The sequence below is a fragment of the Phyllobates terribilis genome, unplaced genomic scaffold (genome assembly GCF_046119375.1).
Source record: "Phyllobates terribilis strain yellow unplaced genomic scaffold, ASM4611937v1 Scaffold_9__5_contigs__length_417890890, whole genome shotgun sequence".
NCBI classification, from domain to species: domain Eukaryota; kingdom Metazoa; phylum Chordata; class Amphibia; order Anura; family Dendrobatidae; genus Phyllobates; species Phyllobates terribilis.
The window spans coordinates 393,291,211-393,435,389 of record NW_027362769.1 but is presented as its reverse complement, the minus strand read 5'-3'; the positions used below and the strand labels follow the sequence as shown (position 1 = coordinate 393,435,389).

The 144,179-nt window shown below is 46.1% G+C and overlaps 4 protein-coding genes across 6 annotated transcripts; 2 read left to right on the top strand and 2 right to left on the bottom strand.

The window, feature by feature from the left end:
* Window positions 1-14,229: 14,229 nt before the first annotated feature.
* Window positions 14,230-20,565, bottom strand: KIF22 (kinesin family member 22). Of its 2 annotated transcripts, none has more exons than XM_073648775.1 (15): window positions 20,435-20,565; window positions 19,071-19,155; window positions 18,767-18,971; window positions 18,518-18,645; window positions 18,286-18,446; window positions 17,998-18,207; window positions 17,388-17,618; window positions 17,113-17,266; window positions 16,898-17,018; window positions 16,657-16,825; window positions 16,178-16,421; window positions 16,008-16,063; window positions 15,671-15,868; window positions 14,988-15,047; window positions 14,230-14,854 (listed from the first exon to the last, which is right to left on the bottom strand). In XM_073648775.1, exons 3-15 carry the CDS (start codon window positions 18,955-18,957, stop codon window positions 14,825-14,827), a joined length of 1,953 nt encoding a protein of 650 aa, XP_073504876.1. In that variant the 5' UTR covers window positions 18,958-18,971; window positions 19,071-19,155; window positions 20,435-20,565; the 3' UTR covers window positions 14,230-14,824. The 2 variants fall into 2 exon arrangements, with proteins under 2 accessions (XP_073504876.1, XP_073504877.1); XM_073648776.1 differs by having other exon boundaries at window positions 16,232-16,421.
* A 281-nt stretch (window positions 20,566-20,846) lies between these two features.
* Window positions 20,847-25,174, top strand: PAGR1 (PAXIP1 associated glutamate rich protein 1). The gene is made up of 4 exons (XM_073648774.1): window positions 20,847-20,997; window positions 21,146-21,564; window positions 24,421-24,503; window positions 24,716-25,174. The coding sequence occupies exons 2-4, from the start codon at window positions 21,146-21,148 to the stop codon at window positions 24,898-24,900; spliced, it is 687 nt and encodes a 228-aa protein (XP_073504875.1). The 5' UTR covers window positions 20,847-20,997; the 3' UTR covers window positions 24,901-25,174.
* A 14,335-nt stretch (window positions 25,175-39,509) lies between these two features.
* MVP (major vault protein) lies at window positions 39,510-49,124 on the top strand. 2 transcript variants are annotated; one of them, XM_073648773.1, is made up of 17 exons: window positions 39,510-39,664; window positions 40,129-40,267; window positions 40,440-40,635; window positions 40,809-40,929; window positions 41,009-41,140; window positions 42,388-42,482; window positions 42,977-43,213; window positions 43,784-43,909; window positions 43,991-44,149; window positions 44,443-44,681; window positions 45,906-46,103; window positions 46,577-46,721; window positions 46,817-47,028; window positions 47,428-47,544; window positions 47,663-47,789; window positions 47,875-48,063; window positions 48,145-49,124. In XM_073648773.1, the coding sequence occupies exons 1-17, from the start codon at window positions 39,535-39,537 to the stop codon at window positions 48,280-48,282; spliced, it is 2,700 nt and encodes an 899-aa protein (XP_073504874.1). In that variant the 5' UTR covers window positions 39,510-39,534; the 3' UTR covers window positions 48,283-49,124. The 2 variants fall into 2 exon arrangements, with proteins under 2 accessions (XP_073504874.1, XP_073504873.1); XM_073648772.1 differs by having other exon boundaries at window positions 43,784-44,149.
* Window positions 49,125-54,840: 5,716 nt separating this feature from the next.
* Window positions 54,841-130,300, bottom strand: TLCD3B (TLC domain containing 3B). The gene is made up of 5 exons (XM_073648770.1): window positions 129,746-130,300; window positions 108,270-108,353; window positions 104,040-104,244; window positions 56,698-56,793; window positions 54,841-56,602 (listed from the first exon to the last, which is right to left on the bottom strand). Exons 1-5 carry the CDS (start codon window positions 129,868-129,870, stop codon window positions 56,276-56,278), a joined length of 837 nt encoding a protein of 278 aa, XP_073504871.1. The 5' UTR covers window positions 129,871-130,300; the 3' UTR covers window positions 54,841-56,275.
* Between the last annotated feature and the right edge of the window lie 13,879 nt (window positions 130,301-144,179).

Genomic DNA, 144,179 nt, shown 5'->3' with positions numbered 1-144,179 from the left:
GAGCCGTGTATCTAATCCTCTCCTGTGTGATACTGTCTGCTGAGCCGTGTATCTAATCCTATCCTGTGTGATACTGTCTGCTGAGCCGTGTATCTAATCCTCTCCTGTGTGATACTGTCTGCTGAGCCGTGTATCTAATCCTCTCCTGTGTGATACTGTCTGCTGAGCCGTGTATCTAATCCTCTCCTGTGTGATACCGTCTGCTGAGCCGTGTATCTAATCCTCTCCTGTGTGATACCGTCTGCTGAGCCGTGTATCTAATCCTCTCCTGTGTGATACCGTCTGCTGAGCCGTGTATCTAATCCTATCCTGTGTGATACCGTCTGCTGAGCCGTGTATCTAATCCTATCCTGCGTGATACCGTCTGCTGAGCCGTGTATCTAATCCTCTCCTGCGTGATACCGTCTGCTGAGCCGTGTATCTAATCCTCTCCTGAATGATACTGTCTGCTGAGCCGTGTATCTAATCCTCTCCAGTGTGATACCGTCTGCTGAGCCGTGTATCTAATCCTCTCCTGTGTGATACCGTCTGCTGAGCCGTGTATCTAATCCTCTCCTGTGTGATACCGTCTGCTGAGCCGTGTATCTAATCCTCTCCTGTGTGATACCGTCTGCTGAGCCGTGTATCTAATCCTCTCCTGTGTGATACTGTCTGCTGAGCCGTGTATCTAATCCTCTCCTGTGTGATACTGTCTGCTGAGCCGTGTATCTAATCCTCTCCTGTGTGATACCGTCTGCTGAGCCGTGTATCTAATCCTCTCCTGTGTGATACCGTCTGCTGAGCCGTGTATCTAATCCTCTCCTGTGTGATACCGTCTGCTGAGCCGTGTATCTAATCCTATCCTGTGTGATACCGTCTGCTGAGCCGTGTATCTAATCCTATCCTGCGTGATACCGTCTGCTGAGCCGTGTATCTAATCCTATCCTGCGTGATACCGTCTGCTGAGCCGTGTATCTAATCCTCTCCTGAATGATACTGTCTGCTGAGCCGTGTATCTAATCCTCTCCTGCGTAATACTGTCTGCTGAGCCGTGTATCTAATCCTCTCCTGCGTGATACCGTCTGCTGAGCCGTGTATCTAATCCTCTCCTGCGTGATACCGTCTGCTGAGCCGTGTATCTAATCCTCTCCTGCGTGATACCGTCTGCTGAGCCGTGTATCTAATCCTCTCCTGTGTGATACTGTCTGCTGAGCCGTGTATCTAATCTTCTCCTGTGTGATACCATCTGCTGAGCCGTGTATCTAATCCTCTCCTGTGTGATACTGTCTGCTGAGCTGTGTATCTAATCCTCTTCTGTGTGATACTGTCTGCTGAGCCGTGTATCTAATCCTCTCCTGCGTAATACTGTCTGCTGAGTCGTGTATCTAATCCTCTCCTGCGTGATACCGTCTGCTGAGCCGTGTATCTAATCCTCTCCTGCGTGATACCGTCTGCTGAGCCGTGTATCTAATCCTCTCCTGCGTGATACCGTCTGCTGAGCCGTGTATCTAATCCTCTCCTGTGTGATACTGTCTGCTGAGCCGTGTATCTAATCCTCTCCTGTGTGATACCATCTGCTGAGCCGTGTATCTAATCCTCTCCTGTGTGATACTGTCTGCTGAGCTGTGTATCTAATCCTCTTCTGTGTGATACTGTCTGCTGAGCCGTGTATCTAATCCTCTCCTGTGTGATACTGTCTGCTGAGCCGTGTATCTAATCTTCTCCTGTGTGATACTGTCTGCTGAGCCGTGTATCTAATCCTCTCCTGTGTGATACTGTCTGCTGAGCCGTGTATCTATTTCTATCCTGTGTGATACTGTCTGCTGAGCCGTGTATCTAATCCTCTCCTGTGTGATACCGTCTGCTGAGCCGTGTATCTATTCCTATCCTGTGTGATACCGTCTGCTGAGCCGTGTATCTAATCCTATCCTGCGTGATACTGTCTGCTGAGCCATGTATCTAATCCTCTCCTGTGTGATACTGTCTGCTGAGCCGTGTATCTAATCCTATCCTTTGTGATACTGTCTGCTGAGCCATGTATCTAATCCTCTCCTGTGTGATACTGCCTGCTGAGCCGTGTATCTAATCCTATCCTGTGTGATACCGTCTGCTGAGCCGTGTATCTAATCCTATCCTGTGTGATACCGTCTGCTGAGCCGTGTATCTAATCCTATCCTGTGTGATACCGTCTGCTGAGCCGTGTATCTAATCCTATCCTGTGTAATACTGTCTGCTGAGCCGTGTATCTAATCCTCTCCTGTGTGATACTGCCTGCTGAGCCGTGTATCTAATCCTATCCTGTGTGATACCGTCTGCTGAGCCGTGTATCTAATCCTATCCTGTGTGATACCGTCTGCTGAGCCGTGTATCTAATCCTATCCTGTGTGATACCGTCTGCTGAGCCATGTATCTAATCCTATCCTGTGTAATACTGTCTGCTGAGCCGTGTAGCTAATCCTATCCTGTGTGATACCGTCTGCTGAGCCGTGTATCTAATCCTATCCTGTGTGATGCTGTCTGCTGAGCCGTGTATCTAATCCTATCCTGTGTGATACCGTCTGCTGAGCCGTGTAGCTAATCCTATCCTGTGTGATACCGTCTGCTGAGCCGTGTATCTAATCCTATCCTGTGTGATACTGTCTGCTGAGCCGTGTATCTAATCCTCTCCTGTGTGATACTGTCTGCTGAGCCGTGTATCTAATCCTCTCCTGTGTGATACCGTCTGCTGAGCCGTGTATCTAATCCTATCCTGTGTGATACCGTCTGCTGAGCCGTGTATCTAATCCTATCCTGCGTGATACCGTCTGCTGAGCCGTGTATCTAATCCTCTCCTGCGTGATACTGTCTGCTGAGCCGTGTATCTAATCCTATCCAGTGTGATACTGTCTGCTGAGCCGTATATCTAATCCTATCCTGTGTGATACTGTCTGCTGAGCCGTGTATCTAATCCTATGTGATACTGTCTGCTGAGCCGTGTATCTAATCCTATGTGATGCTGTCTGCTGAGCCCTGTATCTACGTCTCCTTTGTGATACCGTCTGCTGAGCCGTGTATCTAATCCTCTCCTGTGTGATACTGTCTGCTGCGCCGTGTATCTAATCCTATGTGATACTGTCTGCTGAGCCGTGTATCTAATCCTATCCTGTGTGATACTGTCTGCTGAGCCGTGTATCTAATCCTATCCTGTGTGATACTGTCTGCTGCGCCGTGTATCTAATCCTCTCCTGTGTGATACTGTCTGCTGAGCCGTGTATCTAATCCTCTCCTGTGTGATACCGTCTGCTGAGCCGTGTATCTAATCCTCTCCTGTGTGATACCGTCTGCTGAGCCGTGTATCTAATCCTCTCCTGTGTGATACCGTCTGCTGAGCCGTGTATCTAATCCTATCCTGTGTGATACCGTCTGCTGAGCCGTGTAGCTAATCCTATCCTGTGTGATACCGTCTGCTGAGCCGTGTATCTAATCCTATCCTGTGTGATACTGTCTGCTGAGCCGTGTATCTAATCCTCTCCTGTGTGATACTGTCTGCTGAGCCGTGTATCTAATCCTCTCCTGTGTGATACCGTCTGCTGAGCCGTGTATCTAATCCTATCCTGTGTGATACCGTCTGCTGAGCCGTGTATCTAATCCTATCCTGCGTGATACCGTCTGCTGAGCCGTGTATCTAATCCTCTCCTGCGTGATACTGTCTGCTGAGCCGTGTATCTAATCCTATCCTGTGTGATACTGTCTGCTGAGCCGTATATCTAATCCTATCCTGTGTGATACTGTCTGCTGAGCCGTGTATCTAATCCTATGTGATACTGTCTGCTGAGCCGTGTATCTAATCCTATGTGATGCTGTCTGCTGAGCCGTGTATCTAATCCTCTCCTATGTGATACTGTCTGCTGAGCCGTGTATCTAATCCTATGTGATACTGTCTGCTGAGCCGTGTATCTAATCCTCTCCTGTGTGATACTGTCTGCTGAGCCGTGTATCTAATCCTCTCCTGTGTGATACTGTCTGCTGAGCCGTGTATCTAATCCTCTCCTGTGTGATACCGTCTGCTGAGCCGTGTATCTAATCCTCTCCTGTGTGATACCGTCTGCTGAGCCGTGTATCTAATCCTCTCCTGTGTGATACCGTCTGCTGAGCCGTGTATCTAATCCTATCCTGTGTGATACCGTCTGCTGAGCCGTGTATCTAATCCTATCCTGCGTGATACCGTCTGCTGAGCCGTGTATCTAATCCTCTCCTGCGTGATACCGTCTGCTGAGCCGTGTATCTAATCCTCTCCTGAATGATACTGTCTGCTGAGCCGTGTATCTAATCCTCTCCAGTGTGATACCGTCTGCTGAGCCGTGTATCTAATCCTCTCCTGTGTGATACCGTCTGCTGAGCCGTGTATCTAATCCTCTCCTGTGTGATACCGTCTGCTGAGCCGTGTATCTAATCCTCTCCTGTGTGATACCGTCTGCTGAGCCGTGTAGCTAATCCTATCCTGTGTGATACCGTCTGCTGAGCCGTGTATCTAATCCTATCCTGTGTGATACTGTCTGCTGAGCCGTGTATCTAATCCTCTCCTGTGTGATACTGTCTGCTGAGCCGTGTATCTAATCCTCTCCTGTGTGATACCGTCTGCTGAGCCGTGTATCTAATCCTATCCTGTGTGATACCGTCTGCTGAGCCGTGTATCTAATCCTATCCTGTGTGATACTGTCTGCTGAGCTGTGTATCTAATCCTATGTGATACTGTCTGCTGAGCCGTGTATCTAATCCTCTCCTGTGTGATACTGTCTGCTGAGCCGTGTATCTAATCCTCTCCTGTGTGATACTGTCTGCTGAGCCATGTATCTAATCCTATCCTGTGTGATACTGTCTGCTGAGCCATGTATCTAATCCTCTCCTGTGTGATACCGTCTGCTGAGCTGTGTATCTAATCCTCTCCTGTGTGATATAGTCTGCTGAGTCGTGTATCTAATCCTATCCTGTGTGATACTATCTGCTGAGCCGTGTATCTAATCCTCTCCTGTGTGATACTGTCTGCTGAGCCATGTATCTAATCCTCTCCTGTGTGATACTGTCTGCTGAGCCGTGTATCTAATCCTCTCCTGTGTGATACTGTCTGCTGAGCCATGTATCTAATCCTATCCTGTGTGATACTGTCTGCTGAGCCATGTATCTAATCCTCTCCTGTGTGATACCGTCTGCTGAGCCGTGTATCTAATCCTCTCCTGTGTGATATAGTCTGCTGAGTCGTGTATCTAATCCTATCCTGTGTGATACTGTCTGCTGAGCCGTGTATCTAATCCTATCCTGTGTGATACCGTCTGCTGAGCCGTGTATCTAATCCTATCCTGTGTGATACTGTCTGCTGAGCCGTGTATCTAATCCTCTCCTGTGTGATACTGTCTGCTGAGCCGTGTATCTAATCCTATCCTGTGTGATACCGTCTGCTGAGCAGTGTATCTAATCCTATCCTGTGTGATACCGTCTGCTGAGCCGTATATCTAATCCTATCCTGTGTGATACCGTCTGCTGAGCCGTGTATCTAATCCTATCCTGTGTGATACCGTCTGCTGAGCCGTGTATCTAATCCTCTCCTGTGTGATACCGTCTGCTGAGCCGTGTATCTAATCCTCTCCTGTGTGATACCGTCTGCTGAGCCGTGTAGCTAATCCTATCCTGTGTGATACTGTCTGCTGAGCTGTGTATCTAATCCTATGTGATACTGTCTGCTGAGCCGTGTATCTAATCCTCTCCTGTGTGATACTGTCTGCTGAGCCGTGTATCTAATCCTCTCCTGTGTGATACTGTCTGCTGAGCTGTGTATCTAATCCTATCCTGTGTGATACTGCCTGCTGAGCCGTGTATCTAATCCTCTCCTGTGTGATACTGTCTGCTGAGCCATGTATCTAATCCTATCCTGTGTGATACTGTCTGCTGAGCCATGTATCTAATCCTCTCCTGTGTGATACCGTCTGCTGAGCTGTGTATCTAATCCTCTCCTGTGTGATATAGTCTGCTGAGTCGTGTATCTAATCCTATCCTGTGTGATACTATCTGCTGAGCCGTGTATCTAATCCTCTCCTGTGTGATACTGTCTGCTGAGCCATGTATCTAATCCTCTCCTGTGTGATACTGTCTGCTGAGCCGTGTATCTAATCCTCTCCTGTGTGATACTGTCTGCTGAGCCATGTATCTAATCCTATCCTGTGTGATACTGTCTGCTGAGCCATGTATCTAATCCTCTCCTGTGTGATACCGTCTGCTGAGCCGTGTATCTAATCCTCTCCTGTGTGATATAGTCTGCTGAGTCGTGTATCTAATCCTATCCTGTGTGATACTGTCTGCTGAGCCGTGTATCTAATCCTATCCTGTGTGATACCGTCTGCTGAGCCGTGTATCTAATCCTATCCTGTGTGATACTGTCTGCTGAGCCGTGTATCTAATCCTCTCCTGTGTGATACTGTCTGCTGAGCCGTGTATCTAATCCTATCCTGTGTGATACCGTCTGCTGAGCAGTGTATCTAATCCTATCCTGTGTGATACCGTCTGCTGAGCCGTATATCTAATCCTATCCTGTGTGATACCGTCTGCTGAGCCGTGTATCTAATCCTATCCTGTGTGATACCGTCTGCTGAGCCGTGTATCTAATCCTCTCCTGTGTGATACCGTCTGCTGAGCCGTGTATCTAATCCTCTCCTGTGTGATACCGTCTGCTGAGCCGTGTAGCTAATCCTATCCTGTGTGATACCGTCTGCTGAGCCGTGTAGCTAATCCTATCCTGTGTGATACCGTCTGTTGAGCCGTGTAGCTAATCCTATCCTGTGTGATACTGTCTGCTGAGCCGTGTATCTAATCCTATCCTGTGTGATACCGTCTGCTGAGCCGTGTATCTAATCCTATCCTGTGTGATGCCGTCTGCTGAGCCGTGTATCTAATCCTATCCTGTGTGATACCGTCTGCTGAGCAGTGTATCTGATCCTATCCTGTGTGATACCGTCTGCTGAGCCGTGTATCTAATCCTATCCTGTGTGATACCGTCTGCTGAGCCGTGTATCTAATCCTTTCCTGTGTGATACTGTCTGCTGAGCCGTGTATCTAATCCTCTCCTGTGTGATACTGTCTGCTGAGCCGTGTATCTAATCCTCTCCTGTGTGATACCGTCTGCTGAGCCGTGTATCTAATCCTATCCTGTGTGATACCGTCTGCTGAGCCGTGTATCTAATCCTATCCTGTGTGATACTGTCTGCTGAGCCGTGTATCTAATCCTATCCTGTGTGATACCGTCTGCTGAGCCGTGTATCTAATCCTATCCTGTGTGATACTGTCTGCTGAGCCGTGTATCTAATCCTCTCCTGTGTGATACTGTCTGCTGAGCCGTGTATCTAATCCTCTCCTGTGTGATACTGTCTGCTGAGCCGTGTATCTAATCCTCTCCTGTGTGATACTGTCTGCTGAGCCGTGTATCTAATCCTCTCCTGTGTGATACCGTCTGCTGAGCCGTGTATCTAATCCTCTCCTGTGTGATACCGTCTGCTGAGCCGTGTATCTAATCCTATCCTGTGTGATACCGTCTGCTGAGCCGTGTATCTAATCCTATCCTGCGTGATACCGTCTGCTGAGCCGTGTATCTAATCCTCTCCTGCGTGATACCGTCTGCTGAGCCGTGTATCTAATCCTCTCCTGAATGATACTGTCTGCTGAGCCGTGTATCTAATCCTCTCCTGTGTGATACTGTCTGCTGAGCCGTGTATCTAATCCTCTCCTGTGTGATACCGTCTGCTGAGCCGTGTATCTAATCCTCTCCTGTGTGATACCGTCTGCTGAGCCGTGTATTTAATCCTATCCTGTGTGATACCGTCTGCTGAGCCGTGTATCTAATCCTCTCCTGTGTGATACTGTCTGCTGAGCCGTGTATCTAATCCTCTCCTGTGTGATACTGTCTGCTGAGCCGTGTATCTAATCCTCTCCTGTGTGATACCGTCTGCTGAGCCGTGTATCTAATCCTCTCCTGTGTGATACCGTCTGCTGAGCCGTGTATCTAATCCTATCCTGTGTGATACCGTCTGCTGAGCCGTGTATCTAATCCTCTCCTGTGTGATACTGTCTGCTGAGCCGTGTATCTAATCCTCTCCTGCGTGATACCGTCTGCTGAGCCGTGTATCTAATCCTCTCCTGAATGATACTGTCTGCTGAGCCGTGTATCTAATCCTCTCCTGCGTAATACTGTCTGCTGAGCCGTGTATCTAATCCTCTCCTGCGTGATACCGTCTGCTGAGCCGTGTATCTAATCCTCTCCTGTGTGATACTGTCTGCTGAGCCGTGTATCTAATCCTCTCCTGTGTGATACCGTCTGCTGAGCCGTGTATCTAATCCTCTCCTGTGTGATACTGTCTGCTGAGCCGTGTATCTAATCCTATCCTGTGTGATACCGTCTGCTGAGCCGTGTATCTAATCCTCTCCTGTGTGATACCGTCTGCTGAGCCGTGTATCTAATCCTCTCCTGTGTGATACTGTCTGCTGAGCCGTGTATCTAATCTTCTCCTGTGTGATACTGTCTGCTGAGCCGTGTATCTATTCCTATCTTGTGTGATACTGTCTGCTGAGCCGTGTATCTAATCCTCTCCTGTGTGATACCGTCTGCTGAGCCGTGTATCTATTCCTATCCTGTGTGATACTGTCTGCTGAGCCATGTATCTAATCCTCTCCTGTGTGATACTGTCTGCTGAGCCGTGTATCTAATCCTCTCCTGTGTGATACTGTCTGCTGAGCCGTGTATCTAATCCTCTCCTGTGTGATACTGTCTGCTGAGCCGTGTATCTAATCCTCTCCTGTGTGATACTGTCTGCAAAACCGTGTATCTAATCCTATCCTGTGTGATACTGTCTGCTGAGCTGTGTATCTAATCCTATGTGATACTGTCTGCTGAGCCGTGTATCTAATCCTATCCTGTGTGATACTGTCTGCTGAGCCGTGTATCTAATCCTATCCTGTGTGATACTGTCTGCTGCGCCGTGTATCTAATCCTATGTGATACTGTCTGCTGAGCCGTGTATCTAATCCTATCCTGTGTGATACTGTCTGCTGAGCCGTGTATCTAATCCTATCCTGTGTGATACTGTCTGCTGAGCTGTGTATCTAATCCTATGTGATACTGTCTGCTGAGCCGTGTATCTAATCCTCTCCTGTGTGATACTGTCTGCTGAGCCGTGTATCTAATCCTCTCCTGTGTGATACTGTCTGCTGAGCTGTGTATCTAATCCTATCCTGTGTGATACTGCCTGCTGAGCCGTGTATCTAATCCTCTCCTGTGTGATACTGTCTGCTGAGCCATGTATCTAATCCTATCCTGTGTGATACTGTCTGCTGAGCCATGTATCTAATCCTCTCCTGTGTGATACCGTCTGCTGAGCTGTGTATCTAATCCTCTCCTGTGTGATATAGTCTGCTGAGTCGTGTATCTAATCCTATCCTGTGTGATACTGTCTGCTGAGCCGTGTATCTAATCCTCTCCTGTGTGATACTGTCTGCTGAGCCATGTATCTAATCCTATCCTGTGTGATACTGTCTGCTGAGCCATGTATCTAATCCTCTCCTGTGTGATACCGTCTGCTGAGCCGTGTATCTAATCCTCTCCTGTGTGATATAGTCTGCTGAGTCGTGTATCTAATCCCATCCTGTGTGATACTGTCTGCTGAGCCGTGTATCTAATCCTATCCTGTGTGATACTGTCTGCTGAGCCGTGTATCTAATCCTATCCTGTGTGATACTGTCTGCTGAGCCGTGTATCTAATCCTATCCTGTGTGATACTGTCTGCTGAGCCGTGTATCTAATCCTCTCCTGTGTGATACTGTCTGCTGAGCCATGTATCTAATCCTCTCCTGTGTGATACTGTCTGCTGCGCCGTGTATCTAATCCTATGTGATACCGTCTGCTGCGCCGTGTATCTAATCCTCTCCTGTGTGATACTGTCTGCTGAGCCGTGTATCTAATCCTATCCTGTGTGATACCGTCTGCTGAGCCGTGTATCTAATCCTATCCTGTGTGATACTGTCTGCTGAGCCGTGTATCTAATCCTCTCCTGTGTGATACTGTCTGCTGAGCCGTGTATCTAATCCTATCCTGTGTGATACCGTCTGCTGAGCAGTGTATCTAATCCTATCCTGTGTGATACCGTCTGCTGAGCCGTATATCTAATCCTATCCTGTGTGATACCGTCTGCTGAGCCGTGTATCTAATCCTATCCTGTGTGATACCGTCTGCTGAGCCGTATATCTAATCCTATCCTGTGTGATACCGTCTGCTAAGCCGTGTATCTAATCCTATCCTGTGTGATACCGTCTGCTGAGCCGTATATCTAATCCTATCCTGTGTGATACTGTCTGCTGAGCCGTGTATCTAATCCTCTCCTGTGTGATACCGTCTGCTGAGCCGTGTATCTAATCCTCTCCTGTGTGATACCGTCTGCTGAGCCGTGTAGCTAATCCTATCCTGTGTGATACCGTCTGCTGAGCCGTGTAGCTAATCCTATCCTGTGTGATACCGTCTGTTGAGCCGTGTAGCTAATCCTATCCTGTGTGATACCGTCTGCTGAGCCGTGTATCTAATCCTATCCTGTGTGATACCGTCTGCTGAGCCGTGTATCTAATCCTATCCTGTGTGATGCCGTCTGCTGAGCCGTGTATCTAATCCTATCCTGTGTGATACCGTCTGCTGAGCAGTGTATCTGATCCTATCCTGTGTGATACCGTCTGCTGAGCCGTGTATCTAATCCTATCCTGTGTGATACCGTCTGCTGAGCCGTGTATCTAATCCTTTCCTGTGTGATACTGTCTGCTGAGCCGTGTATCTAATCCTCTCCTGTGTGATACTGTCTGCTGAGCCGTGTATCTAATCCTCTCCTGTGTGATACCGTCTGCTGAGCCGTGTATCTAATCCTATCCTGTGTGATACCGTCTGCTGAGCCGTGTATCTAATCCTATCCTGTGTGATACCGTCTGCTGAGCCGTGTATCTAATCCTATCCTGTGTGATACTGTCTGCTGAGCCGTGTATCTAATCCTATCCTGTGATACCGTCTGCTGAGCCATGTATCTAATCCTCTCCTGTGTGATACTGTCTGCTGAGCCGTGTATCTAATCCTATCCTGTGTGATACTGTCTGCTGAGCCGTGTATCTAATCCTCTCCTGTGTGATACTGTCTGCTGAGCCGTGTATCTAATCCTCTCCTGTGTGATACTGTCTGCTGAGCCGTGTATCTAATCCTCTCCTGTGTGATACTGTCTGCTGAGCCGTGTATCTAATCCTCTCCTGTGTGATACCGTCTGCTGAGCCGTGTATCTAATCCTCTCCTGTGTGATACCGTCTGCTGAGCCGTGTATCTAATCCTATCCTGTGTGATACCGTCTGCTGAGCCGTGTATCTAATCCTATCCTGCGTGATACCGTCTGCTGAGCCGTGTATCTAATCCTCTCCTGCGTGATACCGTCTGCTGAGCCGTGTATCTAATCCTCTCCTGAATGATACTGTCTGCTGAGCCGTGTATCTAATCCTCTCCTGTGTGATACTGTCTGCTGAGCCGTGTATCTAATCCTCTCCTGTGTGATACCGTCTACTGAGCCGTGTATCTAATCCTCTCCTGTGTGATACCGTCTGCTGAGCCGTGTATTTAATCCTATCCTGTGTGATACCGTCTGCTGAGCCGTGTATCTAATCCTCTCCTGTGTGATACTGTCTGCTGAGCCGTGTATCTAATCCTCTCCTGTGTGATACTGTCTGCTGAGCCGTGTATCTAATCCTCTCCTGTGTGATACCGTCTGCTGAGCCGTGTATCTAATCCTATCCTGTGTGATACCGTCTGCTGAGCCGTGTATCTAATCCTATCCTGCGTGATACCGTCTGCTGAGCCGTGTATCCAATCCTCTCCTGCGTGATACCGTCTGCTGAGCCGTGTATCTAATCCTCTCCTGAATGATACTGTCTGCTGAGCCGTGTATCTAATCCTCTCCTGAATGATACTGTCTGCTGAGCCGTGTATCTAATCCTCTCCTGCGTGATACCGTCTGCTGAGCCGTGTATCTAATCCTCTCCTGCGTGATACCGTCTGCTGAGCCGTGTATCTAATCCTCTCCTGTGTGATACTGTCTGCTGAGCCGTGTATCTAATCCTCTCCTGTGTGATACCGTCTGCTGAGCCGTGTATCTAATCCTCTCCTGTGTGATACTGTCTGCTAAGCCGTGTATCTAATCCTATCCTGTGTGATACCGTCTGCTGAGCCGTGTATCTATTCCTATCTTGTGTGATACTGTCTGCTGAGCCGTGTATCTAATCCTCTCCTGTGTGATACCGTCTGCTGAGCCGTGTATCTATTCCTATCCTGTGTGATACTGTCTGCTGAGCCATGTATCTAATCCTCTCCTGTGTGATACTGTCTGCTGAGCCGTGTATCTAATCCTCTCCTGTGTGATACTGTCTGCTGAGCCGTGTATCTAATCCTCTCCTGTGTGATACTGTCTGCTGAGCCGTGTATCTAATCCTCTCCTGTGTGATACTGTCTGCAAAGCCGTGTATCTAATCCTATCCTGTGTGATACTGTCTGCTGAGCCGTGTATCTAATCCTCTCCTGTGTGATGCTGTCTGCTGAGCCGTGTATCTAATCCTATCCTGTGTGATACTGTCTGCTGAGCCGTGTATCTAATCCTCTCCTGTGTGATACTGTCTGCTGAGCCGTGTATCTAATCCTCTCCTGTGTGATGCTGTCTGCTGAGCCGTGTATCTAATCCTCTCCTGTGTGATACTGTCTGCAAAGCCGTGTATCTAATCCTATCCTGGGTGATACTGTCTGCTGAGCCGTGTATCTAATCCTCTCCTGTGTGATACTGTCTGCTGAGCTGTGTATCTAATCCTCTCCTGTGTGATACTGTCTGCTGAGCTGTGTATCTAATCCTCTCCTGTGTGATACTGTCTGCTGAGCCGTGTATCTAATCCTATCCTGTGTGATACTGTCTGCTGAGCCGTGTATCTAATCCTATCCTGTGTGATACTGTCTGCTGAGCCATGTATCTAATCCTCTCCTGTGTGATACTGTCTGCTGAGCCGTGTATCTAATCCTATCCTGTGTGATACTGTCTGCTGAGCCGTGTATCTAATCCTCTCCTGTGTGATACTGTCTGCTGAGCCGTGTATCTAATCCTCTCCTGTGTGATACTGTCTGCAGAGCCGTGTATCTAATCCCATCATACGCTTTTGCAGGGACTTGCACAGATATAAGGATATTGGCAGCGTTGGTGCGGCGCTGCCCCCTTGTGGGGCACTTGGGTGTTACAAAGACAGCTTTGTCCCCGTATAATCAGTGATCGGGCCCCATATAATCAGTGATCGGGCCCAGTCTATTATTTTGCCGTTCTCCTTATATATTTTATTAATAAACTGAAGCCACGAGAACGAGGTGACGATCTGATCACCTACACACGCGGCTTCTTGTCGGCACCGGACGGTTTTGCTCTTATTTTTCTCCCCGAGGATTCAGGTTGTTTTATCCAGATACCGGCCTTTATATTTGGTGCTATTTTCTTCATGGTCTTTACAAGGGGGCGTGGCTTACAGGGTAATAATGAGGAGTAACCTAAAGACACACCCCCAAATTTCATGTGAGCCACGCCCTCTTGGTAAAGAACACAAAAATAAATAAAGGCTCCATCTCTAAGCCAAACTGACTCTATAGAAGATGGGAGGGAACGTCCTGCCTAGGACCACCGACCCAGGAAAATCCACTGGATGAACCGAGGTACAGAGGGGGCCGCGTCATTATGACACCCTCGGCAGGCCGTAATAAATCGGGGCCGCGGCGCCCTCGGCAGGCCGTAATAAATCGGGGCCGCGGCGCCCTCGGCAGGCCGTAATAAATCGGGGCCGCGGCGCCCTCGGCAGGCCGTAATAAATCGGGGCCGCGGCGCCCTCGGCAGGCCGTAATAAATCGGGGCCGCGGCGCCCTCGGCAGGCCGTAATAAATTGGGGCCGCGGCGCCCTCGGCAGGCCGTAATAAATTGGGGCCGCGGCGCCCTCGGCAGGCCGTAATAAATTGGGGCCGCGGCGCCCTCGGCAGGCCGTAATAAATTGGGGCCGCGGCGCCCTCGGCAGGCCGTAATAAATTGGGGCCGCGGCGCCCTCGGCAGGATGTAATAAATCGGGGCCGCGGCGCCCTCGGCAGGACGTAATAATCGGGGCCGCGTCGTTACGTCACTCTCTGCTGGACACATCAGAACATTTCTATATGTATAAAAGACATTTTATTAATACAAAGTTCCGGCTGATTAATAACAGACCTGATTCATTATCAAACATCTGGGCCATAAGTCAAACATGGAGGTGACGGCTGCGGGGAGCTGGTCCGGGGGGCCGGCTCATTGTGACGACATGTGGAGGATCCGTAGAGCCAATAACTTACATTATCCCACCTTCTGAGTTATGGGGGTCCCAACAATATCCTCCTGCACAGAGCGGATCAGCTAACATCTCATTAAAATGGTACATGTTATATACAAGTGGTTACATTATATTTGGGGGTCCCACGGACCCCTCTATGACGCAGTGTGTAGGGTCGGGGGCCGCACTGCACAGATTCATATAAAAAACAAACACTATTACAACAAGATTAAGATGATAAAACATGGCGGCCGTCTCCTCCTCGCAGTGATGTCCTATGTAGAGGTGAAGGAGGACGCCCCACACTCCACAGACGCCGGTTACCCCCCGGGCCGGTGCGGGGCAGACACGGCCATCAGGCAGGAGAGTTAAAGGTTTCACAGAATCCATGATGTGGAGGCTTCTCGGTGAGAAGTGCGGGGTCCTGGGGGCGTCTTCAGCTCGCTGCGATGCTCAGGATATTGGCCTGTGAGAAGACCACCGTCAGTATCGGGTCTGTCCTATAATCCCCCCCAATAATACAAGTACGACTCCCATCATCTTACTAGAGACATTCATCTCTGTGAAGCCAGCTGCAATGTACAGATTCTGAGTCTCACCTTTAAGAAGGAGGTGACTTGTTTGGCAGACATCCCTTCCATGGAGGCCAGGTCCTCCACCTGAAACACAGAAATGGGGTCTTAACCTCTGTCTGACAGAAAAACTCCTGACCGTGTATTCTCCCATTACATGGCACCTTCTGCCCCTGTGCAGCCCCCCTCTCCTCCCGCGCAGCCCTCCTCTGCCCCCCCACCCCGTGCAGCTCCCTCTCTGCCCGGCTGATTTTATCTTCTGCCATCTACATCCCTAGAACTGCAGTGTGCATTCACATTGTTCGCTGGTTTCTAGCAGAGCTCCACTCTCCTGCACTCCCTCCCACTATAGAGCTTGTTTAGTTGATGGTGCAGGGCTGAGCTGTGTTTGTTGCCTGCCCCTGAGAAATTACTGATGTGAAACTGCAAATGCAGCTCTATTGATGCGAATGGCAGACGATTATCTTCTGCCATATGCATCAATATAACAGCAATTATAACAGTTTCTCAGAGTGCAGGAGAATTGAACTCTGCTATAACCAGCTAATGATGGTTAACGACACCCAGCGAAATGGCAGAAGATACAGATTAATGTGCAGAAGCATAAGATGAATTCTGCATTTAGATTGGGGATAACTATCTTGGACAGAAGTATCTCTCACTGCACCAATCACTCGATAACACGCGCTTTATTTTTTTTTTAGACTTACATTAGTGAACGGGCCGTTGACCTCCCTCCAGCCCACGATGAGCTTGGCCTTCTTGTCCCCGATCTTCTGTAAGGTTTTCAGCTCTTTTACGTTTCCGGAGTTGAGGAGATTGAGAATCTTCTCTCTGCCGTTCTGCAGAAGATCCGTCCGCATGTTCATCTCCCAGCTGGGCTTGTTCTCGCGGCCGTCGTGGACCTTCTGGGGATGATCGAAAAAAAACTCCAAATACAAGGACCCAAGCGAATCCCACCATTCACCAGCGTCAGGGGAGGTGGTACGATGGAAAAGCTGTCAGCAGCTGACCCCCCACCCCAACCTACAAGCATTTCTCACTCACCTGCTGTTTCTTCTCCACCACCGGGATCCCCACTTCTGTGTCGTTCTGGTTGAGACCTGGACCAAAAATAATAAATCAGATGTGAGGACATGACGCCTGTCGTAGTGCCGGACAGAAGATAGTCGGCCCCCACAACCCCCGTCACTGACAGACAAGCTTCTGACCCCTACCCAGGACCGTGCCAGAGAGCTGTCCCTCCGACGCCTGGCGTCCATGACTCTCACCCTGCAGGGGCTGGACGCGGAGCACCTTGTTGGCCTTGGCGGTGGACGTGGCACGAGTCCTCAGTGGCACCCGGAACGTGCTCTCGCTGACGATGGAATCGGACAGTTCAATGTCGGAGCTGTTTGACTTCTCAAGACGAGCCTCAGCCGCCAGAGTCTTCTCCAGCTCCTTCTGCTTCTCCTTCAGCCTCTGGGGAGGAAAGAGTTAAAGGGATATGACACCATTACTGTCCTAATCCTCTATACATGGATGCTGCCGGCGGAACCATGCCCTTATAACGCTGGCGTCCATCACCATCAGACCACTGGCAGGTGTCCAAAACCTCAGTGCTCCAGTTGTATGACAACTTCCAGCATTTTATGACCGTGCATGCTGGGAATTGTAGTATCAATGGAGCAGTGCAGAATGCCGATCCCTGCCTCACCTCGATCTCCATCTGACTAGCCTCCCATTTCTTCAGGAGGGCCATGCGCTCCCGTTTGGGGGTGCTCAGTAGTTGGGTCTCCATTTTTCCCTCCTCCGTCAGTATCTTGTCCAGTTTCAGCAGTCTTTCTACCACTGCTGGGTCCAAGTTAGCGATCTGGAGTTTCTTCCTGTAAGAAAGCAGAAAGGGTCAGACACAGGATACCCCGCAGCAGGCGCACCGCGCAGGCCGAGAGTCGTACTTATTTGCTTCCTTGGACAAGTTCGGAGACTCCTCTGTGGACTCAGACTTGACTTTTTTAGGGTGTCGAGATGGAACCAAACTCTCCAGCTCTTCCCGGGGTCTCTTCATGGTGGGCTGAACTGAGGAAAGAAAAGTAGAGACGCGAGGTGACGTTTCTCAGCCGACGTTTTGCCGTCCTTATACCCCTTTTCTGCCCTGATGTGACCCCCCTACCTGGTGCCAGGGTGGTCTCCAGGCTGAAGGGTTTGTTGATGATCTGCTTAGACTTGGCAGCGAAGTTGAGGGCAGTGAGGGTATCAAAGTAATACTGCTTCTCCGGGGCGATGTTCGCGATCATAACGCTGTGGGCAGAGCCGCCGAGAGAATCCTGGGAAAGACAAACACACGTGTGATTATGACCCAAGAGGCCGGGAGGTTCTGGAGGTGGCACCGACCACAGCTGGTGCCCATCATGACGGGTGACATTAGTGGAGCCAACCATCCCTCACCTGCAGGAGCCGGGTCAGCTTGCTGTCTCTGTAGGGGATCCTGGGCAGCCCCTGATTTAAGGCGTCCACCACCTTGCTGAGAGTGAACAGGGAGGAGTTGATGGCGCCGCTCTCTTTCAGGCGGATGCCTTGGTTTCCGGTGCGCCGGTTGTCTTCGGAGCCGGCCAGGTCTATCAGGTAAAGCTTTCCGGTCAGCTGCCTGAACGGAGGAATCTGCTGGTTCTTCTGCACCTGAGGAAACGAGAACAAAAAAAAAAATAGAAAAATCTATCACTGACGAGATCCGGAAATCCCTGTAATCCAGAACGTCACAGCGGACGCTCATTGGGCTGTGGACAACTGCTGGAAGGGACCATTGCTGGAGTCAGTCTGGAGCCATGCCACATGTATCTAAGGGGGGCCCAATCACCAACTCTTCTCATTGATCAGAAGGGGCAAATGTAAACCCGACTTGTGAGAATCCATACAGGATCATATGGGTGGCCCGTCCCCAGGGATGCCAGAGATCACCATGAACCATACATGGCTGCCCCTTCTGGTCACCTGGCACCCTACTAGTAATGGCGGCTCCTACTTCCAGGCCACCTTATCGGCCCGTTCCCCCTCTCACCTTGATGAGCAGCACGGCGTGGCTGCGGCTGGAGCGGTCGTTCAGTTTGGTGCAGGCGACAGTCCTGTTCTGACTGGCGGGAATGAAATGTTCATCGAAGTCTGAGAAGGTGGTGATGGTCTTGTGGGTCACCCCCGAGATGAGGATGTTGTGGTCTTTGTCTTCTCGGATTGGAAGGTCCTTGTTCTTGGGCTCCAGCAGATCCATCACCTGATAAGAGAAGGGTTAATAAGGCATCGGAGGTGATATGGCCGGTCCCCCGCGGCGCAGTACGAGGTGGTCACCCACCTTCTCCTGATAGATCTCCACGTAGGACATGGTGATGGAGAAGCTCCAGTTCTCCTCCTCGGGTTTCCCGCTCGTGCCCCGGGTCATCTGCAGCAGGTCTCTGACGGCTCGCGGTATGATGCCCGGCTGCTGCGGGTCGCCCAGCATGGTGTGGGTCTTACCTGGAGAGGACGGCTCGTTACACGGAGTCCAGGTGTTACCTGACCCCCCAACCTCCCAGGACATTACGTACCCGCTCCGGTCGGACCGTAGGCGAACACGCTGGCATTCTGCCCGACCAACAAGTGGGGCAGGATGGGATAGACGGAGCCGGTGTAGATCTCGCGCTGTGTGGCCTTCTCTCCATAGAAAGCGTCAAACCTGCGGAGCAGAGGGAGGACAGGGATGAAGCTCTGCCATAGGTCCCGGATGTGTCCAGTCCTTGGCGATGTCGGGTGATGGCGGCCGCCCGACACATTACCGCCGTACGGCGGTCACTCACTGGTACTGCATGGTTTCCATCAGGTTCCTCGAGTTCACGATCACCAGTGACTGCGAGTCCAGGCCCCGGACACAGGCCCGATCCTCCTGCTTCTCCATGTACGGCCGGAGGCGCACCGACACTCGCACCCGGGAAGGCGACGGCTTCTTATTCACGCCGTGACTGTCCAGGACACTCACCCTCTTCGCCATGTTTATTCCTGATGCTGAAAAAAAAATGGACGAATGACAAATATCTGGCGGAAGATCCCCTCACTGGTAATGCCAGCCCGGCCCTGACAGATCAGACCTCTGCCCCCACTCACCTGCAGAGGACGCGCGTCGTGGTGGCACTCAATGATCCCCGCTTCTCTCGGATACGGATAGGTTCCTCGGATCTGATAAAGGCACCTGAAAAACAAACAGTGACACATCTGTCAAGAAGAACTATCATAGGAACCCAAAATGTCAGAAGAGAAATAGGTGGGATCTACCCAGAAATCACAGGTCGCCGTGTGATCCACAAATACAAGTGAAAGGAGATCGCCCTTACCCCAGATTACCCCATGTTTCATTGCTGTGATAACTATTAAAACTCATTATCCTATATAGAAACGAGGGGCTTCAGCACCGCCAGCGAGGCCAAGAGATCGCTGCACCGTTAGATCCCCAGACGGTGATTGACAGCTCCTGCTGGGTCAGAGGGAACGCTGCCTGAATCCTGACTGCGGAGTGTGTACACTGACTACGGGGGAGTCAGCGGTGCTGACAGTGTGGGGGCGGCCTCCTATCATTGGGGTCTGCTCACTACACTGTTACACCCAGAAGTGTAGTGAGCGGCTTCAGAGAAGATCAGTCACCTGCACCCGCCGTCTGCAGCGCAGCACAGAGAAGGCCAAGATCACTGACACAGGAGGAGCAGGAAACTGATCCTTTTCTCCTCTGGTGCGCCGGGCTCGCGCGCCGACTATGGGCCCTGGCGCCGGGCTCGCGCGCCGACTATGGGCCCTGGCGCCGGGCTCGCGCGCCGACTATGGGCCCTGGCGCCGGGCTCGCGCGCCGACTATGGGCCCTGGCGCCGGGCTCGCGCGCCGACTATGGGCCCTGGCGCTGGGCTCGCGTGATAATAAAGTGTGGCGCCGCTGACAAGACAAGTGTTACTACATCTGGATTTACACCTTTACTACCATCTTGGCTGCACTGCGCCACAGGCTGAGCTTCACAGGAGACTGATCTGCCCTCTACACTGCGGTATGGGACCTCCGCTGTCGTTTATTTAGCCTGGCGGGGGCCATATTGAATTCATGATGTAAGGGCAGAGAGCCGGGGCAGCAAGAGCCTGGTGAGGGGCTGGGGTAGGGGGCAGTGCTTGTAGACTGGGTGGTCGCTCGCCCCCTCCGTGTGCGTCTCTATAGGCGCTGGCCTAGCAACAGCCTCCAGGGTGATAGTCAGCAACAGGCAGAGTTGTCATGGGGGCTGCCAGAAGACTGTGTGTGTGTGTGTGTGTGTGTGTGTGTGTGTGTGTGTGTGTGTGTGTGTGTGTGTGTGTGTGTGTGTGTATACTGTACACACACACACTTTCTGCTCCTGGCACTGACCAATCAATGACCGGCACAAACCAGACCCCAGGAATCACCCGGCCGCCCCCCTGACAACTCTGCCTGTCATATACGTGCATCCTCCGCCTCACCTGCCTCCCTGTCGCCCGCAGTCGGTGCCGCTGCTTCCTCCGCTCTCAGGCCTCTGTTACTTCAGGAGAAACCATCGGTTACTGGACCTCTTTTTCGTATTTGGCGGCCGCCTTCATTAACAGCCAATGAGAAGCCCTGGACGCATCACGTGACGCTGTCGAAGGCGAGGCGTGAAACGCAAACCACTCCTCATTGGTTAATTCAAAAGAAGAACACGTTGACGCTAGGTCACATGACTAGTGCGCCATGTTTACTGTGGGCACAGACTGGCGGCTTATAATTACCCGGTGGCCCGCCCTATTTGCACAATTCTTCGTCAGTGATGTATTTTTTTATTAGACGCCATGAAATATCGGAGGATTTCACCGAAGCTGTCAGATGTCCTCTCTACAAGAGCTTCAGGCCGAAGTAAAGATGGCCGCCGCAGCCTCATAGGAACGGCGCCACAGTATGGTTAGGAGGCAGGATGTGACGTTATGTGCTCCTGGCGGGGTAAACAGAGCCCGGACAAGATGGAGGCCTCCTCCTGTCTGTGATCAGCGGGGAGATCACTGGAGTCCTGGTGAGTGACGTCACCAGGCGCGGAATATAGGCTGATAACGTTTACTCCGTCATTATCTTATTATAAATATGCCTTATAATGGTGGAGTATTCCTCGCTGCCTCCAGGAGACCATGTGATTTCTTTAACATGACTTTCTCCATATTTAGATGGAGGAGGCGTCCGGAGACGGCGAGGAGAAGGTGACATCCGGCATGGAGTCGCTGGCCGTGAAGGAGGAAGAAGAAGACGAGGAGGAGGCGGTGAGAGAGGCCGAGGAAGAGCAGAAGGAGGACGAAGGAGAGAAAGTGGAGGAGGAGGACGGAGATCAGCGGAGGCAGGAGGAGGATGATGATGAGGAGGAGGACGAGGACTGGTGCATCCCCTGCAGTGACGACGACCTGGACGAGACGGACGGATGGATGCCGGCCCCCGAGGAGATCAAGCGCTTGTACGAGCTCATCGCCAGTGAGAAGACGCTGCCCCTGCAGGTGGATCTCCTGCTGCGCCGGCCGCCCACCCCCGAGCCGGACACCCTGGACGAGGAGTCGGACCAGGAGCAAGAGGAAGAGGAGGAGGAAGACGAGACGTGAGTGACCTGAAAGCTGTGAGGCCAGGGACACCCCGGAGCTGGCAGGGATCAGTGCCCCCCGCAGGGACCACCTGTGTTGTACGTCTTTATCACGGGTCGCAGCGGGATCAGGGGCTGAGACTGCGCAATAGGTGTCGCTGCGGGATCAGGAGCTGAGGCTGCGCCGTATAAGGTGCCGCAGTGGGTGCGGGAGCTGAGCCTGCGCCGCAGTGGGTGCGGGAGCTGAGCCTGCGCCGCAGTGGGTGCGGGAGCTGAGCCTGCGCCGCAGTGGGTGCGGGAGCTGAGCCTGCGCCGCAGTGGGTGCGGGAGCTGAGCCTGCGCCGCAGTGGGTGCGGGAGCTGAGCCTGCGCCGCAGTGGGTGCGGGAGCTGAGCCTGCGCCGCAGAGGGTGCGGGAGCTGAGCCTGCGCCGCAGAGGGTGCCGCTGCGGGACGAGGAGCTGAGCTCCCATCACTGCTGCTGACTATATGGATGAGTCCATCACTGACAGCTGATTGGTCATCATGGCAGCCGGGGGCTGGTGAAGGTCTGCCCCTCTGGCTGCCATATTAGCCCCGGGCCGAGCCTCCTCGCACAACGTCATATGAACCGTATAGTCCAAAAAAATCACAAGTCCCTTAGGGGAACTAAAAAAAAATAGATTAAAATAGTTTAAAAAATAATTTTTAATTGCTTCCTTATTGTCACGTCCCAGTTCCAATCCCTCAAAATATAAAATTTAACCACTTAGTGACTGAACCAATTATGGGGTTTTTCCACAAACGAAAGTTTACTTTAATCAATAGATCTTGGAATAATAATAATTTCCACGATTGGATGTGTTAAAAATGTTCCTGTGCTGAGATAATCTTATAAATGTGCCCCTACTGTGTACTGTGTAATGGCTGTCTCTGACCGTACAGGAACATGGTCTGATCATACCACATCTCCTGGGCAGGGGGGAAAGGAAAAGAGTATACAGACATTACTTAGTATGAGCAACATTACATCCAGCTCACCATGAAAGACATCTTGAAGGTGTTCGGAGCCTGGAAACGCCGCGCCAAGGTGTGGAACAATGGAAAAATGAAGATAATCCGGCTCAGTGAACCGTGAATAGACTTTTATTCACACAACGTGCAAGATAGAGGACATGGTCAGCAGTACAGCTAAAAGAAATACAACATCAACGCGTTTTGGGTGACAGCCCACCCTTAGTCAACTGTGTGAATAAAAGCCTATTCACAGGTCGTTGAGCTGGATGAGCTTCATTTTTCAATTGGTGTTGAGCGCAAGTGCTCGCTACTCGAGTTTGCATCGGGTACTCAGTATGCACCAATTATCGCGGGTGCTAGCGTGACATGCTAGAGTCCCCTCCCGCATGTTTCTCAGCTGTTAGACACCAAAAAAAACATGCGGAGATTGCTCGTGCATGGTAGGCGATCCACGCGTGTTTTTTTGGCTGTATAACAGCAGAGAAACGTGTGGGGCAGAGACTAGAGCATGTCACTCGAGCACCCGCGATACATGGTGCATACCTGAGTACCCGATGCAAACTCCAGTAGCGAGCACTTGCGCTCAACATTAGTCGCCATATCGTCATTTTTTTTTTTTCTTTACTTTTGAAAAAATCCCAACGACCCTAACCACGACCCTATCCCTAACCACAACCCTATCCCTAACCACAACCCTATCCCTAACCACAACCCTAACCACAAAGATTGGAAAAATATATATTTTTTATTTTATAATTTTTATCTAACTAAGGGGGGGGGGGGGGGGGACAAAGCAGGATTTGATTTTTTTTTCTTTTGATCACTGTGATGGGGTTTATAACAGAGATCAAAAGGAACCAATATGGAAAATTCTCTATTGTTGCCGATGCCCGACCGGCAGATCTCAGCTTACACACTGCGCATGCTCCCGCCGTTTTTTTTTACAGGGAGATCCGGGGGATGGGGGAGGTACCGGGTGGGCTCGGGGGGGAATCATTTCTCTCTCCTCTGATATGTATATCATGTCAGAAGAGAGAAATCATTGTAACTGTGGGCACACTTTTTTTTTTTTCATGATTGCCGTTATTCAGTGGATCAAGTTCTCCAGGGTCTCAGCTACCGGGGGTAGTTGAGACACTAGAAAATTTTCGACTCTGAGGGGCACTACAGCCTTATTATAATAATAATCTTTTTAGTTATATAGCGCCAACATATTCCGCAGCACTTTACAATTCAGATAATTTACATACATTATCTGCACTGTCCCTATTGGGGCTCACAATCTACATACCCTATCAGTCTTTGGAGTGTAGGAGGAAACCGGGGAGAACATACAAACTCCTTGCAGATGTTGTCCTTGGTGGGATTTGAACCCAGGACCCCAGCGCTGCAAGGCTGCAGTGCTAACTACTGAGCCACCATACAGTACTAACCACTGAGCCACCGTGCTGCCCTGTATATAGTACAGTGCCAACTGCTGAGCCGCCGTATGCGGTGCCAACTGCTGAGCCGCCGTATGCGGTGCCAACTGCTGAGCCGCCGTATGCGGTGCCAACTGCTGAGCCGCCGTATGCGGTGCCAACTGCTGAGCCGCCGTATGCAGTGCCAACTGCTTTTTTTTTTTTTTTGTTGCAAAAAATACAATAATAAGTGATGTAAAGGTCGCGTGCACCCAAAGTGGTCTCAGGAAACTGCAAACAAAACCGAGGCCTGATCTATATATAGGCGGGAAAATAAAGGGTCTGAGAAGAAAGCAAAAATACCGACCATGTGATTCCTGGAATTGCCCTTTAAGCATTTGCCTTTGTTGATATGGTCCTCCCTGGGGTCGTCTTTGGCCACCAGTCAGTTTCCTCCTGACGTCTCTCCTTTTCCCCGCAGGCCTCCCATCCCCACAGAGTTCGATTACGATGATGAACCCATCACTCCAAAAAACTTATTGATTGACAGGCGGCGAACGCCCGGTAAGTGATGGGAGAGGGGAACGCCTGTTCTGAGATCATGAGGCCTCTGTATAGTTATACATTAATAGGGCAGGACTGCAGTGTAAAGCATGGTGGATGGAGTAGCAGCCCGACTCTGTGATGAGACTGGAGACCTAGTTGGGCTTCTGGTGACTGTGTAGTGATACGTGGTCCATTAATGTATATTTAACTCTTTATTTTCTGCTTGCCAGGGAGCTCGTCGCGCAGTCAGAAGAGAGAGGCGCGGATGGACAAGGTGCTGTCCGACATGAAGCGACACAAGAAGATCGAGGAGCAGATCCTGAAGACCGGCCGCGATCTGTTCGATATGGACCCGGACTCTGTGCCCACCCCAAAGCGCTCGTCCGCCATCTTTCCTCGCCAGCGGAAGTATTGAGCGCCAACAGCTGGACTATTAACTGCTTTTGAACTAAGCGGAGCGCCATCTTGTGGACACTTCGATCACCCGCACGAAGTGCTTTCTGTAGTTAACCATTTCACGCTCACACACATTTCTTCAGCATGCCTTGACTGCCCGGATACCTGGGACTTGTAGTTGAAGAGTTGGGGAGGATCTGCAGAGAGGACAGCCTGGGGTGACTTCTATCTGCCCCCTCAGGTTTCTGCTTCTCGTCATGTAAATAAATTGACTTTTTTTTTTCCCTTTAAAATCTGCCCGTGACGTTACTGTTAAGGGTGAGCGTCCGAGAATCGTCTGTGCACCGCGATCAGGGTTGTGGCAGAACTGTCAATCATCCCGCAGCCCCGCCCACACTGGTATAAATGGCAGGGACCTGCCCCTCATTGGTCATGGATGGGGGGGGGCATCACCTCCATCAGGTAACCAGAGTGGCGTCACCGGCATCCTTCACCGCTCCAGGATAAGTCGTCAGTGGGGGCTGCGTTACGCTTTATGTCTGTGCTGCAAATGCTGATCCGGGTGGCCAAAGGGTCTGAAAATTAAATAGTGAAAGGGTTTATGCTGAACTTTTTACATTGGCGCAGTATTCTGCATTTTTTTAATTGCAGATTTAATAAGCATCTTTCTCAATGATTTAGATGAAGGAATTGAGGGTAAACCGACTCAATGTGCTGATGACACAAAGCTAGGAGGGATAGCTAACACTAGAGAAGAGAGAGAGGATTCAAAAAGACCTAAATAAACTGGAACTGGGGGCAGCCACTAAAAGAATGGTTTACAATAGGGAGAAATGCAAAGTCCTACATGAAAAAAGCAAATACAGAATGGGAGGAATAGAACTAAGCAACAGCACGTGTGAAAAAGACTTGTGTATACTGATAGATCACAGGCTGCACATGAGTCAACAGTGTGATGCAGCAGCAAAAAAGGCAAACACTGTTCTGGGATGTATTAAGAGAAGCGTAGAGTCTAGATCACGTGAAGTCATTATCCCCCTCCTTGGTCAGACCTCATCTGGATACTGTTCTGGGAGGTATTAGGAGAAGCATACAGTCTAGATCACGTGAAGTCATTATCGGTCTTTACTCCTCTTTGGTCAGACCTCATCTGGATACTGCGTCCAGTTTTGGGCACCACATTTTATAAAAGACATCGAAAAACTGGAGCAAGTTCAGAGAAGAGCGACCAGGATGGTGACTGGTCTGCAAACCATGTCCTATGAGGAACGGCTACAGGATCTGGGAATGTTTAGCTGCAAAAGAGAAGACTGAGAGGAGACTTAATAGCTGTCTACAAATATCGGAAGGGCTGTCACATTGTAGAAGGATCATCTTTATTCTCATTTGCACAAAGAAAGACTGGAAGCCATGGGATGAAACTGAAAGGGAGAAGATACAGATTAGATATTAGAAAAAACTTTTTGACAGTGAGGTGATTAATGAGTGGAACAGGCGGCCACGAGAGGTGGTGAGTTCCCCTTCAATGGACGTCTTCAAACAGAGGCTGAACAGAGATCTGTCTGAGATGGTTTAGTGAATCCTGCATTGAGCAGGGGCTTGGACACTGACCATGGCGGTCCCTTTCCACCTCTAACATTCTACCTTTCTATGGCTCTTGGAAGAAGTGGAGAAAAAAAAAATAATAAAAATGTCTGCCGCCATGGGAAGGAGGTCAATACTTTCTCTAAGATGAGTCCCTTCCTTCTGTAAGTTTATTCATCATTATATAGTGTTCCATAGGAATCAATGGGAGGCGACAACAAGAAAATCTATCTGTACACGATAAGGTGGAGAGAAGTTCTGTGAGATCAGTGTTGCAGTACTGCTGATGTCCACAAGGTGGCAGAGACCAAATCATATGTGCATGAGCCACCAAAAATATCCCTTAGAAAAGGAAACCCTGCATCAAAGGGAAAAAACAGGGAAGGCTACTGCACCCCAGGGGGGGCAGGAGGGGAGAGTGCTGCACCCCAGGGGGGGGCAGGAGGGGAGAGGGCTACACCCCGGGGGGGGGGGCAGGAGGGAGGGAGCTGCACCCCAGGGGGGGGGGCAGGAGGGGAGAGGGCTACACCCCAGGGGGGGGGCAGGAGGGAGGGAGCTGCACCCCAGGGGGGGGGGGGGGCAGGAGGGGAGAGGGCTACACCCCAGGGGGGGGGCAGGAGGGGAGAGTGCTGCACCCCTGGGACGGAGGAGAGAGAGCGCTGCACCCCAGGGGGGGGCAGGAGGGAGCAAGGGCTACACCCCAGGGGGGAGGGGAGAGGGCTACTCCCCAGGGGGGGGGGGGCAGGAGGGGAGAGTGCTGCACCCCAGGGGGGGTGTCACGAAAACACACTTGGTCAGACCTTGTAGCCCTCTGGACATGCAAGATATACTATTCTAATCGGAAAAAGGTGAACATTCCAAAAATGTGGTCCCTGTGTTTGTGACAGTCATGGGCATTTTTAAAATCGACATTAAAAGTTTGTACAGTTAGACAATAGGATTTTGGAGGGAGTTCCAGTTTATACCTGAATGCTTGTTTAGCTGAGGTTTTATGGCGGTAATAAAAATTCCTGGTTTGGGGGAAAGCAAGAGTGAGTTCTATGTAGGACCCTTCTAAATGAGCAGGGGGTGGAGATTTAAGACATCTCTGGCTGTCCTTTTAACATTTTTAAAACTAGGACAAAAATACATTTTGCCTGACACCTCCCCCTTTTTTGACTGCGCTATGGAGGTAGGACCTTCTGGTACTCCTCCAGGCGTATCTCTGGAGGCTCCCCTCGCCGGGACAACCCATCGGCATTGCCATGCTCGCTGCCTTTGCGGTGTTGGACGGTAAAGTCGTACTGCTGGAGGGTGAGGCTCCAGCGTAACAACCTTACGTTGGCACCAGACATGGTGTGCAGCCAACTCAGGGGGTTGTGGTCAGTCACGACAGTGAAGGGGCGCCCGTACAAGTAAGGCTGTAAACGTTTGAGGGCCCATACAATGGCCAGGCACTCCTCTATGGTGGAATAGGCCACTTCCCTCGGCAGCAGTTTCCAACTTAGGTACAACACGGGGTGTTCTTGGTTCCCCGAGTCGACCTGGCTGAGTACAGCACCGAGGCCAAACTCACTGGTTTCAGGCTGTACAAAGAGTGGCCGTGTGCTGTCGACTGCCTTTAGTACAGGAGAGCTGCTCAGGGCAGTCTTCAAAGCCCGAAAGGCCACCTCGCATTCATCTGTCCACTTGACTGAATAGGGTAGGCTCCCCCTGGTGAGGTCTGTCAAGGGCTTCGCAAGGCTACTATAGTATTGTGCAAAGCATATATAGTACCCTGCGGTGCCCAAGAAGGACTGCACCTGCTTCTTGGTCCTGGGGGTGGGCCAGGATACGATAGCATCCACCTTCCCAGGGTCTGGCTTCAGAGTACCCCCACCTACCCGGTGCCCCAGGTAGTGGACCTCGTTCATGCCCATCTGGCACTTTCCCGGCTTGATGGTCAAGCCCGCCTGGTGAATGCGCCCGAGCACCTGCTGCAGATGCTCGAGGTGATCCTCCCAGGTGGGACTGAAGACGGCAATGTCATCCAGGTACGCCACTGCGTACCTCTCCAGTCCCTGGAGAAGGTGGTTGACCATTCGCTGGAAAGTGGCAGGGGCATTTTTCATGCCAAAAGGCATGATCGTGCATTCATACAATCCGAAGGGGGTGATAAAGGCGGACTTCTCCTGGGCCCCGGGGCTCAAGGGAATCTGCCATTATCCCCAACTCAGATCCATGATGGAGAGATAGCTCGCGCTGGCTAACCGCTCCAGCAGCTCCTCAATGCGTGGCATTGGTTGTGCGTCAGAAGCTGTGATAGCGTTGAGCCCCCTGTAGTCCACACAGAACCGGGTGGTCCGGTCCTTCTTTGGCACCAGGACTATAGGTGAGGCCCACGCGCTCTTGGACCACTTAATCATCCCCAGCTTCAGCATCTCCTCGACCTCCTGGCGCATGACATGCTACACCTCGTCGGAGATTCGATAGGCTGTCCGCCGGAGTGGGGCATGATTCCCGGTGTCCACTTCATGGACCGCCACTTCAGTCCTGCCAGGCAGGTTGGTGAACACTGCTTGGAAGGGTTTCAGCACTGCTTGCATCTGAGACCTCTGGTCTGCGGATAGCAAGGCGCTTATCTCTACATCCTCTAGGGACCCGCTGGCCTTCGCTTGGGCGAGCATGTCCAAGAGGGGGTCGTCCTCTCCATCCTCGGTAGGCTGCAGACCGGTAGGATGCAGGCTCCACGTTCTTGATGAGCCTTCATCATATTAACGTGAAAAGCCTTCCGTCTACCCCGCACGTGGTCAAGAGTGATCACGTAGGTGACCGGGTTGAGCTGTTGGTGAATGACGTACGGGCCTTCCCAGGCCGCCTGAACCTTGTCCTTTGGTACAGGGACCAGCACCCACACCTTCTGACCCACCTGGTAGGTCCGCTCTCGGGGGTTCTGGTCATACCAATGCTTCTGGTCAGCCTGGGCTTGCGCCATGTTGTCGTGCACCAACTGCGTCAAGGTCTGCATCTTGTCACGGAAGCGCATGACATACTCCACGATGGACACTCCTGGGGAGCTCGGCTCTTCTTCCCAGAATTCCCTTATCAACCCAAGGGGTCCTCGGACATGCCTGCCATACAGGAGCTCAAATGGGGAGAACCCCGTCGAGGCCTGTGGAACCTCTCTGTAAGCAAATAGCAGGTGTGGGAGGTAACGCTCCCAGTCGCGTCACTGGGTCTCAACCAGCATTTTTAACATCTGTTTGAGGGTACCGTTGAATCGCTCACACAAACCATTGGTTTGGGGATGATACGTGCTCGATACCAGATGCTGCACCTGCATTTTCTTACATAGGGTCTCCATTAAGCGAGACATGAACTGGGTCCCCTGGTCGGTAAGCATCTCCCTGGGAAAGCCTACTCGCGAAAAGATGGCCAAGAGGGCGTCCGCCACCTTATCCGCCCTAATTGAGGACAGGGCTACTGCCTCCGGATACCGGGTAGCATAGTTTACCATGGTAAGGATGAAACGTTTTCCAGAGCTGCTGGGTATGGCCAGTGGTCCCACAATGTCCACAGCAATCCTCTGGAAAGGCTCCTCTATCACTGGCAAAGAGATCAGTGGGGCTTTGGGAGCCGGCCCTGACTTTCCCACTCTTTGACACGTGGTACAGGAGCGACAGTAGTTCACCACATCCGTCCCCATTTTGGGCCAATAAAAGTGGTGAGACAGCCGGGTCTTGGTTTTGTTGACCCCCAAGTGTCCAGCAAGTGGAATTTCATGGGCGATCCGCAAAAACTCATCCCTGAAGTGGTAGGGGACGACCAGCTGTCTTTCCCTCAGCCACTCCTGTTGGGGTGTACAGGGAACTGTCGCCCGGTACAACCTTCCTTGGTCCCAGGATACACTCTCCTTATCTGACTCGGAGATGGGTTTCTCAGCGAGGCTCCTTAACGTCTCTAAGCTAGCATCTGAGTGCAGAGCTGCCTGAAACTCCTGGCTGGAGAAAGCCAGAAGTGAGGTTAAGGCTACGTCCTCACTGGGACCCTCTGGGACCGGCTCTGGGTCCATACCTGATTCTGTTATTCCTCTGTCCGAGGAGGGTCCAGAAGGCAGGGCGTTACTTGCGTTCTGGGCACTCTGACCGCGGGTAACAGCGGCTATATAGGCCGTCTCCCCGGGGAATAACACCGTCCCATCAGCCTGTGCGGCTATGAGTACTACTTCCCCATCCTCCCCCATTACCTCAGGCACAGTGCTACGTATGGGGCAGCTACCATCAGCCAGGTCACCATCTGATGTGACACTGGTCACTGGCACAGCACCACCTTCTTCATGGTCCCCGTGCCTCTCCCCCATCACCCTTAGCACTAACATTTGCTCCTGCTAGGGAATCCTCAGCAATATCACCCCGCAGCATGACCTGGCTGAGTTCTCCTGTACCTTCCAATACATCATCATTATCAGCAGGTAAAGCATTGACATTCACATTATCAGCATTAACCTTACCAACCGTATCAGATCGGGGAGGGGTGTCAGGGACATAATAAGCAAACATCCTCCCCAAATCAGTTCCCAACAAAACATTTGCTGGTAGGTTTTCGGATACTCCCACTTCCTTCACCCCACTCCCCGCACCCCAATCAATAAAAACCCGGGCCATGGGCAAGGGGCATCGGACGCCCCCAATCCCGGTGACAGTCAGGGTCTTTCCCGGAATAAGCTCTTCAGCGTGCACCAGTTCGGGTCGAATGAGGGTTCGTTCGGCCCCAGTGTCCTTGAGGCCTACAGTGACAGTGTTCCCCACCATGACAGACTGCAAGTTTTCACAGGCCCTCCCAACCGGCCCACCCACCAAAAGAACTGATGCATTAGGCCCTGGGGCCTTGGATGGGGAGTTCTTCCTCTGCTTCTCTGGGCAATTGGCGTTGAGATGACCAATCTGATTGCAGAAATAACACCTGCGGGCATCAGATGCAGCCCGGGCATTGGTAACGGGAAAAAGGCCTCCGGAAGGTCGGCTGGCAGGGGCCGGGATGACGGTTGATGGCTTACCCCCTTTCCAGCTGGCGACGACCGACTTCCGCACCTCCGGTCTCCGGTTGGCCTCGTAGATGTCTGCGATCTGCGCTGCTTTATTGGCATCTGGTGGCTCCCGATCCATTACGAACTGCCGTACCTCAGTCGGACACAGATGCAGGAGCTGGTCTTTCACCATCAGGTCCTTTAGATGCTCAAAGGTGGTCGCTGACAGTCCTTGGATCCACTGCTCAAAGTTGGTTCGGAGCCCATGCACCACATCGCAGTAACTGTCGTGCGGTCCACGTTGGAGGTTCTGGAACTTTTTACGGTACACCTCAGGAGTCAGTTGGATCCTCTGGATTAGGGCCTGCTTAATGGCATTATAATTCCCATCGAGGCTCTGAGGAAGAGCCACAAACACATCCAGAGCTTTGCCTCGCAGCCCTGCAGTTAAGTATCGGGCCCACTGTGCCTCAGGCAGCTGGTACTGTCTGCAAGTCTTTTCAAAACCCCTCAGAAAGGTGTCGAGGTCGCCGTCCTTTTCCATCACAGGAAAATGCTCTGGACGGGGCTAAAACAGGGTCGCATTGTTGGTCTCACCGTTCTGTGAGGTGGATGCTGGGATCCCGAGTTGGGCCATCTGCAGTTCATGGGCCCCCTGAGCTTGGGCCTCTGCTCGCCGCTCGGCAGCCTCTCGCTGGGCTCTCTCGGCTTCTCGCTTGGCTCTCTCGGCCTCTCGCTCGGATCTCCGCTCGGCAGCCTCATGTTGCTGCTGAATTACTTTCAGCCGTCCTTCATGATCCTCTGCAGGAAGTTGCTGTAGAGCCATCTGCAGATAGGGGTCCACGCTGCCCTGGTCGCTGACGCTGCGTGCGTCTACAGGTGGGACCCCTGCAGCAGTACTGTCCATATCTCGGCTGACCCCTGGCCCTGCTGAGGTCTGGAGACGGGCTTGCTCGGCCTCCAGTTGCCCCAGTGCAGCCGCCATTTGTTCTTTGTTTTTGCCGAGGGGGTCAATGCCTCTGGTTATACATATTCCAATAAGAGTGTCCTTTTTCTGCTGGCTGTACCAGAGCTCCCAAACGATGACCATGATCACCAAAATAAAGATAGAAAAGGAAAAACGAAGAAGGGTAACTGCTACACATACAGTATTGTCTCAGATCTAATAAACACTGAGTTCGATCTTCAAAACTTTTGTGCAGGGTCCAGGTAAGAACCGTGCAAGTTTTTAGTGAGAGGAATGATTGCTCAAACCAGATCACTAATGTCTTATGATCCCACCGCTTGCCACCAATTGTCACGAAAACACACTTGGTCAGACCTTGCAGCCCTCTGGCGCCCCCTTATCCTGCTGGTCAAACACGGTATTGACCGAGGATAAGCAACAGGGCGCAGCTGCTCTAATTTATGTCGCCTATTGTGGCACGTGATGTGACAGGACGTATATATACCACCAGTTCCTTCCAGGAACGTATATATACCTCTGACCAGCCACCCTCAAACCACAATATCACATAAATACTGGTATACTGCCACCACCGATCACTTAACAGGTGGATCGGGTACCCGTTAGGTAACGTGAATTAGCGGGTGAGGAACATGTTTGCTCGACATAAGACAAGAAGAACGAAGCTGGTAAATAATAATGATTTACTCCTGAAAGTGGGCAGTGTTTACAAAAAATATACAAGATAGTATAAAGGAGACAATTTACATATATGCATAAAACAGTTATTAAAATAAAAGGTGATGGTCTCAGATTCTGTGGGGGGGATGGCTCCCCGGAAATTAGGTGTGATTCCTCCACGCAGCGAGTAGTGCATGCGTCTGACGTCCTGGGGTAAGAATGAAGTAAAATGTCCGTTCTGGTTTTTAGTAAGGGGCCAAAACACTAGGAGACACCCATGTTGTTTACCTCACACGGGGGCTCGGTTTTGTGAACCCACCCAGCTGCATAAGACATAAAAATCCTTCAGATTTCATATCTTGGTATGGGGGGGTCCCACATCCAAGATGGAGACATCATGTTTGCCGTCACCACTATTCATGAAGATGGATATCAAATATGATATCTCTATGACGCTCAGAAGCTCAGAACCCATTTCCCGGGTTTCCGGTGGTTTCTCAGTTATGCAAGATATACTATTCTAATCGGAAAAAGGTGAACATTCCAAAAATGTGGTCCCTGTGTTTGTGACAGTCATGGGCATTTTTAAAATCGACATTAAAAGTTTGTACAGTTAGACAATAGAATTTTGGAGGGAGTTCCAGTTTATACCTGAATGCTTGTTTAGCTGAGGTTTTATGGCGGTAATAAAAATTCCTAGTTTGGGGGAAAGCAAGAGTGAGTTCTATGTAGGACCCTTCTAAATGAGCAGGGGGTGGAGATTTAAGACATCTCTGGCTGTCCTTTTAACATTTTTAAAACTAGGACAAAAATACATTTTGCCTGATAGGGGGCAGGAGGTAGAGAGCTGCACCCCAGGGATGGAGGAGAGAGAGAGAGAGCGCTGCACCCCAGAACAGAAGCGTGAGAGGGCTGCACCCCTGGGATGTAGGAGGGACAGAGAGCACTGCACCCCAGGGGGGCAGGAGGGAGAGGGCTGCACCCCTGGGACGTTGGAGGGAGAGAGAGCACTGCACCCCAGGGGGGCAGGAGGGAGAGGGCTGCACCCCTGGGATGGAGGAGGGAGGGAGAGCACTGCACCCCAGGGGGGGCAGGAGGGAGAGCGTTGCACTCCAGGAGAGGCAGGAGGGAGAGCACTGCACCCCAGGGGGGCAGGAGGGAGAGCCATGCACCCTGGGACGGAGGAGGGAGAGCCATGCACCCCGGGACGGAGGAGGGAGAGAGAGCGCTGCACCCCAGGGGGGGGGCAGGAGGGAGAGCGCTGCACCCGGGGGGGGGCAGGAGGGAGAGCGCTGCACCCGGGGGGGGGGGCAGGAGGGGAGGGCTGCACCCCAGGGACGGAGGAGGGTGAGCGCTGCACCCCTGGGACGGAGGAGGGAGAGCGCTGCACCCCTGGGACGGAGGAGGGAGAGCGCTGCACCCCAGGGACGGAGGAGAAAGAGCGCTGCACCTTGGGATGGAAGAGAGAGGGCTGTACCACGGGATGGAAGAGAGAGCGTTGCACCCCGAGGACGGAGGAGGGAGAGCGCTGCACCCCGAAGACGGAGGAGGGAGAGCGCTGCACCCCATGGGGACAGGAGGGAGAGCGCTGCACTCCAGGGGGACAGGAGGGAGAGAGAGCGCTGCACCCCGGAACGGAGGAGGGAGAGAGAGAGGGCTGTACCACAGGACGGAAGAGAGAGCCCTGCACCCCGGGATGGTGAAGGGAGAGGGCTGCACCCCAGGGGGGCAGGAGGGAGAGAGCTGCACCCCGGGAAGGAAGAGAGAGCGTTGCACCTCGGGATCGAGGAGGGAGAGCGCTGTACCCCTGGGACAGAGGAGGGAGAGCGTTGTACCCTTGGGACAGAGGAGGGAGAGCGCTGCTCCCCCGGGACGGAGGAGGGAGAGCCATGCACCCCCGGGACGGAGGAGGGAGAGCCATGCACCCCCGGGACGGAAGAGGGAGAGAGCTGCACCCCCGCGGGACGGAGGAGGGAAAGCCATGCACCCCTGGGACGGAGGAGGGAGAGCACTGCACCCCGGGATGGAGGAGGGAGAGCCATGTATCCCCGGGACGGAGGAGGGAGAGCCATGCTCCCCAGGGGAACAGGAGGGAGAGCCATGCACCCCGGGACGGAGGAGGGAGAGCGCTGCACCCCTGGGACGGAGGAGGGCGAGCGCTGCACCCCCGGGATGGAGGAGGGAGAGCGCTGCACCCCCGGGACGGAGGACGGAGAGCCATGCACCCTCGGGACAGAGGAGGGAGAGCCATGCACCCCAGGGGAACAGGAGGGAGAGAGAGCGCGCTGCACCCTCGGGACGGAGGAGGGAGAGCCATGCACCCCAGGGGAACAGGAGGGAGAGAGCGCTGCACCCTCGGGACGGAGAAGGGAGAGCCAAGCACCCCCGGGACAGAGGAGGGAGAGCCATGCACCCCAGGGGAACAGGAGGGAGAGAGCGCTGCACCCTCGGGACGGAGGAGGGAGAGCGCTGCACCCCAGGGGGACAGGAGGGAGAGCGCTGCACTCCGGGATGGAGGAGGGAGAGAGAGCGCTGCACCCCGGAACGGAGGAGGGAGAGAGAGAGAGGGCTGTACCACAGGATGGAAGAGAGAGGGCTGCACCCCAGGGGGCAGGAGGGAGAGAGCTGCACCCCGGGACGGAAGAGAGAGCGTTGCACCTCGGGATCGAGGAGGGAGAGCGCTGTACCCCTGGGACGGAGGAGGGAGAGCGCTGCTCCCCCGAGACAGAGGAGGGAGAGTGCTGCTCCCCCGGGACGGAGGAGGGAGAGCCATGCACCCCCGGGACGGAGGAGGGAGAGCCATGCACCCCCGGGACGGAGGAGGGAGAGAGCTGCACCCCCCGGGACGGAGGAGGGAAAGCCATGCACCCCTGGGACGGAGGAGGGAGAGCACTGCACCCCGGGATGGAGGAGGGAGAGCCATGTATCCCCGGGACGGAAGAGGGAGAGCCATGCTCCCCAGGGGAACAGGAGGGAGAGCCATGCACCCCCGGGACGGAGGAGGGAGAGCGCTGCACCCCTGGGACGGAGGAGGGAGAGCTCTGCACCCCCGGGACGGAGGAGGGAGAGCGCTGCACCCCCGGGATGGAGGAGGGAGAGCCATGCACCCCCGGGACAGAGGAGGGAGAGCCATGCACCCCAGGGGAACAGGAGGGAGAGAGAGCGTTGCACCCTCAGGACGGAGGAGGGAGAGCCATGCACCCCTGGGACAGAGGAGGGAGAGCCATGCACCCCAGGGGAACAGGAGGGAGAGCCATGCACCCCAGGGGAACAGGAGGGAGAGAGAGCGCTGCACCCTTGGGACGGAGGAGGGAGAGCGCTGCACCCCGGGATGGAGGAGGGAGAGAGAGCGCTGCACCCCGGAACGGAGGAGGGAGAGAGAGAGGGCTGTACCACAGGACGGAAGAGAGAGGGCTGCACCCCAGGGGGGCAGGAGGGAGAGAGCTGCACCCCGGGACGGAAGAGAGAGCGTTGCACCTCGGGATCGAGGAGGGAGAGAGCTGTACCCCTGGGACGGAGAAGGGAGAGCGTTGCTCCCCCGGGACAGAGGAGGGAGAGCCATGCACCCCCGGGACGGAGGAGGGAGAGAGCTGCACCCCCGGGACGGAGGAGGGAGAGCCATGCACCCCTGGGACGGAGGAGGGAGAGCAATGCACCCCCGGGATGGAGGAGGGAGAGCAATGCACCCCAGGAGAACAGGAGGCAGAGCCATGCACCCCTGGGATGGAGGAGGGAGAGCGCTGCACGCCTGGACGGAGGAGGGAGAGCGCTGCACTCCTGGACGGAGGAGGGAGAGTGCTGCACCCCTGGACGGAGGAGGGAGAGCGCTGCACCCCCGGGACGGAGGAGGGAGAGCGCTGCACCCCCGGGACGGAGGAGGGAGAGCTATGCACCCCTGGGACGGAGGAGGGAGAGCCATGCACCCCCGGGACGGAGGAGGGAGAGCGCTGCACCCCCGGGACAGAGGAGGGAGAGCCATGCACCCCAGGGGAACAGGAGGGAGAGAGAGCGCTGCACCCCCGGGACGGAGGAGGGAGAGCGCTGCACCCCCGGGACGGAGGAGGGAGAGCGCTGCACCCCCGGGACGGAGGAGGGAGAGCGCTGCACCCCTGGGACAGAGGAGGGAGAGCCATGCACCCCCGGGACGGAGGAGAGAGAGCCATGCACCCCAGGGGAACAGGAGGGAGAGAGAGCCATGCACCCCCGGGAAGGAGGAGAGAGAGCCATGCACCCCCAGGACGGAGGAGGGAGAGCCCTGCACCCCTGGGACGGAGGAGGGAGAGCCCTGCACCCCTGGGACGGAGGAGAGAGAGAGCTGCACCCCTGGGACTTGTGATTCTTGCTGTACTGCAGGAGGCGCTGTCCTGTCAGCGCTGCACCCAGTTCTCCCCCACCTGCGGAGGCCTAGACGGCAATAAAAGGGTTGAATGCTTACATGCAAAACCATGCAAATAAGGTGTAAGGTAACCAGTATCCGGGGTAACAGGAAATATAGCAGCAGATACACTGGGGCCTGTGGTGACGGTGAACACCAGGCAGGATATAAAGCGTTGCTGCTGCCACAGAGATCATTACTACCCATAGTAACCAATCACAGAGCAGCTTTCATTTTACCAGCGCAGCATATGAAATCAAAGCTGAGCAGTGATTGGTTTCTAGGGGCAACACATTCTTCTTAATCTCCATCGTTGTGTTTGTTTTTCCACCATTTTCATGTTCTCTGCTTGCTGTCAGTGAATGGAAATCTTCACATTTATGTTCAGGGGCTGAGAACCTGCTCACCCCTGAATATTGAGTGCCGCTGTAGTCTGACCACGGTGATATGGCGTCACTGACTACACATATACATATAGACATGGCCGCCCATGTGTGGCTGTGATATATACCTATATATATAACAGCCCCTCCCCCGGGCGGCCATGTCTCATTATCTTGGACCTTTGTCTTTCTGATCTCCACCTAAACCTGATATGTGGCAGAACCGGCTCCTCTTCACCCGGCGGCTTCGGCTCAGCGCCACAATCACCTGGGGAAAGTCAACGCCATAATCCCCAGAATAACGGACGACCGCCGCGCCCCGACCATCCCACACTGAGCACACAACCCGGCGCCATAAGCTGCGAACGCACAGGGCAGTGTCTGTACTACCACCCCCAGCGGGCTCCTCTCACTTCCCGGGGCAGAATGAACCCTTTGGGCCATGTTCAGATGGGGAATTTACAAAAAAAAACCCTGCAGAGAAATCCGCAGCTGATATTCGTGTCTCAGATATGCGAAAATCTCCACATCATACAAACAGAGGCGGATCCCCGCTTTTAACCGATTTTAGGATTTTTTTTTGTTGGAAAATAGTCATCAGAATCACAGCTGAGTGGTTGTTACAGTGTCTCGGTCCAGGAACACCAAAATACACATCAAAAACCGCTTCAAATCAGCTTAAAAACGAGAAACTCATTCATCTGTATGAGAAAAAACACACCATTTTTTTTTCCACAAGTTAGAAAAAGCGTCGCGTTTATTTTTTCGCTCGTTTTCCACATGTAATTAGTAGCAAAATCTTACAGGTTTTAAAATATATTTTGTAGGAAGTTTTTTGTGGCGCTCCAAAATTTTATTTATTACTGACCTCATATTTCGGTACGTTCACAATGAGTTTTTTTATGCCGTTTTTGGTGCAGATTCTGGGCCTAAAGCCACATAAAAAAAAAATTAAATTTTCTTTGCAACTTGCAATATTAGCGCGAGTAATTGCGCCTGTAGCGATTTTTATTGCATGTCGATTCTTTGGCGCATGAAAAATGCAGTTCGCCCCACGGTTTTCCATTAGGTTTCTTGAAAGTTTTTTTAGAACAGAAACGCACCAAAATCACATTATATTATTACACACCACATTAATATTAAAAAAGTATAAAAAACAAACAAAAAACACACGGATAAATGCCTCTCCCCCCCCCAAAAAAAAGACAGCAACAGAGCAGCATTAACAAACGCGTCTTTACAAAACTAAGCCAATTACCACATGCATTTTTTTTTTTTTAACACGTGGATTTTTCTGAGCTGAAAAATCCACATAAATCAGTGTGAATAAAATGCATCAAAAACCTTGTGGAAAACATATAAAAAACTGCACCGAAAAAAAAAAAAATACACGTGTTTTTTTGGGAACTGTTTTTAGGTGTGGAGATTTTATTTTCAGCCTGAAAAAAAACCCTGAAAATAACGTAACGTTCAGATCACAAAGTTGCCGGACAGACACCGCCTTCGCTATTGCAAATTGTCACCATGGCGGTCCCCGTGCGCTCAGGGGGGCTCCGTGGGGTCTCGCCCCCTCTATTAAGATATTTTTCACCTGCTCCAATAATAAGGGCCCCGACCCTAAAACCGCAGGTGTAAACGCGGCTTTACCAGGAGCATTAACCCCTTCATTGCAACATGTCGTAATAATAAACCCTGCAGGGATGATGAGTGCTCCACCCCGGACACATGACAGGTGGAGCAGAGGAGCGGCTGCTGCGGACTGCCCTCCCTCCTCTCCCTTCCTTATTTCTGTTTCCTCCTTCGATCTGCTGTGCTGGGAGCACTGGGAAGGTAACTGGGAAATGTTGGGGGGTCTCGCCTGTCCCTGTGCGGCCACCAGAGTGCACAGATGGGGGGGGTGCGCAGGACTTCCTGGAAATGTAAAGAAGACCGGGGGAGGGGAACGTCCTGCAGAAGAAGTGGCGGTGTGGGCTCTGCGGCGCAGATAGAGTGTGCTTCGGTGCAGCCGTCCGTCCGTCCGCCCGCCCGTCCGTCCAGGAGGGGGGGACGTTGGGATTTTACTTTTTTGCTTTCACTTCCTAATCACGTAGATTAATAAAGCGGCGAATACGGAGGTTATATTTTATGTTAGTGGACGATGGCGAAAACGCGATGATGTCATAGACCAGGCCACGCCCCCCCGGGCAGAATATGAAGGTCACACGATGGCGGCTTCTGCCGCAGGACATGGGCGAGTTATAATATCCGGTTTATTATGGTATCGCTAATCATGGCGTCTTCTCAACCCCCCCCAGTTGTGGCCGGCCTGAGAATGACTGAAGAGTCCATCATCCGTATCCCACCGTATCACTACATCCATGTACTGGACCAGAACAGCAACATCTCCCGCGTGGAGACCGGACCCAAAACCTACATCCGGCAGGACAATGAGAGGTGAGACCCTCGCGGGCCGGGGATCTGGGGGGCGTATGAATTTAAAGGGGTCTCTCCAGTCACAGCTGATCTGCTCGTCGCTGATACGGGGGCCCCTCCTGGGCGGCCGGAGCTTCCGCCATTGCTCTTTGGCGCCCTCTGCTGACTCACGCGGGTTGTCTATGTCCTGCAGGGTTCTCTTCCACCCGGTCCGCATGGTGATGGTGCCGCCGCGTCACTACTGTGTGATCCAGAACCCGGTGCTGCGGGACGCCGGGAGCAGCGTTCAGTTCGATGACGTAGGACAGGCCAAGCTGCGACATGGAGACCGAGAGATCCGGCTGGCCCAGGATCCGTTCCCGCTGTACCCGGGGGAGCAGCAGCAGCTGGTGCGTGAATCTATATTTACTGCTGAATAGCCAATCAGAAATGAGCCCGCCCCCCTGACTCTTCCTGTTTGCAAAGAGTCAGGCAGCAGGAAAGTCACGTGACTCATTAACCACTGTGGCCACCAATTAGAATACACAGACTTAATCGATTAACTCTTTCCTCTTGGGCACAGGTCATCACCCCGCTGACCGTGGTCCTCGCCAACACCGCCCTGCACCTGAAGGCTCTGCTGGACTTTGAGGATGACAATGAGAAGTTTGTGGCCGGTGACGAGTGGCTCTTCGAGGGTCCAGGTAGGATCTGATGTAGATGAGCAGTGTCTGTGCGCCTCTAATATGGGGGCACTGAGATGTGACATGTCACCCCATGTAGGCACCTACATCCCCCGGAAGGAGGTGGAAGTGGTACAGACCATCCAAGCAACAGTGATCCGGCACAATCAGGCCATCCGCCTGCGGGCGCGCAAAGAGTGCCAGGACCGCGAGGACCGTGCTAGAGTCACTGGTGAGCCTACATATGAGGGGTCAGTGACCCGGGGGTCAGTCTGTATACCACGGGTGTATGTTCCAGGGGTCAGTCTCCATGTGACGGGTGTCAGTCTCCGTGTGACGGGTGGGTGCTCCATGGGTCGGTCTTTGTAAAACGGGTCTGTGCTTCGGGGATCGATCTGCATACGATGGGTCTGTGCTCCGGGGATCGATCTGCGTACGACGGGTCTGTGCTCCGGGGATCGGTCTGCGTACGACGGGTCTGTGCTCCGGGGATCGGTCTGCGTACGACGGGTCTGTGCTCCGGGGATCGGTCTGCGTACGACGGGTCTGTGCTCCGGGGATCGGTCTGCGTACGACGGGTCTGTGCTCCGGGGATCGATCTGCGTACGACGGGTCTGTGCTCCGGGGATCGATCTGCGTACGACGGGTCTGTGCTCCGGGGATCGGTCTGCGTACGAAGGGTCTGTGCTCCGGGGATCGATCTGCGTACGACGGGTCTGTGCTCTGGGGATCGATCTGCGTACGACGGGTCTGTGCTCTGGGGATCGATCTGCGTACGACGGGTCTGTGCTCTGGGGATCGATCTGCGTACGACGGGTCTGTGCTCCGGGGATCGGTCTGCGTACGACGGGTCTGTGCTCCGGGGATCGGTCTGCGTACGACGGGTCTGTGCTCCGGGGAACGGACTGCGTACGACGGGTCTGTGCTCCGGGGATCGGTCTGCGTACGACGGGTCTGTGCTCCGGGGATCGATCTGCGTACGACGGGTCTGTGCTCCGGGGATCGATCTGCGTACGACGGGTCTGTGCTCCGGGGATCGGTCTGCGTACGACGGGTCTGTGCTCCGGGGATCGGTCTGCGTACGACGGGTCTGTGCTCCGTGGATCGATCTGCGTATGACGGGTCTGTGCTCTGTCTGTATATAATGGGTCGGTCTACATACGATGTGTCACCAGTCAGTGTGCTTGCCTCGGTCGGCTTCTCCGGTCAGTGTGCTTGCCTCGGTCGGCGTCTCCGGTCAGTGTGCTTGCCTCGGTCGGCTTCTCCGGTCAGTGTGCTGGCCTCGGTCGGCGTCTCCGGTCAGTGTGCTGGCCTCGGTCGGCGTCTCCGGTCAGTGTGCTGGCCTCGGTCGGCGTCTCCGGTCAGTGTGCTGGCCTCGGTCGGCGTCTCCGGTCAGTGTGCTGGCCTCGGTCGGCGTCTCCGGTCAGTGTGCTGGCCTCGGTCGGCGTCACCGGTCTCGCTCTTCTTTGCTCCTTGTAGGGGAGGAATGGCTGGTGAAGAAGGTCGGAGCGTATCTTCCAGGTGTATATGAAGAGGTCGTGGATGTTGTAGACGCTTTTGTCCTGACAGACAAGGTAAAGCACAACACCGTTCTGTCTGCATCCAATCTAAATTGTCAGAGCTGCAGTGTAAATCATGGAGGAGGGACACAGCAGGAGCCTTGGCCTCTGGTTACTGGTTGTTCTGGTACAACACTTTCCACGATGGTGTTGCTTTCTAAAGCTTCACCGTGAAAGACCCAGAGTGGACTCTGCATTGGGCCCCTGTATTTCCCGGGCCCCGTAGCGCTGACTTTTATGGGCTCTGTTGAGTAAGTGTAAAAGTCTTTATGTCGCTGTGACCGGTGTGTACCCAGGTCGGGGGTGCCAGGCCTCGCCCTTCCACCTACACAGTAGATATGTGACCTCGGCTACAATAAGAGAACACCTGCCGCATGTGTGAGAGGGCGGCTTTCCACAATCTACCTGACACTGTGCACTCCCTGTTTGCAGAGTTTCCTGTTTTATCATCAGGGGGAAAGTTCTTAAAGTGGCAGAACCCCGAGGACCAATGATTATTTTCCTTCTAGAAAGCTCTGCACATCCGAGCCACCAAGACATTCAACGATGAGAAGCGGAATCTGCGGAGAACCGGAGAGGAATGGCTGGTCACCATGGAGGACACGGAGGCCTACATCCCCAACGTGTACGAGGAGGTGGTGGGAGTCGTGGACATCACCACCCTCAACAGCCGGCAGTATTGTGTCATCCTGGACCCGGTGGGCGCCGACGGCAAACCGCAACTCGGACAGAAGAAAGTTGTGAAGGTAACAAGGAAATGGTTAATATTCCCACAGTGATGACGGAAAACCAGCGCATCCAACATGTATGATGAGCAGACCAAGTGGTATACAATATGGCCTAGCGGCGTCCCTGCTCCTCTGCCGCGCGGCCTAGCGGCGTCCCTGCTCCTCTGCCTCGCGGCCTAGCGGCGTCCCTGCTCCTCTGCCGCGCGGCCTAGCGGCGCCCCTGCTCCTCTGCCGCGCGGCCTAGCGGCGCCCCTGCTCCTCTGCCGCGCGGCCTAGCGGCGCCCCTGCTCCTCTGCCGCGCGGCCTAGCGGCGCCCCTGCTCCTCTGCCGCGCGGCCTAGCGGCACCCCTGCTCCTCTGCCGCGCGGCCTAGCGGCGCCCCTGCTCCTCTGCCGCGCGGCCTAGCGGCGCCCCTGCTCCTCTGCCGCGCGGCCTAGCGGCGCCCCTGCTCCTCTGCCGCGCGGCCTAGCGGCGCCCCTGCTCCTCTGCCGCGCGGCCTAGCGGCGCCCCTGCTCCTCTGCCGCGCGGCCTAGCGGCGCCCCTGCTCCTCTGCCGCGCGGCCTAGCTGAGCCTCTGTTCTCCTGTGCAGGGAGAGAAGTCCTTCTTCTTGCAGCCTGGAGAAGACCTGGAGTCAGGAATCCAAGATGTCTACATCCTGTCTGAGGAGGAGGGTCTGGTCCTGAGAGCTTTGCAGGTCCTGGAGGAAAAGGATGAGGTGGGTATGAACCGTGGAGGCGACCCCCGGACTCTTCATCTTCCTCTCTTCCATAACTCAACTGCTTGTCTCTGTTGCCAGGATGGGAACGATGTAGAGCGAAAACCTGGAGATCGCTGGATGATCAGGGGACCCCTGGAGTACGTCCCCCCAGTGGAGGTGGAGGTTGTGGTGCGGAGACAGTCCATCCCCCTGGATGAGAATGAAGGGATTTATGTTCGAGACATCAAAACAGGGAAGGTCAGTATGACTATCACCACCATCATCCCATCAGCAGCACATGGAGATCTAGCCTCGCGGCTGGGGACACGTGGGCGGCCGCGCTCCATCTGTGTCCTCATCAGTCATCACTGTGGTCAGGAATAGATCATGGATGTCGCTCTTTGAAATCCTAGACGAGCCGCACCCCAAATCCTGGTCGTCCTCATTATCCCCATCATGGCGGTCACCAGGTGTAACCCTTTCCTCACGACACGCCTGTGCCTTACACTATGCACTACAGATGACTCCACCTGCGCTCTTGCCTCCACCAGGTGCGGGCGGTCGTCGGGCACACCTACATGCTGACACATGACGAGGAGCAGTGGGAGAAGGAGCTTCCTCCCAATGTGGAGACCCTCCTGGCCTCTGGTAAGGACCCCGTGGCGGACAGATCCAACCGTGGGGCCAGAACACAGGAGGCGCAACCCCGAGACAAGACCAAAGTGGTCACTTACCGAGTGCCGCATAATGCTGCCGTTCAAGTGTATGACTACCGGGAGAAGAAGGCCAGGTGAGCCGTCCACAACTTCTCTGCCTCCCGCCCATGATAATCATTTTACGGCCTAAAGGGATGAGTGATGAGTTTTGGCTGCGACATTGCGACTGTGAGTTAATATTTGCTCACATCCTGTGACATGCTGCGTAAGCCTCATGCCTGGCCTGGGTCTTACATCTCACACCTATCCTGGGCCTCTCGCTCCTCTCTCCCGGGCCCGGCCTCTCGCTCCTCTCTCCCGGGCCCGGCCTCTCGCTCCTCTCTCCCGGGCCCGGCCTCTCGCTCCTCTCTCCCGGGCCCGGCCTCTCGCTCCTCTCTCCCGGGCCCGGCCTCTCGCTCCCGGGCCCGGCCTCTCGCTCCTCTCTCCCGGGCCCGGCCTCTCGCTCCTCTCTCCCGGGCCCGGCCTCTCGCTCCCGGGCCCGGCCTCTCGCTCCTCTCTCCCGGGCCCGGCCTCTCGCTCCTCTCTCCCGGGCCCGGCCTCTCGCTCCTCTCTCCCGGGCCCGGCCTCTCGCTCCTCTCTCCCGGGCCCGGCCTCTCGCTCCTCTCTCCGGGGCCCGGCCTCTCGCTCCTCTCTCCCGGGCCCGGCCTCGCGCTCCTCTCTCCCGGGCCCGGCCTCGCGCTTCTCTCTCCCGGGCCCGGCCTCGCGCTTCTCTCTCCCGGGCCCGGCCTCGCGCTCCTCTCTCCCGGGCCCGGCCTCGCGCTCCTCTCTCCCGTTCCCGGCCTCGCGCTCCTCTCTCCCGTTCCCGGCCTCGCGCTCCTCTCTCCCGTTCCCGGCCTCGCGCTCCTCTCTCCCGTTCCCGGCCTCGCGCTCCCGTTCCCGGCCTCGCGCTCCTCTCTCCCGTTCCCGGCCTCGCGCTCCTCTCTCCCGTTCCCGGCCTCGCGCTCCTCTCTCCCGGGCCCGGCCTCGCGCTCCTCTCTCCCGGGCCCGGCCTCGCGCTCCTCTCTCCCGGGCCCGGCCTCGCGCTCCTCTCTCCCGGGCCCGGCCTCGCGCTCCTCTCTCCCGGGCCCGGCCTCGCGCTCCTCTCTCCCGGGCCCGGCCTCGCGCTCCTCTCTCCCGGGCCCGGCCTCGCGCTCCTCTCTCCCGGGCCCGGCCTCGCGCTTCTCTCTCCCGGGCCTTGCATGCTTCCACACTGTCCTGCAGAAGGCATCATATTATCTACTCTGTTATAATGAGGACGTTGGGGGTGATCTCATACTCTTGCTGGGGTTTGTATTTATCCCTCTCACTCTGTCTTGCAGGGTTGTGTTTGGCCCTGAGCTGGTGATCCTGGGACCCGATGAACAGTTCACAGTCCTCAGTCTCTCCGGAGGAACCCCGAAACGCTCCAACGTCATTAAGGCCATCTGCCTTCTCCTGGGGCCGGACTTCTGCACCGACCTCATCAATATCGAGACGGCGGATCACGCGCGGCTCCAGATCCAGCTGTCGTACAACTGGTGAGTGTGAGGTCAGAGGTCGCTGAGGTCGGGGTGTACGGAGTTGTTATTTATGCGCTCCCCCTTTATATCCTTCTACACTTTCCTGGGTAATGGGCGATGTTTAGTCACTGTTTCCCGTCTTTGTGTTTGGATCTACTCATCGGTGAAATATTTGGGGAATCTCTTGTTCCTCCTTCTTTGGTTGGTGAGGAAACTCTTGTAAATGAGTCATGAGATGAGATGGAGTAAATTCTTAAAGGAACCAGTCATCAGGAAGGATCTCGCCCCCTAATGACCCGGAATTAGAGGACACAACTGCACCAAACACCGTCACGGAGATTGATTAGGACTTGCCCCTTCCCCTGTGATCCCTGACAGCCAATCAGCAGAACCGAGATGGGTCACATGCCTACAGACTAGTCTCTAAAGAGTCAGGTGGGAGGAGCTAGGTCCCTGAAGGCGCTGATCTCGGTGTTCTCCGTCTCTCGCAGGCATTTCGAGATAAAGGATAAGACCGATCCGCTGGAGGCGTCAACCATTTTCAGCGTCCCGGACTTCGTGGGTGACGCCTGTAAAGCCATCGCCTCCCGGATCAGAGGAGCCGTGGCCTCGGTGCAGTTTGACGACTTCCACAAGGTGAGACATAAGGGGCCACGACTGCCATTTCTAGGGGCCCCAATGATGTTGTGCCGCCATGTTGGCCGACTGCGTTCTTCTCCTCTCGCACCCAGAACTCCAACCGCATCATCTGCTCGGCCGTCTTTGGTTTCGACGACTCGGTGAAGATCCGAAGCTCCTTCAAGTTCCCGCAGAACAACCTGGTGATCACCAGCGTGGACATCCAATCGGTGGAGCCCGTGGACCAGCGCACCCGGGACGCCCTGCAGAAGAGCGTGCAGCTAGCCATCGAGATCACCACCAACTCCCAGGAGGCGACGGCCAGGTGACCCCCCGCGGACCCCAATACTTTCCTCTATTTCGATTCCTCTCTGTTTCCAAGATCTCTTTTCCTCCATATTCGTGCATTGTCACGTTACTGTTCATGGGGGGGGATTATCCAGACTGGATTCAATTGTATCAAAGTCTCAGCTGTGAGAAGTATAAGGGATTTTACAAGATTGTTTATATTCACTTGCAGTAAGCAGAGCTCTTAAATCATTGGAGAAAGCGCAACACCCCCCCCCCCATTAAGATAAATGAGAACAGACACAAAAGGGTTAACAGAGAGGGTTGTCAGTACTGAGACATTCCTGAGCCTGCAGTGCTGCCCGGTGGTGATAGTGGGTACTGCACCCAGCAGTTATTTGGGATATTAACCCCTTTTTTTGCTGTCGCACTGCAGACACGAGGCTGAAAGACTGGAGCAAGAGGCGAAGGGCCGTCTGGAGAGGCAGCGGATCACTGACCAGGCGGAAGCGGAGAGGGCGCGCAAGGAGCTGCTGGAGCTGGAGGCCCTGAGGTACGAGAGGAGGGAGGCCCTGGGTATGGGGGTCCTGGGATGAGCCCCCTAATGGTGAATAGAAGGTTTTATGTCTGTGGTCGGGATGCCCCTTTAACCCCGTGTTCTCCATCATCAGCACCGTCGTAGAGAGCACTGGAGCCGCAAAAGCCGAAGCGCAGTCCAAAGCGGAGGCCGCAAAGATCGAGGGCGAGGGAGCGGTGCTGCAGGCCAAGCTGCGAGCGGAGGCCCTGGCCATAGAGACGGTGGGTAGTGCTGAGCTGGGGCGGTGCTGGCGGGTTCCTCATGGGTGTGGCTATCTCCTGAGCGCCCTCTTTCTGCCATGTCCAGGACGCGGAGCTGCAGCGGCTGCGCCAGGCTCGCAGCGAGGAGCTGAAGTATCTGCAGGAGAAGAACAAGCTGGAGGTGGAGAAGGAGCAGGAGCTGTCCGACATCGCCATCAAGAAGTTCCGGGGAATGACGGAGGCCATCGGCGCGGGCACCCTGCGGGACATCGCGCTGGCCGGGCCGGAGCTGCAGGTGGGTGCCCCCGTCCTCGCCCCGCACTGCGCCCGCAGCTACCGCGCCTGCAGTCTGACCATTAACCCTTTGTTCTCCCAGGTGAAGCTGCTGCAGGGTCTGGGCATCCAGTCGACGCTGATCACAGACGGCTCCACTCCCATCAACCTCTTCAGCACCGCGACCGGACTCCTGGGGCTCCCCGGCATCGGACCCCAAAAGAAAGATGGCGAGAAGTGAAGGAAACCCCCAACCCAGCTCAGTCATGTGACAAACCCTGGTCTCTGCCCCCTCCTACCTATCCCACCCCTGTTCATGCTATGTGTCCTGCTGGCCTGGGCTCTCCAGCACTGTTATGTACTGTGCTGCTCCTCCGCGGTAGTTGCTCTCCAGCACTGGTATGTACTGTGATGCTCCTCCGCGGTAGTTGCTCTCCAGCACTGTTATGTACTGTGCTGCTCCTCCGCGGTAGTTGCTCTCCAGCACTGTTATGTACTGTGCTGCTCCTCCGCGGTAGTTGCTCTCCAGCACTGGTATGTAGTGTTCTGCTCCTCCGCGGTAGTTGCTCTCCAGCACTGGTATGTAGTGCGCTGCTTCTCCGCGGTAGTTGCTCTCCAGCACTGGTATGTAGTGTGCTGCTCCTCCGCGGTAGTTGCTCTCCAGCACTGGTATGTAGTGCGCTGCTTCTCCGCGGTAGTTGCTCTCCAGCACTGGTATGTAGTGTGCTGCTCCTCCGCGGTAGTTGCTCTCCAGCACTGGTATGTAGTGCGCTGCTCCTCCGCGGTAGTTGCTCTCCAGCACTGTTATGTACTGTGCTGCTCCTCCGCGGTAGTTGCTCTCCAGCACTGTTATGTACTGTGCTGCTCCTCCGCGGTAGTTGCTCTCCAGCACTGGTATGTACTGTGCTGCTCCTCCGCGGTAGTTGCTCTCCAGCACTGTTATGTACCAGCCTGTGTCCTTACTCCACTCCATCCCTCCTTGCACTGTTGCAATCACTGTTCAGATCCTGCACGATGTTCTCAGGTTCTGACTTGTGCCTTAAGCCCGCTGTGGGGCAGAAATCACTAATAAACCTAGAAACAAACTTATCAGTGTGGTGTCATGTGTGTGGTGCGTCCTGGGGGCAGGGAGTCCTGTGTGTGGGGGCGAGGCGTCCTGTGTGGGGGGCGGGGCGTCCTGTGTGTGGGGTGCGTCCTGGAGGCGGAGCATCCTGTGTGTGGGGTGCGTCCTGGAGGCGGAGCGTCCTGTGTGTGGGGTGCGTCCTGGAGGCGGAGCGTCCTGTGTGTGGGGTGCGTCCTGGAGGCGGAGCGTCCTGTGTGGGGGGGCTGTGCGTCCTGTGTGTGGTGCGTCCTGGAGGCGGAGCGTCCTGTGTGTGGGGGTGAGGCGTCCTGTGTGTGGTGCGTCCTGTGTGGGGGGGGCATCCTAGGGGCGGGGCATCCTGTGTGTGGGGGTGGGGCATCCTGGGGCGGGGCGTCCTGTGTGTGGTGCGTCCTGGGGGCGGAGCATCCTGTGTGTGGTGCGTCCTGGAGGCGGAGCGTCCTGTGTGTGGTGCGTCCTGGAGGCGGAGCGTCCTGTGTGTGGTGCGTCCTGGAGGCGGGGCGTCCTGTGTGTGGTGCGTCCTGGGGGCGGAGCATCCTGTGTGTGGTGCGTCCTGGGGGCGGAGCGTCCTGTGTGTGGTGCGTCCTGGAGGCGGGGCGTCCTGTGTGTGGTGCGTCCTGGGGGCGGAGCATCCTGTGTGTGGTGCGTCCTGGGGGCAGAGCGTCCTGTGTGTGGTGCGTCCTGGGGGCAGAGCGTCCTGTGTGTGGTGCGTCCTGGGGGCAGAGCGTCCTGTGTGTGGTGCGTCCTGGGGGCAGAGCGTCCTGTGTGTGGTGCGTCCTGGAGGCGGAGCGTCCTGTGTGTGGTGCGTCCTGGAGGCGGGGCATCCTGTGTGGGGGCAGGGCATCCTGGAGGCGGAGCGTCTTGTGTGTGTGGGTGAGGTGTCCTGGGGGTGAGGCATCCTGGGGGCGGGGTGTCCTGTGTGTGGTGCATCCTGGAGGCGGGGCATCCTGTGTGTGGGGGCAGGGCATTCTGGAGGCGGGGCATCCTGGAGGCGGAGCGTCTTGTGTGTGTGGGTTAGGCGTTCTGTGGGTGAGGCGTCCTAGGGGCGGGGCATCCTGTGTGTGGGGGTGAGGCATCCTGGGGGCGGGGCGTCCTGTGTGTGGTGCGTCCTGTATGTGGTGTGTCCTGGGGGCGGGGCATCCTGTGTGCGGGGGCAGGACATCCTGGAGGCGGGGCATCCTTTGTGTAAGTAATGGCACCTGGAATTGGGCTGTCCTTTCCATCCAATAGCTAAAAATATGTCCTGACCTGATCTACCTCACAGCTGCGGGTTCGTCACCCTGTACCAGACCAGACTGATACATTTTATACACTGTAACAAATCCTCAGCTGTGGCAGCTGGACCAGGTCAGAATGAATGTGTTGCCGGGTGAGGGAGGATCTACCAGGACTGCAGCTCCGTCCACCGCGGCGTTAGATGCTCCGTAATAAATTATACACTTTTTTCTGCCATAAGTTTGGTAAATCTGCTCCGCCCCCTCTGGTCACGCCCCCTCTGGCCACTCCCATTCCTGGGCGCTCCATGTGCCACCATGGTCTCCGCCTTCCAGACAGTGATGATGTCACAGATCATTGTGTGATGTCACTGCGGTGGGCGGAGCAGAATCCACAGGAAGATGGAGGCGAGTGTCGCCCTCTGCTGGTGGCTGCTCTCGGTGTTCCTTGCAGTGATTACAGGTGACCCCTTTGTGTTTCGCCCCGATTCCCCCACATGTGAGAGTCACTATGCAATAATGGCCGCCGGGCCCCTGAATGTCGCTGCTGCTTCCTCTCACAGGCACGGAGCGTCCTCGTTCAGTCTCACACCCCGCGGCGCCCCCTGGTGTCGCCCCCCAGCCTTCTGCCGTCGCCCCCAGCCCCACACCCAGGTTTTTTGACTACGCTGATGACGACCAAATCAAAACCGCCGAAATTTCGAGCGTCATCGGAGAAGTCTCCTCAATGGAAACGAGAGGTAAAACCCCTGGAGTATGAAGGGTTAACTCCCGGAGCAACCAAAATGGCCACCATTATCCCCCACCTCTATGACCAGCGGCGGAGTGGTGAAGCTCCGCCCTCTTCTCCAGTGACCGCCCCCGAGGAGCCCGGATGGCGGCCATATTGGTTTCCCAGGAACATAAGGAGCCAATGATAAGAGTGATGTTGGGGGTTGCAGTAGGTCTCGGGGTACATGATGGGGGTAGTTACTGCTGGGGATGATGTGTCCATGTCCTCTAGTGAAGGAGGCCCGGATCCTGCGGATCGTGCTGCTGGGCGCGGTGCTGGCCTTCATCATCCTCATCTTGTATCACGTCTTCTGCCGCGTGTGAGTATCTCATCTCCTCCAGACAGAAAGCGACATGAAACGCTGCAAAGCAAACTCTCCAATCACAGCCAAAGCTGCAGCCACGATTCTGATACTTTACTGTTCGCTCCTTGGTGCCTCCTCCTGGTTCCTTGTCTGTACAGAGCATGCACCAGCTCCACCATTAGTGATGACTATCTATTATCACTGGGGGTGACCGCAGCTCTGGAGGTGACTGAAGTATAAGACATGATGTAACAGCAGAACAGTGACTGCAGCTCTGGAGGTGACTGGAGTATAAGACATGATGTAACAGCAGAACAGTGACTGCAGCTCTGGAGGTGACTGGAGTATAAGACATGATGTAACAGCAGAATAGTGACTGCAGCTCCGGAGGTGACTGAAGGATAAGACATGATGTAACAGCAGAACAGTGACTGCAGCTCTGGAGGTGACTGGAGGATAAGACATGATATAACAGCAGAATAGTGACTGCAGCTCTGGAGGTGATTGGAGGATAAGACATGATATAACCGCAGAATAGTGACTGCAGCTCTGGAGGTGACTGGAGGATAACACATGATAGAATAGTGAGCGCAGCTCTTGAGGTGACTGGAGGATAAGACACGATGTAACAGCAGAATAGTGACCGCAGCTCTTGAGGTGACTGGAGGATAAGACACGTTGTAACAGCAGAGTAGTGACTGCAGCTCTGGAGGTGACTGAAGGATAAGACACGTTGTAACAGCAGAACAGTGACTGCAGCTCTGGAGGTGATTGGAGGATAAGACACGTTGTAACAGCAGAATAGTGACTGCAGCTCTGGAGGTGACTGGAGGATAAGACACGATGTAACATCAGAATAGTGACTGCAGCTCTGGCGGTGACTGGAGTATAACACATGATGTAACAGCAGAATAGTGACTGCAGCTCTTGAGGTGACTGGAGGATAAGACACGATGTAACAGCAGAATAGTGACTGCAGCTCTGAAGGTGAATGGAGGATAAGACACGATGTAACAGCAGAATAGTGAGCGCAGCTCTGGAGGTGACTGGAGGATAAGACACGATGTAACAGCAGAATAGTGAGCGCAGCTCTGGAGGTGACTGGAGGATAAGACACGATGTAACAGCAGAATAGTGACTGCAGCTCTGAAGGTGAATGGAGGATAAGACACGAAGTAACAGCAGAATAGTGAGCGCAGCTCTGGAGGTGACTGGAGGATAAGACACGATGTAACAGCAGAATAGTGAGCGCAGCTCTGGAGGTGACTGGAGGATAAGACACGATGTAACAGCAGAATAGTGAGCGCAGCTCTGGAGGTGACGGAAAGATAAGACACGATGTAACAGCAGAATAGTGACTGCAGCTCTGGCGGTGACTGGAGGATAACACATGATGTAACAGCAGAATAGTGACTGCAGCTCTGGAGGTGACTGGAGGATAACACATGATGTAACAGCAGAATAGTGACTGCAGCTCTTGAGGTGACTGGAGGATAAGACACGATGTAACAGCAGAATAGTGACTGCAGCTCTGGAGGTGACTGGAGGATAAGACATGATGTAATAGCAGAATAGTGACTGCAGCTCTTGAGGTGACTGGAGGATAAGACACGATGTATCAGCAGAATAGTGAGCGCAACTCTGGAGGTGAATAGAGGATAAAACACGATGTAACAGCAGAATAGTGAGCGCAGCTCTGGAGGTGACTGGAGGATAAGACGACTGATCGGACTAATTAATGGCGAGCTGTAATTAACCCCTTCACGCCATGCTCCTCGCTCCTGACAGACTTCTCTTCCTTTCCGCAGGTTTTGTGCTTTCGGGGTGTGACGGGCGACGAGCCTCCACCCTGCGCCGGCCGATCCGAGCTCTCTATGGTGATAGTAAACGGCCTATCCCTTCTCTCTGGCGCCTTATTCCTGTGTGCCCCTTGTGTGCGGAGGCCGGGGGGGACCCTGGTTAGCGGAGGTTGGGGGCCCCTCATGTGTGGAAGCTGGGGGGGGGGGCCCTTCGTGTGCGGAGGCCTGAAGGGGCCCCTCATGTGCGGAGGCTGGCGGGGGGCTCTCATGTGCAGAGACCAGGGGCCCCTCGTGTGCGGATGCCGGGGACCCCTCGTGTGTGGAGGCCGGGACCCCTCGTGTGTGGAGTCCGGGGGCCCCTCGTGTGTGGAGGCCGGGGACCCCTCGTGTGTGGAGTCCGGGGGCCCCTCGTGTGTGGAGGCCGGGGACCCCTCGTGTGCGGATGCCAGGGACCCATCGTGTGTGGAGGCCGGGGACCCCTCGTGTGTGGAGGCCGGGGACCCCTCGTGTGTGGAGTCCGGGGGCCCCTCGTGTGCGGATGCCAGGGACCCATCGTGTGTGGAGGCCGGGGACCCCTCGTGTGTGGAGTCCGGGGACCCCTCGTGTGCGGAGGCCTGGGACCCCTTGTGTGTGGAGGCCGGGGACCCATCGTGTGTGGATGCTGGAGGCCCCTCGTGTGCGGAGGCCGGGGACCCCTCGTGTGCGGAGGCCGGGGGCCCCTCGTGTGTGGATGCTGGATGCCCCTCGTGTGCGGAGGCCGGGGACCCCTCGTGTGTGGAGGCCGGGGGCCCCTCGTGTGTGGAGGCCGGGGGCCCCTCGTGTGCAGTGGCCGGGGGTCCCTCGTGTGCGGTGGCCGGGGACCCCTCGTGTGTGGATGCTGGAGGCCCCTCGTGTGCGGTGGCCGGGGGCCCCTCGTGTGTGGAGGCCGGGGGCCCCTCGTGTGTGGAGGCCGGGGACCCCTCGTGTGTGGAGGCCGGGGACCCCTCGTGTGCGGATGACAGGGACCCATCGTGTGTGGAGGCCGGGGACCCCTCGTGTGTGGAGGCCGGGGACCCCTCGTGTGTGGAGGCCGGGGACCCCTCGTGTGTGGAGTCCGGGGGCCCCTTGTGTGCGGAGGCCGGGGACCCCTCGTGTGTGGATGCTGGGGACCCCTCGTGTGTGGAGGCCGAGGGCCCCTCGTGTGCGGAGGCCGGGGGCCCCTCGTGTGCGGAGGCCTGGGACCCCTCGTGTGTGGAGGCCGGGGACCCCTCGTGTGTGGATGCTGGAGGCCCCTCGTGTGCGGAGGCCGGGGGCCCCTCGTGTGTGGATGCTGGATGCCCCTCGTGTGCGGAGGCCGGGGACCCCTCGTGTGTGGAGGCCGGGGGCCCCTCGTGTGTGGAGGCCGGGGGCCCCTCGTGTGCAGTGGCCGGGGGCCCCTCGTGTGCGGAGGCCGGGGACCCCTCGTGTGCAGTGGCCGGGGGCCCCTCGTGTGTGGATGCTGGAGGCCCCTCGTGTGCGGAGGCCGGGGACCCCTCGTGTGCAGTGGCCGGGGGCCCCTCGTGTGCGGAGCCCGGGGGCCCTCCTCCCAGCATGCACCGCTCCTCCCACTCAATGACGCACCCCCACAGCCGCTCTTTGGATTGGCGTTTAATCCTGGTAATACCTTTGTACACGTTTTATAAATTGCGTTACATTTACTAACATTTCGCTCGGCTGAAATATTTACATTCATCAAAAATAATCAGAAGAGGCGGAATAAATTAATAATAAATAAATAAATAAGGACGGAAAGTACGGGGGTCCGCGGGGGCCGGGAGGACGAGGAGGTCTGTGTGCGCGGAGCCATCAGAACCGCTCACAACCCTGGAATAGCAGCAACCTAGAAAAATAGATATCATTTCAGTACGAGACGTCGCCCCCTGGTGGAGAACAGACACATGACAACGTACCTGGCTCTCTAGCTCCTCCCACTTTATCGAGAAGTCCCTCCCCTGCTTAAACCCGGACTATACCATTACTACACTGACGGGGGGATTATCTGATCGCTGCACTCGGCCGCCACTCTTACACATTAATGTGTCCCATCAGTTCGCTGGGGACTTGGTGACATCATTTTATGGACTGAACCATTCTTGGGAAGGCAGGGGGGATTTATTTTTTTTTTAAAGGGACAGACCATTGCTAAGATATCATAAAAAATAAATATATGGAAAATTATTAGCGGTGACAAAACTAAAAGGGGCGGAGTGCTCAGCGATCGCCGGGATCTGATCAAGGCAAACACAGCTGGCTGATTGGCTAATATCTCGCCATGCTTAACCCTTAAATGTGCAGCTTTCAGCAAATTTTTTATTATTATTTTTTTTTCTATTTTTTATTTTTTTGCTTATTTCATTGCAGCCATTCCCTAATTGTCCGGGCAGTTAGACTTAACCACTAACATGCTGCTGCCCAATACTCTCCCATATCTACAGGGAGGGATGCGGAAAGCGCGGACCCCTCACCCACACAATTAAAGGGGAAGAAAGGTGGAGGTCACTATATAGTTCGGCCAGTATAACCCCCATGGTGGGGTTTTCATAGCGCAGAGCTGTACCCTAACCCTTCCCCCTAGTGGTCGCGGTGAGCACTGCAGGATGCATTTGCTACCACCCCTATGCCCTATTTTGCAGGTGGGGGGTGGGGGGAGGCGATTTTTATCCACCGATTACACAGAGATGTCGGCCACGCTGTGTTCTGCACAATAACACTGACCCCTGGTGGACACTGAGGATATTGCACGGTCGTGGGAAGGATGAGTGCCACCCGGTGGTCACTGAGAGGACTGCGGAGGAGGAATCAGTAGTAGAATCCATTAATACTGTGGCCTTCAGAGAGAGGTCAGGATGTCTCCCTAGCGCCCCCTCTCCTCTCCGGAGACCCCCGGTGACCTCTATAGCAGTGCATGAGGCCGTGCTGTAGATGCATCCAGCAAGGCACAGTCCATTATGCCGCAGCAGTCACACCGAGTCTCGGATTTGGGGATGAGCTTTCTGGAGCCGGTTGGGTGGGAGCGTCTATGGGGGGGTCACTGTGAGCAGTCCTGGTCTTTGGCTGAGGGGCTGTCGGCGACCGGATGTCCGTTCCTGGGCCGCTGGCTCATCCTACACTGCTGGAACAAGCTGTAAGCTCTTCGGCAGATTAGGTAAAACCAGTAAACCTGGGGAGCCATGAGGACGGCCGCACCAACGTTGTACTCCGGGGAGAGGTTAAAGGGGACCCTGTAGAGGGGCAAGCCCACCCGCTGCCCGTACACCCAGTACATGTAGGGGAAGAGCAGCAGGCGGCAGCAGAAAAAAGTCACAAGCATGATGACGCCATTGACCCGGTGCAGGAGGGTGTCCTGCTTCTTATACTGCAAGACGGAGAGAAGAAGAAGAAGAAAAGGCAACGTCATTATACGCAGGGTCCGAACAGAGAGCGCACTGCACCGTATAATACCGCACTCACCTGGATCAGGACTTTACCCAGACAAACAAATGGGGTACTGACTTCAGCCATTAGCATGCACCCCAAGAAAAAGTCTCCCTTCCCTTCTCTCCACAGCTGAAAAAAAGAAAAATTATATCCATATACAAGATGTACACAGCAGGCAGTATTATAGCAGTTATATTCTTGTATATAGGAGCAGTATTATAGTAGTTATATTCTTGTACATAGGGGCAGTATTATAGTAGTTATATTCTTGTACATAGGGAGCAGTATTATAGAACTTATATTCTTGTACATAGGGAGCAGTATTATAGTAGTTATATTCTTGTACATAGGGAGCAGTATTATAGTAGTTATATTCTTGTACATAGGGAGCAGTATTATAGTAGTTATATTCTTGTACATAGGGAGCAGTATTATAGAACTTATATTCTTGTACATAGGGGGCAGTATTATAGTAGTTATATTCTTGTACATAGGGGGCAGTATTATAGTAGTTATATTCTTGTACATAGGAGCAGTATTATAGTAGTTATATTCTTGTACATAGGGGCAGTATTATAGTAGTTATATTCTTGTACATAGGGAGCAGTATTATAGAACTTATATTCTTGTACATAGATGGCAGTATTATAGTAGTTATATTCTTGTACATAAGGAGCAGTATTATAGTAGTTATATTCTTGTATATAGGGAGCAGTATTATAGTAGTTATATTCTTCTACATAGGAGCAGTATTATAGTAGTTATATTCTTGAACATAGGGGGCAGAAGTATAGTAGTTATATTCTTGTACATAGGGGGCAGTATTATAGTACTTATATTCTTGTACATAGGAACAGTATTATAGTAGTTATATTCTTGTACATAGGGGCAGTATTATAGTAGTTATATTCTTGTACATAGGAGCAGTATTATAGTAGTTATATTCTTGTACATAGGGGCAGTATTATAGTAGTTATATTCTTGTACATAGGGGGCAGTATTATAGTAGTTATATTCTTGTACATAGGAGCATTATTATAGTAATTATATTCTTGTACATAGGAGCAGTATTATAGTACTTATATTCTTGTACATAGGAACAGTATTATAGTAGTTATATTCTTGTACATAGGGGCAGTATTATAGTAGTTATATTCTTGTACATAGGAGCAGTATTATAGTAGTTATATTCTTGTACATAGGGGGCAGTATTATAGTAGTTATATTCTTGTACATAGGAGCATTATTATAGTAATTATATTCTTGTACATAGGGGGCAGTATTATAGTAGTTATATTCTTGTACATAGGGGGCAGTATTATAGTAGTTATATTCTTGTACATAGGGGGCAGTATTATAGTAGTTATATTCTTGTACATAGGGAGCAGTATTATAGTAGTTATATTCTTGTACATAGGGGCAGTATTATAGTAGTTATATTCTTGTACATAGGGGCAGTATTATAGTAGTTATATTCTTGTACATAGGGGCAGTATTATAGTAGTTATATTCTTGTACATAGGGGCAGTATTATAGTAGTTATATTCTTGCACATAGGAGCAGTATTATAGTAGTTATATTCTTGTACATAGGGGCAGTATTATAGTAGTTATATTCTTGTACATAGGGGCAGTATTATAGTAGTTATTTTCATGTACATAGGGGGCCGTATTATAGCAGTTATATTCTTGTACATAGGGGGCAGTATTATAGTAGTTATATTCTTGTACATAGTAATATTATAGTAGTTATATTCTTGTACATAGGAGTAGTATTATAGTAGTTATGTTCTTGTACATAGAGAGCAGTATTATAGTAGTTATATTCTTGTACATAGGAGCAGTATTATAGTAGTTATATTCTTGTACATAGGGGGCAGTATTATAGTAGTTATATTCTTGTACATAGGAGCAGTATTATAGTAGTTATATTCTTGTACATAGGAGCATTATTATAGTAATTATATTCTTGTACATAGGGGGCAGTATTATAGTAGTTATATTCTTGTACATAGGGGGCAGTATTATAGTAGTTATATTCTTGTACATAGGGGGCAGTATTATAGTAGCTATATTCTTATACATAGGGGCAGTATTATAGTAGTTATATTCTTGTACATAGGGGGCAGTATTATAGTAGTTATATTCTTGTACATAGGGGGCAGTATTATAGTAGTTATATTATTATACATAAGAGCAGTATTATAGTAGTTATATTCTTGTACATAGGGGGCAGTATTATAGTAGTTATATTCTTGTATATAGGGAGCAGCATTATAGTAGTTATATTCTTGTACATAGGAGCAGTATTATAGTAGTTATATTCTTGTACATAGGGGGCAGTATTATAGTAGTTATATTCTTGTACATAGGAGCAGTATTATAGTAGTTATATTCTTGTACATAGGGAGCAGTATTATAGTAGTTATATTCTTGTACATAGTGGGTAGTATTATAGTAGTTATATTCTTGTACATAGGAGCAGTATTATAGTAATTATATTCTTGTACATAGGGAGCAGTATTATAGTAGTTATATTCTTGCACATAGGAGCAGTATTATAGTAGTTAGATTCTTGTACATAGGGGGCAGTATTATAGTAGTTATATTCTTGTACATAGGGAGCAGTATTATAGTAGCTATATTCTAGCACATAGGAGCAGTATTATAGTAGTTATATTCCTGTACATAGGAGCAGTATTATAGTAGTTATATTCTTGTACATAGGGGCAGTATTATAGTAGTTATATTCTTGTACATAGGGGGCAGTATTATAGTAGTTATATTCTTGTACATAAGGAGCAGTATTATAGTAGTTATATTCTTGTACATAGGGAGCAGTATTATAGTAGTTATATTCTTGTACATAGGGAGCAATATTATAGTAGTTATAATCTTGTACATAGAGGGCAGTATTATAGTAGTTATATTCTTGTACATAGGGGGCAGTATTATAGTAGTTATATTCTTATACATAGGAGCAGTATTATAGTAGTTATATTCTTGTACATAGGGAGCATTATTATAGTAGTTATATTCTTTGTACATAGGGGGCAGTATTATAGTAGTTATATTCTTGTACATAGAGAGCATTATTATAGTAGTTATATTCTTGTACATAGGGGCAGTATTATAGTAGTTATATTCTTGTACATAGGGAGCAGTATTATAGTAGTTATATTCTTGTACATAGGGGGCAGTATTATAGTAGTTATATTCTTGTACATAAGGAGCAGTATTATAGTAGTTATATTCTTGTACATAGGGAGCAATATTATAGTAGTTATAATCTTGTACATAGGGAGCAATATTATAGTAGTTATAATCTTGTACATAGGGGGCAGTATTATAGTAGTTATATTCTTGTACATAGGGGGCAGTATTATAGTAGTTATATTCTTGTACATGGGGAGCAATATTATAGTAGTTATAATCTTGTACATAGGGGGCAGTATTATAGTAGTTATATTCTTGTACATAGGGGGCAGTATTATAGTAGTTATATTCTTGTACATAGGGGGCAGTATTATAGTAGTTATATTCTTGTACATAGGGGGCAGTATTATAGTAGTTATATTCTTGTACATAGGGGGCAGTATTATAGTAGTTATATTCTTGTACATAGGGGCAGTATTATAGTAGTTATATTCTTGTCCATAGGAGAGGATAGACGTGTGCTTGTGAGCTCTCAGCAGGGCGGAGGCTTCTGACCCAGGTGGAGGGGAGGGGAGCTGGGCTGATGATCCAGGGAAAGCCCCTGGTCTGGAGTCCGGCCTGCAGCCTGCACCTGATGGTAATGGAAAGCTGGAGATGGTGGCTGGTGAGTCTTCTAAACCTGCTTGTTATGTTGGAGGATTAAATGCTAAAGTTACAAGGCAAAGTATATTTAAGCTGGAATTGCAAATCAGCAAACTAAAAGAAGAAATTAAGAAAGAGACTGATCCTAAGGTAAAGCTGATGAAGTGCGAGTGCCTGGATGATTGCAGCCGAGAGCTGCTGATCAGGAAAGAAAAACTGGAGAAAGGTTTAATCTCTGCGCCCAGAAAGGAGACTTGGGCTAAAGAGAAAAAAAAAGAATCCAGAGCCCAGACTGTGAGCAGAAAACGCTTCATAGGGAATAAGGACATTAAATATAAAACTGTGTACAGCATTGTGGAGCAAGGAAGCCCAGTGAGAAGTGCAGCGCTGATATCGGGCACAATGTGAGGGGTCCGAGACACCAGAAAGTGCTGCAGAGGAAAGTGTGCCAGCAAACGAGGGGTTAACTGCAGTGAGCTCAGCTGCTGAGAGTGAGAAAGAAAGTGCACCCTGTACTGATACTGTGAGTGAGACCCCCCTCAGCGCTGTGAGTGAGACCCCGCTCACTGGTGCTAGTGAATGTCTGTCTGCAACAGATAATACAAATATTATAATGCACTCTGAACCCTCCATGTCAGTGAATGGAGATAATACTGTGCAGCAATCAGTGGTAGATCTGGGTGTTGTTGCAGCACAGTCAGGTGTCAGTAATCATGGGACTGGGGAGAGCTCCAGCACTAATCCTCCAGCAGCGGTGGAGATTTCCAGCACTGACCCATCTGCGGCTGGTGAAAGCTCCAGCACTGACCCATCTGCGGCTGGGGAAAGCTCCGGCACTGACCCATCTGCTGACCATCAGTTCAGGAGACTGTTCTCTAATGTCACCAGACCAGTGAACCCCCCGCCTCAGAGGAGAAACGCAGTAAGGATAAAATATACAGGACCAGAGGAGAACATCCCATCCAGAATTTACATTGGGAAAGTTCTCCTAAAAGACTTCATGAAGTTCAATGCGTCTGAGGTCTACGCTCTGATCCATATCCCATCCAGCAGGATCTATGACATCAGCTTTAAGCTCCAGTGCGATCTGGATTTGTTCTGGAACATCTATAATGACACCAGAGAAGATGAGATCTAGGATCACCTCCATTGTATCCAGCTGTCTAAGCCGCAGGAGATAACGGCCACTGTCCTGTTGCAGTCTGAGGTGGTGGCGGTGGCGGATCTGCAGCACTGGCTGAACCGGCAGTGCATAGTGAGAAGTCATCCCGACAAGATCTATGATGAGGAGCAGATATGGAATGGAGGATATACACTGAAAATCCAGCTGATACAAGAGAGCGGTGTGACCAGACATCTGCCGCACTCCTTCTACCTGGGCTCAGAGAGGGGGATCTGCTACTACCCTGGTCAGCCACGTCTGTGCCATAGATGTGGGGGCCGGCATCTCGCCATAAACTGCTCTCGTATCACATGCTCATTATGTGGACAGTCAGGTCATACAAAGGACAAATGCACAGGACCCGTCATCTGTAATCTGTGCTCAGAACCAGGGCATACGTTCCGGGATTGCCGGCATGCAGAACACAATAAATATAATGGCCAGACCTCCTCAGAAGTTATTCAGGAAGATGTCACCAGAGGTTCTGATGTCCCAGAAGCTGGTATGGATGAGGACAGAAGTCACAGTATCAGTGAACCTGCTCCAGAGTCTGAGGTACTAACGGATGCTGCACTACTAGGACCACCAGCCACTGAAGAACCACCTAAAGGCCCACCAGCCACTAAAGAAAGACCTAAACCACCATCAGCCAATATAATAAGACCTAAGCTTTGATCAGCCACTAAAGTAGGGCCTAAAATGCCAGTTGTTAAAGAGAGGCCTAAGGTGTCCAGAAAGCCTGCCACCAAACCATCCAAACATCAGCCCAGTACATCTGTGGAAGCAGTTAGTCCGCCTGCACTGTCCAGTGTGGATGAGGAAGGCTTTGTGACCGTAAAAAGAAAAAATGCATCTGTGGATCCCACCAGAAAAGTCACAACAGTACAGAAAACCTCTGAGCCTCCAGTGCTGGCGATAAGTCCTGGACGTTACAATGTGCTGGGAGAAGACCAAGATGAAGAGTCACAAATGGAGCAAAGTCCTTCATGCGTCCTCGAAAACGTCTCTGGTGAGGGGGATCCTGACCCTCCCGTGTCCACAAAGAGATGGGGCACTACAGGTGACAGCAGTGGAAGGAGGAAGAAGACCAAAAAGTCTAAGTGATCAGGATGCGGCTGAGAATAAACTCCATTAATGTGAACAGTGTGAGGACTGCGAGCCGGCGGCAGGCGATTTACCAGCGTTTGTCTGACGAGAGATCTGACGTCTTCTTCTTGCAGGAGACGTATCTGAAGAGCAATGCTCATGTGTATGCAGCCAAGAGAGACTGGAGACTTGGGCCGTCATACTGGTCCTTCGGTCTGGAGAGAAATGACGGTGTGGGGGTCCTCTTTAATACCATGAATGTCCAGGTGGACAGAGTCCTGGAGATCTGTCCGGGCCGCTGTCTGATGCTGGACTTTACATTGGACTCCATCCATTATAGAGCGATAAACATTTATGCTCCGCAGACCAGGAAAGAGCGGAGGGAACTATTTGACCACATGAAGCCATATTGCTTTACATCTAAAGTATTTATATTGTGTGGGGACTTTAATAATGTGTCCTGTAATGTGGACAGATCCAGCAGTCATAAGCAACTAAGACGTTCCTTAATAATATACTCCAGCAGGCCCACCTAGTAGACCCCTATGGGTCTCATCATACCAGTAAGACGTACACTTACCATAAGGGTGGTAATGCCAGTAGGATAGACCGGGTGTATATAAAGAGGGAGGTGAGATGCTCTCAGTACAGGATCAGCCCCCTGGAGTATTCGGACCATTGTATGGTGAGTGTGACGCTGGATCTGGCCCAAGCTGTGGTCTGTGGAAAGGGGTACTGGAAGGTGAACAGCTCCATGGTCCAAGATCCTCGGTTCAGAGAGGCCTTCACCACATTCTATAATGAACGTAGGACCACCCAATGTATGTGTGATGACACAGCCGAGTGGTGGGAGATCATGAAGAGTGACATCAAGCAGTTTATTGTAGGAGCAGCCAGGAGACGTAGTAATATGGATTATATGAGATACACAGCCCTGAGACTGCACCTCAGCCGGCTATACAGCAGGATGAATGGTGGTGAGGAGGTGGACGGACGGAGCGTCAGCCATATAAAGCAGCGGATGAGGGAGCTGCAGTACGATCGCCTCAAGTCTCTCAAGGCGGAGGGACAGTTTGATAGTTGGGGCGTCCATAATCCAGATCCCTTTATTGCTTGTAAGAACAGGGTCAGTAAGAAGCTGATCATTGGCTTGTTAGATGAGAATGGGGTGGATCAGTCAGAGCCGGAGAAAGTCCACAGGATCATTGGTGATTATTATAGAGATCTGTATAAAGGGGCTCATATTGATAAGGATGACATTAAAGCCTATCTGAAGGGGGTGTCCCTACCAACGTTAGACCTGGTGCAGGCAGATAGTATGGCCGATCCCATAACTGAGGATGAGGTGAAGAGGAGCATTGACTCCTTAAAGGCCAACAAGAGCCCAGGACTGGACGGCCTGACCAGCGAGTTTTACAAAGAGTTCAGGGACTTGTTGGCTCCGGACCTGGTGCAGGTCTATAATGATTGCCTCTCTGCAGGGAAGCTCCTACAGTCCCAGTATAGATCTGTTCTGGTTCTCTTAGCAAAGAAGGGAAATCTAAAAGATGTAAAGAACTGGCGTCCACTGTCTTTACTAAACACTGACTATAAAATCCTGGCCAAGATCTTGTATTATCGGCTGAGTGAGGTGGCGGGTGAGCTGATCATCGCCAACCAGACGTGTGGTGTGAAGGGTCGGACGATAGAGGACTCATTGCTGCTGGTGAGAGAAGCTGTGACGTACATTAAGCAGCACAATGTGGGGGCGTATATTGTGGGCTTAGACCAGAGTAAAGCCTTTGATAGAGTCCATCATGACTACCTGTACCAGGTGTTGTTACACTATGGCCTCCCGGTGCGGTTTGTGCAGTGGCTGCAGGTTGTGTATAAGGAGGCTGTAAGCCTGCCGCTGATTAATGGTCACTTGGCTGAGCCCTTCAGGATCATGTCAGGGGTGAGGCAGGGCTGTCCTCTCAGCCCATTATTGTATGTCTTTAGTCTGGATCCTTTCCTCAGAAAAGTGCAGTATCATAGAGGTTTCACAGGGCTGAGGTGTCGCCTGCAGAGTATAGTGGAGGATGTAAAGTTCTGCGCCTATGCGGATGACGTGTCGGTGGTGGTGTCTTCTAGAGAAGACTGTACGGCTCTACAGCAGGAGATGACAGCCTTCTCCAATGTGTCTAACTCCTCTGTGAACATGGAGAAGAGCGAGGCGTTGTGGTTGGGGGGTGACAGTGATGTCTTCTCTGTGCCCTTCAGAACTGTTCAGGGTCAGATAAAGGTTTTGGGAGTAGTGTTTGGAGCTGTAGATGATGGGAAGGTGAACTGGGAGGAGAAGCTGGTGGTGTGTGAGCAGAAGGTGCAGAGCTGGAGACACTGGAAGCTGACGTATCTGGAGAAGGTCCGCCTGCTGAAGACCTTCCTGCTCCCGCTCTTCCTCTATATCAGTGTGGCGTTCCCTGTGCCCGATGCGTTACTCCCCAGACTTACCAATGTCTTCTTTCACTTCTTGTGGGGTAACAGAGTGAATGTGGTCAGGAGAAACATTGTCTATCTCCCCCATAAGGAGGGTGGTCTCTCCATGCCCTGTCCTGAGCTCTTCTTTAATCTCATGTTTCTTATGAAGAATTTCTCTTTTTGTAAGAATTCAGAGAAGACGCCATGGTCTTGTTTGTTTAAGAGCCAGATCCAGCAGTTTGTGTCCGTGTGGTCGGTAGGGGACCCCATCAAGAGAATCTCAGGCCGACTAAAGAATAATGTTTCTTGGTATGGTGTCCATGTAATAAGTAAGGTTATTAGATGGAGGATCCTGTATGAGGACGTCAGGCAGCTCAGTAGGAAGGAGTTGTATAAGAACGTGCTGTCATCTCACTTTAGTGTCCATGTTCAATTGAGGGGCGCCCCAAGTCTAGATGTAAAACAGGCTGCAAAAAATGTACTAGATCCCAGAGTTCCCACTCATATGAGAGATGTGGCGTGGCTGGGGCTCCATGGTAAGATGTACGTCAGAGACAACCTAAAGTGCACGAATGTATCAGACAGATCCTGTCCTAGAGAAGAGTGTCCCCGTATACAGGAGACTATGGAGCATCTGCTTCTAGAGTGTCCCCGTATACAGGAGACTATGGAGCATCTGCTTCTAGAGTGTCCCCATATACAGGAGACTATGGAGCATCTGCTTCTAGAGTGTCCCTTCAGTATGCAGGTATAGGAGTGTGTGTCCTTGTCCCTAAAGTTACCGCACCTGGTGGGACAGTCGTATGGTCAGCTGCTGTACGGAGACTTCCAGCCTGAGCTCAGGGCGTATAACCGAAGCTCACTATATGTAATAAATGTGGTGACCATCTATCATCTGTGGTGTGCACGGTGCTGCCTGCTCATCAATAAGGAGGTCCTGTCCTGTGATAGTGTCAGGTATAAGATCCTGGAAAGTCTCAAGTCAGTGTATAAGAAAGATATAAAGATTAACTCAGGTAATGTGAACTGGAGCAACATTCATGTGGCGGGATTTATCAATGTTATCTAATATTATTGTGTAAGTGATGTAACAACACAGTATTTATTTTCTTTAATATTTATTATTTTGTGATTTTAATGTAATTATTCTGTAATATTTGGTTGTCAGTTTTAAATAAAAAGATCATTATAGTAGTTATATTCTTGTACATAGGGGCAGTATTATAGTAGTTATATTCTTGTACATAGGGGCAGTATTATAGTAGTTATATTCTAGTACATAGGAGCAGTATTATAGTAGTTATATTCTTGTACATAGGGGCAGTATTATAGTAGATATATTCCTGTACATAGGGGGCAGTATTATAGTAGTTATATTCCTGTACATAGGGAGCAGTATTATAGTAGTTATATTCTTGTACATAGGGAGCAGTATTATAGTAGTTATATTCTTGTACATAGGAGCAGTATTATAGTAGTTATATTCTTGTACATAGGAGCAGTATTATTACTTATATTCTTGTACATAGGAGCAGTATTATAGTAGTTATATTCTTGTACATAGGAGCAGTATTATTACTTATATTCTTGTACATAGGAGCAGTATTATTAGTTATGTTCTTGTACATGGGGCAGTATTATAGTAGTTATATTCTTGTACATAGGGGCAGTATTATAGTAGTTATATTCTTGTACATAGGAGCAGTATTATTGTAGTTATATTCTCGTACATAGGGGGCAATATTATAGTAGTTATATTCTTGTACATAGGGGGCAGTATTATAGTAGTTGTATTCTTGTACATAGGGGCAGTATTATAGTAGTTATATTCTTGTACATAGGAGCAGTATTATAGTAGTTATATTCTTGTACACAGGAGCAGTATTATAGTAGTTATATTCTTGTACATAGGAGCAGTATTATAGTAGTTATATTCTTGTACATAGGAGCAGTATTATTACTTATATTCTTGTACATAGGAGCAGTATTATAGTAGTTATATTCTTGTACATAGGAGCAGTATTATTACTTATATTATTGTACATAGGAGCAGTATTATTAGTTATGTTCTTGTACATGGGGCAGTATTATAGTAGTTATATTCTTGTACATAGGAGCAGTATTATAGTAGTTATATTCTCGTACATAGGGGGCAGTATTATAGTAGTTATATTCTTGTTCATAGGGGGCAGTATTATAGTAGTTATATTCTTGTACATAGGGCCAGCATTATAGAAGTAATATTCTTGTACATAGGGGGCAGTATTATAGTAGTTATATTCTTGTTCATAGGGGGCAGTATTATAGTAGTTATATTATTGTACATAGGGCCAGCATTATAGAAGTAATATTCTTGTACATAGGGGGCAGTATTATAGTAGTTATATTCTTGTTCATAGGGGGCAGTATTATAGTAGTTATATTATTGTACATAGGGCCAGCATTATAGAAGTAATATTCTTGTACATAGGGGGCAGTAATATAGTAGTTATATTCTTGTACATAGGGAGCAGTATTATAGTAGTCATATTCTTGTACATAGGGGGCAGTATTATAGTAGTTATATTCTTGTACATAGGGAGCAGTATTATAGTAGTTATATTCTTGTACATAGGGGCAGTATTACAGTAGTTATATTCTAGTACATAGGGGCAGTATTATATTAGCTATATTCTTGTACATAGGAGCAGTAATATAGTAGTTATATTCTTGTACATAGGGGCATTATTATTGTAGTCATATTCTTGTACATAGGGGGCAGTATTAGTAGTTATATTCTTGTACATAGGAGCAGTATTATAGTAGTTAAATTTTTGTACATAGGGGCAGTATTAGTAGTTATATTCTTGTACATAGGAGAAGTATTATAGTAGTTAAATTTTTGTACATAGCGGCAGTATTAGTAGTTATATTCTTGTACATAGGGGGCAGTATTATAGTAGTTATATTCTTATACGTACAGTTATATGAAAAAGTTTGGGCACCCCTATTAATCTTAAGCTTAATGTTTTTTAAAAATTGGTGTTTTTGCAACAGCTATTTCAGTTTGATCTATGTAATAACTGTTGGACACAGTAATGTTTCTGCCTTGAAATGAGGTTTATTGTACTAACAGAAAATGTGCAATCTGCATTCAAACAAAATTTGACAGGTGCATAAGTATGGGCACCCCACCAGAAAAGTGACATTAATATTTAGTAGATCCTCCTTTTGCGATAATAACAGCCTCTAGTCGCTTCCTGTAGCTTTTAATGAGTTCCTGGATCCTGGATGAAGGTATTTTTGACCATTCCTCTTTACAAAACAATTCCAGTTCAGTTAAGTTTGATGGTCGCCGAGCATGGACAGCCCTCTTCAAATGATCCCACAGATGTTCAATGATATTCAGGTCTGGGGACTGGGATGGCCATTCCAGAACATTGTAATTGTTCCTCTGCATGAATGCCTGAGTAGATTTGGAGCGGTGTTTTGGATCATTGTCTTGCTGAAAGATCCATCCCCTGCGTAACTTCAACTTTGTCACTGATTCTTGAACATTATTGTCAAGAATCTGTTGATACTGAGTGGAATCCATGCGTCCCTCAACTTTAACAAGATTCCCGGTGCCGGCATTGGCCACACAGCCCCAAAGCATGATGGAACCTCCACCAAATTTTACTGTGGGTAGCAAGTGTTTTTCTTGGAATGCTGTGTTTTTTTGCCGCCATGCATAACGCCTTTTTGTATGACCAAACAACTCAATCTTGGTTTCATCAGTCCACAGGACCTTCTTCCAAAAAGAAATTGGCTTCTCCAAATGTGCTTTTGCATACCTCAGTCGACTCTGTTTGTGGCGTGCTTGCAGAAACGGCTTCTTTCGCATCACTCTCCCATACAGCTTCTCCTCGTGCAAAGTGCGTTGTATAGTTGACCGATGCACAGTGACACCATCTGCAGCAAGTTGATGCTGCAGCTATCTGGAGGTGGTCTGAGGATTGTCCTTGACTGATCTCACCATTCTTCTTCTCTGCCTTTCTGATGTTTTTCTTGGCCTGCCACTTCTGGCCTTAACAAGAACTGTCCCTGTGTTCTTCCATTTCCTTACTATGTTCCTCACAGTGGAAACTGACAGGTTAAATCTCTGAGACAGCTTTTTGTATCCTTCCCCTGAACAACTATGTTGAATAATCTTTGTTTTCAGATCATTTGACAGTTGTTTTGAGGAGCCCATGATGCCACTCTTCAGAGGAGATTCAAACAGGAGAACAACTTGCAAGTGGCCACTTTAAGTAGCTTTTCTCATGATTGCATACACCTGGCTCTGAAGTTCAAAGCTCAATGAGGTTACAAAACCAAAAAAGTGCTTTAGTAAGTCAGTAAAAAGTAGGTAGGAGTATTTAAAACAAGAAAATGATAAGGGTGCCCATACTTATGCACCTGTCAAATTTTGTTTGAATGCAGATTGCACATTTTCTGTTAGTACAATAAACCTCATTTCAAGGCAGAAACATTACTGTGTCCAACAGTTATTACATATATCAAACTGAAATAGCTGTTGCAAAAACACCAATTTTTATAAAACATTAAGCTTAAGATTAATAGGGGTGCCCAAACTTTTTCATATGACTGTAAGAGAAGTATTATAGTAGTTATATTCTTATACATAGGAGCAGTATTATAGTAGTTATATTCTTGTACATAGGGAGCATTATTATAGTAGTTATATTCTTGTACATAGGGGGCAGTATTATAGTAGTTATATTCTTGTACATAGGGGGCAGTATTATAGTAGTTATATTCTTATACGTAAGAGAAGTATTATAGTAGTTATATTCTTATACATAGGAGCAGTATTATAGTAGTTATATTCTTGTACATAGGGGGCAGTATTATAGTAGTTATATTCTTGTACATAGGGGCATTATTATAGCATTTATATTCTTGTACATAGGAGCAGTATTATAGTAGTTATATTCTTGTACATAGGGGCAGTATTATAGTAGTTATATGCTTGTACATAGGGGGCAGTATTATAGTAGTTATATTCTTGTACATAGGGGCAGTATTACAGTAGTTATATTCTAGTACATAGGGGCAGTATTATATTAGCTATATTCTTGTACATAGGAGCAGTAATATAGTAGTTATATTCTTGTACATAGGGGCATTATTATTGTAGTCATATTCTTGTACATAGGGGGCAGTATTAGTAGTTATATTCTTGTACATAGGGGCAGTATTATAGTAGCTATATTCTTGTACATAGGAGCAGCAATATAGTAGTTATATTCTTGTACATAGGAGCAGTATTATAGTAGTTACATTTTTGTACATAGGGGCAGTATTAGTAGTTATATTCTTGTACATAGGGGGCAGTATTATAGTAGTTATATGCTTGTACATAGGGGGCAGTATTATAGTATTTATATTATTGTACATAGGGACAGTATTATAGAAGTTATATTCTTGTACATAGGAGCAGTATTATAGAAGTTATATTCTTGTACATAGGAGCAGTATTATAGTAGTTATATTCTTGAACATAGAGGGCAGTATTATAGTAGCTATATTCTTGTACATAGGGGGCAGTATTATAGTAGTTATATTCTTGTACATAGGAGCAGTATTATTAATTATATTCTTGTACATAGGAGCAGTATTATTACTTATATTCTTGTACATAGGAGCAGTATTATTAGTTATGTTCTTGTACATGGGGCAGTATTATAATAATTATATTCTCGTACATAGGGAGCAGTATTATAGTAGTTATATTCTTGTTCATAGGGGGCAGTATTATAGTAGTTATATTCTTGTACATAGGGCCAGCATTATAGAAGTAATATTCTTGTACATAGGGGGCAGTATTATAGTATTTATGTTATTGTACATAGGGGCAGTATTATAGTAGTTATATTCTTGTACATAGGGGGCAGTATTATAGTAGTTATATTCTCGTACATAGGAGCAGTATTATTAGTTATATTCTTGTACATGGGGGCAGTAATATAGTAGTTATATTCTTGTACATAGGGAGCAGTATTATAGTAGTCATATTCTTGTACATAGGGGGCAGTATTATAGTAGTTATATTATTGTACATAGGGAGCAGTATTATAGTAGTTATATTCTTGTACATAGAGGGTAGTATTATAGTAGTTATATTCTTGTACATAGGGGCAGTATTACAGTAGTTATATTCTAGTACATAGGGGCAGTATTATATTAGCTATATTCTTGTACATAGGAGCAGTAATATAGTAGTTATATTCTTGTACATAGGGGCATTATTATTGTAGTCATATTCTTGTACATAGGGGGCAGTATTAGTAGTTATATTCTTGTACATAGGGGCAGTATTATAGTAGCTATATTCTTGTACATAGGAGCAGCAATATAGTAGTTATATTCTTGTACATAGGAGCAGTATTATAGTAGTTACATTTTTGTACATAGGGGCAGTATTAGTTATATTCTTGTACATAGGGGGCAGTATTATAGTAGTTATATTCTTGTAAATAGGGGGCAGTATTATAGTAGTTATATTCTTGTACATAGGGAGCAGTATTATAGTAGTTATATTCTTGTATATAGAGGCAGTATTATAGTAGTTGTATTCTTTTACATAGGAGCAGTATTATAGTAGTTATATTCTTGTACATAGGGGGCAGTATTATAGTAGTTGAATTCTTGTACATAGGGGGCAGTATTATAGTAGTTATATTCCTGAACATAGGAGCAGTATTATAGTAGTTATATTCGTGTACATACGAGCAGTATTATAGTCGTTATATTCTGTACATAGGTGGCAGTATTATAGTAGTTACATTCTTGTACATAGAGGCAGCATTATAGTAGTTATACTCTTGTACATAGGGGGTAGTGTTATAGTAGTTATATTTTTGTACATAGGGGCAGTATTATACTAGTTATATTCTTGTACATAGGTGGCAGTATTATAGTAGTTACATTCTTGTACATAGAGGCAGCATTATAGTAGTTATACTCTTGTACATAGGGGGTAGTGTTATAGTAGTTATATTTTTGTACATAGGGGCAGTATTATACTAGTTATATTCTTGTACATAGGGGGCAGTATTATACTAGTTACATTCTTGTACATAGGTGGCAGTATTATAGTAGTTATATTCTTGTACATAGGAGCAGTATTATACTAGTTATATTCTTGTACATAGGGGGCAATATTATAGCAGTTATATTTTTGTACATAGGGGCAGTATTATAGTAGTTAAATTATTGCACATAGGGCAGTATTATAGTAGTTATATTCTTGTACATAGGAGCAGTATTATAGTAGTTATATTCTTGTACATGGGGCAGTATTATAGTAGTTATATTCTTGTACATAGGGGCAGTATTACAGTAGTTATATTCTAGTACATAGGTGCAGTATTATATTAGCTATATTCTTGTAAATAGGGGAATTATTATTGTAGTCATATTCTTGTACATAGGGGGCAGTATTATACTAGTTATATTCTTGTACATAGGGGGCAGTATTATACTAGTTACATTCTTGTACAAAGGTGGCAGTATTATAGTAGTTATATTCTTGTACATAGGGGGCAATATTATAGCAGATATATTTTTGTACATAGGGGCAGTATTATAGTAGTTATATTATTGCATATAGGAGCAGTATTATAGTAGTTATATTCTTGTACATAGGAGCAGTATTATAGTAGTTATATTCTTATACATGGGGCAGTATTATAGTAGTTATATTCTTGTACATAGGGGCATTATTATTGTAGTCATATTCTTGTACATAGGGGGCAGTATTAGTAGTTATATTCTTGTACATAGGGGCAGTATTATAGTAGTTATATTCTTGTACATAGGAGCAGTATTATAGTAGTTATATTCTTGTATATAGAGGCAGTATTATAGTAGTTATATTCTTTTACTTAGGAGCAGTATTATAGTAGTTATATTCTTGTACATAGGAGCAGCAATATAGTAGTTATATTCTTGTACATAGGAACAGTATTATAGTAGTTATATTCTTGTATATAGAGGCAGTATTATAGTAGTTATATTCTTTTACTTAGGAGCAGTATTATAGTAGTTATATTCTTGTACATAGGGGGCAGTATTATAGCAGTTATATTCTTGTACATAAGGGGCAGTATTATAGTAGTTATATTTTTGTACATAGGAGCAGTATTATAGTAGTTATATTCTTGTACAATGGGCAGTATTATAGTAGTTAAATTCTTGTACATAGGGAGCAGTATTATAGTAGTTATATTCTTGTATATAGAGGCAGTATGATAGTAGTTATATTCTTTTACATAGGAGCAGTATTATAGTAGTTATATTCTTGTACATAGGGGGCAGTATGATAGTAGTTATATTCTTGTACATAGGGGCAGTATTATAGTAGTTATAGTCTTGTACATAGGGGGCAGTATTATAGTAGTTACATTCCTGAACATAGGAGCAGTATTATAGTAGTTATATTCTTGTACATAGGAGCAGCATTATAGTCATTATATTCTGTACATAGAGGCAGTATTATAGTAGTGATATTCTTGTACATAGGGGGTAGTGGTATAGTAATTATATTCTTGTACATAGGGGCAGTATTATAGTAGTTATATTCTTGTACATAGGGGGTAGTGTTATAGTAGTTATATTCTTGTACATAGGGGCCGTATTATACTAGTTATATTCTTGTACATAGGGGCCGTATTATACTAGTTATATTCTTGTACATAGGTGGCAGTATTATAGTAGTTATATTCTTGTACGTATGGGGCAATATTTTAGCAGTTATATTTTTGTACATAGGGGCAGTATTATAGTAGTTATATTATTGCAGATAGGAGAAGTATTATAGTAGTTATATTCTTGTACATAGGAGCAGTATTATAGTAGTTATATTCTTGTACATAGGAGGAGTATTATAGTAGTTATATTCTTGTACATAGGGGGCAGTATTATAGTAGTTATATGCTTGTACATAGGGGGCAGTATTATAGTAATTATATTCTTGTACATAGGGGGCAGTATTAGTTATATTCTTGTACATAGTGGCAGTATTATTGTAGTCATATTCTTGTACATAGGGGGCAGTATTAGTAGTTATATTCTTGTACATAGGGGCAGTATTATAGTAGTTATATTCTTGTACATAGGGGGCAGTATTATATTAGTTATATTCTTGTACATAGGGGCATTATTATTGTAGTCATATTCTTGTACATAGGGGGCAGTATTATAGTAGTTATATTCTTGTACATAGGGGCAGTATTATAGTAGCTATATTATTGTACATAGGAGCAGTATTATAGTAGTTATATTCTTGTACATAGGGGGCAATATTATAGTAGTTATATTCTTGTACATAGGAGCAGTATTATAATAGTTATATTCTTTTACATAGGGGGCAGTATTATAGTAGTTATATTCTTGTACATAGGGGGCAATATTACAGCAGTTATATTCTTGTGCATAGGGGGCAGTATTATAGTAGTTATATTCTTATACATAGGAGCAGTATTATAGTAGTTATATTCTTCTACATAGAGGCAGTATTATAGTAGTTATATTCTTGTACATAAGGGGCAGTATTATAGTAGTTATATTCTTGTACATAAGGGGCAGTATTATAGTAGTTATATTCTTGTACATAGGGGCAGTATTATAGTAGTTATATTCTTGTACATAGGGGGCAGTATTATAGTAGTTATATTCTTGTACATAGGGGGCAGTATTATAGTAGTTATATTCTTGTACATAGGGGGCAGTATTATTGTAGTTATATTCTTGTACATAGGGGGCAGTATTATAGTAGTTATATTCTTGTACATAGGGGCAGTATTATAGTAGTTATATTCTTGTACATAGGAGCAGTATTATAGTAGTTATATTCTTGTACATAGGGGGCAGTATTATAGTAGTTATATTCTTGTACATAGGGAGCAGTATTACAGCAGTTATATTCTTGTGCATAGGGGCCAGTATTATAGTAGTTATATTCTTGTAAATAGTACCAGTATTATAGTAGTTATATTCTTCTACATAGAGGCAGTATTATAGTAGTGATAATCTTGTACATAGGGGCAGTATTATAGTAGTTATATTCTTGTACATAGGGGGTAGTGTTATAGTAGTTATATTCTTGTACATAGGTGGCAGTATTATAGTAGTTATATTCTTGTACAAAGGGGCAGTATTATAGTAGTTACATTCTTGTACACAGGGGCCGTATTATAGTAGTTATATTCTTATACATAGGAGCAGTATTATAGTAGTTATATTCTTGAACATAGGGGCAGTATTATAGTAATTATATTCTTGTACATAGGGGCAGTATTATAGTAGTTATATTCTTGTACGTAGAAGAAGTATTATAGTAGTTATATTCTTGTACATAGGGGGCAGTATTATAGTAGTTATATTCCTGTACATAGGGGGCAGTATTATAGTAGTTATATTCTTGTACATAGGGGCAGTATTATAGTAGCTATATTCTTTTACATAGGAGCAGCAATATAGTAGTTATATTCTTGTACATAGGGAGCAGTATTATAGTAGTTATATTCTTGTACATAGGGGGCAGTATTATAGTAGTTATATTCTTGTACATAGGGGGCAGTATTATAGTAGTTATATTCTTGTACATAGGGAGCAGTATTATAGTAGTTATATTCTTGTATATAGAGGTAGTATTATAGTAGTTATATTCTTTTACTTAGGAGCATTATTATAGTAGTTATATTCTTGTACATAGGGGCAGTATTATAGTAGTTATATTCTTGTACATAAGGGGCAGTATTACAGTAGTTACATTCTTGTACATAGGAGCAGTATTATAGTAGTTATATTCTTGTACATTGGGCAGTATTATAGTAGTTATATTCTTGTACATAGGGAGCAGTATTATAGTAGTTATATTCTTGTATATAGAGGTAGTATTATAGTAGTTATATTCTTTTACTTAGGAGCATTATTATAGTAGTTATATTCTTGTACATAGGGGCAGTATTATAGTAGTTATATTCTTGTACATAAGGGGCAGTATTACAGTAGTTATATTCTTGTACATAGGAGCAGTATTATAGTAGTTATATTCTTGTACATTGGGCAGTATTATAGTAGTTATATTCTTGTACATAGGGAGCAGTATTATAGTAGTTATATTCTTGTATATAGAGGCAGTATTATAGTAGTTATATTCTTTTACATAGGAGCAGTATTATAGTAGTTATATTCTTGTACATAGGGGGCAGTATTATAGTAGTTATATTCCTGAACATAGGAGCAGTATTATAGTAGTTATATTCTTGTATACAGGAGCAGTATTATAGTCGTTATATTCTTGTACATAGAGGCAGTATTATAGTAGTGATATTCTTGTACATAGGGGCAATATTATACCAGTTATATTCTTCTACATAGGTGGTAGTGTTATAGTAATTATATTCTTGTACATAGGGGCAGTATTATACTAGTTATATTCTTGTACATAGGGGGTAGTGTTATAGCAGTTATATTCTTGTATATAGGGGCAGTATTATACTAGTTATATTCTTGTACATAGGTGGCAGTATTATAGTAGTTATATTCTTGTACATAGGGGGCAGTATTATAGTAGTTATATTCTTGTACATAGGGAGCAGTATTATAGTAGTTATATTCTTGTATATAGAGGCAGTATTATAGTAGTTATATTCTTTTACATAGGAGCAGTATTATAGTAGTTATATTCTTGTACATAGGGGGCAGTATTATAGTAGTTACATTCTTGTAGATAGGGGGCAGTATTATAGTAGTTATATTCCTGAACATAGGAGCAGTATTATAGTAGTTATATTCTTGTACATAGGGGCAGTATTATACTAGTTATATTCTTGTACATAGGGGGTAGTGTTATAGCAGTTATATTCTTGTATATAGCGGCAGTATTATACTAGTTATATTCTTGTACATAGGTGGAAGTATTATAGTAGTTATATTCTTGTACATAGGGGGTAGTGTTATAGTAGTTATATTCTTGTACATAGGGGCAGTATTATACTAGTTATATTCTTGTACATAGGGGGCAGTATTATACTAGTTACATTCTTGTACATAGGTGGCAGTATTATAGTAGTTATATTCTTGTACATAGGGGGCAGTATTATAGTAGATATATTCTTGTACATAGGGGCAGTATTTTACTAGTTATATTCTTGTACAAAGGTGGTAGTATTATAGTAGTTATATTCTTGTACATAGGGGGTAGTGTTATAGTAGTTATATTCTTGTACATACGGGCAGTATTATACTAGTTATATTCTTGTACATAGGGGGCAGTATTATACTAGTTACATTCTTGTACATAAGTGGCAGTATTATAGTAGTTATATTCTTGTACATAGAGGGCAGTATTATAGCAGTTATATTTTTGTACATAGGGGCAGTATTATAGTAGTTATATTCTTGTACATAGGGGGAGTATTATAGTAGTTATATTCTTGTACATAGGGGCAGTATTCTAGTAGTTATATTCTTGTACATAGGGAGAAGTATTATAGTAGTTATATTCTTTTACATAGGAGTAGTATTATAGTAGTTATATTCTTGTACATAGGGGGCAGTATTATATTAGTTATATTCTTGTACATAGGGGCATTATTATTGTAGTCATATTCTTGTACATAGGGGACAGTATTATAGTAGTTATATTCTTGTACATAGGGGCAGTATTATAGTAGCTATATTCTTGTACATAGGAGCAGTAATATAGTAGTTATATTCTTGTACATAGGAGCAGTATTATAGTAGTTAAATTCTTGTACATAGGGGGCAGTATTATAGTACCTAGTTATATTCTTGTACATAGGAGCAGTATTATAGTAGTTATATTCTTGTACATAGGGAGCAGTATTATAGTAGTTTTATTCTTGTACATGGGGAGCAGTATTATAGTAGTTATATTCTTGTACATAGGGGGTAGTGTTATACTAGTTACTTTCTTGCAAATAGGTGGCAGTATTATAGTAGTTATATTCTTGTACATAGGGGCAGTATTATAGTAGTTATATTATTGCACATAGGAGCAGTATTATAGTAGTTATATTCTTATACATAGGAGCAGTATTATAGTAGTTATATTCTTATACATAGCAGCAGTATTATAGTAGTTATATTCTTGAACATAGGGGCAGTATTATAGTAATTATATTCTTGTACATAGGGGCAGTATTATAGTAGTTATATTCTTGTACGTAGGAGCAGTATTATAGTAGTTAAATTCTTGTACATAGGGGGCAGTATTATAGTACCTAGTTATATTCTTGTACAAATGAGCAGTATTATAGTAGTTATATTCTTGTACATAGGGAGCAGTATTATAGCAGTTTTATTCTTGTACATGGGGAGCAGTATTATAGTAGTTATATTCTTGTACATAGGGGGTAGTGTTATACTAGTTACTTTCTTGCAAATAGGTGGCAGTATTATAGTAGTTATATTCTTGTACATAGGGGGCAGTATTATAGTAGTTATATTCTTGTACATAGGGGGCAGTATTATAGTAGTTATATTATTGCACATAGGAGCAGTATTATAGTAGTTATATTGTTGTACATAGAGGCAGTATTATAGTAGTTATATTCTTGTACATAAGGGGCAGTATTACAGTAGTTATATTCTTGTACATAGGAGCAGTATTATAGTAGTTATATTCTTGTACATTGGGCAGTATTATAGTAGTTATATTCTTGTACATAGGGAGCAGTATTATAGTAGTTATATTCTTGTATATAGAGGCAGTATTATAGTAGTTATATTCTTTTACATAGGAGCAGCATTATAGTAGTTATATTCTTGTACATAGGGGGCAGTATTATAGTAGTTATATTCTTGTACATAGGGGGCAGTATTATAGTAGTTATATTCCTAAACATAGGAGCAGTATTATAGTAGTTATATTCTTGTACATAGGAGCAGTATTATAGTCGTTATATTCCTGTACATAGAGGCAGTATTATAGTAGTGATATTCTTGTACATAGGGGCAATATTATACCACTTATATTCTTGTACATAGGGGGTAGTGTTATAGTAATTATATTCTTGTACATAGGGGCAGTATTATACTAGTTATATTCTTGTACATAGGGGGTAGTGTTATAGCAGTTATATTCTTGTATATAGGGGCAGTATTATACTAGTTATATTCTTGTACATAGGTGGCAGTATTATAGTAGTTATATTCTTGTACATAGGGGGTAGTGTTATAGTAGTTATATTCTTGTACATAGGGGCAGTATTATACTAGTTATATTCTTGTACATAGGGGGCAGTACTATACTAGTTACATTCTTGTACATAGGTGGCAGTATTATAGTAGTTATATTCTTGTACATAGGGGGCAATATTATAGCAGTTATATTTTTGTACATAGGGGCAGTATTATAGTAGTTATATTATTGCACATAGGAGCAGTATTATAGTAGTTATATTCTTGTACATGGGGCAGTATTCTAGTAGTTATATTCTTGTGCATAGGGAGAAGTATTATAGTAGTTATATTCTTTTACATAGGAGTAGTATTATAGTAGTTATATTCTTGTACATAGGGGCAGTATTAGTAGTTATATTCTTGTACATAGGGGGCAGTATTATAGTAGTTATATTCTTGTATATAGAGGCAGTATTATAGTAGTTATATTCTTTTACTTAGGAGCAGTATTATAGTAGTTATATTCTTGTACATAGGGGCAGTATTATAGTAGTTATATTCTTGTACATAAGGGGCAGTATTATAGTAGTTATATTCTTGTACATAGGAGCAGTATTATAGTAGTTATATTCTTGTACATTGGGCAGTATTATAGTAGTTATATTCTTGTACATAGGGGGTAGTGTTATAGTAATTATATTCTTGTACATAGGGGCAGTATTATAGTAGTTATATTCTTGTACATAGGGGCAGTATTATACTAGTTATATTCTTGTACATAGGTGGCAGTATTATAGTAGTTATATTCTTGTACATAGGGGGTAGTGTTATAGTAGTTATATTCTTGTACATAGGGGCAGTATTATACTAGTTATATTCTTGTACATAGGGGGCAGTATTATACTAGTTAAATTCTTGTACATAGGTGGCAGTATTATAGTAGTTATATTCTTGTACATAGGGGCAGTATTATACTAGTTATATTCTTGTACATAGGTGGCAGTATTATAGTAGTTATATTCTTGTACATAGGGGGTAGTGTTATAGTAGTTATATTCTTGTACATAGGGGTAGTATTATAGTAGTTATATTCTTGTACATAGGAGCAGTATTATAGTAGTTATATTCTTGTACATTGGGCAGTATTATAGTAGTTATATTCTTGTACATAGGGGGTAGTGTTATAGTAATTATATTCTTGTACATAGGGGCAGTATTATAGTAGTTATATTCTTGTACATAGGGGCAGTATTATACTAGTTATATTCTTGTACATAGGTGGCAGTATTATAGTAGTTATATTCTTGTACATAGGGGGTAGTGTTATAGTAGTTATATTCTTGTACATAGGGGCAGTATTATACTAGTTATATTCTTGTACATAGGGGGCAGTATTATACTAGTTACATTCTTGTACATAGGTGGCAGTATTATAGTAGTTATATTCTTGTACATAGGGGCAGTATTATACTAGTTATATTCTTGTACATAGGTGGCAGTATTATAGTAGTTATATTCTTGTACATAGGGGGTAGTGTTATAGTAGTTATATTCTTGTACATAGGGGCAGTATTATACTAGTTATATTCTTGTACATAGGGGGCAGTATTATACTAGTTACATTCTTGTACATAAGTGGCAGTATTATAGTAGTTATATTCTTGTACATAGAGGGCAGTATTATAGCAGTTATATTTTTGTACATAGGGGCAGTATTATAGTAGTTATATTATTGCACATAGGAGCAGTATTATAGTAGTTATATTCTTGTACATGGGGCAGTATTCTAGTAGTTATATTCTTGTACATAGGGAGAAGTATTATAGTAGTTATATTATTTTACATAGGAGTAGTATTATAGTAGTTATATTCTTGTACATAGGGGGCAGTATTTTATTAGTTATATTCTTGTTCATAGGGGCATTATTATTGTAGTCATATTCTTGTACATAGGGGGCAGTATTATAGTAGTTATATTCTTGTACATAGGGGCAGTATTATAGTAGCTATATTCTTGTACATAGGAGCAGTAATATAGTAGTTATATTCTTGTACATAGGAGCAGTATTATAGTAGTTATATTCTTGTACATAGGGGGCAGTATTATAGTAGTTAATTTTTTGTACATAGGGGGCAGTATTAGTAGTTATATTCTTGTACATAGGGGGCAGTATTATAGTACCTAGTTATATTCTTGTACATAGGAGCAGTATTATAGTAGTTATATTCTTGTACATAGGAGCAGTATTATAGTAGTTATATTCTTGTACATAGGGGGCAGTATTATAGTAGTTATATTCTTGTACATAGGGGGCAATATTATAGTAGTTATATTCTTGTACATAGGGAGCAGTATTATAGTAGTTATATTCTTGTATATAGAGGCAGTATTATAGTAGTTATATTCTTTTACATAGGAGTAGTATTATAGTAGTTATATTCTTGTACATAGGGGGCAGTATTATAGTAGTTATATTCTTTTACATAGGGGGCAGTATGATAGTAGTTATATTCTTGCACATAGGGGGCAGTATTATAGCAGATATATTCTTGTACATAAGGGGCACTATTATTGTAGTTATATTCTTGCACATAGGAGCAGTATTATAGTAGTTATATTCTTGTACATTGGGCAGTATTATAGTAGTTATATTCTTGTACATAGGGAGCAGTATTATAGTAGTTATATTCTTGTACATGAAGGCAGTATTATAGTAGTTATATTCTTGTATATAGAGGCAGTATTATAGTAGTTATATTCTTTTACATAGGAGCAGTATTATAGTAGTTATATTCTTGTACATAGGGGGTAGTGTTATAGTAGTTATATTCTTGTATATAGGGGCAGGATTATACTAGTTATAGTCTTGTACATAGGTGGCAGTATTATAGTAGTTATATTCTTGCACATAGGGGGCAGTATTATAGTAGTTATATTCTTGTACATAGGGGGTAGTGTTATAGTAGTTATATTCTTGTACATAGAGGCAGTATTATAGTAGTTATATTCTTGTACATAGGGGGTAGTGTTATAGTAGTTATATTCTTGTACATAGGGGCAGTATTATAGTAGTTATATTCTTGTACATAGGGGGTAGTGTTATAGTAGTTATATTCTTGTACATAGGGGCAGTATTATAGTAGTTATATTATTGCACATAGGAGCAGTATTATAGTAGCTATATTCTTGTACATAGGAGCAGTAATATAGTAGTTATATTCTTGTACATAGGAGCAGTATTATAGTAGTTAAATTTTTGTACATAGGGGGCAGTATTAGTAGTTATATTCTTGTACATAGGGGGCAGTATTATAGTACCTAGTTATATTCTTGTACATAGGAGCAGTATTATAGTAGTTATATTCTTGTACATAGGGAGCAGTATTATAGTAGTTATATTCTTGTACATGGGGAGCAGTATTATAGTAGTTATATTCTTGTACATAGGAGCAATATTTTAGTAGTTATATTCTTGTACATAGGGGGCAGTATTATAGTAGTTATATTCTTGTACATAGGGGGCAGTATTATAGTAGTTATATTCTTGTACATAGGGAGCAGTATTATAGTAGTTATATTCTTGTATATAGAGGCAGTATTATAGTAGTTATATTCTTTTACATAGGAGTAGTATATAGTAGTTATATTCTTGTACATAGGGGGCAGTATTATAGTAGTTATATTCTTGTACATAAGGGGCAGTATTATTGTAGTTATATTCTTGCACATAGGAGCAGTATTATAGTAGTTATATTCTTGTACATTGGGCAGTATTATAGTAGTTATATTCTTTTACATAGGGAGCAGTATTATAGTAGTTATATTCTTGTATATAGAGGCAGTATTATAGTAGTTATATTCTTTTACATAGGAGCAGTATTATAGTAGTTATATTCTTGTATATAGAGGCAGTATTATAGTAGTTATATTCTTTTACATAGGAGCAGTATTATAGTAGTTATATTCTTGTACATAGGGGGTAGTGTTATAGTAGTTATATTCTTGTATATAGGGGCAGGATTATACTAGTTATAGTCTTGTACATAGGTGGCAGTATTATAGTAGTTATATTCTTGTACATAGGGGGTAGTGTTATAGCAGTTATATTCTTGTACATAGAGGCAGTATTATAGTAGTTATATTCTTGTACATAGGGCGTAGTGTTATAGTAGTTATATTCTTGTACATAGGGGCAGTATTATACTAGTTATATTCTTGTACATAGGGGGTAGTGTTATAGTAGTTATATTCTTGTACATAGGGGCAGTATTATAGTAGTTATATTCTTGTACATAGGGGGTAATGTTATAGTAGTTATATTCTTGTACATAGGGGCAGTATTATACTAGTTATATTCTTGTACATAGGTGGCAGTATTATAGTAGTTATATTCTTGTACATAGGGGGCAGTATTATAGTAGTTATATTCTTGCACATAGGGACAGTATTATAGTAGTTATATACTTGTACATAGGTGGCAGTATTATAGTAGTTATATTCTTGTACATAGGGGGCAATATTATAGCAGTTATATTTTTGTACATAGGGGCAGTATTATAGTAGTTATATTCTTGTACATAGGGGGTAGTGTTATACTAGTTACTTTCTTGCAAATAGGTGGCAGTATTATAGTAGTTATATTCTTGTACAAAGGGGCAGTATTATAGTAGTTATATTCTTGTACATGGGGCAGTATTATAGTAGTTATATTCTTGTACATAGGGGCAGTATTATAGTAGTTATATTCTTGTATATAGAGGCAGTATTATAGTAGTTATATTCTTTTACATAGGAGCAGTATTATAGTAGTTACATTCTTGTACATAGGGGGCAGTATTATAGTAGTCATATTCTTGTACATAGGGGGCAGTATTAGTAGTTATATTCTTGTACATAGGGGCAGTATTATAGTAGTCATATTCTTGTACATAGGGGGCAGTATTATTAGTTATATTATTGTACATAGGAGCAGTAATATAGTAGTTATATTCTTGTACAAGGGAGCAGTATTATAGTAGTTATATTCTTGTACATGGGGAGCAGTATTATAGTAGTTATATTCTTGTACATAGGAGCAGTATTATAGTAGTTATATTCTTGTACATAGGGGGCAGTATTTTAGTAGTTATATTCTTGTACATAGGGGGCAGTATTATAGTAGTTATATTCTTGTACATAGGAGCAGTATTATAGTAGTTATATTCTTGTACATAGGGGCAGTATTATAGTAGTTATATTCTTGTACATGGGGAGCAGCATTATAGTCGTTATATTCTTGTACATAGAGGCAGTATTATAGTAGTGATATTCTTGTACATAGGGGCAATATTATACCAGTTATATTCTTGTACATAGGGGGTAGTGTTATAGTAATTATATTCTTGTACATAGGGGCAGTATTATACTAGATATTTTCTTGTACATAGGGGGTAGTGTTATAGCAGTTATATTCTTGTATATAGGGGCAGTATTATACTAGTTATATTCTTGTACATAGGTGGCAGTATTATAGTAGTTATATTCTTGTACATAGGGGGTAGTGTTATAGTAGTTATATTCTTGTACATAGGGGCAGTATTATACTAGTTATATTCTTGTACATAGGGGCAGTACTATACTAGTTACATTCTTGTACATAGGTGGCAGTATTATAGTAGTTATAATCTTGTACATAGGGGGCAATATTATAGCAGTTATATTTTTGTACATAGGGGCAGTATTATAGTAGTTATATTATTGCACATAGGAGCAGTATTATAGTAGTTATATTCTTGTACATAGGAGATGTATTATAGTAGTTATATTCTTGTATATAGAGGCAGTATTATAGTAGTTATATTCTTTTACATAGGAGCAGTATTATAGTAGTTATATTCTTGTACATAGGGGGCAGTATTATAGTAGTTATATTCTTGTACATAGGGGGCAGTATTATAGTAGTTATATTCCTGAACATAGGAGCAGTATTATAGTAGTTATATTCTTGTACATAGGGGCAGTATTATACTAGTTATATTCTTGTACATAGGGGGTAGTGTTATAGCAGTTATATTCTTGTATATAGCGGCAGTATTATACTAGTTATATTCTTGTACATAGGTGGCAGTATTATAGTAGTTATATTCTTGTACATAGGGGGTAGTGTTATAGTAGTTATATTCTTGTACATAGGGGCAGTATTATACTAGTTATATTCTTGTACATAGGGGGCAGTATTATACTAGTTACATTCTTGTACATAGGTGGCAGTATTATAGTAGTTATATTCTTGTACATAGGGGGCAGTATTATAGTAGTTATATTCTTGTACATAAGGGCAGTATTTTACTAGTTATATTCTTGTACATAGGTGGCAGTATTATAGTAGTTATATTCTTGTACATAGGGGGTAGTGTTATAGTAGTTATATTCTTGTACATACGGGCAGTATTATACTAGTTATATTCTTGTACATAGGGGGCAGTATTATACTAGTTACATTCTTGTACATAAGTGGCAGTATTATAGTAGTTATATTCTTGTACATAGAGGGCAGTATTATAGCAGTTATATTTTTGTACATAGGGGCAGTATTATAGTAGTTATATTATTGCACATAGCAGCAGTATTATAGTAGTTATATTCTTGTACATGGGGCAGTATTCTAGTAGTTATATTCTTGTACATAGGGAGAAGTATTATAGTAGTTATATTCTTTTACATAGGAGTAGTATTATAGTAGTTATATTCTTGTACATAGGGGGCAGTATTATATTAGTTATATTCTTGTACATAGGGGCATTATTATTGTAGTCATATTCTTGTACATAGGGGGCAGTATTATAGTAGTTATATTCTTGTACATAGGGGCAGTATTATAGTAGCTATATTCTTGTACATAGGAGCAGTAATATAGTAGTTATATTCTTGTACATAGGAGCAGTATTATAGTAGTTAAATTCTTGTACATAGGGGGCAGTATTATAGTACCTAGTTATATTCTTGTACATAGGAGCAGTATTATAGTAGTTATATTCTTGTACATAGGGAGCAGTATTATAGTAGTTTTATTCTTGTACATGGGAGCAGTATTATAGTAGTTATATTCTTGTACATAGGGGGTAGTGTTATACTAGTTACTTTCTTGCAAATAGGTGGCAGTATTATAGTAGTTATATTCTTGTACATAGGGGCAGTATTATAGTAGTTATATTATTGCACATAGGAGCAGTATTATAGTAGTTATATTCTTATACATAGGAGCAGTATTATAGTAGTTATATTCTTATACATAGGAGCAGTATTATAGTAGTTATATTCTTGAACATAGGGGCAGTATTATAGTAATTATATTCTTGTACATAGGGGCAGTATTATAGTAATTATATTCTTGTACATAGGAGCAGTATTATAGTAGTTACATTTTTGTACATAGGGGCAGTATTAGTAGTTATATTCTTGTACATAGGGGCAGTATTATAGTAGTTATATTCTTGTACATAGGGGGCAGTATTATAGTAGTTATATTCCTGTACATAGGGGGCAGTATTATAGTAGTTATATTCTTGTACATAGGGAGCAGTATTATAGTAGTTATATTCTTGTATATAGAGGCAATATTATAGTAGTTATATTCTTTTACTTAGGAGCAGTATTATAGTAGTTATATTCTTGTACATAGGGGGCAGTATTATAGTAGTTATATTATTGTACATAGGGGCAGTATTTTACTAGTTATATTCTTGTACATAGGTGGCAGTATTATAGTAGTTATATTCTTGTACATAGGGGGTAGTGTTATAGTAGTTATATTCTTGTACATACGGGCAGTATTATACTAGTTATATTCTTGTACATAGGGGGCAGTATTATACTAGTTACATTCTTGTACATAAGTGGCAGTATTATAGTAGTTATATTCTTGTACATAGAGGGCAGTATTATAGCAGTTATATTTTTGTACATAGGGGCAGTATTATAGTAGTTATATTATTGCACATAGGAACAGTATTATAGTAGTTATATTCTTGTACATGGGGCAGTATTCTAGTAGTTATATTCTTGTACATAGGGAGAAGTATTATAGTAGTTATATTCTTTTACATAGGAGTAGTATTATAGTAGTTATATTCTTGTACATAGGGGGCAGTATTATATTAGTTATATTCTTGTACATAGGGGCATTATTATTGTAGTCATATTCTTGTACATAGGGGGCAGTATTATAGTAGTTATATTCTTGTACATAGGGGCAGTATTATAGTAGCTATATTCTTGTACATAGGAGCAGTAATATAGTAGTTATATTCTTGTACATAGGAGCAGTATTATAGTAGTTAAATTCTTGTACATAGGGGACAGTATTATAGTACCTAGTTATATTCTTGTACATAGGAGCAGTATTATAGTAGTTATATTCTTGTACATAGGGAGCAGTATTATAGTAGTTTTATTCTTGTACATGGGGAGCAGTATTATAGTAGTTATATTCTTGTACATAGGGGGCAGTATTATAGTAGTTATATTATTGCACATAGGAGCAGTATTATAGTAGTTATATTCTTGTACATAGAGGCAGTATTATAGTAGTTATATTATTGCACATAGGAGCAGTATTATAGTAGTTATATTCTTGTACATAGAGGCAGTATTATAGTAGTTATATTCTTGTACATAAGGGGCAGTATTACAGTAGTTATATTCTTGTACATAGGAGCAGTATTATAGTAGTTATATTCTTGTACATTGGGCAGTATTATAGCAGTTATATTCTTGTACATAGGGAGCAGTATTATAGTAGTTATATTCTTGCATATAGAGGCAGTATTATAGTAGTTATATTCTTTTACATAGCAGCAGTAGTATAGTAGTTATATTCTTGTACATAGGGGGCAGTATTATAGTAGTTATATTCTTGTACATAGGGGGCAGTATTATAGTAGTTATATTCCTGAACATAGGAGCAGTATTATAGTAGTTATATTCTTGTACATAGGAGCAGTATTATAGTCGTTATATTCTTGTACATAGAGGCAGTATTATAGTAGTGATATTCTTGTACATAGGGGCAATATTATACCACTTATATTCTTGTACATAGGGGGTAGTGTTATAGTAATTATATTCTTGTACATAGGGGCAGTATTATACTAGTTATATTCTTGTACATAGGGGGTAGTGTTATAGCAGTTATATTCTTGTATATAGGGGCAGTATTATACTAGTTATATTCTTGTACATAGGTGGCAGTATTATAGTAGTTATATTCTTGTACATAGGGGGTAGTGTTATAGTAGTTATATTCTTGTACATAGGGGCAGTATTATACTAGTTATATTCTTGTACATAGGGGGCAGTACTATACTAGTTACATTCTTGTACATAGGTGGCAGTATTATAGTAGTTATATTCTTGTACATAGGGGGCAATATTATAGCAGTTATATTTTTGTACATAGGGGCAGTATTATAGTAGTTATATTATTGCACATAGGAGCAGTATTCTAGTAGTTATATTCTTGTACATAGGGAGAAGTATTATAGTAGTTATATTCTTTTACATAGGAGTAGTATTATAGTAGTTATATTCTTGTACATAGGGGCAGTATTAGTAGTTATATTCTTGTACATAGGGGGCAGTATTATAGTAGTTATATTCTTGTATATAGAGGCAGTATTATAGTAGTTATATTCTTTTACTTAGGAGCAGTATTATAGTAGTTATATTCTTGTACATAGGGGCAGTATTATAGTAGTTATATTCTTGTACATAAGGGGCAGTATTATAGTAGTTATATTCTTGTACATAGGAGCAGTATTATAGTAGTTATATTCTTGTACATTGGGCAGTATTATAGTAGTGATATTCTTGTACATAGGGGCAGTATTATACCAGTTATATTCTTGTACATAGGGGGTAGTGTTATAGTAATTATATTCTTGTACATAGGGGCAGTATTATAGTAGTTATATTCTTGTACATAGGGGCAGTATTATACTAGTTATATTCTTGTACATAGGTGGCAGTATTATAGTAGTTATATTCTTGTACATAGGGGTAGTGTTATAGTAGTTATATTCTTGTACATAGGGGCAGTATTATACTAGTTATATTCTTGTACATAGGGGGCAGTATTATACTAGTTACATTCTTGTACATAGGTGGCAGTATTATAGTAGTTATATTCTTGTACATAGGGGGCAGTATTATAGTAGTTATATTCTTGTACATAGGGGCAGTATTATACTAGTTATATTCTTGTACATAGGTGGCAGTATTATAGTAGTTATATTCTTGTACATAGGGGGTAGTGTTATAGTAGTTATATTCTTGTACATAGGGGCAGTATTATACTAGTTATATTCTTGTACATAGGGGCAGTATTATACTAGTTACATTCTTGTACATAAGTGGCAGTATTATAGTAGTTATATTCTTGTACATAGAGGGCAGTATTATAGCAGTTATATTTTTGTACATAGGGGCAGTATTATAGTAGTTATATTATTGCACATAGGAGCAGTATTATAGTAGTTATATTCTTGTACATGGGGCAGTATTCTAGTAGTTATATTCTTGTACATAGGGAGAAGTACTATAGTAGTTATATTCTTTTACATAGGAGTAGTATTATAGTAGTTATATTCTTGTACATAGGGGGCAGTATTATATTAGTTATATTCTTGTTCATAGGGGCATTATTATTGTAGTCATATTCTTGTACATAGGGGGCAGTATTATAGTAGTTATATTCTTGTACATAGGGGCAGTATTATAGTAGCTATATTCTTGTACATAGGAGCAGTAATATAGTAGTTATATTCTTGTACATAGGAGCAGTATTATAGTAGTTACATTTTTGTACATAGGGGGCAGTATTAGTAGTTATATCCTTGTACATAGGGGGCAGTATTATAGTACCTAGTTATATTCTTGTACATAGGAGCAGTATTATAGTAGTTATATTCTTGTACATAGGGAGCAGTATTATAGTAGTTATATTCTTGTACATGGGGAGCAGTATTATAGTAGTTATATTCTTGTACATAGGAGCAGTATTATAGTAGTTATATTCTTGTACATAGGGGGCAGTATTACAGTAGTTATATTCTTGTACATAGGGGGCAGTATTATAGTAGTTATATTCTTGTACATAGGGAGCAGTATTATAGTAGTTATATTCTTGTATATAGAGGCAGTATTATAGTAGTTATATTCTTTTACATAGGAGTAGTATTATAGTAGTTATATTCTTGTACATAGGGGGCAGTATTATAGTAGTTATATTCTTGTACATAGGGGGCAGTATGATAGTAGTTATATTCTTGCACATAGGGGGCAGTATTATAGCAGTTATATTCTTGTACATAAGGGGCAGTATTATTGTAGTTATATTCTTGCACATAGGAGCAGTATTATAGTAGTTATATTCTTGTACATTGGGCAGTATTATAGTAGTTATATTCTTGTACATAGGGAGCAGTATTATAGTAGTTATATTCTTGTATATAGAGGCAGTATTATAGTAGTTATATTCTTTTACATAGGAGCAGTATTATAGTAGTTATATTCTTGTACATAGGGGGTAGTGTTATAGTAGTTATATTCTTGTATATAGGGGCAGGATTATACTAGTTATAGTCTTGTACATAGGTGGCAGTATTATAGTAGTTATATTCTTGCACATAGGGGGCAGTATTATAGTAGTTATATTCTTGTACATAGGGGGTAGTGTTATAGTAGTTATATTCTTGTACATAGAGGCAGTATTATAGTAGTTATATTCTTGTACATAGGGGGTAGTGTTATAGTAGTTATATTCTTGTACATAGGGGCAGTATTATACTAGTTATATTCTTGTACATAGGGGGTAGTGTTATAGTAGTTATATTCTTGTACATAGGGGCAGTATTATAGTAGTTATATTCTTGTACATAGGGGGTAATGTTATAGTAGTTATATTCTTGTACATAGGGGCAGTATTATACTAGTTATATTCTTGTACATAGGTGGCAGCATTATAGTAGTTATATTCTTGCACATAGGGACAGTATTATAGTAGTTATATTCTTGTACATAGGTGGCAGTATTATAGTAGTTATATTCTTGTACATAGGGGGCAATATTATAGCAGTTATATTTTTGTACATAGGGGCAGTATTATAGTAGTTATATTCTTGTACATAGGGGGTAGTGTTATACTAGTTACTTTCTTGCAAATAGGTGGCAGTATTATAGTAGTTATATTATTGTACAAAGGGGCAGTATTATAGTAGTTATATTATTGCACATAGGAGCAGTATTATAGTAGCTATATTCTTGTACATAGGAGCAGTAATATAGTAGTTATATTCTTGTACATAGGAGCAGTATTATAGTAGTTAAATTTTTGTACATAGGGGGCAGTATTAGTAGTTATATTCTTGTACATAGGGGGCAGTATTATAGTACCTAGTTATATTCTTGTACATAGGAGCAGTATTATAGTAGTTATATTCTTGTACATAGGGAGCAGTATTATAGTAGTTATATTCTTGTACATAGGAGCAGTATTATAGTAGTTAAATTTTTGTACATAGGGGGCAGTATTAGTAGTTATATTCTTGTACATAGGGGGCAGTATTATAGTACCTAGTTATATTCTTGTACATAGGAGCAGTATTATAGTAGTTATATTCTTGTACATAGGGAGCAGTATTATAGTAGTTATATTCTTGTACATGGGGAGCAGTATTATAGTAGTTATATTCTTGTACATAGGAGCAGTATTTTAGTAGTTATATTCTTGTACATAGGAGCAGTATTATAGTTATATTCTTGTACATAGGGGGCAGTATTATAGTAGTTATATTCTTGTACATAGGGGGCAGTATTATAGTAGTTATATTCTTGTACATAGGGAGCAGTATTATAGTAGTTATATTCTTGTATATAGAGGCAGTATTATAGTAGTTATATTCTTTTACATAGGAGTAGTATATAGTAGTTATATTCTTGTACATAGGGGGCAGTATTATAGTAGTTATATTCTTGTACATAAGGGGCAGTATTATTGTAGTTATATTCTTGCACATAGGAGCAGTATTATAGTAGTTATATTCTTGTACATTGGGCAGTATTATAGTAGTTATATTCTTGTACATAGGGAGCAGTATTATAGTAGTTATATTCTTGTATATAGAGGCAGTATTATAGTAGTTATATTCTTTTACATAGGAGCAGTATTATAGTAGTTATATTCTTGTATATAGAGGCAGTATTATAGTAGTTATATTCTTTTACATAGGAGCAGTATTATAGTAGTTATATTCTTGTACATAGGGGGTAGTGTTATAGTAGTTATATTCTTGTATATAGGGGCAGGATTATACTAGTTATAGTCTTGTACATAGGTGGCAGTATTATAGTAGTTATATTCTTGCACATAGGGGGCAGTATTATAGTAGTTATATTCTTGTACATAGGGGGTAGTGTTATAGTAGTTATATTCTTGTACATAGGGGCAGTATTATACTAGTTATATTCTTGTACATAGGGGGTAGTGTTATAGTAGTTATATTCTTGTACATAGGGGCAGTATTATAGTAGTTATATTCTTGTACATAGGGGGTAATGTTATAGTAGTTATATTCTTGTACATAGGGGCAGTATTATACTAGTTATATTCTTGTACATAGGTGGCAGTATTATAGTAGTTATATTCTTGTACATAGGGGGCAGTATTATAGTAGTTATATTCTTGCACATAGGGACAGTATTATAGTAGTTATATTCTTGTACATAGGTGGCAGTATTATAGTAGTTATATTCTTGTACATAGGGGGCAATATTATAGCAGTTATATTTTTGTACATAGGGGCAGTATTATAGTAGTTATATTCTTGTACATAGGGGGTAGTGTTATACTAGTTACTTTCTTGCAAATAGGTGGCAGTATTATAGTAGTTATATTCTTGTACAAAGGGGCAGTATTATAGTAGTTATATTCTTGTACATGGGGCAGTATTATAGTAGTTATATTCTTGTACATAGGGGCAGTATTATAGTAGTTATATTCTTGTATATAGAGGCAGTATTATAGTAGTTATATTCTTTTACATAGGAGCAGTATTATAGTAGTTACATTCTTGTACATAGGGGGCAGTATTATAGTAGTCATATTCTTGTACATAGGGGGCAGTATTAGTAGTTATATTCTTGTACATAGGGGCAGTATTATAGTAGTCATATTCTTGTACATAGGGGGCAGTATTATTAGTTATATTATTGTACATAGGAGCAGTAATATAGTAGTTATATTCTTGTACAAGGGAGCAGTATTATAGTAGTTATATTCTTGTACATGGGGAGCAGTATTATAGTAGTTATATTCTTGTACATAGGAGCAGTATTATAGTAGTTATATTCTTGTACATAGGGGGCAGTATTTTAGTAGTTATATTCTTGTACATAGGGGGCAGTATTATAGTAGTTATATTCTTGTACATAGGAGCAGTATTATAGTAGTTATATTCTTGTACATAGGGGCAGTATTATAGTAGTTATATTCTTGTACATGGGGAGCAGCATTATAGTCGTTATATTCTTGTACATAGAGGCAGTATTATAGTAGTGATATTCTTGTACATAGGGGCAATATTATACCAGTTATATTCTTGTACATAGGGGGTAGTGTTATAGTAATTATATTCTTGTACATAGGGGCAGTATTATACTAGATATTTTCTTGTACATAGGGGGTAGTGTTATAGCAGTTATATTCTTGTATATAGGGGCAGTATTATACTAGTTATATTCTTGTACATAGGTGGCAGTATTATAGTAGTTATATTCTTGTACATAGGGGGTAGTGTTATAGTAGTTATATTCTTGTACATAGGGGCAGTATTATACTAGTTATATTCTTGTACATAGGGGCAGTACTATACTAGTTACATTCTTGTACATAGGTGGCAGTATTATAGTAGTTATAATCTTGTACATAGGGGGCAATATTATAGCAGTTATATTTTTGTACATAGGGGCAGTATTATAGTAGTTATATTATTGCACATAGGAGCAGTATTATAGTAGTTATATTCTTGTACATAGGAGATGTATTATAGTAGTTATATTCTTGTATATAGAGGCAGTATTATAGTAGTTATATTCTTTTACATAGGAGCAGTATTATAGTAGTTATATTCTTGTACATAGGGGGCAGTATTATAGTAGTTATATTCTTGTACATAGGGGGCAGTATTATAGTAGTTATATTCCTGAACATAGGAGCAGTATTATAGTAGTTATATTCTTGTACATAGGGGCAGTATTATACTAGTTATATTCTTGTACATAGGGGGTAGTGTTATAGCAGTTATATTCTTGTATATAGCGGCAGTATTATACTAGTTATATTCTTGTACATAGGTGGCAGTATTATAGTAGTTATATTCTTGTACATAGGGGGTAGTGTTATAGTAGTTATATTCTTGTACATAGGGGCAGTATTATACTAGTTATATTCTTGTACATAGGGGGCAGTATTATACTAGTTACATTCTTGTACATAGGTGGCAGTATTATAGTAGTTATATTCTTGTACATAGGGGGCAGTATTATAGTAGTTATATTCTTGTACATAAGGGCAGTATTTTACTAGTTATATTCTTGTACATAGGTGGCAGTATTATAGTAGTTATATTCTTGTACATAGGGGGTAGTGTTATAGTAGTTATATTCTTGTACATACGGGCAGTATTATACTAGTTATATTCTTGTACATAGGGGGCAGTATTATACTAGTTACATTCTTGTACATAAGTGGCAGTATTATAGTAGTTATATTCTTGTACATAGAGGGCAGTATTATAGCAGTTATATTTTTGTACATAGGGGCAGTATTATAGTAGTTATATTATTGCACATAGCAGCAGTATTATAGTAGTTATATTCTTGTACATGGGGCAGTATTCTAGTAGTTATATTCTTGTACATAGGGAGAAGTATTATAGTAGTTATATTCTTTTACATAGGAGTAGTATTATAGTAGTTATATTCTTGTACATAGGGGGCAGTATTATATTAGTTATATTCTTGTACATAGGGGCATTATTATTGTAGTCATATTCTTGTACATAGGGGGCAGTATTATAGTAGTTATATTCTTGTACATAGGGGCAGTATTATAGTAGCTATATTCTTGTACATAGGAGCAGTAATATAGTAGTTATATTCTTGTACATAGGAGCAGTATTATAGTAGTTAAATTCTTGTACATAGGGGGCAGTATTATAGTACCTAGTTATATTCTTGTACATAGGAGCAGTATTATAGTAGTTATATTCTTGTACATAGGGAGCAGTATTATAGTAGTTTTATTCTTGTACATGGGAGCAGTATTATAGTAGTTATATTCTTGTACATAGGGGGTAGTGTTATACTAGTTACTTTCTTGCAAATAGGTGGCAGTATTATAGTAGTTATATTCTTGTACATAGGGGCAGTATTATAGTAGTTATATTATTGCACATAGGAGCAGTATTATAGTAGTTATATTCTTATACATAGGAGCAGTATTATAGTAGTTATATTCTTATACATAGGAGCAGTATTATAGTAGTTATATTCTTGAACATAGGGGCAGTATTATAGTAATTATATTCTTGTACATAGGGGCAGTATTATAGTAATTATATTCTTGTACATAGGAGCAGTATTATAGTAGTTACATTTTTGTACATAGGGGCAGTATTAGTAGTTATATTCTTGTACATAGGGGCAGTATTATAGTAGTTATATTCTTGTACATAGGGGGCAGTATTATAGTAGTTATATTCTTGTACATAGGGGGCAGTATTATAGTAGTTATATTCTTGTACATAGGGAGCAGTATTATAGTAGTTATATTCTTGTATATAGAGGCAATATTATAGTAGTTATATTCTTTTACTTAGGAGCAGTATTATAGTAGTTATATTCTTGTACATAGGGGGCAGTATTATAGTAGTTATATTATTGTACACAGGGGCAGTATTTTACTAGTTATATTCTTGTACATAGGTGGCAGTATTATAGTAGTTATATTCTTGTACATAGGGGGTAGTGTTATAGTAGTTATATTCTTGTACATACGGGCAGTATTATACTAGTTATATTCTTGTACATAGGGGGCAGTATTATACTAGTTACATTCTTGTACATAAGTGGCAGTATTATAGTAGTTATATTCTTGTACATAGAGGGCAGTATTATAGCAGTTATATTTTTGTACATAGGGGCAGTATTATAGTAGTTATATTATTGCACATAGGAACAGTATTATAGTAGTTATATTCTTGTACATGGGGCAGTATTCTAGTAGTTATATTCTTGTACATAGGGAGAAGTATTATAGTAGTTATATTCTTTTACATAGGAGTAGTATTATAGTAGTTATATTCTTGTACATAGGGGGCAGTATTATATTAGTTATATTCTTGTACATAGGGGCATTATTATTGTAGTCATATTCTTGTACATAGGGGGCAGTATTATAGTAGTTATATTCTTGTACATAGGGGCAGTATTATAGTAGCTATATTCTTGTACATAGGAGCAGTAATATAGTAGTTATATTCTTGTACATAGGAGCAGTATTATAGTAGTTAAATTCTTGTACATAGGGGACAGTATTATAGTACCTAGTTATATTCTTGTACATAGGAGCAGTATTATAGTAGTTATATTCTTGTACATAGGGAGCAGTATTATAGTAGTTTTATTCTTGTACATGGGGAGCAGTATTATAGTAGTTATATTCTTGTACATAGGGGGCAGTATTATAGTAGTTATATTATTGCACATAGGAGCAGTATTATAGTAGTTATATTCTTGTACATAGAGGCAGTATTATAGTAGTTATATTATTGCACATAGGAGCAGTATTATAGTAGTTATATTCTTGTACATAGAGGCAGTATTATAGTAGTTATATTCTTGTACATAAGGGGCAGTATTACAGTAGTTATATTCTTGTACATAGGAGCAGTATTATAGTAGTTATATTCTTGTACATTGGGCAGTATTATAGCAGTTATATTCTTGTACATAGGGAGCAGTATTATAGTAGTTATATTCTTGCATATAGAGGCAGTATTATAGTAGTTATATTCTTTTACATAGCAGCAGTAGTATAGTAGTTATATTCTTGTACATAGGGGGCAGTATTATAGTAGTTATATTCTTGTACATAGGGGGCAGTATTATAGTAGTTATATTCCTGAACATAGGAGCAGTATTATAGTAGTTATATTCTTGTACATAGGAGCAGTATTATAGTCGTTATATTCTTGTACATAGAGGCAGTATTATAGTAGTGATATTCTTGTACATAGGGGCAATATTATACCACTTATATTCTTGTACATAGGGGGTAGTGTTATAGTAATTATATTCTTGTACATAGGGGCAGTATTATACTAGTTATATTCTTGTACATAGGGGGTAGTGTTATAGCAGTTATATTCTTGTATATAGGGGCAGTATTATACTAGTTATATTCTTGTACATAGGTGGCAGTATTATAGTAGTTATATTCTTGTACATAGGGGGTAGTGTTATAGTAGTTATATTCTTGTACATAGGGGCAGTATTATACTAGTTATATTCTTGTACATAGGGGGCAGTACTATACTAGTTACATTCTTGTACATAGGTGGCAGTATTATAGTAGTTATATTCTTGTACATAGGGGGCAATATTATAGCAGTTATATTTTTGTACATAGGGGCAGTATTATAGTAGTTATATTATTGCACATAGGAGCAGTATTCTAGTAGTTATATTCTTGTACATAGGGAGAAGTATTATAGTAGTTATATTCTTTTACATAGGAGTAGTATTATAGTAGTTATATTCTTGTACATAGGGGCAGTATTAGTAGTTATATTCTTGTACATAGGGGGCAGTATTATAGTAGTTATATTCTTGTATATAGAGGCAGTATTATAGTAGTTATATTCTTTTACTTAGGAGCAGTATTATAGTAGTTATATTCTTGTACATAGGGGCAGTATTATAGTAGTTATATTCTTGTACATAAGGGGCAGTATTATAGTAGTTATATTCTTGTACATAGGAGCAGTATTATAGTAGTTATATTCTTGTACATTGGGCAGTATTATAGTAGTTATATTCTTGTACATAGGGAGCAGTATTATAGTAGTTATATTCTTGTATATAGAGGCAGTATTATAGTAGTTATATTCTTTTACATAGGAGCAGTATTATAGTAGTTATATTCTTGTACATAGGGGGCAGTATTATAGTAGTTATATTCTTGCACATAGGGGGCAATATTATAGTAGTTATATTCCTGAACATAGGAGCAGTATTATAGTCGTTATATTCTTGTACATAGGAGCAGTATTATAGTAGTGATATTCTTGTACATAGGGGCAGTATTATACCAGTTATATTCTTGTACATAGGGGGTAGTGTTATAGTAATTATATTCTTGTACATAGGGGCAGTATTATAGTAGTTATATTCTTGTACATAGGGGCAGTATTATACTAGTTATATTCTTGTACATAGGTGGCAGTATTATAGTAGTTATATTCTTGTACATAGGGGTAGTGTTATAGTAGTTATATTCTTGTACATAGGGGCAGTATTATACTAGTTATATTCTTGTACATAGGGGGCAGTATTATACTAGTTACATTCTTGTACATAGGTGGCAGTATTATAGTAGTTATATTCTTGTACATAGGGGGCAGTATTATAGTAGTTATATTCTTGTACATAGGGGCAGTATTATACTAGTTATATTCTTGTACATAGGTGGCAGTATTATAGTAGTTATATTCTTGTACATAGGGGGTAGTGTTATAGTAGTTATATTCTTGTACATAGGGGCAGTATTATACTAGTTATATTCTTGTACATAGGGGGCAGTATTATACTAGTTACATTCTTGTACATAAGTGGCAGTATTATAGTAGTTATATTCTTGTACATAGAGGGCAGTATTATAGCAGTTATATTTTTGTACATAGGGGCAGTATTATAGTAGTTATATTATTGCACATAGGAGCAGTATTATAGTAGTTATATTCTTGTACATGGGGCAGTATTCTAGTAGTTATATTCTTGTACATAGGGAGAAGTACTATAGTAGTTATATTCTTTTACATAGGAGTAGTATTATAGTAGTTATATTCTTGTACATAGGGGGCAGTATTATATTAGTTATATTCTTGTTCATAGGGGCATTATTATTGTAGTCATATTCTTGTACATAGGGGGCAGTATTATAGTAGTTATATTCTTGTACATAGGGGCAGTATTATAGTAGCTATATTCTTGTACATAGGAGCAGTAATATAGTAGTTATATTCTTGTACATAGGAGCAGTATTATAGTAGTTACATTTTTGTACATAGGGGGCAGTATTAGTAGTTATATCCTTGTACATAGGGGGCAGTATTATAGTACCTAGTTATATTCTTGTACATAGGAGCAGTATTATAGTAGTTATATTCTTGTACATAGGGAGCAGTATTATAGTAGTTATATTCTTGTACATGGGGAGCAGTATTATAGTAGTTATATTCTTGTACATAGGAGCAGTATTATAGTAGTTATATTCTTGTACATAGGGGGCAGTATTACAGTAGTTATATTCTTGTACATAGGGGGCAGTATTATAGTAGTTATATTCTTGTACATAGGGAGCAGTATTATAGTAGTTATATTCTTGTATATAGAGGCAGTATTATAGTAGTTATATTCTTTTACATAGGAGTAGTATTATAGTAGTTATATTCTTGTACATAGGGGGCAGTATTATAGTAGTTATATTCTTGTACATAGGGGGCAGTATGATAGTAGTTATATTCTTGCACATAGGGGGCAGTATTATAGCAGTTATATTCTTGTACATAAGGGGCAGTATTATTGTAGTTATATTCTTGCACATAGGAGCAGTATTATAGTAGTTATATTCTTGTACATTGGGCAGTATTATAGTAGTTATATTCTTGTACATAGGGAGCAGTATTATAGTAGTTATATTCTTGTATATAGAGGCAGTATTATAGTAGTTATATTCTTTTACATAGGAGCAGTATTATAGTAGTTATATTCTTGTACATAGGGGGTAGTGTTATAGTAGTTATATTCTTGTATATAGGGGCAGGATTATACTAGTTATAGTCTTGTACATAGGTGGCAGTATTATAGTAGTTATATTCTTGCACATAGGGGGCAGTATTATAGTAGTTATATTCTTGTACATAGGGGGTAGTGTTATAGTAGTTATATTCTTGTACATAGAGGCAGTATTATAGTAGTTATATTCTTGTACATAGGGGGTAGTGTTATAGTAGTTATATTCTTGTACATAGGGGCAGTATTATACTAGTTATATTCTTGTACATAGGGGGTAGTGTTATAGTAGTTATATTCTTGTACATAGGGGCAGTATTATAGTAGTTATATTCTTGTACATAGGGGGTAATGTTATAGTAGTTATATTCTTGTACATAGGGGCAGTATTATACTAGTTATATTCTTGTACATAGGTGGCAGCATTATAGTAGTTATATTCTTGCACATAGGGACAGTATTATAGTAGTTATATTCTTGTACATAGGTGGCAGTATTATAGTAGTTATATTCTTGTACATAGGGGGCAATATTATAGCAGTTATATTTTTGTACATAGGGGCAGTATTATAGTAGTTATATTCTTGTACATAGGGGGTAGTGTTATACTAGTTACTTTCTTGCAAATAGGTGGCAGTATTATAGTAGTTATATTATTGTACAAAGGGGCAGTATTATAGTAGTTATATTATTGCACATAGGAGCAGTATTATAGTAGCTATATTCTTGTACATAGGAGCAGTAATATAGTAGTTATATTCTTGTACATAGGAGCAGTATTATAGTAGTTAAATTTTTGTACATAGGGGGCAGTATTAGTAGTTATATTCTTGTACATAGGGGGCAGTATTATAGTACCTAGTTATATTCTTGTACATAGGAGCAGTATTATAGTAGTTATATTCTTGTACATAGGGAGCAGTATTATAGTAGTTATATTCTTGTACATAGGAGCAGTATTATAGTAGTTAAATTTTTGTACATAGGGGGCAGTATTAGTAGTTATATTCTTGTACATAGGGGGCAGTATTATAGTACCTAGTTATATTCTTGTACATAGGAGCAGTATTATAGTAGTTATATTCTTGTACATAGGGAGCAGTATTATAGTAGTTATATTCTTGTACATGGGGAGCAGTATTATAGTAGTTATATTCTTGTACATAGGAGCAGTATTTTAGTAGTTATATTCTTGTACATAGGAGCAGTATTATAGTTATATTCTTGTACATAGGGGGCAGTATTATAGTAGTTATATTCTTGTACATAGGGGGCAGTATTATAGTAGTTATATTCTTGTACATAGGGAGCAGTATTATAGTAGTTATATTCTTGTATATAGAGGCAGTATTATAGTAGTTATATTCTTTTACATAGGAGTAGTATATAGTAGTTATATTCTTGTACATAGGGGGCAGTATTATAGTAGTTATATTCTTGTACATAAGGGGCAGTATTATTGTAGTTATATTCTTGCACATAGGAGCAGTATTATAGTAGTTATATTCTTGTACATTGGGCAGTATTATAGTAGTTATATTCTTGTACATAGGGAGCAGTATTATAGTAGTTATATTCTTGTATATAGAGGCAGTATTATAGTAGTTATATTCTTTTACATAGGAGCAGTATTATAGTAGTTATATTCTTGTATATAGAGGCAGTATTATAGTAGTTATATTCTTTTACATAGGAGCAGTATTATAGTAGTTATATTCTTGTACATAGGGGGTAGTGTTATAGTAGTTATATTCTTGTATATAGGGGCAGGATTATACTAGTTATAGTCTTGTACATAGGTGGCAGTATTATAGTAGTTATATTCTTGCACATAGGGGGCAGTATTATAGTAGTTATATTCTTGTACATAGGGGGTAGTGTTATAGTAGTTATATTCTTGTACATAGGGGCAGTATTATACTAGTTATATTCTTGTACATAGGGGGTAGTGTTATAGTAGTTATATTCTTGTACATAGGGGCAGTATTATAGTAGTTATATTCTTGTACATAGGGGGTAATGTTATAGTAGTTATATTCTTGTACATAGGGGCAGTATTATACTAGTTATATTCTTGTACATAGGTGGCAGTATTATAGTAGTTATATTCTTGTACATAGGGGGCAGTATTATAGTAGTTATATTCTTGCACATAGGGACAGTATTATAGTAGTTATATTCTTGTACATAGGTGGCAGTATTATAGTAGTTATATTCTTGTACATAGGGGGCAATATTATAGCAGTTATATTTTTGTACATAGGGGCAGTATTATAGTAGTTATATTCTTGTACATAGGGGGTAGTGTTATACTAGTTACTTTCTTGCAAATAGGTGGCAGTATTATAGTAGTTATATTCTTGTACAAAGGGGCAGTATTATAGTAGTTATATTCTTGTACATGGGGCAGTATTATAGTAGTTATATTCTTGTACATAGGGGCAGTATTATAGTAGTTATATTCTTGTATATAGAGGCAGTATTATAGTAGTTATATTCTTTTACATAGGAGCAGTATTATAGTAGTTACATTCTTGTACATAGGGGGCAGTATTATAGTAGTCATATTCTTGTACATAGGGGGCAGTATTAGTAGTTATATTCTTGTACATAGGGGCAGTATTATAGTAGTCATATTCTTGTACATAGGGGGCAGTATTAGTAGTTATATTCTTGTACATAGGGGCAGTATTATAGTAGCTATATTATTGTACATAGGAGCAGTAATATAGTAGTTATATTCTTGTACAAGGGAGCAGTATTATAGTAGTTATATTCTTGTACATGGGGAGCAGTATTATAGTAGTTATATTCTTGTACATAGGAGCAGTATTATAGTAGTTATATTCTTGTACATAGGGGGCAGTATTTTAGTAGTTATATTCTTGTACATAGGGGGCAGTATTATAGTAGTTATATTCTTGTACATAGGAGCAGTATTATAGTAGTTATATTCTTGTACATAGGGGCAGTATTATAGTAGTTATATTCTTGTACATAGGAGCAGTATTATAGTAGTTATATTCTTGTACATAGGGAGCAGTATTATAGTAGTTATATTCTTGTATATAGAGGCAGTATTATAGTAGTTATATTCTTTTACATAGGAGCAGTATTATAGTCGTTATATTCTTGTACATAGGGGGCAGTATTATAGTAGTTATATTCTTGTACATAAGGGGCAGTATTATTGTAGTTATATTCTTGCACATAAGGAGCAGTATTATAGTAGTTATATTCTTGTACATTGGGCAGTATTATATTAGTTATATTCTTGTACATAGGGAGCAGTATTATAGTAGTTATATTCTTGTATATAGAGGCAGTATTATAGTAGTTATATTCTTTTACATAGGAGCAGTATTATAGTAGTTATATTCTTGTACATAGGGGGTAGTGTTATAGTAGTTATATTCTTGTATATAGGGGGCAGTATTATAGTAGTTATATTCTTGTACATAGGGGGCAGTATTATAGTAGTTATATTCTTGTACATAGGGGGCAGTATTATAGTAGTTATATTCTTGTACATAGGGGGCAGTATTATAGTAGTTATATTCTTGTACATAGGGGCAGTATTATAGTCTATTTTTCCACCACTACTCACCACTGACACAGGGAAGCAGACGGCCACCATGAATACGTGGTGCAGGACCATGAGGAACTCCTTGTACAGGTAGGCCCTGGTAAGCTGCCAGCCTCCTGGGTGACCTTTCAACTTGTGCTTGTGCCAGTAACAGAGGTACATGGCGTAGATGTCATAAATAAAGTATGGGACGGCGAAGCGCGTGTAGGTGGCCGCCAACCAGTGTCTGAAAATACAAGAGGCGCTCATAAGTGAATTGTCTGCAGACTATCGCACTGCCTCCTGCTCATCTTGCAGAGTCTTTCCTCCATCTTGTCACCCCCATTGGGTGTTCGGTGGGCACGGGAGGTGACACCCTAATAACTGTGGCAATTAGACAGATGTCAGGACGGGGTAATCCCTCCTATAGTCTGATTTAATCTCCATCTGCCAGGCTGGCCGGTGATGGGTGGAGGATCGGAGTGGTAATCTCTGTTAAACTTATTAATTCTTACAAATAACACAGATTACAGTACGGGAGGGGTTAACCTTGAGCCGCGCGACCTCTGCCTAGTGGTTACGTGGCCGCACAGAGCGAGTCAGGACTGTACCGCGGCTTTTGGTCGCTCGGCTCCTGTACACACCGCGTCTCACCTGTTCTGGAAAAAGACATTTCTGAGACTTTTCTGCATTTTGTTAGTAAAATTGGTGACAGAAGCAGCGACGTGTTGTCATCCTGAGGGGCGAAGAGTCCAGGTCCTGCCACCAGGTGTCGCCACATGCACTGATCATTATCCAGCGGAGCGGTGGGGGCCGCGGCATCGATCCTGAGTGACGGGCAGAGCAGCGGAAATACCTGGTGGCACCGGCCGGACGGGACGCAGATTCTCTGCCTGTGAAGCGACTCATGGCGAGCGCCAGTAATTGGATAATTGTGTGAGCGGAGGCATCACCGCAGCCGAGATCATGGCTCCCACACCAGAGCCACACCGGACACGGAGCCATGCCAGAGACTGAGCCACACCGGGAAAACTGAGCTACGCCGGGAAAACTGAGCCACGCCGGGAAGACTGAGCCACGCCGGGAAAACTGAGCTACGCTGGAGACTGAGCCACGCAGGGAAAACTGAGCCACGCCGGGAAAACTGAGCCACGCCGGGAAAACTGAGCCACGCCGGGAAAACTGAGCCACGCCGGGAAAACTGAGCCACGCCGGGAAGACTGAGCCACGCCGGGAAAACTGAGCTACGCCGGGAAAACTGAGCCACGCCGGGAAAACTGAGCCACGCCGGGAAAACTGAGCTACGCCGGGAAAACTGAGCCACGCCGGGAAAACTGAGCCACGCCGGGAAAACTGAGCCACGCCGGGAAAACTGAGCTACGCTGGAGACTGAGCCACGCAGGGAAAACTGAGCTACGCTGGAGACTGAGCCACGCAGGGAAAACTGAGCTACGCCGGGAAAACTGAGCCACGCCGGGAAAACTGAGCCACGCCGGGAAAACTGAGCCACGCCGGGAAAACTTAGCCACGCTGGGAAAACTGAGCCACGCCTGGAAGACTGAGCCACGCTGGGAAAACTGAGCTACGCCGGGAAAACTGAGCCACGCTGGGAAAACTGAGCCACGCTGGGAAAACTGAGCTACGCCGGGAAAACTGAACCACGTCAGGAAAACTGAGCCACGCCGGGAAAACTTAGCCACACCGGGAAAACTTAGCCACGCCTGGAAAACTGAGCTACGCTGGAGACTGAGCCACGCAGGGAAAACTGAGCTACGCCGGGAAAACTGAGCTACGCCGGGAAAACTGAGCCACGCCGGGAAAACTGAGCCACGCCGGGAAAACTTAGTCACGCTGGGAAAACTGAGCCATGCTGGGAAAACTGAGCCACGCTGGGAAAACTGAGCCACGCTGGAGACTGAGCCACGCTGGGAAAACTGAGCTACGCTGGAGACTGAGCCACGCCGGGAAAACTGAGCTACGCCGGGTAAACTGAGCTACGCTGGAGACTGAGCTACGCCGGGAAAACTGAGCCACGCCGGGAAAACTGAGCCACGCCGGGAAAACTGAGCCACGCCGGGAAAACTTAGCCACGCCGGGAAAACTGAGCTATGCCGGGAAAACTGAGCCACGCTGGGAAAACTGAGCCACGCCGGGAAAACTGAGCTACGCCGGGAAAACTTAGCTACGTTGGAGACTGAGCCACGCCGGGAAAACTGAGCTACGCCAGGAAAACTTAGCCACGCTGGAGACTGAGCCAAGCCGGGAAAACAGAGCCACGCTGGGAAAACTGTGCCACGCCGGGAAAACTGAGCCACGCCGAGAAAGCTGAGCCACTCCGGGAAAACTGAGCCACGCCGGGAAAACTGAGCCAATCTGGGAAAACTGAGCCACGCTGGAGACTGAGCCACGCTGGGAAAACTGAGCTACGCTGGAGACTGAGCTACGCCGGGAAAACTTAGCCACGCTGGAGACTGAGCCACGCCGGGAAAACGGAGCCACGCTGGGAAAACTGAGCCACGCCGGGAAAACTTAGTCACGCCGGGAAAACTTAGCTACGCTGGAGACTGAGCCACGTTGGGAAAACTGAGCTACGCCAGGAAAACTGAGCCACACTGGAGACTGAGCCACGCCGGGAAAACTGAGCCACGCCGGGAAAACTGAGCTACGCCAGGAAAACTGAGCCACGCTGGAGACTGAGCCACGCCGGGAAAACTGAGCTACGCCAGGAAAACTGAGCTACGCCAGGAAAACTGAGCCACGCTGGAGACTGAGCCACGCCGGGAAAACTTAGTCACGCCGGGAAAACTGAGCTACGCCGGGAAAACTTAGCTACGCTGGAGACTGAGCCACGCCGGGAAAACTGAGCTACGCCAGGAAAACTTAGCCACGCTGGAGACTGAGCCAAGCCGGGAAAACAGAGCCACGTCGGGAAAACTTAGCCACGCTGGGAAAACTGAGCCACGCCGGGAAAACTGAGCCACGCTGGAGACTGAGCCACGCCGGGAAAACTGAGCTACGCCAGGAAAACTTAGCCACGCTGGAGACTGAGTCAAGCCGGGAAAACTGAGCCACGCTGGGAAAACTGAGCCACGCCGGGAAAACTGAGCCACGCCGGGAAAACTGAGCCATGCCTGGAAAACTGAGCCACGCTGGGAAAACTGAGCCACGCTGGAGACTGAGCCACGCTGGGAAAACTGAGCTACGCTGGAGACTGAGCTACGCCGGGAAAACTTAGCCACGCTGGAGACTGAGCCACGCCGGGAAAACGGAGCCACGCCGGGAAAACTGAGCTACGCCGGGAAAACTGAGCCACGCTGGGAAAACTGAGCCACGCCGGGAAAACTTAGTCACGCCGGGAAAACTGAGCCACGCCGGGAAAACTTAGCTACGCTGGAGACTGAGCCACACCAGGAAAACTGAGCGACGCTGGAGACTGAGCCACGCCGGGAAAACTGAGCCACGCCGGGAAAACTGAGCTACGCCGGGAAAACTGAGCCACGCTGGGAAAACTGAGCCACACCGGGAAAACTGAGCCACGCTGGGAAAACTTAGCCACGCTGGAGACTGAGCCACGCTGGGAAAACTGAGCTACGCCGGGAAAACTGAGCCACACCGGGAAAACGTAGCCACGCTGGAGATTGAGTCACGCCGGGAAAAATGAGTCACGCCGGGAAAACTGAGTCACGCCGGGAAAACTGAGCCACGCCGGGAAAACTGAGCCAAGCTGGAGAAAGAGCCGTGAAGGAAACTGAGACTGAACCACACTGTCAGACACGGAGCCACGGCAGGAAAACTGAGCCATGCCGGAGACAGAGCTACGCTGGACACGGAGCTGAGCCGTGACGGACACTGAGCCACGCTGCCTGAGACAGAGCCACGCCGGGAAAACTAAGCCATGCCGGGAAAACTGAGTCGCACTGAAGACTGAGCCACAATGGAGACGCTTCTCCCCAGTAATGGCTGATAACAGGGAGTAATAGATTGTAGTCTCCTGTCCTACAGTCTCCTCCCCCAGTAATGGCTGATAACAGGGAGTAATAGATTGTCATCTGTACATGATCGTACCCTGCGGTGGGGGCGTTGTGTTCCGGGGTCTCCTTTCCCGGCTCTTGCTCCCCGGCTCAGGCCCCGGTATCATGTCACCCGGCGGTTCTCCAGTCGCGGCTGCTCCGCACATCAGATTATATACATATTTAATGGCGCCTTCTGTTCCCTGGCTCGCGGCGCCGCTGCTTTCCGCCCCCCACATGTAACCCCCGCGGTGACACTCACCGATCCTCAATGACATCTTTACAGCTGGAGGCCACGATGTATCCGGCGGTGGAGGCCAGGACGGCTTGTATGGAGGAGACCAGCCTGTAATGGAAGGCGAGAGGAGCTCAGAGGAGGAGCGGACGGCGACCACCCGGGATGGCACATGGTCTACGGGGCGCGACACAAATATACAGCCATATGGGGCCACGGGCCTGACAGACGATTCACAAGGACACAGCCCTGTCTAACGGCACTAATCCTACCTGTGGAGTCCGTCCATCCCTGTATACACACAGAGCATGCACTACACACACCACAAGCTGCAACCAGGCGCAGAATGGGATGGAGATCACCGACAATGCGGGAAATAGGAAGCAGAAACAAGAGCGCCCTCTATCAGTGGTACGGACAATAATCCTATCATGTATCTCTGTATACAGGGAGCTCCCCCTACTGGTGGCTGCAGACAGAATCTTATCATGTATCTCTGTATACAGGGAGCTCCCCCTAGTGGTGTCTGCAGACAGAATCTTATCATGTATCTCTGTATACAGGGAGCTCCCCCTAGTGGTGGCTGCAGACAGGATCTTATCATGTATCTCTGTATACAGGGAGCTCCCTCTAGTGGTGACTGCAGACAGGATCTTATCATGTATCTCTGTATACAGGGAGCTCCCCCTAGTGATGGCTGCAGACAGAACCTTATCATGTATCTCTGTATACAGGGAGCTCCCCCTAGTGGTGGCTGCAGACAGGATCTTATCATGTATCTCTGTATACAGGGAGCTCCCCCTAGTGGTGGCTGCAGACAGGATCTTATCATGTATCTCTGTATACAGGGAGCTCCCCCTAGTGGAGGCTGCAGACAGAATCTTATCATGTATCTCTGTATACAGGGAGCTCCCCCCTAGTGGTGGCTGCAGACAGGATCTTATCATGTATCTGTGTATACAGGGAGCTCCCCCTAGTGGTGGCTGCCGACAGGATCTTATAATGTATCTCTGTATACAGGGAGCTCCCCCTAGTGGTGGCTCCAGACAGGATCTTATCATGTATCTCTGTATACAGGGAGCTCCCCCTAGTGGTGGCTGCAGACAGGATCTTATCATGTATCTGTTTACAGGGAGCTCCCCCTAGTGGTGGCTGCAGACAGGATCTTATCATGTATCTGTTTACAGGGAGCTCCCCCTAGTGGTGGCTGCAGACAGGATCTTATCATGTATCTGTTTACAGGGAGCTCCCCCCTTAGTGGTGGCTGCAGACAGGATCTTATCATGTATCTCTGTATACAGGGAGCTCCCCCTAGTGGTGGCTGCAGACAGGATCTTATCATGTATCTGTTTACAGGGAGCTCCCCCTAGTGGTGGCTGCAGACAGGATCTTATCATGTATCTCTGTATACAGGGAGCTCCCCCTAGTGGTGGCTGCAGACAGGATCTTATCATGTATCTGTTTACAGGGAGCTCCCCCTAGTGGTGGCTGCAGACAGGATCTTATCATGTATCTGTTTACAGGGAGCTCCCCCTAGTGGTGGCTGCAGACAGGATCTCATCATGTCTCTCTGTATACAGGGAGCTCCCCCTAGTGGTGGCTGCAGACAGGATCTTATCATGTATCTCTGTATACAGGGAGCTCCCCCCTAGTGGTGGCTGCAGACAGGATCTTATCATGTATCTGTGTATACAGGGAGCTCCCCCTAGTTGTGGCTGCACACAGGATCTTATCATGTATCTGTGTATACAGGGAGCTCCCCCTAGTGGTGGCTGCAGACAGGATCTCATCATGTATCTGTGTATACAGGGAGCTCCCCCTAGTGGTGGCTGCAGACAGGATCTTATCATGTATCTCTGTATACAGGGAGCTCCCCCTAGTGGTGGCTGCCGACAGGATCTTATAATGTATCTCTGTATACAGGGAGCTCCCCCTAGTGGTGGCTGCAGACAGGATCTTATCATGTATCTCTGTATACAGGGAGCTCCCCCTAGTGGTGGCTGCAGACAGGATCTTATCATGTATCTGTTTACAGGGAGCTCCCCCTAGTGGTGGCTGCAGACAGGATCTTATCATGTATCTGTTTACAGGGAGCTCCCCCTAGTGGTGGCTGCAGACAGGATCTTATCATGTATCTCTATATACAGGGAGCTCCCCCTAGTGGTGGTTGCAGACAGGATCTTATCATGTATCTCTGTATACAGGGAGCTCCCCCTAGTTGTGGCTGCAGACAGGATCTTATCATGCATCTGTGTGTATACAGGGAGCTCCCCCTAGTGGTGACTGCAGACAGGATCTTATCATGTATCTCTGTATACAGGGAGCTCCCCCTAGTGGTGGCTGCAGACAGGATCTTATCATGTATCTGTGTATACAGGGAGCTCCCCCTAGTGGTGACTGCAGACAGAATCTTATCATGTATCTCTGTATACAGGGAGCTCCCCCTAGTGGTGGCTGCAGACAAGATCTTATCATGTATCTGTGTATACAGGGAGCTCCCCCTAGTGGTGACTGCAGACAGAATCTTATCATGTATCTCTGTATACAGGGAGCTCCCCCTAGTGGTGGCTGCAGACAGGATCTTATCATCTATCTCTGTATACAGGGAGCTGCCCCTAGTGGTGGCTGCAGACAGAATCTCATCATGTATCTCTGTATACAGGGAGCTCCCCCTAGTGGTGGCTGCAGACAGAATCTTATCATGTATCTCTGTATACAGGGAGCTCCCCCTAGTGGTGGCTGCAGACAGGATCTCATCATGTATCTCTGTATACAGGGAGCTCCCCCTAGTGGTGGCTGCAGACAGTATCTCATCGTGTATCTCTGTATACAGGGAGCTCCCCTAGTGGTGGCTGCAGACATAACCTTATCATGTATATACGTATATAGGGAGCTCCCCCCAGTGGTGGCTGCAGAAAGGATCTCATCACATATCTCTGTATACAGGGAGCTCCCCCTAGTGGTGGCTGCAGACAGAATCTTATCATGTATCTCTGTATACAGGGAGCTCCCCCTAGTGGTGGCTGCAGACAGAATCTTATCATGTATCTCTGTATACAGGGCGCTCCCCCTAGTGGTGGCTGCAGACCGAATCTTATCATATATCTCTGTATACAGGAAACTCTCCCTAGTGGTGGCTGCAGACATAATCTTATCATGTATATCTGTATACAGGGAGCTCCCCCTACTGGTGGCTGCAGACAGAATCTTATCATGTATCTCTGTATACAGGGAGCTCTCCCTAGTGGTGACTGCAGACAGAACATTATCATGTATCTCAGTATACAGGAGCTCCCCCTAGTGTTGGCTGCAGACAGAATCTCATCTTGTGTCTCTGTATACAGGGAGCTCCCCTAGTGGTGGCAGCAGACAGGATCTTATCATGCATCTCTGTATACAGGGAGCTCCCCCTAGTGGTGACTGCACACAGAATCTTATCATGTATCTCTATAAACAGGGAGCTCCCCCTAGTGGTAGCTGCAGACAGGATCTTATCATATATCTCTGTATACAGGGAGTTCCCCCTAGTAGTGACTGCAGACAGAATCGTATCATGTATCTCTATATACAGGGAGCTCCCCCTAGTGGTGACTGCAGACAGAATCTTATCATGTATCTCTAAATACACGGAGTTCCCCCTAGTGGTGGCTGCAGACAGAATCTCATCATGTGTCTCTGTATACCGGGAGCTCCCCCTAGTAGTGACTACAGACAGAATCTTATCATGTATCTCTGTATACAGGGAGCTCCCCCTAGTGATGGCTGCAGACAGGATCTTATCATGTATCTCAGTATACAGGGAGCTCCCCCTAGTGGTGACTGCAGACAGGATTTTATCATGTATCTCTATATACAGGGAGCTCCCCCTAGTGGTAGCTGCAGACAGGATCTTATCATATATCTCTGTATACAGGGAGTTCCCCCTAGTAGTGACTGCAGACAGAATCGTATCATGTATCTCTATATACAGGGAGCTACCCCTAGTGGTGACTGCAGACAGAATCTTATCATGTATCTCTAAATACACGGAGTTCCCCCTAGTGGTGGCTGCAGACAGAATCTCATCATGTGTCTCTGTATACCGGGAGCTCCCCCTAGTAGTGACTGCAGACAGGATCTTATCATGTATCTCTATATACAGGGAGCTCCCCCTAGTGGTGATTGCAGACAGGATCTTATCATGTATCTCTGTATACAGGGAGCTCCCCCTAGTGGTGGTTGCAGACAGGATTTTATCATGTATCTCTGTATATAGGGAGCTCCCCCTAGTGGTGGCTGCAGACAGAATCTTATCATGTATCTCTGTATACAGGGAGCTACCCCTAGTGGTGGCTGCAGACAGAATCTTATCATGTATCTCTGTATACAGGGAGCTCCCCCTAGTGGTGGCTGCAAACAGGATCTTATCGTGTATCTCTGTATACAGTGAGCTCCCCCTAGTGGTGGCTGCAGACAGGATCTTATCATGTATCTCTGTATACAGTGAGCTCCCCCTCTTGGTGGCTGCAGACAGAATCTTATCATGTATCTCTGTATACAGGGAGCTCCCCCTAGTGGTGGCTGCAGACAGGATCTTATCATGTATCTGTGTATACAGGGAGCTCCCCCTAGTGGTGACTGCACACAGAATCTTATCATGCATCTCTGTATACAGGGAGCTCCCCCTAGTGGTGACTGCAGACAGAATCTTATCATGCATCTCTGTATACAGGGAGCTCCCCCTAGTAGTGGCTGCAGACAGGATCTTATCATGTATCTCTGTATACAGGGAGCTCCCCCTAATGGTGGCTGCAGACAGAATCTTATCATGTGTCTCTGTATACAGGGAGCTCCCCCTAGTGGTGGCTGCAGACAGGATCTTATCATGTATCTCTGTATACAGGGAGCTCCTCCTAGTGGTGGCTGCAGACAGAATCTTATCATGTATCTCAGTATACAGGGAGCTCCCCCTAGTAGTGGCTGCAGACAGGATCTTATCATGTATCTCTGTATACAGGGAGCTCCCCCTAGTGGTGGCTGCAGACAGGATGTTATCATGTATCTCTGTATACAGGGAGCTCCCACTAGTGGTGGCTGCAGACAGGATCTTATCATGTATCTCTGTATACAGGGAGCTCCCCCTAGTGGTGATTGCAAACAGAGTCTTATCATGTATCTCTGTATACAGGGAGCTCTCTCTAGTGGTGGCTGCAGACAGGATCTTATCATGTATCTCTGTATACAGGGAGCTCCCCCTAGTGGTGGCTGCAGACAGGGTCTTATCATGTATCTCTGTATACAGGGAGCTCCCCCTAGTGGTGGCTGCAGACAGGATCTTATTCTGTATCTCTGTATACAGGGAGCTCCCCCTAGTGGTGGCTGTAGACAGGATCTTATCATGTATTTCTGTATACAGGGAGCTCCCCCTAGTGGTGACTGCAGACAGAAACTTATCATGTATCTCTATTTACAGGGAGCTCCCCCTAGTGGTGGCTGCAGACAGGATCTTATCATGTATCTCTGTATACAGGGAGCACCCCCTAGTGGTGGCTGCAGAGAGAATCTTATCATGTATCTCTGTATACAGGGAGCTCCCCCTAGTGGTGACTGCAGATAGAATCTTATCATGTATATCTGTATACAGGGAGCTCCCCCTAGTGGTGGCTGCAGATAGAATCTTATCATGCATATCTGTATACAGGGAGCTCCCCCTAGTGGTGGCTGCAGATAGAATCTTATCATGTATATCTGTATACAGGGAGCTCCCCCTAGTGGTGGCTGCAGATAGAATCTTATCATGCATATCTGTATACAGGGAGCTCCCCCTAGTGGTGACTGCAGACAGAATCTTATCATGCATATCTCTATACACGGAGCTCCCCCTAGTGGTGGCTGCAGACAGAATCTTATGAATATCTATATAAAGGGAGCTCCGCCTAATGGTGGCTGCAGACATGATCTTATCAAGTATCTCTGCATACAGAGAGCTCCCCCTAGTGGTGGCTGCAGACAGTAGCTTATCATGTATCTCTGTATACAGAGAGCTACCCCTAGTGATGACTTCTCACAGAATCTTTTATCTCTATATACGGGGCGCTCCCCCTAGTGGTGGCTGCAGACAGAATCTTATCATGTGTCTCTGTATACAGAGAGCTCCCCCTAGTGGTGACTGCAGACAGAATCTTATGTATCTCTCTTTACCGGGAGCTCCCCCTAGTGGTGCCTGCAGACAGAATCCTATCATGTGTCTCAATATACAGGGAGCTCCCCCTAGTGGTGACTGCAGACAGAATATCATCATGTTTCTCTGTATACAGGGAGCTCCCCCTAGTGGTGGCTGCAGACAGGATCTTATCATGTATCTCTGTATACTGGGAGCTCCCCCTAGTGGTGGCTGCAGACAGAATCTTATCATGTATCTCTGTATACAGGGAGCTCCCCCTAGTGGTGGCTGCAGACAGAATCTTATCATGTATCTCTGTATACAGGGAGCTCCCCCTAGTGGTGGCTGCAGACAGAATCTTATCATGTATCTCTGTATACAGGGAGCTCCCCCTAGTGCTGGCTGCAGACAGGATCTTATTCTGTATCTCTGTATATAGGGAGCTCCCCCTAGTGGTGTCTGCAGACAGGATCTCATCATGTATCTCTGTATACAGGGAGCTCCCCCTAGTGGTGGCTGCAGACAGAATCTTATGTATAAATCAGGGCAGAATTTCGGATTTATTTATGGTGAGCAGACTTGGAATCTATGAAAAGTCGGTAGAAGTGAAGTGCAAGTAATGAAGTCTCGATACTTTAATGGTGAATCTTGTAAATGGCAAAAAGTCCGAACATTTCAGAAAACTTGTATCATTTTGAGGCCGGGAGCAAAATAACATCTTGTCTGTATTGGAGGACGATGATAAATGTCCTAAGTGCCAGGCAGATCGGTTGGAGACCTCTATGATCAGCAAGTTTCACGTCTTGTCACAGATTCTCTGGGATTTGGGTCGGGACTGTGACTGGGCCGTTCACACACAGGAATCTGCTCTGATCTAAACCCTCCATTGTGGCTCTGGCAGGATGTTTAGGGTCGTTGTCTTGCTGAAAGGTGAACCTATACCCCAGTCTTAAGTCTTCTGCAGCCTCTATGGGGTTTTCCTCCAGGATTGCCCCACATCTGGCTCCATCCATTTTCCCATCAGCTCTGACCAGCTTCCCTGCTGTAGATAAGCCTCCCCACAGCAGGATGCTGCCTCCACCATGTTTTATGGTGGGGATGTTTTTTTCAGGTCGGTGCAGTGATAGTTTTCCGCCACACATAGCGTTTTGCATTTAGCCGAAAGAGTTCTCCTTTGGTCTCATCTGACCAGAGCCCCTTCTTCCACATACTCGCTTTGTTCCCTGCATGGGACTTTTTACAACTTGTGTTCTAAAATGACTGTCTTCTTGCCACTCTACCACAAAGGTCAGATTTGTGGAGTATACAACTAATAGTCGTCCTGTGGACAGAGTCTCCCCCCTGCTGAGGTGTAGATCTCTGCAGCTCCTCAGTGACCATGGGCCTCTTGGCTGCTTCTCTAATTAGTGCTCTCCTGGCTTGTGATGTCAGGTTAGGTGGACGGCCATGTCTTGGTAGGTTTGCAGTTGTGCCATACTCTTTCCATTTCTGGATGATGGATTGAACAGGGCTCTGTGACATTTTCAGAACTTGGGCTATTTTTTATAGCCTAACCCCGCTTTACTCTTCCCCACCACTTTATCCCTGACCTGTCTGGTGGTCTCCTTGGTTTTCAGCTTTATCCCTGACATGTCTGGTGGGCTCCTTAGTTTTCAGCTTTATCCCTGACTTGTCTGGTGAGCTCCTTGGTTTTCAGCTTTATCCCTGACCTGTCTGGTGAGCTCCTTGGTTTTCAGCTTTATCCCTGACCTGTCTGGTGGGCTCATTGGTTTTCAGCTTTATCCCTGACCTGTCTGGTAGGCTCCTTGGTTTTCAGCTTTATCCCTGACCTGTCGGGTGGGCTACTTGGTTTCATGATGCTGCTTGGTCCTTAATGTTCTCACACAAACCACTGAGGCCTTCACAGAACAGCTGTAGTTATACTAAGAAGAAATCACACCCAGGTGGACGTTGTGTACTAATTATGTGACTTCTGGGGGGTGATCGGTCACTCGGGATTTCATTTAGGGGGGGGGGGATCAGACTACAGGGGGCTGAATACTAATGCACATAATTCTCAGATTTATATTTGTAAAATAATTAGAAAACCCTGTATAATTTCCTTTACATATCACAAATACTTGTTACTTTCTGTTGGTATCAGATAAAATCCCAATAAAATACATTTCAGTTTGTGGCGTAATGTAAAAAATGTGGGAAAGTTCACTGGGTATGAAGACTTTATCAAGGCACTCCTTCTTTCCTGGTTCTGTGTCTTCACTGTGTTGCATTCTGGGAGTTGCAGTGTTACCTATGACCCTGTTTTTGGCTATGAGCTGTATAACTCTGCACCTCCTGTTGCCTCCACACTGTATACATGTATATACTCTGTTACTCTAGCGCAGGCAGCACAGTATTGGGGCAGTGTGCTGTGCCCGTTGGGGGTTGTAGTGCTGTGATCCGCATCGTCCTGCCCTCGGCTGTAGTATCTGCAGTTCTAGCGTTCGCCACAAAGGTCACTGGCGATGAATCTACAAGATCCGGATTCCCATAATACCTTCCCTGACCGAGCTAAATATACAGTCAGCGGCTGGGGCGGGGGGCGACACCGAGGAGCAGGAGAAACCTGGGACGGAGCAGCACTGCAGATAATCCGGGACGTGTATCTAATACTCTCCTGTGTGATACTGTCTGCTTAGCCGTGTATCTAATCCTGTGTGATGCAGAGTTCCCAAGCAGAGACTGGAGTATCTGTCCATACGACCACAATAAGCCGTACACTCCATAGAGGTCGCCTTTTTGGAAGAGGGGAAGAAAAAAGCCTTTACTTACACACAAACTTTGTAAGGCTCGTTTTGAGTTTGCCAAAAGACATGTGGGAGACTCCCCAAATGTATGGAGGAAGGTGGTGTAGTCAGAGGAGACCAAAACTGAACTTTTTGGCCACCAAGGTAAACGCTGTGTCTGGCACCAAACCAACACACCTCATCACCTCAAGAACACCATCCCCACAGTCAAACATGGTGGTGGCAGCATCATTCTGTGGCAATGTTTTCTGGCAGGAGGGACAGGGAAAATGGTGCAAGTTGACGGGAAGATTGATGGTGGGAAATACAGGGATATTCTGGCGCAAAACCTGTTGTAGTCTGTCAGTGATTAGAAACTGGAAGAAAGTTCACCTTCCAACAAGACAATGATCCAAAGCATACTGGTAAAGCAACACTCGAGTGGTTTAAGGTGAACCGTGTAAATGTTGCGGAGAGGCCGAGTCACTGCCCACACCTTAATCCAATGGAGAATCTGTGGTCAGACGTGAAGATCGCTGATCACCAGAGGAAACATCTAACCTGAAGGAGCTGGAGCAGTTTTGCTTTCAGGAATGGGCAAAAATCCCAGATGGCCAGATGTGGAAAGCTCATAGAGACTTATCCAAAGCAACTTGCAGCTATAATTGCCGCAAAAGGAGGCTCCACAAAGTACTGACTTTAGGGGGGTGAATAGTTTTGCACACTGAAGTTTTCAGTAACTTTGTCCTATTTGTTGTTTGCTTAACAATAAAGAGAAAACCAAATGTTCACAGTCAGCATGATCTTTGTTCTTTACATGAACTGATGCAAACCCTCAAAAATAACAGTGAAATTCCAGGTTGTGAGGTAGTAAAACACGAAAAATGCCAAGAGGGGTGAAAACTTTCGCAAGTCACTGTAGCTGCAGAATTATCAGCAGATTGTTCTCAGGCAAGATGGTCGAAAAAGGGATTTCCCAACTCTGAGATGTCTCAGATTGTTCCCGGTCTACAGAATAAGCAGATCAGAGAACCAGCACCAAAGACACACAGCCGAGGTGAGGAGGCCGAGCCCGACCACCACTGAGCAAGACACAGAAGTACAAGGTGGTGTATACAAGTGTATATCCCCTATATACCAGTGTATACCCCCTATATACCAGTGTATACCCCCTATATAACAATGTATACCCCCTATATAACAATGTATACCCCCTATATATCCCTTTATAATCATTATACATAATTGTTCATGTAACTTAATTTATTGCAGCACTATGTATAAAGCAGATCCCATATATGACACAAGGCAGTCCTATGTAACACCACAGATAACACAGTGATAACTCTCTGAGCACAGATAATGTAGTAGATGTCACCTGCAGTCCTATGTAACACCACAGATAACACAGTGATAACTCTCTGAGTACAGATAATGTAGTAGATATCACCTGCAGTCCTATGTAACACCACAGATAACATAGTGATAACTCTCTGAGCACAGATAATGTAGTAGATGTCACCTGCAGTCCTATGTAACACCACAGATAACATAGTGATAACTCTCTGAGTACAGATAATGTAGTAGATGTCTCCTGCAGTCCTATGTAACACCACAGATAACACAGTGATAACTCTCTGAGTACAGATAATGTAGTGGGTGTCACCTGCAGTCCTATGTAACACCACAGATAACATAGTGATAACTCTCTGAGTACAGATAATATAGTAGATGTCACCTGCAGTCCTATGTAACACCACAGATAACATAGTGATAACTCTCTGAGCACAGATAATGTAGTAGATGTCACCTGCAGTCCTATGTAACACCACAGATAACACAGTGATAACTCTCTGAGTACAGATAGTGTAGTAGATGTCACCTGCAGTCCTATGTAACACCACAGATAACACAGTGATAACTCTCTGAGTACAGATAATGTAGTAGTTGTCACCTGCAGTCCTATGTAACACCACAGATAACACAGTGATAACTGAGTACAGATAATGTAATAGATGTCATCCTATGTAACAACACAGATAAGACACCTTCTTAGAGGCTCTCTCTCTAGGACCCAGCGGCTACCTTCCTATGGCTAATTAACACCCTGGCATGGGTGTATAAATACCTGCTGTCTGCTGGAGGGAGGTGCCGGCCATACTCACATTACCCCTTGTGAAGGCTCGGAGCAAGTGCAATACTTCATCCTCTCTGGAGCTATGAGGACGGGTGTTCATCTCTCTGAAGTCGACTAAAAGCTAAGCTATCTTCCCTTGTTTGTTCCCCCTTGTTGTCTTTAGTGGTCAGTGGGGATCAACTAGTGTTCATCTCCTCCCATCCCTATCCTTAGCCATACGCCAGGGAAAGACAGGGTGAGGTTCGTGTGCGGCGATTGGTGAAGAGCCAATACAGGGACGTTAGGGGAGTCAGGGTGAGAGTAGATCAGTCTAGGAGGTCTCCACTCCCCCTTTTCCCTCTTCCCTTTGTGTTACACAGTCTTTCCCACACCCTGCGTGACATTATCCCCGGCCGAGCACATTTTGAAAAGGAAAAAAAAAAACAAAAAAAACCTGACACTTTGTTTTCTTTTCTCTGTGTGTTTTTTGGGCATGTTTTATTCCCCTTTCTCCTTGGTATAGGTTCAGTTGCAGAGCGGCTGCACAGGCTGTCTCTGAAGGTGAAAGACCTCCGTGGTGAGGTTCAGCAGCAGCATCAGCGGCTACAGGCTGCCAATGTGGGGCTCCTGTCCAGCCTGAACCCAAGGTTGCCCTCCCGGACAGGTTTTCTGGAGGTAGGGACACGTTTCTTGTTTTCAAGGAGGCATGGAAATTGTATTTTAAACTTTGTCCTTACTCCTCCGGAAATGAGAAGCAACGGGTTGGTATTGTGATCTCTGTACTGCAGGGAGATCCTCAATCCTGGGCGCTGTCTTTACCGCAGGATTCGGTTTGTCTCCAGTCTGTGGAGGGTTTTTTCGGGGCTCTGGCCCTCATCTATGAAGACCCTGACCGAGTCGCCTTGGCTGAGTCCAGGCTTCGTCGCCTTCAGAAGGGGATTCGGTCAGTGGAGACGTCCAATTCAGAATTCTGCAGATGGGCAACGGATTCCAAATGGAAGGACTCAGCCCTCAGAAGCCAATTCTTTCTGAAAGGTTGAAAGATGCCTTGGCTGTATATGAAGCCCCTTAGTCCTTGGAGGCTGCCATGTCGTTGGCCATACATCTTGATAGACATCTTCGGCATAGACGAGTGACACCACCTTCTCCGGGGCCTTCTTGTCGGGGTTACATACCTCTGCCGGGGGAGTGAACCAGTACTGGGGGAGGTGGAGGAACCTATGCAGTTAGGGGGGGTCTCTGCATCATACATTTCCCCGGAGATTCGCAAGAAAAAAGGCGTATTTTTTTTGTGGGAAAAAGGGACATTTTGTTGGGACCTATCCTTCAATTCCTAAACAAAAGGAGACTTGATTAACTCTTGGTAGTCTGGGAGTTGGATAAACAAGGGGTGCATTTGTTGCCAACCTGCAGTTCCCGGTTTTTCCTGACTGCAGAGGTGGTGCTAGAGAGCAAAATCGAAAAAACGTCTGTGTTTTTGCTGACAGTGGAGCCGGAGTCAGTATGGTTGATGCTGAGTTTGTGAAAACTCATGGTCTTACTTGCTGTGCTTTAGCTGAACCTATTTCCATCTTCGCCATTGACTTGGCGCCACTTGCACACAAAGCATTTACTCAGATTGTGCATAATGTAAAACTGAGGGTGGGGTCAGCTCATTGTGAAATAATACCTTGCTAGGTCCGTGACAGTCTTCCAACACCTATTGTTTTGGGTATTCCTTGGCTTTTTAAACATAATCCATTGGTAGATTGGCAAACCGGGGAGATTACTGAATGGGGAGATTACTGCCATGAGGACTGTCTGAATGTTTCCATTGCTGCTGTCTCTACGGGGATACTGCCTGCTTTTCTGTCTGGTTTTGAGGATGTTTTTTTCTGAGAGGGGTGTCAGGATTTGCCTCCTCATCGTGCTTATGACTGTCCTATTAACCTGACCCCCGGAGCTAAACTACCCAAGTCCAGACTGTATAATCTTTCTGTCCCTGAGAGACAAGCCATGAAGGATTTCATTGCGGAGAGTCTGGAGAAGGGACATATCAGACCCTCATCTTCGCCCGTGGCGGCAGGGTTCTTCTTTGTGAAGAAAAAAGCTGGCGGTCTACGTCCCTGTTTACATTTCCGGGAATTAAATCAAATTACCATCCGTGATCCATCCCCTCTTCCTCTGATTCCTGATTTGTTCAGCCAGGTTGTAGGAGCTAAGGTGTTCTCCAAGTTGGATTTAGAGGAGCCTACAACCTGGTTAGAATCAGAGAAGGGGACGAATGGAAAACAGCGTTCAATACCCCTGAGGGGCATTTCGAGAGTCTGGTTATGCCTTTCGGTTTGACCAATGCACCTGCGGTATTCCAGCATTTTGATAAATGATATTTTCCATCATTTGGTGGGCAGGTTTGTGGTGGTCTATCTGAACAATATTTTGGTTTACTCACCTGATTTTGAGACCCATCGGGAGCATGTTAAGCAGGTGCTCCAGATATTAAGGGACAACAAACTATATGCGAAGCTGGAAAAATGTGTTTTCGCTGTTCAGGAGGTGCAGTTTTTGGGGTACTTGTTGCTCTCTGGGTCCCCCAATCTGACACCACATCAGAGGGAACCCGTGAAGCTTCACAATCTCATTTATGAACACCTGGGCAAGTGTCTCGGCATTCAGAAGTGCCAGTAATGCGACAAAGTGAACCATTTTACTGTACCTATAGGGACTTAGACCACCATCTTTCTTCCTTATGAACAAGAACCCTGCCGCCAAGGGTGAAGATGAGGGTCTGATAAGTCCCTTCTCCAGACTCTCCGCAATGAAATCCTTCATGGCTTGTTTCTCAGGGCCAGAAAGATTATACAGTCTGGACTTGGGTAGTTTAGTTCCGGGGGTCAGGTTAATAGGACAGTCATAAGCATGATGAGGAGGAAAATCCTGACACCCCTCTCAGAAAAAGCGTCTTCAAAACCAGACAAAAACGCAGGCAAGGACTCTGTAGAGACTGTAGAAAGGGAAATGTTTAAGCAGTTCTCACGGCAGTAATCTCCCCACTCAATGATCTCCCCGGATTCCCAATCCTCCAACGGATTATGCTTCACCGACACCAACCAGGGTAGACCCAGTACAATTGGGGTGGGAAGACCGTCTAGGACATAGAAAGGAATTATCTCACAATGAACCGACCCCACCCTCAGCCTTATATTATGTACAATCTGAGTCAGAGCTTTCTGTGCAAGTGGCGCTGAGTCGATGGCGAAGATGGGAATGGGCTTAGCTAAAGTACAGCAAGCGAAACCATGAGTTCTCACAAACTCAGCATCAACCATACTGACTCCACCTCCACTGTCTACAAACACAGAAATGTTCTCAGTCCTGCTCTCTAGCACCACCTCTGCTGTCAGGACAAACCGAGAACTGCAGGCTGACGGCAAACACACCCCTTGATTATCGAACTCCAGACTACCAAGAGTTAATCAAGCTTCTTTTTGCTTAGGAATCGAGGGACAGGCCCCAATGAAATGTACCCTTTTCCACAAAAAAAACACACGCCTTTTTTAACGCTGATCTCAGGGGAAACGTATAATGCAGAGGCACCCCCTAACTGCATGGATTCATCCAACTCCACCAGTACTGGTTCACCCCCAGACCACTCCCCTGGCAAAGTGGCATTACCCCGAAAAGAGGGCTCTGGAGAAGTTTAAAATACAGTTTGCAGGCCTCCTTGAAAACAAAAAACTTGTCCCTACCTCCTGAAAACCTGTCTGGGAGGGCAACCTTGGGCTCAGGCTGGACAGGCCTACCTGCAGAGACCCCCACATTGGCGGCCTGTAGCCGCTGAACCTCATAGTGGAGGTCAGTCACCTCCGGGGACAACCTGCGCAGCCACTCTGACAGCTCAGCAACGGGATCCATGAACCAAGGGAGAGAGAAAAACCACACACACAAATTAAACCACGTGTCAGTTTTTTTTTCCTTATTTATGCACAAACGGTGATAATGTCACGCAAGGTGTGGGAATGACTAAGTGCAACACGAAGGGAAGAGGGGGAGGAAACCCAAACACTAGAGAAAGGGGGTGTGGAGAGCGCTAGGATAATCTAATATCACCATCCCTACCCTACTGTCCCTATATAGGTTCCACACCTATCACCGAGCAGGAATCTAATCCCTGAATGTCCCTAGAGCTAGGCCCTAGATAGGGAGGGGACAGGGTGAGCACTAGTCAGGCCCCACTACAAACTAAAGACAACAAGGGAGACAAACAAAGGGGATACACTTAGCTTGATCAGACACCAGAGAGATAGTGCCAACTATCCTCCAAGAACACCAGAGAAGAAACTAGGCTGCTAGTACTCCAAGTCTACACAGAGGTACAGTACAGACCAAAAGTTTGGACACACCTTCTCATTTAAAGATTTTTCTGTATTTTCATTACTATGAACACTGTACATTCACACTGAAGGCATCAAAACTATGAATTAACACATGTGGAATTATATACTTAACAAAAAAGTGTGAAACAACTGAAAATATGTCTTATATTCTAGGTTCTTCACAGTAGCCCCCTTTTGCTTTGATGGCTGCTTTGCACACTCTTGGCATTCTCTTGATGAGCTTCAAGAGGTAGTCACCGGAAATGGTCTTCCAACAATCTTGAAGGAGTTCCCAGAGATGCTTAGCACTTGTTGGCCCTTTTGCCTTCACTCTGCGGTCCAGCTCACCCCAAACCATCTCGATTGGGTTCAGGTCTGGTGACTGTGGAGGCCAGGTCATCTGGCGTAGCACCCCATCACTCTCCTTCTTGGTCAAATAGCCCTTACACAGCCTGGAGGTGTTTGGGGTCATTGTCCTGATGAAAAATAAATGATGGTCCAACTAAACGCAAACCGGATGGAATAGCATGCCGCTGCAAGATGCTGTGGTAGCCATGCTGGTTCAGTATGCCTTCAATTTTGAATAAATCCCCAACAGTGTCGCCAGCAAAGCCCCCCCACACCATCACACCTCCTCCTCCATGCTTCACGGTGGGAACCAGGCATGTAGAGTCCATCCGTTCACCTTTTCTGCGTCGCACAAAGACACGGTGGTTGGAACCAAAGATCTCAAATTTGGACTCATCAGACCAAAGCACAGATTTCCACTGGTCTAATGTCCATTCCTTGTGTTCTTTAGCCCAAACAAGTCTCTTCTGCTTGTTGCCTGTCCTTAGCAGTGGTTTCCTAGAAGCTATTTTACCATGAAGGCTTGCTGCACAAAGTCTCCTCTTAACAGGTGTTGTAGAGATGTGTCTGCTGCTAGAACTCTGTGTGGCATTGACCTGGTCTCTAATCTGAGCTGCTGTTAACCTGCGATTTTTGAGGCTGGTGACTCGGATAAACTTATCCTCAGAAGCAGAGGTGACTCTTGGTCTTCCTTTCCTGGGGCAGTCCTCATGTGAGCCAGTTTCTTTGTAGCGCTTGATGGTTTTTGCAACTGCACTTGGGGACACTTTCAAAGTTTGCCCAATTTTTCGGACCGACTGACCTTCATTTCTTAAAGTAATGATGGCCACTCGTTTTTCTTTACTTAGCTGCTTTTTTCTTGCCATAATACAAATTCTAACAGTCTATTCAGTAGGACTATCAGCTGTGTATCCACCTGACTTTTGCACAACACAACTGATGGTCCCAACCCCATTTATAAGGCAAGAAATCCCACTTATTAAACCTGACAGGGCACACCTGTGAAGTGAAGACCATTTCCGGTGACTACCTCTTGAAGCTCATCAAGAGAATGCCAAGAGTGTGCAAAGCCGTCATCAAAGCAAAAGGTGGCTACTTTGAAGAACCTAGAATATAAGACATATTTTCAGTTGTTTCACACTTTTTTGTTAAGTATATAATTCCACATGTGGTAATTCATAGTTTTGATGCCTTCAGTGTGAATGTACAATTTTCAAAGTCATGAAAATGCAGAAAAATCTTTAAATGAGAAGGTGTGTCCAAACTTTTGGTCTGTACGGTACATAGAACTATCACCGGTGACTCTCTGGAGAAACTGAGACTACTTAACTACCCAGCAAGGGTGAGTCAATCAGCAACAGAAGGTGGAGGTCGCTGCTGGGTCCTAAAGGAAGGAGGATATAACTATACTACAGAGATGAGAGGATCAAGAAGGCATCTGCAATGCCAAGAGCAGTGACCTTCTACAGCCGACTCCAGAGCGACTGTCTGTCACACCGGACACAACTGTGACAATAACACAGTGATAACTCTCTGATTACAGATTATGTAGTAAATATCACATGCAGTCCTACGTAATAACACATATAACAGTGATATCTCTCTGAGTACAGATAATGTAGTAGATGTCACCTGCAGTCCTATGTAACACCACAGATAACACAATGATAACTCTCTGAGTCCAGATAATGTAGTAGATGTCACCTGCAGTCCTATGTAACACCACAGATAGCACAGTGATAACTCTCTGAGTACAGATAATGTAGTAGATGTCTCCTGCAGTCCTATGTAACACCACAGATAACACAGTGATAACTCTCTGAGTACAGATAATGTAGTAGATGTCACCTGCAGTCCTATGTAACACCACATATAACACAGTGATAACTCTCTGAGTACAGATAATGTAGTAGATGTCTCCTGCAGTCCTATGTAACACCACAGATAACACAGTGATAACTCTCTGAGTACAGATAATGTAGTAGATGTCACCTGCAGTCCTATGTAACACCACATATAACACAGTGATAACTCTCTGAGTACAGATAATGTAGTATATGCCACCTGCAGTCCTATGTAACACCACAGATAATGTAGATGTCACCTGCAGTCCTATGTAACACCACAGATAACACAGTGATAGCTCTCTGAGTACAGATAATGTAGTATATGCCACCTGCAGTCCTATGTAACACCACAGATAATGTAGATGTCACCTGCAGTCCTATGTAACACCACATATAACACAGTGATAACTCTCTGAGTACAGATAATGTAGTATATGCCACCTGCAGTCCTATGTAACACCACAGATAATGTAGATGTCACCTGCAGTCCTATGTAACACCACAGATAACACAGTGATAGCTCTCTGAGTACAGATAATGTAGTATATGCCACCTGCAGTCCTATGTAACACCACAGATAATGTAGATGTCACCTGCAGTCCTATGTAACACCACAGATAACACAGTGATAGCTCTCTGAGTACAGATAATGTAGGAGATGTCACCTGCAGTCCTATGTAACACCACAGATAACACAGTGATAACTCTCTGAGTACAGATAATGTAGTAGATGTCACCTGCAGTCCTATGTAACACCACAGATAACACAGTGATAGCTCTCTGAGTACAGATAATGTAGTAGATGTCATCTGCAGTCCTATGTAACACCACAGATAATGCAGTGGATGTCAACTGCAGTCCTATGTAACACCACAGATAACACAGTGATAACTCTCTGAGTACAGATAATGTAGTAGATGTCACCTGCAGTCCTATGTAACACCACAGATAACACAGTGATAACTCCCTGAGTACAGATAATGTAGTAGATGTCACCTGCAGTCCTATGTAACACCACAGATAACACAGTGATAACTCCCTGAGTACAGATAATGTAGCAGATGTCACCTGCAGTCCTATGTAACACCACAGATAATGTAGTAGTTGTCACCTGCAGTCCTATGTAACACCACAGATAACACAGTGATAACTCTCTGAGCACAGATAATGTAGTAGATGTCACCTGCAGTCCTATGTAACACCACAGATAACACAGTGATAACTCTCTGAGTACAGATAATGTAGTAGATGTCATCTGCAGTCCTATGTAACACCACAGATAATGCAGTGGATGTCAACTGCAGTCCTATGTAACACCACAGTGATAACTCTCTGAGCACAGGTGCTGCGCTTGCCTGCAGTCCTATGTAACACCACAGTGATAACTCTCTGAGCACAGATTGTGAGCTCGCCTGCAGTCCTATGTAACACCACAGTGATAACTCTCTGAGCACAGGCGGTGCGGTCGCCTGCAGTCCTATGTAACACCACAGTGATAACTCTCTGAGCACAGGCGGTGCGCTCGCCTGCAGTCCCATGTAACACCACAGTGATAACTCTCTGGGCACAGGCGGTGCGGTCGCCTGCAGTCCTAAGTAACACCACGGTGATAACTCTCTGAGCGCAGGCGGTGCGGTCACCTGCAGTCCTATGTAACACCACAGTGATAACTCTCTGGGCACAGGCGGTGCGCTTGCCTGCAGTCCTATGTAACACCACAGTGATAACTCTCTGAGCACAGGTGGTGCGCTCGCCTGCAGTCCTAGGTAACACCACAGTGATAACTCTCTGAGCACAGGTGGTGCGCTCGCCTGCAGTCCTATGTAACACCACAGTGGTAACTCTCTGAGCACAGGTGGTGCGCTCGCCTGCAGTCCCATGTAACACCACAGTGATAACTCTCTGAGCACAGGTGGTGCGCTCGCCTGCAGTCCCATGTAACATCACAGTGATAACTCTCTGAGCACAGGCGGTGCGCTCGCCTGCAGTCTCATGTAACACCACAGTGATAACTCTCTGAGCACAGGTGGTGCGCTCGCCTGCAGTCCCATGTAACACCACAGTGATAACTCTCTGAGCACAGGTGGTGCGCTCGCCTGCAGTCCTATGTAACACCACAGTGATAACTCTCTGAGCACAGGCGGTGCGCTCGCCTGCAGTCCTATGTAACACCACAGTGATAACTCTCTGAGCACAGGTGGTGCGCTCGCCTGCAGTCCCATGTAACACCACAGTGATAACTCTCTGAGCACAGGTGGTGCGCTCGCCTGCAGTCCCATGTAACACCACAGTGATAACTCTCTGAGCACAGGTGGTGCGCTCGCCTGCAGTCCTATGTAACACCACAGTGATAACTCTCTGAGCACAGGCGGTGCGCTCGCCTGCAGTCCTATGTAACACCACAGTGATAACTCTCTGAGCACAGGTGGTGCGCTCGCCTGCAGTCCCATGTAACACCACAGTGATAACTCTCTGAGCACAGGTGGTGCGCTCGCCTGCAGTCCCATGTAACACCACAGTGATAACTCTCTGAGCACAGGTGGTGCGCTCGCCTGCAGTCCCATGTAACACCACAGTGGTAACTCTCTGAGCACAGGCGGTGCGCTCGCCTGCAGTCCCATGTAACACCACAGTGATACCTCTCTGAGCACAGGTGGTGCGCTCGCCTGCAGTCCCATGTAACACCGCAGTGGTAACTCTCTGAGCACAGGCGGTGCGCTCGCCTGCAGTCCTATGTAACACCACAGTGATAACTCTCTGAGCACAGGTGGTGCGCTCGCCTGCAGTCCCATGTAACACCACAGTGATAACTCTCTGAGCACAGGCGGTGCAGTCGCCTGCAGTCCCATGTAACACCACAGTGGTAACTCTCTGAGCACAGGTGGTGCGGTCGCCTGCAGTCCCATGTAACACCACAGTGGTAACTCTCTGAGCACAGGTGGTGCGCTCGCCTGCAGTCCCATGTAACACCACAGTGATAACTCTCTGAGCACAGGTGGTGCGCTCGCCTGCAGTCCCATGTAACACCACAGTGATAACTCTCTGAGCACAGGTGGTGCGCTCGCCTGCAGTCCCATGTAACACCACAGTGGTAACTCTCTGAGCACAGGTGGTGCGCTCGCCTGCAGTCCCATGTAACACCACAGTGATACCTCTCTGAGCACAGGTGGTGCGCTCGCCTGCAGTCCCATGTAACACCACAGTGGTAACTCTCTGAGCACAGGTGGTGCGCTCGCCTGCAGTCCTATGTAACACCACAGTGATAACTCTCTGAGCACAGGTGTTGCGGTCGCCTGCAGTCCTATGTAACACCACAGTGATAACTCTCTGAGCACAGGCGGTGCGCTCGCCTGCAGTCCTATGTAACACCACAGTGATAACTCTCTGAGCACAGGCGGTGCGCTCGCCTGCAGTCCCATGTAACACCACAGTGATAACTCTCTGAGCACAGGTGGTGCGCTCGCCTGCAGTCCCATGTAACACCACAGTGATAACTCTCTGAGCACAGGCGGTGCGCTCGCCTGCAGTCCTATGTAACACCACAGTGATAACTCTTTGAGCACAGGTGGTGCGCTCGCCTGCAGTCCCATGTAACACCACAGTGATAACTCTCTGAGCACAGGTGGTGCGCTCGCCTGCAGTCCCATGTAACACCACAGTGGTAACTCTCTGAGCACAGGCGGTGCGCTCGCCTGCAGTCCTATGTAACACCACAGTGATAACTCTCTGAGCACAGGCGGTGCGCTCGCCTGCAGTCCCATGTAACCCTAGCCTCGCTGGGCTCTGCTACATCGGTATCTCTGGATCTCGGTGACACGCATCATGGTGCTGCAGTGCAGGCGGGGGCACTGGCCGGGCACGGCGGCCCTGTGCTGTCTATAGCTGGTGCCCGGCCCTGTACCCGGACCCCCGGCCCCTCTCCCCCGGTACCTGGCGGACACTATGACGGTGTTGGATTCCTCCCCTCGGAACAGCCGCAGCCTCCGCAGTCCGGCCTTGGAGAGGAGGTAGAGACCCGGGAAGAAGAGGCTGCCAGCGGCCAGGACATGTACCATTGCGGCAGAGGAGAGGATGGAGACGAGAGACAGGGACGGGGGGTGGGGGAGGGGGAGACAGAGAGACACGGCACAGGGGGGGACACCCTTCACACACACACGCCGGCGAGGGGGGCACACAGACAGACAGACAAAAGGGGGCAGAGTCCTAGGAAAAGACAAAGAGACAGTGGGGAGGGGGGCATGGAGGCGGGGGAGGGGATGATGGTGAGTGGTACCCTGCTGATCAGGGATGAGGCTGGATGCTGCGCTCCCTCCAGCAGCACCGACACTCACAGGGGGACAGGGACGGGGGGACGGCACCGCCAGGGGGATGGATTTAAAGGCACAGCATGGATTTGGTGTCTGAGGCACGCTGCTCCGGCTGTCATAATCCCGGTTCACATGTCTTCAGTGTAATCCTGATTATAAGCACACCGCCCCCCATCTCCTGACAGCTGCCGGGGGCTCACGTCACCGCGGCCCCCACTGCCAGAGACACCAGACAGGAACACGGGAGATAGACCACCGCTATACCACAGCTGAGGGGGAGCAGGACAGCACTGCTCTGAAGAGCTCACAATCAGCAGCTGCAGCCACTGCTCCCTGCCAGAAAAGAAAGAAGAGCAGGGGATATTCTCCAGAGCTGCACTCACTATTCTGCTGGTGCAGTCACTGTGTACATACATTATATTACTGATCCTGAGTTACCTTCTGTATTATACCCCAGAGCTGCACTCACTATTCTGCTGGTGCAGTCACTGTGTACATACATTATATTACTGATCCTGAGTTACCTCCTGTATTATACCCCAGAGCTGCACTCACTATTCTGCTGGTGCAGTCACTGTGTACATACATTACATTACTGATCCTGAGTTACATCCTGTATTATACTCCAGAGCTGCACTCACTATTCTGCTGGTGCAGTCACTGTGTACATACATTACATTACTGATCCTGAGTTACATCCTGTATTATACTCCAGAGCTGCGCTCACTATTCTGCTGGTGCAGTCACTGTGTATATACATTACATTACTGATCCTGAGTTACATCCTGTATTATACCCCAGAGCTGCACTCACTATTCTGCTGGTGCAGTCACTGTGTACATACATTACATTACTGATCCTGAGTTACATCCTGTATTATACTCCAGAGCTGCACTCACTATTCTGCTGGTGCAGTCACTGTGTACATACATTACATTACTGATCCTGAGTTACATCCTGTATTATACTCCAGAGCTGCACTCACTATTCTGCTGGTGCAGTCACTGTGTACATACATTACATTACTGATCCTGAGTTACCTCCTGTATTATACCCCAGAGCTGCACTCACTATTCTGCTGGTGCAGTCACTGTGTACATACATTACATTACTGATCCTGAGTTACATCCTGTATTATACTCCAGAGCTGCACTCACTATTCTGCTGGTGCAGTCACTGTGTACATACATTACATTACTGATCCGGAGTTACATCCTGTATTATACTCCAGAGCTGCACTCACTATTCTGCTTGTGCAGTCACTGTGTACATACATTACATTACTGATCCTGAGTTACCTCCTGTATTATACTCCAGAGCTGCACTCACTATTCTGCTGGTGCACTCACTGTGTACATACATTACATTACTGATCCTGAGTTACATCCTGTATTATATATACTCCAGAGCTGCACTCACTATTCTGCTGGTGCAGTCACTGTGTACATACATTACATTACTGATCCTGAGTTACATCCTGTATTATACTCCAGAGCTGCACTCACTATTCTGCTGGTGCAGACACTGTGTATATACATTACATTACTGATCCTGAGTTACATCCTGTATTATACTCCGGAGCTGCACTCACTATTCTGCTGGTGCAGTCACTGTGCACATACATTACATTACTGATCCTGAGTTACATCCTGTATTATACTCCAGAGCTGCACTCACTATTCTGCTGGTGCAGTCACTGTGTATATACATTACATTACTGATCCTCAGTTACATCCTGTATTATACTCCAGAGCTGCACTTACTATTCTGCTGGTGCAGTCACTGTGTATATACATTACATTACTGATCCTGAGTTACCTCCTGTATTATACTGCAGAGCTGCACTCACTATTCTGCTGGTACAGTCACTGTGTACATACATTACATTACTGATCCTGAGTTACATCCTGTATTATACTCCGGAGCTGCACTCACTATTCTGCTGGTGCAGTCACTGTGCACATACATTACATTACTGATCCTGAGTTACATCCTGTATTATACTCCAGAGCTGCACTCACTATTCTGCTGGTGCAGTCACTGTGTACATACATTACATTACTGATCCTGAGTTACATCCTGTATTATACTCCAGAGCTGCACTCACTATTCTGCTGGTGCAGTCACTGTGTACATACATTACATTACTGATCCTGAGTTACATCCTGTATTATACTCCAGAGCTGCACTCACTATTCTGCTGGTGCAGTCACTGTGTACATACATTACATTACTGATCCTGAGTTACATCCTGTATTATACTCCAGAGCTGCACTCACTATTCTGCTGGTGCAGTCACTGTGTACATACATTACATTACTGATCCTGAGTTACATCCTGTATTATACTCCAGAGCTACACTCACTATTCTGCTGGTGCAGTCACTGTGTACATACATTACATTACTGATCCTGAGTTACATCCTGTATTATACTCCAGAGCTGCACTCACTATTCTGCTCTGGTGCAGTCACTGTGTATATACATTACATTACTGATCCTGAGTTACATCCTGTATTATACTCCGGAGCTGCACTCACTATTCTGCTGGTGCAGTCATTGTGCACATACATTACATTACTGATCTTGCACTGATCCTGAGTTACATCCTGTATTATACTCCAGAGCGGCACTCACTATTCTGCTGGTGCAGTCACTGTGTACATACATTACATTTCTGATCCTGAGTTACATCCTGTATTATACTCCAGAGCTGCACTCACTATTTTGCTGGTGCAGTCACTGTGTACATACATTACATTACTGATCCTGAGTTACATCCTGTATTATACTCCGGAGCTGCACTCACTATTCTGCTGGTGCAGTCACTGTGTACATACATTACATTACTGATCCTGAGTTACATCCTGTATTATACTCCAGAGCTGCGCTCACTATTCTGCTGGTGCAGTCACTGTGTACGTACATTAGATTACTGATCCTGAGTTACCTCCTGTATTATACCCCAGAGCTGCACTCACTATTCTGCTGGTGCAGTCACTGTGTACATACATTACATTACTGATCCTGAGTTACATCCTGTATTATACTCCAGAGCTGCACTCACTATTCAGCTGGTGCAGTCACTGTGTACATACATTACATTACTGATCCTGAGTTACATCCTGTATTATACTCCAGAGCTGCACTCACTATTCTGCTGGTGCAGTCACTGTGTACATACATTACATTACTGATCCTGAGTTACATCCTGTATTATACTCCAGAGCTGCACTCACTATTCTGCTGGTGCAGTCACTGTGTACATACATTACATTACTGATCCTGAGTTACATCCTGTATTATACTCCAGAGCTGCACTCACTATTCAGCTGGTGCAGTCACTGTGTACATACATTACATTACTGATCCTGAGTTACATCCTGTATTATACTCCAGAGCTGCACTCACTATTCTGCTGGTGCAGTCACTGTGTACATACATTACATTACTGATCCTGAGTTACATCCTGTATTATACTCCAGAGCTGCACTCACTATTATGCTGGTGCAGTCACTGTGTACATATATTACATTACTGATCCTGAGTTACATCCTGTATTATACTCCAGAGCTGCACTCACTATTCTGCTGGTGCAGTCACTGTGTACATACATTACATTACTGATCCTGAGTTACATCCTGTATTATACTCCAGAGCTGCACTCACTATTCTGCTGGTGCAGTCACTGTGTACATACATTACATTACTGATCCTGAGTTACATCCTGTATTATACTCTAGAGCTGCACTCACTATTCTGCTGGTGCAGTCACTGTGTACATACATTACATTACTGATCCTGAGTTACATCCTGTATTATACTCAAGAGCTGCACTCACTATTCTGCTGGTGCAGTCACTGTGTATATACATTACATTACTGATCCTGAGTTACCTCCTGTATTATACTGCAGAGCTGCACTCACTATTCTGCTGGTACAGTCACTGTGTACATACATTACATTACTGATCCTGAGTTACATCCTGTATTATCCTCCAGAGCTGCACTCACTATTCTGCTGGTGCAGTCACTGTGTACATACATTACATTACTGATCCTGATTTACATCCTGTATTATTCTCCAGAGCTACACTCACTATTCTGCTGGTGCAGTCACTGTGTACATACATTACATTACTGATCCTGAGTTACATCCTGTATTATACTCCAGAGCTGCACTCACTATTCTGCTGGTGCAGTCACTGTGTACATACATTACATTACTGATCCTGAGTTACATCCTGTATTATTCTCCAGAGCTACACTCACTATTCTGCTGGTGCAGTCACTGTGTACATACATTACATTACTGATCCTGAGTTACCTCCTGTATTATACTCCAGAGCTGCACTTACTATTCTGCTGGTGCAGTCACTGTGTACATACATTACATTACTGATCCTGAGTTACATCCTGTATTATCCTCCAGAGCTGCACTCACTATTCTGCTGGTGGAGTCACTGTGTACATACATTACATTACTGATCCTGAGTTACATCCTGTATTATCCTCCAGAGCTGCACTCACTATTCTGCTGGTGGAGTTACTGTGTACATACATTACTGATCCTGAGTTACATCCTGTATTATACTCCAGAGCTGCACTCACTATTCTGCTGGTGCAGTCACTGTGTACATACATTACATTACTGATCCTGAGTTACCTCCTGTATTATACTCCAGAGCTGCACTCACTATTCTGCTAGTGCAGTCACTGTGTACATACATTACATTACTGATGCTGAGTTACATCTTGTATTATACTCCAGAGCTGCACTCACTATTCTGCTGGTGCAGTCACTGTGTACATACATTACATTACTGATCCTGAGTTACATCCTGTATTATACCCCAGAGCTGCACTCACTATTCTGCTGGTGCAGTCACTGTGTACATACATTACATTACTGATCCTGAGTTACATCCTGTATTATACTCCAGAGCTGCACTCACTATTCTGCTGGTGCAGTCACTGTATACATACATTACATTACTGATCCTGAGTTACATCCTGTATTATACCCTAGAGCTGCACTCACTATTCTGCTGGTGCAGTCACTGTGTACATACATTACATTACTGATCCTGAGTTACATCCTGTATTATACTCCAGAGCTGCACTCACTATTCTGCTGGTGCAGTCACTGTGTACATACATTACATTACTGATCCTGAGTTACATCCTGTATTATACTCCAGAGCTGCACTCACTATTCTGCTGGTGCAGTCACTGTATACATACATTACATTACTGATCCTGAGTTACATCCTGTATTATACTCCAGAGCCGCGCTCACGATTCTGCTGGTGCAGTCACTGTGTACATACATTACATTACTGATCCTGAGTTACATCCTGTATTATACTCCAGAGCTGCACTCACTATTCTGCTGGTGCAGTCACTGTGTACATACATTACATTACTGATCCTGAGTTACATCCTGTATTATACTCCAGAGCTGCGCTCGCTATTCTGCTGGTGCAGTCACTGTATACATACATTACATTACTGATCCTGAGTTACATCCTGTATTATTCTCCAGAGCTGCACTCACTATTCTGCTGGTGCAGTCACTGTGTACATACATTACATTACTGATCCTGAGTTACATCCTGTATTATACCCTAGAGCTGCACTCACTATTCTGCTGGTGCAGTCACTGTGTACATACATTACATTACTGATCCTGAGTTACATCCTGTATTATACTCCAGAGCCGCACTCACTATTCTGCTGGTGCAGTCACTGTGTACATACATTACATTACTGATCCTGAGTTACCTCCTGTATTATACTCAAGTGCTGCACTCACTATTCTGCTGGTGCAGTCACTGTGTACATACATTACATTACTGATCCTGAGTTACCTCCTGTATTATACTCCAGAGCCGCACTCACTATTCTGCTGGTGCAGTCACTGTGTACATACATTACATTACTGATCCTGAGTTACATCCTGTATTATACTCCAGAGCCGCACTCACTATTCTGCTGGTGCAGTCACTGTGTACATACATTACATTACTGATCCTGAGTTACATCCTGTATTATACTCCAGAGCCGCACTCACTATTCTGCTGGTGCAGTCACTGTGTACATACATTACATTACTGATCCTGAGTTACCTCCTGTATTATACTCCAGAGCTGCACTCACTATTCTGCTGGTGCAGTCACTGTGTACATACATTACATTACTGATCCTGAGTTACATCCTGTATTATACTCCAGAGCCGCACTCACTATTCTGCTGGTGCAGTCACTGTGTACATACATTACATTACTGATCCTGAGTTACATCCTGTATTATACTCCAGAGCCGCACTCACTATTCTGCTGGTGCAGTCACTGTGTACATACATTACATTACTGATCCTGAGTTACCTCCTGTATTATACTCCAGAGCTGCACTCACTATTCTGCTGGTGCAGTCACTGTGTACATACATTACATTACTGATCCTGAGTTACATCCTGTATTATACTCTAGAGCTGCACTCACTATTCTGCTGGTGCAGTCACTGTGTACATACATTACATTACTGATCCTGAGTTACCTCCTGTATTATACCCCAGAGCTGCACTCACTATTCTGCTGGTGCAGTCACTGTGTACATACATTACATTACTGATCCTGAGTTACATCCTGTATTATACTCCAGAGCTTCACTCACTATTCTGCTGGTGCAGTCACTGTGTACATACATTACATTACTGATCCTGAGTTACATCCTGTATTATTCTCCAGAGCTACACTCACTATTCTGCTGGTGCAGTCACTGTGTACATACATTACATTACTGATCCTGAGTTACCTCCTGTATTATACTCCAGAGCCGCACTTACTATTCTGCTGGTGCAGTCACTGTGTACATACATTACATTACTGATCCTGAGTTACATCCTGCATTATACACCAGAGCTGCACTCACTATTCTGCTGGTGCAGTCACTGTGCACATACATTACTGATCCTGAGTTACATCCTGTATTATACTCCAGAGCTGCACTCACTATCCTGCTGGGGAAGTCACTGTGTACATACATTACATTACTGATCCTGAGTTACATCCTGCATTATACACCAGAGCTGCACTCACTATTCTGCTGGTGCAGTCACTGTGCACATACATTACTGATCCTGAGTTACATCCTGTATTATACTCCAGAGCTGCACTCACTATTCTGCTGGTGCAGTCACTGTGTACATACATTACATTACTGATCCTGAGTTACATCCTGTATTATCCTCCAGAGCTGCACTCACTATTCTGCTGGTGCAGTCAATGTGTACATACATTACATTACTGATCCTGAGTTACATCCTGTATTATACTCCAGAGCTGCACTCACTATTCTGCTGGTGCAGTCACTGTGTACATACATTACATTACTGATCCTGAGTTACATCCTGTATTATCCTCCAGAGCTGCACTCACTATTCTGCTGGTGCAGTCACTGTGTACATACATTACATTACTGATCCTGAGTTACATCCTGTATTATCCTCCAGAGCTGCACTCACTATTCTGCTGGTGGAGTCACTGTGTACATACATTACATTACTGATCCTGAGTTACATCCTGTATTATACTCCAGAGCTGCACTCACTATTCAGCTGGTGCAGTCACTGTGTACATACATTACATTACTGATCCTGAGTTACATCCTGTATTATACTCCAGAGCTGCACTCACTATTCTGCTGGTGCAGTCACTGTGTACATACATTACATTACTGATCCTGAGTTACATCCTGTATTATACTCCAGAGCCGCGCTCACTATTCTGCTGGTGCAGTCACTGTGTACATACATTACATTACTGATCCTGAGTTACATCCTGTATTATACTCCAGAGCTGCACTCACTATTCTGCTGGTGGAGTTACTGTGTACATACATTACTGATCCTGAGTTACATCCTGTATTATACTCCAGAGCTGCACTCACTATTCTGCTAGTGCAGTCACTGTGTACATACATTACATTACTGATGCTGAGTTACATCTTGTATTATACTCCAGAGCTGCACTCACTATTCTGCTGGTGCAGTCACTGTGTACATACATTACATTACTGATCCTGAGTTACATCCTGTATTATACTCCAGAGCTGCACTCACTATTCTGCTGGTGCAGTCACTGTGTACATACATTACATTACTGATCCTGAGTTACATCCTGTATTATACTCCAGAGCTGCACTCACTATTCTGCTGGTGCAGTCACTGTGTACATACATTACATTACTGATCCTGAGTTACATCCTGTATTATACTCCAGAGCTGCACTCACTATTCAGCTGGTGCAGTCACTGTGTACATACATTACATTACTGATCCTGAGTTACATCCTGTATTATACTCCAGAGCTGCACTCACTATTCTGCTGGTGCAGTCACTGTGTACATACATTACATTACTGATCCTGAGTTACATCCTGTATTATACTCCAGAGCCGCGCTCACTATTCTGCTGGTGCAGTCACTGTGTACATACATTACATTACTGATCCTGAGTTACATCCTGTATTATACTCCAGAGCTGCACTCACTATTCTGCTGGTGCAGTCACTGTGTACATACATTACATTACTGATCCTGAGTTACATCCTGTATTATACTCCAGAGCTGCGCTCGCTATTCTGCTGCTGCAGTCACTGTATACATACATTACATTACTGATCCTGAGTTACATCCTGTATTATACCCTAGAGCTGAACTCACTATTCTGCTGGTGCAGTCACTGTGTACATACATTACATTACTGATCCTGAGTTACATCCTGTATTATACTCCAGAGCTGCACTCACTATTCTGCTGGTGGAGTTACTGTGTACATACATTACTGATCCTGAGTTACATCCTGTATTATACTCCAGAGCTGCACTCACTATCCTGCTGGTGCAGTCACTGTGTACATACATTACATTACTGATCCTGAGTTACCTCCTGTATTATACTCCAGAGCTGCACTCACTATTCTGCTAGTGCAGTCACTGTGTACATACATTACATTACTGATGCTGAGTTACATCTTGTATTATACTCCAGAGCTGCACTCACTATTCTGCTGGTGCAGTCACTGTGTACATACATTACATTACTGATGCTGAGTTACATCCTGTATTATACTCCAGTGCTGCACTCACTATTCAGCTGGTGCAGTCACTGTGTACATACATTACATTACTGATCCTGAGTTACATCCTGTATTATACTCCAGAGCTGCACTCACTATTCTGCTGGTGCAGTCACTGTGTACATACATTACATTACTGATCCTGAGTTACATCCTGTATTATACCCCAGAGCTGCACTCAGTATTCTGCTAGTGCAGTCACTGTGTTCATACATTACATTACTGATCCTGAGTTACATCCTGTATTATACTCCAGAGCTGCACTCACTATTCTGCTGGTGCTGTCACTGTGTACATACATTACTGATCCTGAGTTACCTCCTGTATTATACTCCAGAGCTGCACTCACTATTCTGCTGGTGCAGTCACTGAGTACATACATTACATTACTGATCCTGAGTTACCTCCTGTATTATACTCCAGAGCTGCACTCACTATTCTGCTGGTGCAGTCACTGTGTACATACATTACTGATCCTGAGTTACCTCCTGTATTATACTCCAGAGCTGCACTCACTATTCTGCTGGTGCAGTCACTGAGTACATACATTACATTACTGATCCTGAGTTACCTCCTGTATTATACTCCAGAGCTGCACTCACTATTCTGCTGGTGCAGTCACTGTGTACATACATTACATTACTGATCCTGAGTTACCTCCTGTATTATACTCCAGAGCTGCACTCACTATTCTGCTTGTGCAGTCACTGTGTACATACATTACATTACTGATCCTGAGTTACATCCTGTATTATACTCCAGAGCTGCACTCACTATTCTGCTGGTGCAGTCACTGTGTACATACATTACATTACTGATCCTGAGTTACCTCCTGTATTATACTCCAGAGCTGCAATCACTATTCTGCTGGTGCAGTCACTGTGTACATACATTACATTACTGATCCTAAGTTACATCCTGTATTATACCCCAGAACTGCACTCACTATTCTGCTGGTGCAGTCACTGTGTACATACATTACATTACTGATCCTGAGTTACATCCTGTATTATACTCCAGAGCTGCACTCACTATTCTGCTGGTGCAGTCACTGTGTACATACATTACATTACTGATCCTGAGTTACATCCTGTATTATACTCCAGAGCTGCACTCACTATTCTGCTGGTGCTGTCACGGTGTACACACATTACATTACTGATCCTGAGTTACATCCTGTATTATACTCCAGAGCTGCACTCACTATTCTACTGGTGCAGTCACTGTGTACATACATTACTGATCCTGAGTTACATCCTGTATTATACTCCAGAGCTGCACTCACTATTCTGCTGGTGCAGTCACTGTGTACATACATTACATTACTGATCCTGAGTTACATCCTGTATTATACTCCAGAGCTGCACTCACTATTCTGCTGGTGCAGTCACTGTGTACATACATTACTGATCCTGAGTTACCTCCTGTATTATACTCCAGAGCTGCACTCACTATTCTGCTGGTGCAGTCACTGAGTACATACATTACATTACTGATCCTGAGTTACCTCCTGTATTATACTCCAGAGCTGCACTCACTATTCTGCTGGTGCAGTCACTGTGTACATACATTACTGATCCTGAGTTACATCCTGTATTATACTCCAGAGCTGCACTCACTATTCTGCTGGTGCAGTCACTGTGTACATACATTACATTACTGATCCTGAGTTACCTCCTGTATTATACTCCAGAGCTGCACTCACTATTCTGCTGGTGCAGTCACTGTGTACATACATTACATTACTGATCCTGAGTTACCTCCTGTATTATACTCCAGAGCTGCACTCACTATTCTGCTTGTGCAGTCACTGTGTACATACATTACATTACTGATCCTGAGTTACATCCTGTATTATACTCCAGAGCTACACTCACTATTCTGCTGGTGCAGTCACTGTGTACATACATTACATTACTGATCCTGAGTTACCTCCTGTATTATACTCCAGAGCTGCACTCACTATTCTGCTGGTGCAGTCACTGTGTACATACATTACATTACTGATCCTGAGTTACCTCCTGTATTATACTCCAGAGCTGCACTCACTATTCTGCTGGTGCAGTCACTGTGTACATACATTACATTACTGATCCTGAGTTACATCCTGTATTATACTCCAGAGCTGCACTCACTATTCTGCTGGTGCAGTCACTGTGTACATACATTACATTACTGATCCTGAGTTACCTCCTGTATTATACTCCAGAGCTGCACTCACTATTCTGCTGGTGCAGTCACTGTGTACATACATTACATTACTGATCCTGAGTTACATCCTGTATTATACTCCAGAGCTGCACTCACTATTCTGCTGGTGCAGTCACTGTGTACATACATTACATTACTGATCCTGAGTTACATCTTGTATTATGCTCCAGAGCTGCACTCACTATTCTTTCAGGACTATTATGCCGCCCTCCCCCTTCTGCTCTCCGGACCCCCAGCCTGGTGCGTTCCCCCCTCCCTCTGGGTCCTGCAGTTTTCCTTATGGATTGATTTTCCTATATGGGGGAGGCGGTAATTACGCAGCGCAGACATTGATTCGCAGCTTCTGCTGATACAGGCGAGGCCCTGCGCCGCCTGCACATTCCCGGATTCTGCTTGCTCTGCCGTTCGCTCCTCAGTTGCTGCAGGTTCCTGCACTCGCTACTTTACTGGCAATTTTCAGAAAGCCCCCTTTACCGAATGTGCCGCTCCCCCTCCCATCACCTTCACATCACACCATAGAGGGTGCCCTCACCTGCCATCATCCTCAGCTCATAAAGGGGGACCCCCATATATTCCTCGGGAGGACCCGGCCTACTGATTATAATAGGCACCATGTAATACCCCATTCCACCTGCGGGGGCGCTGCAGGAAAAGCAAATACTTTTTGATCTGATTCCTCCACTGATAGAAAGAAGCAAGAATTAAAAAAACGACTCCGGCGGCAGCAGGTGCCAAAAGAGTGAAAGGAAAGGGTTAATACAGAGGGGCTGAGGATTTATGCAAAACCTCTTTTTTGCCTAGAGAAGCTTTGATTTGCAAAATGGAAAGAAAGGTGAAGCGGAAGATTGGAGGGTGGAGAGACTGGGGACGGAGGGGCCGGGGACGGAGGGGTCGGGAACGGAGGGGTCGGGAACGGAGGGGTTGGGAACGGAGGGGTCGAGAACGGAGGGGTCGGGGGCAGAGGGGTCGGAGACGGAGGGGCCGGGGGCGGAGGGGTCGGGGACGGAGGGGTCGGGGTCAGGGACGGAGGGGTCGGGGCGGAGGGGTCAGGGACGGAGGGGCTGGGGGCGGAGGGGTCGGGGACGGAGGGGTCGGGGACGGAGGGGTCGGGAACGGAGGGGTCGGGAACGGAGGGGTCGGGGGCGGAGGGGTCGGGAACGGAGGGGTCGGGGGCAGAGGGGTCGGAGACGGAGGGGCCGGGGGCAGAGGGGTCGGGGACGGAGGGGTCGGGGACAGGGACGGAGGGGTCGGGGCGGAGGGGTCAGGGACGGAGGGGCTGGGGGCGGAGGGGTCGGGGACGGAGGGGTCGGGACGGAGGGGTCGGGGCGGAGAGGTCGGGGACGGAGGGGTCGGGGACGGAGGGGCCGGGGGCAGAGGGGTCGGGGGCAGAGGGGTCGGGGCGGTGGGGGAGGGGTCGGGGATGGAGGGGCCAGGGGCAGAGGGGTTGTGGGCGGAGGGGTCGGAGGCGGAGGGGTTGGGGATGGAGGGGCCAGGGGCAGAGGGGTCGGGGGCGGTGGGGTTGTGGGCGGAGGGGTTGTGGGCGGAGGGGCTGGGGGCGGAGGGGTCGGGGACGGAGGGGTTGGGACGAAGGGGTCGGGGGCGGAGGGGTCGGGGGCGGTGGGGTAGGGGGCGGAGGGGTCAGGGATGGAGGGGCCGGGGGCAGAGGGGTTGTGGGCGGAGGGGTCGGAGGCGGAGGGGCTGGGGGCAGAGGCGTCGGGGATGGAGGGGTCGGGGACGGAGGGGCTGGGGGCAGAGGGGTTGTGGGCGGAGGGGTCGGAGGCGGAGGGGTTGGGGATGGAGGGGCCAGGGGCAGAGGGGTCGGGGGCGGAGGGGTTGTGGGCGGAGGGGCTGGGGGCGGAGGGGTCGGGGACGGAGGGGCTGGGGGCAGAGGGGTCGGGGACGGAGGGGCTGGGGGCAGAGGGGTTGGGGGCGGAGGGGCTGGGGGCAGAGGGGTCGGGGACGGAGGGGCTGGGGGCAGAGGGGTTGGAGGCGGAGGGGCTGGGGGCAGAGGGGTCGGGGATGGAGGGGTCGGGGACGGAGGGGCTGGGGGCAGAGGGGTTGGGGACGGAGGGGCTGGGGGCAGAGGGGTTGGGGGCGGAGGGGTCGGAGGCGGAGGGGCTGGGGGCAGAGGGGTCGGGGATGGAGGGGTCGGGGACGGAGGGGCTGGGGGCAGAGGGGTTGGGGACGGAGGGGCTGGGGGCAGAGGGGTTGGGGGCGGAGGGGTCGGAGGCGGAGGGGCTGGGGGCGGAGGGGTCAGGGATGGAGGGGCCGGGGGCAGAGGGGTTGTGGGCGGAGGGGTCGGAGGCGGAGGGGCTGGGGGCAGAGGGGTCGGGGATGGAGGGGTCGGGGACGGAGGGGCTGGGGGCGGTCAGGGGATTTGTCTTATTCTATTTTGTTTTTTTTTAAATAAATACATTCAAAAAAGTATGTGCCCCCTGCACTTTTTTTAAAAATATTCCATGAATAGGGGGCGTCTAAAAATGGCAAACGTCATCTAATGGGGGAGCTGATTTGGCCCTGGGGGGGCGGTTACATCTGGCAGATCGCGGGGTCCTGGGGCGCAGAAACTTATTGATGGGCGTGAAAAATAAAGAAGCGGCACTGCGGCGGTGGGAGATCTTCCCTGTGACGATGGCGCCCTCTGGTGTCCGCTGCTGGTACAGCAGCCGCTCCGCACCCAGGGCTACAGGCGGTTCCCAGGTTCCGTTT

Bases quoted from the DNA above. Each gene is read 5' to 3' on its own strand.
- KIF22 (XM_073648775.1), bottom strand. From the start codon at position 18,957: ATGGCGAAGAGGGTGAGTGTCCTGGACAGTCACGGCGTGAATAAGAAG. The intron at 17,019-17,112 runs GTAGGGGGGTCA...TTCTTTCCTCAG, and splicing joins GGAGACCACCCTGGCACCAG to TTCAGCCCACCATGAAGAGA. The intron at 15,048-15,670 runs GTAAGTCTAAAA...TCTGTGTTTCAG, and splicing joins TCAACGGCCCGTTCACTAAT to GTGGAGGACCTGGCCTCCAT.
- TLCD3B (XM_073648770.1), bottom strand. From the start codon at position 129,870: ATGGTACATGTCCTGGCCGCTGGCAGCCTCTTCTTCCCGGGTCTCTAC. The intron at 108,354-129,745 runs GTACCGGGGGAG...CTTCCATTACAG, and splicing joins ACCGTCATAGTGTCCGCCAG to GCTGGTCTCCTCCATACAAG. The intron at 104,245-108,269 runs GTGAGTGTCACC...TTGTATTTTCAG, and splicing joins AAAGATGTCATTGAGGATCG to ACACTGGTTGGCGGCCACCT.
- MVP (XM_073648772.1), top strand. From the start codon at position 39,535: ATGATGAGTGCTCCACCCCGGACACATGACAGGTGGAGCAGAGGAGCG. The intron at 40,268-40,439 runs GTGAGACCCTCG...TATGTCCTGCAG, and splicing joins ATCCGGCAGGACAATGAGAG to GGTTCTCTTCCACCCGGTCC. The intron at 44,682-45,905 runs GTGAGCCGTCCA...TCTGTCTTGCAG, and splicing joins TACCGGGAGAAGAAGGCCAG to GGTTGTGTTTGGCCCTGAGC.
- PAGR1 (XM_073648774.1), top strand. From the start codon at position 21,146: ATGGAGGAGGCGTCCGGAGACGGCGAGGAGAAGGTGACATCCGGCATG. The intron at 21,565-24,420 runs GTGAGTGACCTG...TTTTCCCCGCAG, and splicing joins GAGGAGGAGGAAGACGAGAC to GCCTCCCATCCCCACAGAGT. The intron at 24,504-24,715 runs GTAAGTGATGGG...TCTGCTTGCCAG, and splicing joins TGACAGGCGGCGAACGCCCG to GGAGCTCGTCGCGCAGTCAG.